This window comes from Tinamus guttatus, unplaced genomic scaffold (genome assembly GCF_059628265.1).
Source record: "Tinamus guttatus ecotype Peru unplaced genomic scaffold, ASM5962826v1 Tinamus_guttatus_pri_ptg000503l, whole genome shotgun sequence".
Taxonomy (NCBI): domain Eukaryota; kingdom Metazoa; phylum Chordata; class Aves; order Tinamiformes; family Tinamidae; genus Tinamus; species Tinamus guttatus.
The window spans coordinates 1,381,195-1,517,500 of record NW_028289037.1 but is presented as its reverse complement, the minus strand read 5'-3'; the positions used below and the strand labels follow the sequence as shown (position 1 = coordinate 1,517,500).

General features: G+C 40.8%; 1 protein-coding gene across 2 annotated transcripts; it reads left to right on the top strand.

Moving 5' to 3' along the window:
• The first annotated feature begins 37,357 nt into the window (after positions 1 to 37,357).
• SLC25A13 (solute carrier family 25 member 13) lies at positions 37,358 to 133,505 on the top strand. Of its 2 annotated transcripts, XM_088533465.1 has the most exons (19): positions 37,358 to 37,395; positions 39,446 to 39,460; positions 60,173 to 60,226; positions 64,130 to 64,272; positions 70,337 to 70,452; positions 84,472 to 84,611; positions 90,588 to 90,734; positions 92,948 to 93,086; positions 93,951 to 94,044; positions 94,226 to 94,310; positions 96,504 to 96,588; positions 97,070 to 97,228; positions 104,182 to 104,234; positions 105,279 to 105,359; positions 116,945 to 117,085; positions 127,444 to 127,582; positions 131,150 to 131,308; positions 131,391 to 131,481; positions 132,374 to 133,505. In XM_088533465.1, the coding sequence occupies exons 1-19, from the start codon at positions 37,384 to 37,386 to the stop codon at positions 132,561 to 132,563; spliced, it is 2,043 nt and encodes a 680-aa protein (XP_088389591.1). In that variant the 5' UTR covers positions 37,358 to 37,383; the 3' UTR covers positions 132,564 to 133,505. The 2 variants fall into 2 exon arrangements, with proteins under 2 accessions (XP_088389591.1, XP_088389592.1); XM_088533466.1 differs by lacking the exon at positions 39,446 to 39,460 and having other exon boundaries at positions 37,363 to 37,395.
• Positions 133,506 to 136,306: the final 2,801 nt, after the last annotated feature.

Sequence of the window (136,306 nt, the reverse complement as noted above, 5' to 3'; positions counted from 1 at the left end):
TATTTAAGTAGATGCTTCCAGATGCTTCCACCTGCACACACACACAAACCTCTTTATAACACTTGATTTTTGCTGCATGGGTTTTGAAATAGATCTATGTGATATCAGAGAGCGAAATTTTCATTTCCTTAACTAATTCAGTTGAAAAAATGTGGAAAAAAAAAACACTTTTCCCCAGGCAGATAATGATTTTCAGACTGCAATTCTGCCTGCAAATCTAACCACCAGAGAGGAGAATTCATGATGATGGGATTAGTTTACCAGTAGACTGTTGATGACAATGTTGTCAAACCCTAGCGTACAGTCCTTTCCATTATGAAATTGTTTTCCAGCAGGTCCAGTGGAGTATTCCAGCCTTTGCAGAGAAACTAATATCCTAACTATTTTTAATATGGGCTAGATTGCTTGTTGGAATCTTACTATCATGTGTATGTGTGGTTTTCTAGCCCGGAACTCTTCCATCCAAGCTAACACCTAGTAACATGGTAGAAGCGAGTCACATAGAGCCAGGGTCAGGCAAAATACAGGAAGGATCTGAAAAGAAACTGAGGAAAGGAAAGACTAATGCTGGCTAAAACTGGGGTAAGAGCTCTTTTATTCCAAGGTCTTCCTGTCTGCTTGTTCAGTTTTTTTCCTGTTCCCTGTACTCTATTGTCCTTGCATCTCCAGGATCCCTTTTTTTTGCATCCAAGCCTATCCTGTGCTCCTCCTTCCAGTTCAGTCTTTGCTTTTCTATTTCTCCCATTCTTGCTGATCACCATGTAACCTTACAGCTTTAAGAAATTGATGTAATTTTTTTGCATGACATGTTACTCATTTTCCTTGCATGGCTGCTGCATTTTCTTCTTCTTATCTGTATTTGTATGTAAATATCATTTCAAATTCCCTTTATATAAATGAGGGGCAACTAGCAAAAATCGCCAGCAGAGCTATTGAAAAGCCACCACAGGAAATACATCTGTATGAAAGAATACACTGCTTTTTGATACCAGTAGTTGCAAGGTCATTAATGGCGGGAATAGGAGACAAGCAGTGTTAATAACAGGCTGGTGAAGGACTGAAGGGGCTTCATGCCTCCCATGAAAGCTTTTAGGATTTTATTCAAATCCTTCCCTGACAGGAAGGGGATGACAGGACTGGGAGATTTATTCCATCCTACTCATTTCTTGGTTGATTTTTGCCAAATCAGAAGGCTCAATGTTACCTAACCTGACCAATTAATATTTTACGCTGTGCCCATGGAGGCTGGCAGAGCCTCCTTCTCTCTGTGCACTTCTACCTGCTGTCCTATAAATCCATAGAGGATTTAGATTTTATCTTGCAGGGGTAATTATTAGAGATCCTCACTAGGTAGGAGAGAACAGAGAGATTATGAGAGACAGAAAAAGGGATCAGAGAAAGTTACGGGCCGTTTACTTTGACACTTCCCCCCGTAAGTCCTCATTCTTGCAAGACACATCCGCACTAGACAGAGACTTGTGATACAAGTGACTTAGTCCTGTGTGACTGTGAACCAGAATTTGGCTCACCAATGTGAATACTTCTATTTTTTAGGACTAAAATGTTTTTTAAATTCGATGAGTTGGACACAGCTTTCATTTATGTTGTTTAATAATTTAATTTAGGTTCTGTTAGACATTTTCAAACTTCAAAATGAGCAGTTGTGATCAGCTGATCAATGAACAGCTGATCAACACGTTTTGTTTAATTAGGTAAGAAGAGTAATTAGCTTGTCATCATTTAAGCTCTACAAGTCTGCAGCAAAAGGCTGCAGGAAAGGATTCCTATCACAGTATTTATTGACCTTTAAACCCTTCAGCTCTTCTGTCATTGATGTTTAATCGAGTCGCTTAGGCTGTCAGCCTAATAACTAAGATAATGAAGTAGTCTAGGACCTTGGTTTACTACTTTGTTATTCTAACGCTAATTTTAGAATGTTAAAAATAGATCCACTAAAAATAAGACATTGTGGGTGGGTTTTTTTCCTGAAACAATTGAGCTTCTGTTGCTTCTCTTCCCAGACTACTAGGACATTATTAGATTTTAAGGAGGTTTGTTTGTAATAGTGGTAATTTTTGCAGTGAAGGACTTTCTAACCCAACTTTGCTTGGCGGCTGTGTTTGAGGAATAAAGAAAGATGGGATTTGCCAGTTGTTTGTAAGTCTGTGTTTTTAAATAAGAGGGGAAAATAAAGCTTAGGTCAGAGTAAGGATATCAGGAAGATGAGTCTCTTCTAATGGACTACGTCTTTAAAAATCAAAGTCGTTGAAGCAGGATCTATCACTACTAAAATGTTTTAATTTTATGCTGAATGCCTGAGGGTTCCGTGAGGCTGAGTGCAGATTCTTTGGATGTTTATCTGAGCATTTTTTTAAATCTTGAGTTGTCTGAATTTATTTTTGACTGTAATTTTATCTAGTTATTTTCTGGGGCACAATACTTGGTGTACAAATAGTGTTGATATGTACGCAATTTAGTTACTCTTAGATTACTGTACTGTACTCTTAACCTTATATCCATTTTAATATAATTATTTGTATTTTGGTATAGCAATATACATAAATGAAATCAGTGTGTGACTGTTAAGCCTTCACAAGAAAAGATGTGCTACTCAGAATCAAAATTCTGAGGAGATATAGAAAGCATCTAAGAATGTTTTTAAAAATAGTTGCTTTCATGAATTTTAGTGAGTCACTTTTATGAAGATCTTCCTCTGTTTTGGCTTTACTTGCAGATTTTTTGCATACAAAATTCCTGCCTCTTCTGATACTCTTCATGCACAGAATGTTAAATCCATTTATGAATTTTTGTTCTTTTAAAATAAAACACATTTTCTTCTCCAAACCTTAAGAATAATGTGCTCTTAATACCAGTAAAGAACTGTAGGATATTTTAGTCATTAAAGAGCATTAACAGAAATGTTTTTTAGGAAAATGTGTTAGAAACTGTTTTATGTATCAGAAAACTGTTTTAATGGGATTTTACTTAAGGCAATAAAAGAAAATAAATTCCTTACATTTTAGGGTTTTTTTTTTCTTCACTGAAGTGTTAGCTTCTCCTCTCTATTTTGAAAATCCACTACACTACAACAGTTTGACCTGTCAGCCTTGTTGCCATAAAACTGTCTGGCTATTTTATTGGTGAACAAGTAAGCAATTGCTAATTTTATTTTTTCCTCCTGTTGAGAAAAATAGTTTCCTGAGTTTCCTTTTTTTCAGAAGGCATTTGCTGAAATGGAAGTTATGAGGACAGGCTTAGATGTCATATAGTCTGACAATTTTTCCAGCTTATTATTTTAGAGCACACAGCTGACTGTATTAGATAGAAGGAAATAAAGCTACTGTTACCCACAGAATCTACTGAAAGCCTCATCTATCCAAGCCCCCCACTAACTTGTGATTTAATGCCTTGTCCTATATCTAAAAATAAAAAATAATATCTCAGGCTGAAGTGATATCTGTTTTATTTGTCTGGTAACTACTGTGCACACATAAAGGGTGCAATAGAAACAATAGTAATGTCTTTGAGACGGGATCCATATTTACTGCACCTTCATACGGCTCTTAAACCTAGTGGCAGGTTCAGTGTTAAATAATTTATAATAATATTGTGATCTTGCTACAGCAATGACTTGTACAAGCTTCTGGCTCACATCTTTCCTCTTGTGGATCTCTGGGTTTGAATTAGATCAAATCTCTGTCTTAGTGAGAAATATTTTCTGGAATTTCTTTGGTGTTAGTCTGGGTCACATAGGCTGCCAAAAGCTTCAATCAGCAGCAAAATTTTATTTGATCAAGCTGATGCGTGCTATTTTCTACCCAAACAAGAGCTTCCCGAACGGAGAGTTCCCCACAAGGGTGTTATCTCCTGATAGAGCAATTGCCATATTTCTCTCCAGCAGCCCCAGCTGAAAGGAGCAAAACCTCCTGCAAGTGGTAGGGAGTAGGGAGCATCAGCCCTACGAGATAGTCTCCTATTTTAGTCCATAAAAACCTTTCTGTCAATAGTTCATGAGTTCTGAGGTTGTGGTTTAGGCGATGAGGGGTGTTCTGGGTTAGAGATCAGGTGCTGTAAGAGATACCACATTTCACAGGCTTACTGACTCACCCCACACTCAGCAGGATGGCTTATTAATGCTATATAATATGATGTCATTTGATTGCCCCGCTTTACAATTGCTGATAGAAAGCACATGGGAACACAGATGCCTACGGAAGTAGTTCCTGTATGTCGATGGAGATCTCAATTAGACAGAGCCCTGATGGAATATATAATAGGCAGAAGTATTTCCCATATGGGGAAAAGGGCTTTTGTGTCATCAGGTGCACTAGGCACAGGCTGCGGTACTGTTGTAGGCAGTGAACTTGATGGCCTTCTCAAAAAAAAATGTATTCCTCCAGGAATCCATATCCATTGCTATGTCTAGAAAGTTTATTCTCATAATTTGGAGGGTGTTCTGCTATTCTATGAATGACGGATTTCACTTAAAAAAATGCCTTCGCAGAGTGTTTAATTAAGTTCATATTTCATCTGCACATCAAAGATATTTCTGGGACAAGCACTCTTTCCACTCCCTAACTGTATGTCTGCATTTCTCCTTGACGAATACCTACCTGCTATCATCTCTGCTCTCAGTGCTTTGAGAATAGCTGCTGCATTTTGCTTAGTTTTTTAATTCTCTCTGAGGTAATTATCAGAAGACACATGAGCTCCATCCAGATTTGCCGGCTTTCCTGGCCAACATGGGTTAATTAGCATGGCATTACACAAAATCTACACATAAGTCTCTGAGCTCAGTTAGGAGTTGACTGGCACTGATGGAGGGACTAGGAGCCTTGTGTTTGCAGCAGCGGTCCTGTCCTTCTCTGGCTCTCCCAGAGCACATTTAGGGCCATGTTTGCAGGCTCCACATCACCTTAAACTTACCGTAGAGCATAAGAACAGCCCCATGTGGATGGCCCAGGTACAGAAGGCAGAGATTTTCCTCACCAAGTAATGCATGCTTTTGCATCCTCAAGCCTGCACAGCTTCCAGACACCCCCTGATCCTACACCTGTGAGCAGTCCTGACCAAAACCATCTTTACTCATCAGCGTTTCTCTCTCAAGAGGCTCTCTCAGCCTGTGATACTTTGCTATTACATCCAGTCTTTACAGTGTGCTGCTCTCCAGAACAGTACATTTCTCGAGTGTCTGTGGTGTGGGCAGGGAGCCAGCCCTCTCACTGGATGGACCACACAGATGTACCACTAACCTGCTTCTACCTCCAAGGCAGCTTTCTGGCACCACAGAGAAATCCCACACTAATGCATCAGCAGTTTTATTTATTCTGTCCTGACAACAATGACTTATTTTTGGCACTTGCTGCTAATTATCTGTCATAGCTTATGCTGTGAGGAAGGAGTTGCCTGTTCCATAAATCCTACACTGTTTCTTCAATGGCTCATGGCCTCTTCTTGTGCAGTGCCGACATCTGCCCTTTGCAGGCAAGGCTCCCCACCAGGAAAAAGAAGCCAGGCCCTGGACTAGGGACTGCAAAGGGATGGGGGGCACCAGGGGACCCCCCAGGGGACACACTGATTGCAGAGTCCTGCAGGGGAAGAAAGGAGCTGACTTGTTCCATGAGGTAAGGTGCTGGTGAATGGTGTTACAAGACAGACAGAGCCCCTTTTTGGAAGGAAAAGTTTAGGAGCAGGGTGAAGACTACAAGGTCTTTACTAGGTGCACAGAAGAACTCATAGGATGGGAACTGTGCTCTAAGATATGCACATGAGAAACACTGGGATAGCACTAAGGATGACAAAGAGGAACATACATTCAAATGTTTATGTGAACAAGTGAAGTGTCATTAGACAGACTGAATTTAGGAGCAACTGGAAAAAATGTAGACTTAGACTTGTGTTTTTAAGCTATTGTAATATTTCCCCAGTCTGGACACTGAGCTGGTATCAAGCATAATTTAGGCATTGCAAAGAGCAGTCTGACCCAATAGACACAAGCACTACTAGTAGGAAAATGCTGAAGAACAATCACCCTTCCTCCTTGACATCCTCTCCCTCTACAGGAAGAGCACACAGACTCTTCCTGCTGCACAACTCCAGGCTGTCTTCAGCTGCTGATCTGGAGGAGGGCAGCTCTTGAAGTCCTCTGCGATTTCCCCGGTCCCACACAGATGTCCTCGATACCTAAAGACAGCTAATTGGCACTAGGTTTAGAGACTTGAATCCTGCCCTAGGTGGCAGTAGTAGGATAAAGAGAGACACAGAACATTTGTCTTCCATGGGTGCCCTGCCTTGGGAGTGACAGAGCATCATAGCTGAATCCTGTGTTCGACGTTGCACGTGAAAATGAAAACTCATCTAGGCTGCACCGCCGGCTGCAGCTTGTAGACATGTTAGGATGAAAGACTCAGTATTTTCACTCATAGTTATCCAGACTCCATTTCTCAATGTGTATTGAGATTTCTCTTGATTGATATCTTCTACAGAAAATAATTACATGAGCTATTCAGTCAGGGATAGACTTACACATCTGATGCTGCCCCAGCCTGGGCTCATTGCAGAAGATCTGAACTGCCTACACACTTGGTTAGATTCACAAATAGCACATGCTGGTACGCTTGTTGCTTCGGTTGGGGCTGGTCCAGCATTGCTCTGAGTAACACTGCAGCCTCTCATTCGCGCTCTCATATTTGCATTCCTGGATATTCCAGGAACGCATTTGGGTTAAATTCTTCACCCGAACTGTACTGACTACAGAAAGAAATGGTGGCATTAAAAATAAAGAAATAAATAAATCTTTAACTCAGTGAAAGAATTTCTAAATTATGAAGTGAACTTTGATGTCAGAGACATTAAAATTATCTTCTGCTATTGAAAGCATTTATATACATTGCTTATTTGCTATGGCCTATGGACCTTGCAAAGTTGTTAGTTTTCTTTAGAAAACACTTTCTAGTTACCTGAAAAATATTTTGCCTGAAAAATATGTTCAGCCGAGTTAGAACAACTGTGAAGGAAACCAAAGGCTTTGCCACAGATGTCTTTAATCTGAAAAACATCTGTGCTTTTATTTATACGTTTGTATTATGTGTGTGTGGGTATATACCCAAAGATACTCATTTTAGAAAGATTTTAAGAATTTTCACTGATTTTCTCTCATTGTGAATTCCTTTTTTTAATGGTCAAACTCATTGCACATAAAAATTTACAAATGAAATGATACTAGAAACATGCCAATACATACTTTTTAAACTCATACTCATACATTTTAAAAAATGTTACTTTTTCTCTTTGTGCCCTTGGTCATATGCAGGTCCATCTGATTGTTGGATATGTTCAATAAACAGACACATTCTAAATACCTATAGTATTTTATATGAATTTGACTCAATATATGATAATATAAACACAGCATATATGCAAGTAAGAGATAAAGGTTTTGCTAGCTATTGAAGTAGCAGTGCCACATATCCCTGACAACAGGATTATGACTGATGACTGCATTTTATATGTTTGAGTAAAGAAAGGGTTTGCATTTGCAGAAAGAGGTTGTTTTTCCTTGCAGCAGCAAAAAAATTCTGGAGGTGCTGAGCTCAGCGTACATGAGATTATCTCATAAGGCATACTGGGAGTAGGCTTAATGTCCTCAAATTAGTACTTTTTCTTTGTCAAATTCTTCCTAACATTGTCTACCAAATTGATCACTGGTTCATTATACTGAAAATAATAATTTGGGTCCTAATTTCAGCCAGCAGTTTCTTTTTTTCTTCCTTTTTTTTTTTTTCTTGCTTTGCTGCTTGCTTACTGCTATTTGTATCTATGCAGTGACTTATTGCATACACATATCCCTGGACATGTCCCAGGCTGAGTAATTTTACTCTTCCCACCTCATATGATTCATCCTTTGCTTCCAAAATGGGAAGTCATTCTTCTTTTCCTCTCCCCAAAACTCTTATATAGTGCTGCCGGAGAAAAACTATCATCTGTTATATTTAAATGGCATGTGTGGCCATACTTCCTTCACTGGTGTTTGAGCAAGCCCTTTTAAAAGTTGTTCCAGATGAAAGCACATGGTTTTATCCCTGTTGTTATTAGTCAGGCCTACAGCAAAAAGCTTTATTTCAAAGTGGGAGCAAACGTTTTCCCTAGACAAGTTGCCAGGACTGATATACTAGGTATTTTGGAGCTGCTTGTTTTCTCCAGCCTGTTATGAGCTGCAGCCCAGTTATAGCACCAGAAAAGAATAATGTTAGGATAAGCCTTGATTCTGCTTCTCCAGTGGAGAATCCTCTCGGCCCAGGACCATGACATTGCCTTGTTGGGCCTTAAAAAGTATCTTTATGAAAAGACTTTTTGAAGTCCAACCATTTCTTTCAAGTTAGTAGCACATGAACATGCAAATGCTAGGTAATGAGGTTTTCTATAGGAAGTGGAATTGTTTTAGGGTCACCTCTGAGAAGAAAATTTTTCAGAAGAAAATTTCTGGTCAGTAGATAGGAGAGAAAACCGTCATAGCAGAGTTTTAAAAAATCTGCTAATCTCAACAATAGACTCTCATGAATAAGACTAGGCACTTCATTAAGCAGAATCATAGTGCCATGACCCCCAGCTGTGATTTAGCTAGAAATGTTTCAAAAGTGTCTGTCACTGTAATATCTAAACACTGTGCAAGGATTATAAAAATGTATAGAGAGCCACTCAGAAGGACAGTAGATCAATTCAGTGATGAGAAGTCATATTGTATTTCATCAAATATAATTCTATTCATTTATTCAGTTGTACCCCACTGCCAACCATTGTAGGAAGCAACAAATGTGATATTCAGAAGCCTCAAGGCTCCTTCTAGAATTAATCAAAACCCTCAACTCAAGCCCCGCTCTGAATATCTGGGATCCCTAAGCAGTCTCCGGGAGTGCCCTCAAAAGATGATGACTCCACACCTGCAAACAGGGAGATGATCTACGGGAGAAAAGGAGCCCAGCTTGGGAAAGCATTCGTACCCCATGTGGGGAAAGAAAAGTAAAAAGGAGAATCTCAGTCAAAGAATACCAAACCTCCTTGCATCCATGAGCAGAAACCATGCTTAAGGCTTGCATAGCCCACCACAGCACAGGACATTTTCTGCTCTATTGCTTTTATCAGCTCTTTTCAGCCTCTCAGACAATGTCACTGTTGTGCAATATTATTGTTTCCGCTCTTCCATGGATCTTCCCATTCTATCTTTATCCAGGGAATAGGTCCTCTTGGTGCTGGCAGACTTCTTGTATTGCTGAGGATTTCTAGCACATGAAATCAGGCTGACCTTGATCCCTCTAATGATTGCCTGCAGATTTCAAAAGGAAGCAAAGAGAGATCAGTTTGTCTGTTTTTTGTTCTGTTACTACTAACCTTCATCAGCAAGCTACAGCCTCAAACTAATGTTGGACCAAACCAATATACTCACACTGTGCTCTAAAGTGCAGGAGTGCTCAGGCCGGTGGGACAGCAACAGGAGAACCACAGGGCTAGACCTCCCCGTGGCTGCCCTGCGGTGTCATGTTGAAGGACACATGCAAGCCTCTCTCTTGCATGGCCCGAGAAGTGAAGCGAAGCAAGTCCGTGGGGCTGCAGGATCATAACAACGGAGTAGGTTTGTTAAACAGTTTCTCTCTCAAATCTCATGAAGGTATCTGAACATATACCTGCAATGCATATATAGACCATAAGCATTTTAACTTATTACCTGTAGTGGAATATATTGCAAAAAGAGCTGGAAAAGTAATAAATATAGGCTCATACTCTAAAATGTTTAGAAATGTAAAAATGGACAGCAGAAGAATTAAAAACATGCCGTTTATGTAGTAGCTTAAATTTTCAATAGGTTAGCACAGAAGTGTTCATATAAAAGAGAGCTAATAATATTGCTAACATTTTTATCATGAGTTTGTAATTATTTTCAAAAGCTTCAACCTCTGGAGCCAAATGGTAGCACAAGACTTCAAGTTGCATTTTTTAAATTGGATTCTCAACTGCACAGCATATAAAGATCCCATTCTGCTTGAGGATTTAACTCACAGTTATCAAACATTCACCTGGCGGTAGTGGGTTAAACCAGGATATGAAGGGAAGCCTATACCCATGCTGGAGCTGTGTGTAAGCAGCTGCTTTTATTGCAAGAGGTGTGCAACTGTAGAGATCTAGCCATCATCTTGCATTCTGGAAATGAAGCCAGACAAAGAAAAAAGAGTTTGAGATTCTGTTTTTTTGTATTTGTATTTGTTTTTGTTATCTATATCATGCAACAATAGATACAATTTAATTTGCTCTATGCTTTGCTTCTTTGCTTGAATGCGAGGAACACAGAAATTACTCATCCTTACCAGAACAAATCCTACTAGCCTTCCCACAGACATCAGCTGTATGAATAGGCAAAAATGATTAGGTAGGGTACTTAAAAAGCGAGGTGATTTGCTCTTTGTGATGCTAAAGGACATCTGCTGTGCAAGGTGGAGTGCTGTGCAATCCCTTCTGTGAGTGCAAGTAACAGCTACTGTTTTGTCCTGCTTTTTCCTGCTTCCTCTTCCTATAATTTCTAAAGCAAAGTTGGCTTTTTGCCATCATAATCTCTTTACTCAGGACAGAAATGCAACCAAATGACCACTTGGAGGCTGCTGCCAAGACCTCCGTGTGGCTCCACAGGCCACGGGCATTCCTGGGGGCTTGCATCTGGGACCCTCACCCCGTGACAGAGCCCGTGGCACCCGCAGCACCGTGTGTGCCCTGACAACTGCATCTGCAGCCAAGACCTCCCACCCGGACGGCAACTCGGGGCTTCCAGCAAAAGAGATCCGTGGTGAAGGAAGCCCTAGGGAATTCTGACCCCATCGGCAGCCAGCAGCTGCGGGATTCACAGAGGCATCATCGCCCACCAGAGACTGTTTGTTTTCTTCACATCTTTTGCTGGCTCCATGGCCAAAGCTGTAAATATTTTTCCCTCTTAAAACTCCGAAGAAATGTGAATGTTCTCTTAGTGCATTCGTGACTGAACTCCTTTGAGAGCAAAACAAAACATGTTTTGCATCCAGTTATTAAAAGTTTTCTCCAGGATGTGTGAAGGGCTGTCTATTTTGCAGAAATGTGAGGCAGAAGAGACATGCAGCCCAAACACCTACGGATGTGGGTGCCTTTCCATGCCCAGCTCGGGCAGCAGTAAGAGTATTTGATAACCTTGGAAATTTCTGTGACCACAGCATAAATAAATTACTTTGAATGGGATGGCTGCAAATCCAGGTGAAAGTTTTGAATAGCTATTAATAGCACAAAAGACCAAGGAAAAAGGTCCTAAATTAGGGCAGTGGATGATTTCCATGGAGGGAACGTAGGAGATGCAGAGGGGATGCAGTTTGTGCGGAAATTCAGCAGGAGCTGAAGGCAAATTGGTGTTTGGCCTTTTGAAAGTGTTCTACCCTTTGGGATAGCTAGGCACCGCCAGGCTACGCGTGCACCTGCGGAGAGCCCGGGCTCTCCCGCACGGACTGCGTGCAGCAACGGCTCAGCGGTCTGCGCCTGGGAACTAACACGGCATGGTCGTTCACTACCCAAATGCAGGCTGGAAAGCTGGTTCAAATCAGTCTATCCTTCCAGGCTTGCAGGAGGAGAATAAGCAAAAATAGTACAAGCATAGAAATAAGCATTATTCTGCTAACATTTTGCACTTTAATTCCCTTTCTTCTCTGTTTTAAAAAACGTTTCTTCTTGTGCTAAATAGGCTTATTCTCTTCCTCCTTGTCTCCCAAAAGTTGCCTTTTGCAGAACTGCTTTGGCTCCACAGCTGCCATCATCGCAGGGCATGAGAAATGCTGGCTTGGCAGGGACCAAGCTCAGAGCTGCCCCAGGTGCCACCACCGCAGCTGCCATTAGCCAGGACAGGAATGGGACAGGCGCCACCGCTGTAGCCTCCTCTTCCTCACCCTGCCGGCCCTGGGCACAGCTCCTCCTCCTCCTCAGTGTGGAGATGGCTCTTTTTCCAAGCCCTAATTTCCCAGCATTTAATGTGAGGGCAACAGAAACACTAGTTTTCCATGCACTTCGCCTCAGCTGTTCCCCTCCGGGAGCCGGAGCGTATCCGTGAGCAAGCATTAGGCTGAGGAAAATCTGTGTTGATATAAAAGCTTACATGGACATGCTTACAATTCTTAAGTTGTGCTAGTAGGTAAACAGAAATGCCAGTGGTTAGGGAACAGGCAGGTTTACACGTCCTGTGCGGAGCCATGGGGCTGTGCACTTCTTCCATTGTTTGCTATTTGCATTATGAGATTCAAATTGACAGGTAAGATGCCAGAGGATAAAAATATTCTGCAAACTTAGCTGAAAGAAAAACTGTCAAGGGTTCAGGGCAGTTTCTATTTTATTTTATGTGCTGTCAGTAATACATTCACACTTCAAGAGCCTCTCGTATAAATATTTGCCTGCAAATGCCAGCAGAAAGGAAAACTTCATAGCAACTCTGAAACTTTGAATCACGATCCAAGACTAAATTGACCAACTGTTTTAAATGGACTGAGCTGGTAAATCTGCTGCCTCCTTTGCAAACAATCTCATTTATTCTTTATCATCCAAATATTTGGAGGAAAGGTGTTTATTTCTTATTTTGAATAAGCCCTTATATTTCCAAGTATCACGGTGCTGTATTAGAGGGTTTTATTCTCAGTGGAAATCAGGATAACTGCACTGAACTTAACTGAGAGACTTTGTATAAATGACCCCAAGGTCTGGTCTGCCTAACCTATGCGAAGAACTGTTTTGTTTTTAAACTTTTGTAAATTAAGTTAAGCTATGATGTAATGGTAGCAATGCAACTGGTAATTGGCTTCTAAGCTTTGCCAGATTTTTATCACAATAGTTATTAGCAAGCAAATCAATGGCACTCAGTGATGACTTACAAATATGCTCCATAATAGCCTCTTCCCTTTGCAGCAGATTTTCTGAGGTTCAGGGTCTGATAAATTAACTTTATCTTCCCTGTGGACTCCTGTCTGAAACCTCAACTGTCTAGAGATCAAAGAAGATCCCTTGACTGTGTTGTCATTTTGAGTGACAGAACAGCAATGTGTAATTCAGTAGATCAACCCCTACTATGAAAATAATAATACCTCTTCCTTAGTTAGATCGGTAAAATCAAAGGGATGGTCTAAAACAGCTTAATTTCATCCTTCAGAAAGAAGTTGTTCTTGAGTGCACTATAACTTTTCTTGAGATCTTTTTTTGTTACTGCTTCGTAATTAACCATTTCACTGCTCAAGCCTGTGTTTCATTTCTCTTTTATCACTATACTGCATTTTCTTTTTTTCTTTAATTCTTTCTTCCATCTTTATTTCAATACTTGGCAATTTTTAATGAAACAATTTGAAGGAAAATCTACATATGGAGGCCATCAGGAAGCAGCGAATTTTTGCGGCAGCCAGGCCAGGAAACCCAAATTTCTATAAAACCAGCCAACAGCATCAGTCAAATTATCCCTGAGCACGTGTATGTGTCTCACAGAGCTCTTCCTGGCCTTGTAAGAATATATTTCTACAAATTGCAAGGGACATTTACTTTGTTAAAACTAAAAACTGGTGAAGATGAGAAGCACATCTGAGCTTTGGGGCTGTAAGTGGGAGCTGAGCTGACAGTACGCTAAAAGGGGGCCACATTTCTATTTGTGGAGAGGAGGAGGTACCCAACCTCCCTTTTAAATAGTCATTTAAAGTCACTGCCTTTCTTGCCAGACTTGTAATTAAATTTCTACCAGGTACTCACTTTTAGTCATACCTAAATCTGAGCACACTGGAAGTGTAAACATAAATATATTTTGTTCAAGTAAATATCCAATAATTTTTCAATTAAAAAGAAATCTTCCTAAATTTTAGGCATCAGGGCAACTTTAGCAGTAGGTTCGTAATTCCACAAGCACCTTCTGGCAAAAGAAGGTCTGCCTTTTTGTCTGCCTGCAAATGTTCATTTTCTAACTCATTCTTGTGCCGTCCTAAGTGTTTTTATAGCCATGTAGTGAACCAGATCTGGGAATTAATGAGGTTAAAACCAACTATTCAGAAAAGATGGCTTGCTATAACCCACATCAGTTCCCCTATCCAGTTCACTGCATCACAAACACCCTCATACACTCATGAGAGACAAGAAAGAAGCAGTCAGGGTTACATGAAGGGTAGCTTTGTTTTTTCAGACTATCCATTGTGTCACCTCTAGCAAGAAGAAAGAGATCCAGAGAAATATTAATCGAACATCAGTCAATCGGTGACTCATTCCTTCACCACTTCTCTTTTTCTTTCTTTACTTCCTTACCTTGGCAAACTTTTCTTGACAATGTCAAAAACTCTTGACAGTAGCTTATACAGTCCTTGACCCAAAATATGAATTTCTGTTGAGACTGAACAGTAGATTTCCTCTCTCTGATTGCTTTTATGGCTACTCTCATCCGAAAAGCTTCCAACACATGGGATATTTGATGTCTATTTTATTACAGCTGTGTATTTATATTACTGTGGCCCTAGCTAGACACTCGGCTTGCTTTTAATTTTAGACTGTCAGGTGTTAGGTCAGGTATGGAAACAGATTTTTTTGCATTAATACAGTGTAGATAAAGTACATAATCTTTAAGACTCCCTAGCATTGCCAGAGTAGCATGGGAAAAGCAGGCCAGAGTATCTTTGGACTTCTGTGTGAAACGTTTGTGAATTTTTCCCCCCAGTAGCTAAAAAGCTAAGGCCAACACAAGGCACGTGTACCATTTTATACTGATAGTTCTATTAGTATCTCAGCATAGCTTTTCAGTACAAAACGTCCACATGAACCCTGCCTTTCGGGAGTCTTCCAGCCTTCAGCCACCCTCACCAGCAGTCACTCAAAGAAGGAGAGGAGGAAAGGAAGACAGGAGTGGAGAGGCAGAAACAGAGCAGTAGCCTTTCCTGTTGGCCTCATGGGGAAGCCTCCTCACATTTGCTCAGTCAAACCATGTACACGTTATGGTGTGAGGACATGGCATATCAGTTGGATAATGCCCTGCCACCAGTGAACCTGAGGCAGAGCGAGGAGATACTCCCCACCGTGCCTAAACACCCCGCGTATCTTCGCAGGTAGGAGCATCCACAACCATCTGGCTTGTCAGTCTGCACAATGTATGAACTGCTGCATATCTAAGAAATAAAAGTCAGACAATATACCCAAGTGTATTAGGAAAACAATATGCTGAATTTCCTTATTGATGATATTTCCTTCCATACCCTTTCCAAGTGCATAAACTGCTCTGGCATTTTCAGTCTCCTGCATCTAAAATGCCAGGCTATTCATTTCCTTCTGAGGAGAACAAGAGATTTTTTCATGTCACAACACTGGATTTGCTCAATTTGCCCAACTGAATTAATGTCAGAATTTTGTTTATGTTAAAAGTTCAGAATGCTTATTAACTTTCAGGAGAAAACACAAAAGCTCTATTATATACCTTTACTGTATTAAAAAAAATCTTTGATGTTTTCAGCATGCAACTTTTTGAAGTTTCAAATACTATGCCAGGTGAACCGTGGAACGAAGAGCCTTTACTTTGGTCTCTGAGTCTACTGACCTGTGATCTCATGCAATAAGCAACTAATAAAAACAAAATTTAGATACTGGAACAGATTTCCTTATAAAATTAGGCTTTTTTTTTCCCTTGCAGTATCACAAGTCAGGGTATGTTTGTAATTGTTTTAGCAGTCTCAGAGTCTCAGCAGACTCTGCCTGCTTATAGAGGTTAAACTACTTTCAAAGGGAATAGCATGCTGTACAGTCAAAGGGAGTTTAAGACTTTTCACATTCATTAAAAAGTATTTGAAGAATGATAAATCTTCCCTACATGTCAGACAGCCATCTATTCTGCTTTATTTTAAAAGCTACTTTTCAGAGATCTGAGAGTAAACAAGCATGCAAAGCCTTCTTTAACTGCACCTTTTTTTACTTTTTCCCCCCCTCTAATAAAAGAGTGTTTATGGCTTCATACACAGGACTGGAAAGAAAAGGATGTGAGGAAGACAGATTAAAGGTATATAATCCACAAACTCTAAATAAAAGTAAACCTTTAGAAGCTGTATTCACAAAGAATATGAAAATCAATTTATTTGCTCTTTTGTTCTAACCAAATTATTGCAACTTCCTCTTTTTCATTTATATAACATTACTACTTGGCATCAGCTTTTATCTGAGTCTAATGAAGGCTAAGCAAATCTAAATAAAGTAATGGAATTTTCTGCATTAACTTAACATACAATATCATGTTACAAGTTTTAGTGAACAAAACACATTTAACTAGGAGACTAACCTACTTTATGCAGATACAGCATTGTAAAGAACTGATTCTAATTTCTCCGTATCAAGCAGGTTAGTTAACTGTTTCTGCAGTTAAATGTATGTTGCTAACATAGCTGTTCTCATAAACATAGGTCATTTCTAAATAAAAGAAAATCTTCAAGCAGTGTAACTGTCACCATTCATTGACTTCAGTAAGGTAGGAGCAATTTAGACCAGCACTGAATTTCTTTTCAAATTGCTTACCTATAAAACTATAAAGCAGTATCTCCACATTGTCTTCAGTGAAGGATTATATCACCTCTACATTCCTTATAAAGTATGGAAAATGCTACTCTAATTTAGTTGAAAGGAGACATAAAACACATCTCGCATACTTTGTAATTACAGCCAGCGGCTGTGCCCATTCTCCGTGCTCAGCCATGCTTCCTATCGATGGCAGCGGGAACAATGTCGCTCTATCCTCCCGCGGCTGCGCGTGCTGCACAAGCGTCGGCCTCCGCGCCGCTGCCGCCGGCTCCACGGAGCCCCTCGCACATCCCCTTCCACTGCAGCTGCCCCTGCGCCTTGGGAAAGCCCCGGGGAACCTCTCATGGTGAGACACTAGATCCATGGGTCCTGACGCCATTTGACCTTTTTGCCAGGGATTTTAATGAGAGGGGAAGGGTGTAGGATCTAGAATTGTGTGTTTTCCTTCTGCATTCTTATCTTCCCTAAAAAAAAAAAATAGGAGAGCCAAAGAGCCTAAATATGTGTGCCTTGGACAGCATCTTGCATCTACTCTGAAAATGGGTGGTTTCCTAGCTCATTTGCCCTAACAACTTTCCAATATATTTTGGAGGACCAAAAGCAGCTTTTATAGAGGATGTTTGGAGATGCAGAGCATTATCTGAGGACGTCACCCAATTTCAGATCCTTCTCTTAAAAGTTTCCTGCGTGATTTCAGCACATTCTCTTAGGACACAATTTCCAAGATTTGGACATTAAACCCAGATCTACAAAAGGGCTTATGTGATTAAAATGGAACTTAGGGAGGTTTAAGTACCTATGATCAAGATTGCAATTCTGCCAACTCCTGCTCAGCTACAGCTTAACCTCAGAGGCACCTACAGAACATATGGGCTTGAATTCTTTTTTTTTTTTTTTTTCCTAAAATCCTTTAGGGGCATATAAAAGATATCTCCTCAAAGCTTGTTCTGGCGATGTCGAAGACATCTCCTTGAAGCTGAGCAGTTTGGCATCTATCTCCCATCAGGGTTCATACACATCTAAGACCAATAGACATATATTGGTGCTTAGACTGATTAACATCCTTGGAACATCTATCCTGAAATGAGCTCTGCCAAAAATGCAGACGTACCTACCTCTATTTCAGACAAGGCTGAAGAAGGGGCACCAGAGCTTGGTAGCCACTCTTTTCCTCCTGTCTCTACCTGGGCAGACCAGGGCTGGACATAGTCCTCCAGCAGATGAAAGGGCTCTTTTGCCTCTGAAGAACAGTCCTAGCTGTCAGCTATGTCTTAATATTGCCAATGGAATTTAAGCTCAGCATCTCTTTCTACAAAAAGACAGAAAGCAGAAATGGCTCCTCTTAAATATATGCCTTATGGTGAGTTTGTTGGGAATTTTTCATCATGCTATGCAATGCGGGAGAGCCTCAAAGGGGCTAAGGATGTGACTTCCCCCCAGGCACATAATTACATAGCTGTGTTCACCTCCTACAGCAGAGGAGCCTGAGTTTGTGAATGCCTCTGACAAAGGAGGGAATTAATTAATTAATTAATTAATTAATCTGCCCCTGCCATGCACCTCAGCTGTCATGCTGCTATGTATGAAATGGGCTCTCAGAGCTCCTTCTCTAGCTGCCTCTCTTCGTGCAATGCTTTGGGGACTGGCAATACTGAATGGGGGAAGATACCCAAACCTCAGGGAAACTTGCAATTTCATATATGCCCTGTCTTTAATGTTTCCTTTTGATTTAGACTTTTAAGTGGCTCATCATTCAGCGCACTGGTTTGTGTGAATCCCTTTTTGAACCACATGACCTTCTTTAAGGTCTAATAAAAAGAGTATATGGAGAATAAACACCTAACAAAAGGCTCAACAGCTTGCTTACAGGAACTGGACACCTTTTCCTTATCAATCTGGGTGTAAGTCTTAATGACTTTCAGTTAATAAGGTTACAATTTATAGCTATCCCCATGCCTAGCTCCCAGTTATTTCAGTAGGATCTGAGGGTTCGTATAAATATGAATTTTTTTCTTTGGGTGCATAAGCTGCTTTTGAAGATGGGACTCATATCTTTGGTAATGTTACTCATGGTAAATGTAACTCTGGACCTCAGTTATTTATCTGCAAAAGTGGTTTGAATGTGCTGGTCTGCTAACCAAGATGTTATGTTAGATAAATATATTTGAAAACATAAAGGATCCAGGCACTAATGGAATTCCATACTAGATTACCTTTGATTGAATACACTCAGTTAAAATTTATGCTATGGTAAAAATAATCTTACTTGCACAAAGTGAGTTGCTGGTCACAAGAATGATGTATGCTGTAGGTTTTAGGAAATTTCTAGATTTTGCAAAATGTTTCATATGGTTGACTAGCTGGTCCTCAGAATCTGCACATCAAACAGAAGTTTAAAAGTTGCAAATATTCTACTAATATGAAGAGGTACTGACCTCTTGTACAGGTTTTCACAAACCAGATCTTAAAACCACAGTATCTCTTTTCAAGCTGACATACTGAAAGGTGTTTTTGTTTTGCTTTCTAGCAGTTGTTTTGCTAGGCAAAATCTACCATTTTTATTATTTTACAAATTATTTCATCCTTGTTCATATGTGCATAGTCCAAACTACTTTAAAACAGCTCTTAACAAGGGGCCATTTTTCTATGGGAACTGTTTCGTAGTTTCATTGACATTTCTGCTCGGAACTTAATCCTGCTTTTCCTCACCCAAAATGGAGTTTGTTAAAATAATTACATTATTTTCTAATCCTTACAGCTGTTCTCTTCAGAACTTTTCAAAGAAACAGGCATTGCTTAATCCAGCTCTCTACCCTCCTATTTCGGGCCTCTTCTGCATGCACTCACACACACTGCCCATCGTATTCTTCAGTTGCTCACAGAGATTTCTAGTCCTAGATGACCAAGACCAGAGCACTGGGAGATGATGCAGGAGCTCTGCTTCAGGCTAGTCAGTTTAGGTGGTAAAACTCAATGGCTGCTGTGATTTGCTGGCACTAAAACTGCAGAGAACTAGAGCTCTTCCTCAGCGCTCTGACATCCGCCTGTGGGGACACATCCATCCCAAGACTTTGCACTATCCTGCTGCCTTCACGTGCTCTCTACAGAATTCCAGCACCAGCTACAATGCAGACAAAAATTTCTGTGAACATTTATGCTGAAACACCTATGCCATTAACAAGCTCATTTATTTAAATATCATTTAGAAGAATCTTGGCAGTGAGCTGTATTTTACAGTGCAGGTAATCCAGAATTAATCATTGCTATACTAAGCCTTGTTTTATCTAAAATATTTTTGCTTACTTTTCAGCTGCTTAAGCAGCTCCTGCCTGCACGCTCTCCTGTTTAGCAACAGTCACTCTCAGCTGGCTGCCCTGGCTCTGCGTCTGGGAGACTTTTTGGCTTGCTGTGTATACAGGGTTGGTTGTTTGGTTTGCAGGGTTTTCCATATCTGAGCTCAGCCGTGTGGTTTGTTTAGTTCTGGGAGACTGGGGTTGGCCATTTGAATTCCTAGGTCTTGTGTGTCTGAAGCGAAGCAGTTTGGTTTTACAAAAATATTCTACAGTATGACAGACTCCTGAATAGTAATCAGTGTTCAGCAGTGATGACAGACAGCAGGATCCACAGGAATTAGGTAATCAATGAAGACTAATAATTGGCATGTTAGTGGTAAAAAATTAACTCATTCTAGGGACACGAACGGGATGGATTCATGAATGGTACATTTTCAAGAAGGTGGTGGTGTCAATATGAATAATTGCCCCTTAGAATATTAGCATAATGGAAACATTAGGGGTGGCTGTGTTCCTCAGGGAAGAAAATGATCTGTCACAAGGAAACATAATGGTAAATTAGTTACAGTATAATAAAAACAACATATACTTAAAGCCTAAAGGCTTATTTGTATGTAAAGATTATGACAAAACCTCTTAAAGTATAATTGCTAATGATTTAATCAAGTGTTTGAATTTCAAGCCCTCTCCATGACAACAAATTAAGATCTTTGGAACCTGGAAGTTTTTTGGGGCAGGCGTCTATTCTTGAGAATGGGCATGTTTAGCCTTATAACACCCAAATATGAGTGCTTGGGCTACTTCTGTAATGTGAATTGATAGTTAGACTTAAATGACTTAAATGCTCAAGAAGAAAGTCTCTTCTTCTAAGGATCCCATGTTATGTAATAGCTTGTTGTAACATATATTGCAAAATATGTTGTTTATGTGATATCATTTTCTCCAACTGAACACAAAACTTGTTTTCCTTTCTTTTTTGATGTTATTACCATTACACATGTGTGTGTGTGTGTGTACACCATTACATTGTCTGAAATGACCTAATTCTCAAAAGATGTGATTTTTCATACCTTAACAACAGAAAGATACCAATAAAAATCCTAAGATTTAGCTTTTTTTTTTTGCTGTTTTTATAAGCTACCAATGATAAAATAAGGCCTCTGCTGGCTTCTGCTTCTGGCTATCTGTAGCCAGAGACGCTGGCTTATTCAGGAGTTCTATTTCCTTAGCTCTAAGAGTCCTCTGTTACACATAAATTAAGTCTGTATAAATATGAACTGTGCTTGAGAAAGTTACTCCAAAACGTTGGTATGCTGATGTCTGACATTCAACCAGCGGGAGCAAAGATGTATAGGGCTGTCATTTTCCACAGAGGGAACAAAGGGACATGCTAAGTTACTACGTCTCTTTTCTTGTTGATGTTGGACACTTATTCTGGACAAAGTGATCCAGAGGAAGATAAATAAAAAGACTTTGATTTTTCAAAATAGTGACTTTGAATTGGCCGGAAAAGAAAAATAAAGAAAGCCAGTACCATGTTACCACATGCCAGGAGACAGTGGTAAGTTTTTATTTTTATAGCACATTCTGGAAAACATCAGGGAAGGAAAAAAATATAGAAACACATAATTATAATCCTCTATATTAGGAATTAAAATACATTTTTATATCACTTCTCTTATGTCATATTTTAGAAACTTTTGTACATTTTAGATAATATTAAAATTAGAGAGATTAATATATATATATAAAAGAGAAATATAAATATGTCTGTATTTTGATAGAAAGAAAATATAATAGTAAATCTGCCCCAAATTCTTAGCTTACACCTTCAAAAGTGACCTTTGAGGTTTCTGTTGGCTGCTGTGGACACATGGGACGCACTCCCCATTTATGGTGGCAGGACTGGGACTTCATATGGTCTTTGAATGTTCACCATTGACCACAGAAAAGATATTTGTCTACTGGCTACCCCACTCTAACCAGTGCAGGTATAGAAAAAGGAAAAATGGAAGAACGGCATCATTTTCATCCACATGGCCTAAACAGTAAGTCCATTAGAATTGCCATTCTTGCTTTATAATATATTTTGTTTTGTTTTGTTATTTTACAGTACAAGTTGCTTCAGGACTTTTGTAGAAACCTTAATTTTTTCTTCTGAAATTTCCAAAAAAACTGTCACTCATATTTACAGACTGAATACTGAAAGCCTTCCATGGGCCTCAATGAACCGACCTTTTTGAAGACCCTTTTGGCATTGTCTTCCATAACTTATCTCTACAGCCTAACTCAACTGTGCTGTAAAACCAGCCTGATATTTTACAGAGCTGAGCACTGTTGAAAACTGAATGCGCTCTTAAAAAAAACAAAACTAGCAGAAGCCCACGCTTCTTAGACGAGCGAGGAAATGAGCTGAGCTGGGGATGCAGGGCCACATGGCTGTGGAAATGTGATGTGATGTGGTGATGGAAGGGCTACTATGTAGCATAAGAGGCATTTCCTGTCAGTCCTTGGCTACTGAACAAGACAAAGACTAATCAGTTATTGATAATTCCATGAGATTAAATCCCTTTTATAACAGTGTGAAAGTAATTCTTACAGAACATAATGCACTACCAATATAGATATCCCTGGTTTTTCTGAACAACCTACCTCAAAAGTCAGAAGCCATATTTTATTTTTCCTGCTGATGATAGTAGTACAACATCTGTGTCACATCGGTGTGGCTAAAGTGTGATCCAGTGGACCAAAGCCCAAGAACTCCAAAGAAGGGAAAAAAATGAGATGTGAGAGAATGAGAAGTGAGTCTGCAACACTAATGCAAGCTTCCTATTATGCTTTTATATATGTAAATACAATTTTAAAAACTACTGATCAGTATCACACACAATACAGAGAAGGCCCAATTTTCACTGGAACCACTGCCATTAGTATGGAATAAATGAACAAAATGACCAACCAAAATTAATGGCTGAAGATCTGATGGCCTTGACTGGAATATTCAAATACTAGAAACTCATGGGCTTCAGGAAGTGGAAACAAAAAGATTACAAAGTTGAAAGCACTTTCAAAGTAATGCAGAAGTTGGAAATAAAAACCAAATCTAGAGAAGAAACTACTTGAAGAAGGAAGCTTTCAAAAGAGGTGAGGAAAAAGATGAGGTGACACAAAAAAGAGAAACTCTTATTTCAGAATGCACACATAACAAGAGTCCTTCCATCTGAGTCGATACAAAATTCTTAGTACTCTAAAGTAGTCATTCTTTCAAATCATTATAAAAATTACCTACAGGACACAGTTTTAAGTAAAAATGCTTAGTAAAAGAGAAAAGAAACATCCCAGAAAGAAAAAAAAATCTTTGGAGAGAAGTTATCTTCTCTCGGTTCAAGCAACATTTTCTAAAATTTAGAAATAAATTGTGGGCTCAACAATTTTATTTTAGTAATGTTACAAAATGAGATCCTTAGTATTCATAACAAAAAATAACAATCCTGGACTTTTACTGAGTACCTTAATGCAGTAGCATTTTGCCGCAGTGTGTTCTAAAATGTAATTATGTGCAGTGGAAAAGGACAACTCTTTTGTAGTTTTAGATTTATTGCCTTTCAATTTCATTGAAAGTCAGTCTGGACTTGCATTTTTCGAAAAAGCACAAACTACTAAAAAGACTGCTTTTTCTAAAACAATCCTTTTCCTTTGTGACAATTTTCTAATTCATCGTTTTCAGCGCTCGGACTTTTTTTCTACCTTTGGACTACTGATCTTGACTTTTGTTTCTTCTCACTTTTTTTTGAGATTAGAGCGATGGAAATCAAAGATTATATCTCCAGTCAGATATCTACAAATGCGATTATATTACGTCATAACTGTTTACTGCTATCATTCCCTTTATATTATATGGGTTGTTATCTGCTTTTTTTTCTTAACAACCTACTGTATTTTTTGCTTCACTATCTTTCCCTGATGGACTTTGTTTATCCTAAGATACTAAATGCAGTCTAAGGAATGTGGGTGAGATGTAATGGGGTAAAAGGAGCAGGCACCCTTTTGCAACAGTTTTCTGCTTTCAGTCTTACAAAATGCAGATATACTAGCCGGCAATGGGAGAGAAAATGTACAAAGGCCACTGTTTAAAATATATCCATCCTGCTCACCATCCCTATTTCTTCCCATAGGCTAAAAGGAGTTTATGAAGTTCATAATCTTTTCGGGGATTTCCTCACCGTTGTCTCCATAAAGACTCTCTTACCCCTTGTTCTTCTACCTCCAAAAGGAATCCCAGAGATTACAAGTTTCAGCCAGCCATAAGGACAAAAATATTGTAGGCCTAAACAAAAGAAAATTGAGTGGAGATAAATAAAAAAGAATATTATGAATATTCTCCTAAGAGTGTAATTTCCTATTAATTTCCAAGGAAAATGTTGAAATCTGTATCACCTAACTTCTTCCAGTTGGACTGGAACCCAGTTGGACAAACCGCTTTGAACACACTGAATAGAACAATTCTATCCTCAAGATAAAATGACTTAAAAAGTCTTTTCTATCTTCAATGTCTGTGATTTACAGCAGAACACAGTGCTATCTAGACAAGGAGATGACATGAACGTAGATTGGTCTACCCAAAGCTCACAGCGAGTTTTCACAGCGGTGCTGGAGCTCATGGTTATGCACTGCAGAGACACATCTCCCTGAACCAGTCATGACGATGGTACCGCACAAGTGAAGCAGGAGTGCGATGATGTTCCTGTGACCGCCCAGGCTGTCACAGCCAGTGGCGGACCATTGTGAACACCAGAACATATGGTAAGGGTAAATAATCAGATTTACTTAATGCTATAGACAAGTTTTGAACCAATTGCTTATTTTTCTTTACAGTTTTCTCCAACCCCTCCAGCAATTAATCCTGTAGGCTTCAGAAGAATACCAAGGAGAGTAAGGGTAACTCACACGAATCAAGGCCCTTAAATCTGGTCCTGAAGAATGCAAATAACTTCCCTAACAAAATCTTTCTGTGGCATCATTAATTGTAACTTGAGTTTTAATATGTTGCTTATGCTGTGATACAGCCTTTGAAGAAATTGCCTGTCTGGGACCCTTAAGGAAAATATACATCACAAAACGATTGCAGTAAGTAAACATGTTTGTGACCCGAATCTACTTTTGCTTTCTAAAGGCGAGTTTGAAAGAGTCACAAAACCTCAGGCTCCTCCTGGTTCATTCATTGTGATTGTTATTTGTAGTTGTGGTGGTTTTTCTTCGGTCAGTCATTCTCCTTCTCCCCCTCTGTGGCCTGTTTTGCTCTGTTCACTCACTCAGGCCATGGAAATAGCTTCCCTTGGAAAACAACTCTGGAGATCTGCAGCTTTAGAAAGCCACCATGGTGCAGCAAGGACATCTGGGAGAAAAAGCTGAGTTTTTAGGAATTTTCTTCAGCTTTACGTGCAGCCAGGTGAAGTCCTGACTAAAACAATATTTTTAAAAAGTCATTCATGAAAGGAGATATATCAAAAAAAAAAAAAAAGGATCCCTTAGCACTAGAAATACATCCATGTGAATATTCATACCTACAAATGAAACATTTTTGTATTTACTTTGCTTTAATGAGAACTAGGATTTACAGTTAATGATAAAGACTTCAGGATAAAATTAGAGCATGGTTTTGTTTTCTTTCTCGAGGAAGAGTGAGCATTATACAATTTACAATTAATTAATCTATAATTAACTGATTAAATCTTTCTCTATTTTCAGCCTTTGGTTCATTCTTGGTTAAGTATGTTCTTCAATAGCACTAACCTTTAACCAGGTTTTATCTGTGCATCTCTTCAAAATCTTTTCCCTCAATTTCCAGCTAATCCAGCATGACTATTACAGCCTGAACTGGGAATTTTCCCCAGGCATCAGAGGAAAACAGTCATATATGTTACTTTCACTCTGGAGAACTGTAAAAAATACACTGCAGCACATCAAAACTAAAGCCACCACTAAAAAATTAGTGGTTCAAAAGGTCATGTAGTCTATTTTTCTTGACTGATGATTCAATAATGAAACCGTGCAAATCTAAAGACGGGATCTGTGATCCTTGTTAACTCTCATTCCAAACTCAGGGGTGGTACTTATCTCTGTCATGGAACTACTTATACGTTAGGGCTCTGTTCAACATGAAGAATTAATCAGAATTCCCTGAGAAAAACTTGAAAAGCTATACAGCACCTCCACAGAGCATTGCTAAACCACTAATGTTGAAATAGTATCTGTAATGTATTCAGTTTTGGTTTTGAATGTAAGATCAGAACTTTAGCATTAAAACTTTTATTTCAATAAATATTTGTTTTTCCTCCAGTAGTAGAGGATTTATAATTCTTTCGTATTTGCAAATATAAATTTGTAGCCTATTGTCATCCTAGGGCCTCGATTAGTTCTAATCTTAAGAATACAATTAAAGTAAGAAATTTAAGTGGAGAGTTATTGTCATTTTAAATAAGCAATGATGTTAGTCCTTCAATGTACCTCGTACCTCATGGGCACCGGCTGAAGCATGAGACAGCAAAAAATAAGCAATTTTCTGTACAGTTCTCATTTCTAGATGTAATGTTTTCTGCTGTTATAAGATTACTTCTTCAACTATGTCAAAAACTGTTTTGTTTCAGAAACTTTGGTTCTGTCTTGCCAAAGTAAATATTCTTATTTGAATTTCTTTCAGTCCCTTAAGAACCAATGTACCTCTGTTTTAGGCTATCTAGTTTCTGATCAGTGGTTTTTTCAAATGATGTCAGACCTGTCCATACAGTCCATTCAATGTAGTTATTTATCTTTCTAGAAGATCAAACATACAAAACATTTTCATTCTGACAAAAATATCATTTTTCTCTCATAATCTCTCTACTTTTTCAAAGCAAATGGAATCTCCCATACAAAAAGTAAATAAGTTCATATTATTTCTGTCTCAACACACCTAATTTTGGCCACTTAGATTTTATAAATCTCAAAAAGAAAAAAAAATAAACAATTAAACCTTAGTAAAGAAAAAATCAGGATTATAAAAATAATTTACTTATCATATAACTTGAGCTAAAATATCAACTTTTCCCAGCACATACCATGATAAGACCTTACTTTCAACTGCTTACATATTAGCCATGTTTTTAGCATTCTGGGACAGACTCTTCCATGCTGGCTGGCTGTTTACCATGAACTATTTTTAGAAAGTTTTAGCAAAGATGATCCAGTCATTTAGGAGAACAAGATGAAAAGGGGGAAAGAATGTTTTCCCAGTGCAAGAAGTTTTCAGAAAGTTGGCTGTGGCATCCACCGCATTTTGGAAAAGATGGGTGAAATCTAATAGACAGCTAATGCTTGTAATAGGCATGTGCATTCATTGCTATATGTGACTAACATTATTTAATACAGGTAAGATGAAAACTTTGGAAAATTTGAAATTTGCAAATTCTCATAAAGGTTTTGCTAAGGGTTGGTACATAAATTCTTCAAATATTTGCTGTACTTTGGAGCCAGCAGCTGAAGGATGTAGGCAGTCAGCATTTCCATGGAATAACTGGTCTTTGCTGTTGTTGGCTAATGCAGCACTTACTTAGAATTCAAACTATAATTAGGAACTACCTCTTCTGCTTCCAGAGAGGAGAGAGAAAAAGAGAACTGCCTAATTACAGTACAGGAGAAACAAGTCAGTCCTGATGTGTCGGGAGACAAATATGGGGCTTGAGGCCAGAAAAGTGAGACTGAGGAATATGATCCATTGAAAGAGGTAAGCAGGTAAGGAATTTCATGAGGAATACTCAAGGATTTACAACTGTGGTTGGGAAGGTCAAAATATGAACAGGAGAAAAACTGCATGATCAAGAGACTGGGACAGTACCCTATCAAGAGGTAGCAGATGGAAGGCCAGTATGGACCTGCTATATGACTGGATCAAAAAACACCCTTAATACAAGCAGAAGGCAACTGGAATATTTTAATGGGTCCAGTAGTCCTGAATTATTTTCATCACTAGAAAAAAAGGTAACAGGGATTATGAAGATCAGTAGTCACTGACCAACTAGAAAAAAAGAAGGTACCACCATTTCCTTTCTCAGGCTTGTTTCTGAAGATCTTTCTGGCTGTCGTGTGCCAGCATGACAACTGCAGAGCAAGCTGAATTGTGCCAGAATGTGTTAAATGCCCCAAATGCCTGCTGCATCAGGTCCTCTGAAGCAAAGGAATGCCAATTTCTGATCCTTAAAACCTTGGCTGAGTTCCGAGCCACCAGCTAAGCAGCTCAGCTCTGTCAGAAAGGGGTCGGACAAGGACGCGAGCGGAGCCATCACCGTACGTACACTGAGCTGCCCAGGGAGCTCCAGGGCCGCCTGGGACATTCTGTGGAGCTCCAATGTTGACAGAATCCATTAAAAAAAAAAAAAAAAGTTTTGGCAACATATCTAAATATTCCACAATTTTTTTTAATAGGTCTCACCCAGGGAATTTAAGATGTCTCTTTAGGTGGCACTAGACAGGTAATGAAAAAGAGCTGAGAATGCATCTTGGACACTTAAAATTTAACAGAAGTTGGATGTAGCTTAGTTATGCAAAGACAGCTAAAGATACTGAACTCTGAAAAGCTGGCAAGATGATGGACTAATAGTGCTTGGAATCATCTTCTGATAAGCAGCATATATCCAACTAGTAATGATTAACAGACTCCAAATATCAACTTTAGACCAAACAGCTGTGGTCAAAATAAATGGTTCATGTTAATGATTTACATAACCATTTCAAACTCAATGGAGATAAAGAGAATATACTTCATTTCATTAACAAAAATATAGATTATCTGTGTGAAAGGAAACTGAAAGCTCATCTGTGGTGATATTTACCTAAGTATCTGAAATTCATTCCTAAAATATCCAGTGGCATTTCACACGCCCAGAGAAAGCTTGTTTCTACATAATCAGTCATGGACAATTTCTACCAGAGATAATTTTCTGACTTGGACTACTAAAACGCTCAAAAGATCTGATTAGCTGAACATTTAAAAGTCATTTCCAAACACGCATGTAGGGCGACAACGCACAACTCATCCCCAGTTCCTGTCCAAGAAACATTGACACTGCGGGTCAGCAAATGCAGACCTTTCAGAACAAAAAGAAGAGCGTGTTCTAAAACTGAAGGCCTTTCTATGAAAATGTCCCACCTTCACAGCATATCAAGATCTTTGATTTCATATAAATACTAGGAATAGACATTAAGCATGTTTACATTTTAAGATAAAATATACCAAGACTATAATCTCCACTATATGGCTAGGAATGCTTTGGGAAACAAAACAACCCTGTCAGGATGAGTGAAATGTGCTGCATATAGTGTCATTTTGCCCAGAACCAAGAAGTCAAGAGACATGCATCCTTCACTATGATTTCCAGACATTAAGTGCTATTCCATATGAGCATCTAACAATTTAATGATACTAGCAGGCTCCTCCAAGAGTTCTTTAAAGAAAGATACAATTCCTCCAACAACCCATAACATTAAGCAGACAACTTCTGAAGTTCTGTTTTTCAGCTGCAGCCTCTTTGGGGACCTCAACATGAAGTCCAATCTCAGTGTGGCAAAATGGAATCAAATAGATTCACACCCAAAGAAAATGCCAGTCACTTAGGGGAGAATAATCTACCTCTTCACAGATCATTTTCATCTTAGCCTCTGAATTGTGGCTGAGGAGTCAAGAAAGGCAGTCTCATATATTTTCTGAATCAATATATACAACCTATTTGTGCTATCTGGTTGAATCTAGTAATTAGGCTAGTGGGAACTGTACATATTCTGCATGGACAGGGAAAAACCAGAAGAAGAGGTAAGTACACAAGACTGAGCACATTTTATGATTGCTTCTTTGATGCTCCCACACAAGGCTAAGTTGATAGTTTTCCTCACCAGGTCATGAACCTCTCAGTGGTTTACACTTAAAGTCACAATATGTTAATATAAACAAAGCAGTAAAACAAACATGACAAAGCTGTCCTCTTCCCCACAGCAGGGATGTAGAGTCTATCTCCTTTTGCAGGTTTCCTCCTCCATCCCTGGAAAGGACATGTTGCTGACTCGCATCAAGTCCTGTTACTATTGTAGAAGCAGAGAGGAAGGAGGAAAGAACCTGCTTCTCTTCTGCCTCATGCATCACTATCCACCCACAAAATCTAACAAAGGATAAATCATATTCTCCAGTGGGAATTTTCTTATTGATTTATGTAAGCACAGTAATAGGTTTTCTATATTTATTGTTTAAATCATGTCCCTGGCAGTAATAGTAGGCTAAACACAATCAGAAAACCTGCTGCAGTTCAACTTTCATGGCTGCAGCTGAAAGTCTCCAAAATATGGAGATATTTTTGCTATGCAGAAACACTGGGCTTGGAAATCTTTGGTAGACTAAATACAAAACCTGTATGACGCATTTTTACTGAGTCACCACTGATCACGCAGCTCGTTCTGAAATATCATGCCTGCACTTGAAGTATGAAACTATACATCCAGGTCTCTTCCCATATCTCTAAAGCCAATTCCAACCAATTGAAAACAACAACAAACAAAATGAAAAGAGAAAAGGGAAAAAAGGAGGAGGGAACACGAAAGAGAAGAGAGAAAAGAAATAAGCCACCAAATAAGCAGTCATGCGGGCAGAGCAAATAAGCAAGACTGATTTCATGTGGATTCTTCTAGAGTTTTAAAGAGATGAGCAGCTAGACTGAAGTTTTCTCCTTTTGGTTAGGTCTTTGGTAGAATCTCTAATTGGGTATGGATTCTTGGGAGTCTGTTAAAAGATCAATTTACTATAAGGTCTTTTCTTCATTGGAAGCAGTAAGAAGTCTTTATTCTTTATCATACTGTGGCTTGTTAGAAAACCCGGAGAAATATAATGTCCTTGAGATTACTTTTCTTTAAACTTCACTGAAATTGGCTAAAAGCTGACTTTTGATCAGATACATATAAAAGCAAAGTGATCATATAAACTGCATTAACTGCATTTCTTTAGTAATCAAATGAAAAATAAGCACTGAAAATAACTAAAACTTACCATCTTCCCTCAGTAAACACACTTTTGCTATCAGTGCTTACAGTTTTGAAAGTCATTAAGGCCTTTTGAACTCTTGTCCTTATCTAGTCCCTTTTACCAGGACAAATCCCAAAAGCCGGGATACCCTGATAACAGAGAGCTGTAAATACCTAAGTAGGGGATACTCTCAGAGTTTAAGTAAAATACTGGGATGGATGGAAAAGTTCCAATTGGCTTTAATGGATTTTGAGTTAGACCACTTTTCTGGAACGGTGGAAAAAGACTAGCTCATATTGGATCCTCTGGAAATGTACACTAATAATTAATGAATGTTGTATCTCTGTGAAAAATAAAAAATATGTTATTTGGCTGGAAAGTGAAAGCAAACACCGAGTTTCAAGAAGACCAAATATTTATAGTTTCAGTCAAGTAAATTTATTAAAGAAAAGAAACTCAGTGCTTTGTACAAAACTTTGCAGAGGTTCTATTACTTTTGCTAAAGTTTTGGCTGTCCTTTTGCACTCAGTGTGTGTACAGCGTGTGTAGGCTTGCGTGCATATATTGCACAGACATACACATGCTCTATGTCTCTTCAATGAGTAAAGAATGGTTAAAAGGAATGTGGCTATTCAGCTAAGGCAAAAATTTTGGTGAATAGATTTATTAACAGATTTCATCTTGTCTATTAAGAAATTAATATTGTCTGTTGAAAATCTGACTTAAAATTACAAATATATAGAGACACTGAGAATCTATGTTTGCTCTTTATTTTGCAGTGATTAACAGATTTGTTTATTGTATTTTTTTTTCTCTTCACAAATGCTTTGGAATGGAAGAGATCTAATGGCTCATTTGATATTTTATTTTAACTTTGGTATTACTACTATCTAATAAATCAGATTTATTTAATAAATCAGATAGCAAGAAAGAGAGGCCAATTTCCTTCTTGCTAAGCCTCCATCTTGTTAAGTTCCATCTGTGAATAATGGCCAGTGAGCAAGCAATCTGTCTGGTACAGACTGTATTTGGTGTAAGCTAAAACAATTCTGAGGGTATTGTCAGGAAAGTGGCATTTGCACTCATGCAAATTTTTTACTGGCTCAGAATAACAATGATTTAATGCAGCAGCACAGTTCAGTACTTGACATGCAAACATATGACTGTTACTGTGTTTTCATGTAATTAAAAAAAAAATAGAAATTGCCCTTAATAGGAAAGGCAAGAAAAATTTAGATACCTCCTTTATCTGCAATAAAATATATATTCAGTACTGAGTTTTAAAAATGTAATAGTCATAGTACACGGTGTGATAAATATTCTAAGCATACACACAACTCGTGCTCAGTGATAAAATATTCTGAGCATGTCCTCAAATGATTCTCTCATCAGAGATGGCTTGTTACCTCTACCATCAGCAGATACTGGTAATTAATCAACTGAAATGAATCTTTACAGAATAAACAAATCTGTTATACATGAAGGATGATTATGTTCTTTTGGTTGTGAAGATTTTTCATAACTTATTCATGCCAACGGTGTGCCTCAGTTATGAAGTATTTTTCACTTATGAAATAAATATAGCATCCTTTGTTTGTCAGATATCCTTTCTATTTTCTGGGCTTTACCACTGTAAATCTGCAAAAATCTATGAGCTGTGCTGATTTACACCAGCCAAAGAATTAACCTTATATCATAATCAGAATCAGTGATTCTTTTACCTGACTTAATATGCGTCTCTAAAGCATGACCCTGGCAAAGCATTTTCAACTGTTCCACTTTAACAGTAACGTATGTGCCAAGGCCATCATCAGCCATAGGCTGGAATCCGAGCTCGCTCACTCTCCAACGTGCTGGATTCCTGCACTATCTCCTGGTAGGCACGACACTCCAGTGCACACTCTGTGTGGGGGAATGTCATATTATGAGACAGAAAAGCCATGAAAATGTGCCACCATTTATATGGATTTTTTATTAAAGAATTCACACTTCTATATGCTGCTTTTATACTCACTTTTTCTTGACCTATTTAAATATCTGATTTTCTTCTTCTTTACTGACAAAAACAGTGAGAGGCAATTAATTTTAAACATGCAAGCTAAAGCATTTGAAAACCTTAAGGTCTACGGAACAAGGAAAAAAATCATGTTTGGCTGATCTATGCATAGATAAACAACCACAGATAAATCATAGCTAAATAACAGAGTTTAAATTACAAACTTGTGATACGTTAAAAAAGTAAACAACAAAGAAAGAAACTTTGACAATCATCAGACATGCTAAAAGAACCAGAAGAACAGCAAATACAGATGAAGAAATCGATCTGCTGTGAGAATTCTGCAAGCAGAGAAAGAGGAATTGTGAATGATTCCTTCAGACTGAGTCATACTGGGTTTTGTTAGAGAAATTTTCAGGCTTAGGCCTACTATGTGAGCACAAACTGTTGGCTGCGATACACTAAAACCGATGTGATAACTCCTGACAGCCAGAAAACCTCTTTTAGGAAACAACTGAAACACCCAAACAAATCAGACCCATAGCCTGAGGAAGGCAATACTGCTTCATGGTTTTTCCTTGAGGTTTTGTCGAACTGAAGGACTCAAAAAAGATTTTTAAGAACTATATAAGCAAAACGTGTTTAGGAAAACCTTTAATCAGTCGTGCTTGTTTCTTTCGAATGTGCAGGTCTTACCCATTAGGAATAAGGTCTTTTATTTTCTACCATATGCTAAGCCTGTATGAAGACATACTTGGTGCAAGTTTTCTGGTTAACATAGGGCAAGCTATACCTGCTACTTTATGTATAAGGTAACCCAGAAGATGACACATGTAAGGCAACTGCTGTGTTGTGGGGCAAACAGAAGGTACCCTGAGAAAAACGCAGGATAATTATACCAGTAGCACAGGTCTTGAGGGACTTGGGCCAGTCTTTGCTCTACCTCAGTTTTTCACTGATGGCAGATCCCAGAACACCTAAGTTATGTGTTGCGGTGTCTACATTTCTGGCATCTGGATACTAGTGCAGAATCCAGAACACTGTAAAAGACATGACAGGAAGAGTTACAGAAAACTACCCGAAACAAATACCACTCTCTGCTAGCCAATAGGAAAATGTTAAGCTTATGGTGGAGGTTTAAATCAGTCCTTTATCAAGACCCTAAAATCTCATGAGCCATGGGCTGTCAGTCTCTCCAGAATAATCTTTAATAAGCTCAGCAAACATCATACGTATCCGTTAAGATCCGGCTGACCTGTTACACAATAAACCAATAAACCCCACTTTGGCTAAAACACTGAGTAATGAATTAGCTTTACTTTTCTCTTCTACTCGAAAACAACCAAAGCCTAATTTTCCACTTCAAGGACAGTGTCCAGATACTAGTTTGGCTTATCTTGGAAAAAAGCTACAGCTTTTCCTGCTGAGCTTCCCCCCTTTAAATGAACCCCAGAGACCCTGTGTCAGAGGAGGGCACAAGAAGCAGCACAACTCACTAAGTAACTTTTCCTGCAAGAAGGGAGTGCTGTTTTTTTTTTTTTCTGTCCTGTGACAGTTACACATAACATTCAGAAATAGCCCTTGGTTGAAGGCTCCTGACTCCTCCAAGAGCTGTTTACACTGTCTGTGCTGAAAACTGACTCACGGCTCTACCCTCATCCCCCCGCAGTTCACCATAGCAGAGTCACGCTTCTCTCCAGTCCAGCTAATCCTGGATCCTCTTCCGCACAATGACACCACCACACTAGAAAGAATGAAAAATGTTCCTCCCCTATTCCCCAGAGCAGTCTCTGGCTTCGTGGTTAAAACCTACTGAAAGGGCTATGAAACATGGGCCCAAATGTAACCTCAGTCAAAGGAGGGCTTTGAAAACAAGTTGCTTGGGAGGCCCAAGTGAATGCTGTAATAGACTACGCTCATATCCCATGATATTTTAAAAGCTTTTACTGCCCTTTATAGGCCAAGAGGGAGCTTGGGCCTCAACATGTGTGAGCATGGATGAGAGCACCTCCAGACTAAGCCCATCAAGGACCTCATGGACATCAAGGACCTCATGCAGATTGCACCCAGGCTCTCTCCTATAAGGAGGCCGTGACCTGCTGGCATTGTCAGGCCTGAGGCATCACTCAAGGCATGCTCAGAAGCAGGGCTTTACAGAATCACAGAATGGTTGAGGTTGGAAGGCACCTCTAGAGATCATCTAGTCCAACCCCCGTGCTCCAGCGGGGCACCCAGAGCGCGTGGCACAGAGTGGCATCCAGGTGGGTTTGGAAGATCTCCAGAGAAGGAGACTCCACAACCTGTCTGGGCAGCCTGTTCCAGGGCTCTGTCACCCTCACAGGAAAGAAGTTCTTCCTCATGTGGAGATGGAACTTCCTGTATTTCAACTCATACCCATTACCCCTTGTACGATGTGTACCCCTTGTACACTGACCACCACCAGGAAAAGTTTATCGCCATCCTCCCTACATTCTCCCCTAAGGTACTTATACATATTGGTCAGATCTCCTCTCAGTCTTCTCTTCTCCAGGCTAAACAGGCCCAGCTCGCTTAGTCTTTCCTTATATGATAGATGCTGCAGTAGATGCTGCAATCCCTTAATCATCTTTGTCGCTCTATGCTGGATCCTCTCTAGAAGCTCCATTTCCCTCTTGCACTGGGGAGCCCAGAACTGCATCCAATACTCCAGGTGCAGCCTCACCAGGACTGAGTAGAGGGGGAGGATCACGAGCTCTTCAAGGCTGAGAAACAAAGTACTAGAAGAATTCAGGTGCTGTCAAGTTTACGAAGCAGTTGAATGGGGCCTTCCGGGGTTGTAATTTCTTATTCATCTCTCTGAATTTCACCACCAGTCTACTTGAAGGATATACATTTTGTTCGTGCTATTTTTCTTGAGACTTGGCCCAAGACTACATGGTAGTAAAACATGAGTAGAGTAGGAATCTTCTTACGTCTTGATTTGGACGAAAAACTCCACTGAAACCCACTTTCACAAAAACAAAGCTCGATAGTATAGACTCTTAGCCTCACACCTAAACACTCTGGCTTCTGAGTATTCACAGGATGTTATATTTATATTCCAAGGCAATTGTTATGCTGTTTTATCTCCATAATTTTTCTTTCCTTAGTCATATTATTAAAATAATGAGATTGCTTGTGTTGTTTATAAATGGACTGCTATTATCTATTCATTTGTGACACAGTGACAGTATTTATTTATCTGTTTGTTTGCACTACATAGTCTGTCTTTCTGCTCATTTGAAAGGGTGCGATTAGGTGAGGAGAGGGAAGGCTGCAAATTTGCCTTGTCCTAACTGCTGCTCTGCAGGTCAGGATGAACTAGCAGGAAGGCAAACGCTGCACTACGAACAGCAAGCTGCCACAGGACAGAGAAGCCCAAGCAGCGAGCTCAAGGACATGGGGCAGGTAGGAAAGTATCCGACAAGCAGGGGGTTTTGCAGCAAGCAGAGACTGGCCTAGTGCTGAGGAGAGATGGATGTAGATGCACTGTCAGGCCTCGCAGACGATGGAAGGAACTTCTGGGGAACATGGGGGAGACTCTGTACAGCTTGCTGCGAACCAAATACTCACGAACTTACTAGACCAAAAACAAACATGAAAGATCTGTCCTGCAAAGGTATAGCAGGCAAGGGGAAGGTGTATTTTCCTTTTCATCTTTATGCTGTCTCACTCAGCTGATTACAGAGTTAACTGTTCTAGTTTATCCTGTAATAAATCTGCCTTTGAGATCCTGAGTCTTCTTAGTACCTTTAGTACCCTAGGTGAAAGGTGTTGGAAGATCCACGTCAAAGCTATGACTAATTTAACCCCCTGCTACAAGCACAAAACGTCACCCGAGTTCCCAAGAGCTCTGCTCGTGCTTTCGGCAGCTCCATGGCCGGGACAAGAGGTGGCCGCGGGGCTGCCGGGCTGCGTGCAGGCAGCCAGCGACGCTCGGCTCAGCTCGGCTCGGTTCGGCATGCTTGTGGTCACGCTGCCCAGAGGCGACGTTTTCGGGAGTGCTAGCACGTCAAGTGCAGGCCAAGGCAGGATCTCCAGCGTGGTGCATGAGCACCAGCACCAGCGCCCTGCTGAAGCGCGGCTCACGCTCGGGGCGCCCCTGCAAAGCGCCAGCTGAACGCGGTCTCCGGACAGCGGCGCGGCTTGCGGGCCAGAAACCCGGCTCGGGGGGCGGGAAGGGAGACGCTGCGGGGCAGCGACGCCGCCGCTCCCCACATTAAACGCACCACGCGGGAACCGCCGCGTGGGCCGAGGGCCGCGGCCGGGATCACGCGGCGGCGCAGGGCCCGCGGCCGCGGGCAGCCAATGGGCGGGCGGCGCCGCGCGCCCCATCCACGCCGTGCCGTTCCGTGCCGTGCCGCGCCGTGCGGAGGGCCGGCGCTGGCGGGCTCGTGCGCAGGCGGGGAAGCGCGGAGGGAGGGAGGAGGGAAGGCAGGCAGGAAGGGGGAGGCAGCGCCGGGCACAGCATGGCTGCCAAGGTAAGTCGCAGCCGGCAGCGCGCGGGCGGGCGGCCGTTGGCGGCGGCGCGGGCAGCGCGGCCGCGGCGCCAGCGCGGCCGTTCGTGGCGCGCGGCGGAGGCCGCCGGTTTTGACCTCGGGCCTGTCCTTGGGAGGCGGCGGCGGCGGCGCCTCCGCCGCCTCCGCGCGGCCGAGCGGGCCCTGTGCGCCGCGGGCGGCGGCGGGGGGCAGGCTGCGGCGCCGCAGCGCGGGAGCCCCGGGGGCGGCCTGCTCCGCGCCGCCGCCGCCGCGGCCCGCAGCGCCCCGCTGTCCCTAGGAGAGGAGGCCGCGAGTCCTTGGCACAGAGGTCGGGAGGCAGCGCGGCCGGGCCCAGCGCTGGCCCTGCAGGTGCTGCCAGGCCCGGCGCTGCCCTTCGCCTTCCATTTATGTTTCTAACCCCTCTCTAGAGTGGTTAAAAAAACCCTCCCATTTTCACTTTTGGTTATGATTCCTTCCTGGTTTCGCTTCTCCCTTTTCCTTTATATGCCTGGTGGCCAGACCTTACAAGAGTGAGTGAACTGAAATACTTTTATCAATTTCACCTCCCCCTCCCCCAAATGTATTAAACAGCTGGAGCAAGGTCATATAAAATATAGGTTGTTCCACCTCTAAATGACGATGAATTTACAGAAGTACCGCTTACATGAGGTACTTGCATTTCAAGTTGCATTAGGCTTTCCCCTCTACAGACAGGACTTATTATTATTTTTAACAAGGGTAACTGAATAAATGTTATGTGGCCCCCTGAACCCATTTTGGAATACCTAGACTTTAACCAAAAAATTGGCTGTTATCTTGCTTGTGGTGAAGTCAGTGATGAAACTTCATTGAGGAAACTGTGAGGAAATAAAGCTTCCCCAAACAACAGAGCACAGTGTTTATGCCCTCAGGAAGTGTGTCTGAAGTCTGACATTTATTTATTTCAGTCAAGCCCATGACAGCTGCTCCTGTCGACACTTTGCTCAGCAAGAGCTTAGGTTATCTGAAATGCACGCTAGTGTAGTGAATGGGGCAGTGTATGCTTCCTCTTTCCTAGAACATATGAAACAATCATCTCCAAATTTTATATATATTTTTTTCCAAAAAGTTTCAGCTCTCCTTTTTCTGATCAGTGTGCACAGATCAGTTATGTGTCATTAAACTCTGCTGTTAAAGGACTTTTGAAAGCCTTCTAGTCACTGACTTTATGATCCCTCTACTCGTCTTCATCTCCTAGGCAATAATTCTCAATCTGGAACCTATTTTGAATACACATCACTCAGATTTAAAAATACAGCATTTGTTGTTACATACATGTACCTGGTAGTTGTCCTATCAGGTGTGTGCACCTGCTCCATTTCCTTTATTTTGGTTTATTAGAGTGTTGGGGGTCACCAAGCTCTTTAGAAGAGTGTGCTGCAAAAGTCAGCTGTGGACTGTGAAGGACCTGTCTTAAGTGCAGTACACTTCAGGTCACCTCAAGCTTGGCAGAAAGCTACCTAAGAGGTAGTGGTTTGTCACTGGTGTTGTAAGCATCCTTGGTGCATTGCAAGGCAGAGAGATACAGCACTTCGTACTGCAGGCTTACTGCCCTCAGGGGGCTTCAGAGAGAGACTTCTAGTTGCAGTATTGATTGTATTTTCAGCAACTTTTGTAAAAAATAAATAAAATAAAAGCTGTTTAAAGGGCCTGTAAGAGAAAGATCTTTCAGAGACCAATTAAAAAGTAGAACTGGGAACTGTTAAAATGGATTAGTTATTAAGTTACCTTGTGAGTCCTGAAGGGCTTTTATCTTTCTGAGGTGAAATAGTTGCTGTTAAGCACAGATAAATTCCTGTTCGTACTAAAGTCAGTGGCAAAGTGCAAGTGGTGTTTTTGTTCTCTCCTGGTAAGCGCTGAGCTCGGGCTCTGCAAGCACACATCTGAATAACTTTGCCACATAAATTGCTTCTGGGCCTTAAGTTACTCACCTGTGCTTGCAGGCCCGGGCCTTGATTTGTGTTCTAACTTCCTCACTGGTGCATCTCAGTAATGTTTGCCTTTTTCACCTCAGCCAAACAATGGACTGGTGAGTTGAATGATTATTTTTTTCTAAAATTCCTTCAGTCCCTTTTCCTTGCCAGTATCCTGCATGACCGCTTCCTTTAATTTTTTAATTGTACCCTTTTAGGTGTATGAATCTGTGGAATTGAATGTAATAACTCTTCACTTGCAAGTTTTCAAATGTTGACATTTTAAGCAGACTCCAGGAATTCGGCTTATAATAAAAACAGCAACAAAATGAGACACTACTAATGCTGCATAGTTAAGCACTCAGGTATCAAGAAATGGGCAAAGCTTTTATCCATGGAATCTTAAATCTGTATTGCAGTGTCGTTTAATTGTCATCATTATAAGTTGGTGTCACACAATTTTCAGCATTTTAAATACGTAATAGTCTACATCAGTTTCTTTTCTGCATCTGTGAAAGTGTTTTGTGAAGACTGCATAGTAAATTATGTATGGACAAATTTCCAACAAAAATACAGACAATGTGTTCCAGTGGACTTTTATCCAACTGGTAGCTAAATTATTGTCATAAGTACTTCAGTTTCTAATTTATGGCAAAAATGGGCTGTGTTATATTGCAAAGTCTTGATGGCAGTACATGCACAGGACAATGATGAGATTGTACACAGTGTGCTATGCTTTATTTCTTCATTTTTGAGTGTTTAACAATGCAGGCATCCTGCTTTTTTATGCCTTTAAGACAGATACTTCTAGAGAAAAAAAGTTACGTAACATGGTTAATGTGTCCCCTCCCCCATTCAATACCCTGTGTGTATTTTGGAGCTGCATTAACTGCCTGTCCTGTGAGTGTAGCCTGCCCTGCTCCGTGGTGCTGCTCAGAGCAGCCGTGTTATGCATGTGCAAAGTGACTTGCTTTCTTTTTAAAGTGTTATTGCTTGGTGAAATAGACCCTCATTTTCTGTGAGACGTTCCAAGATGCTTCTCAATGAGACTTCACATGTCAGATTTGCTGTTCTGCTTTCGTGCTGCTTTCTCTCTCTCTTTTTTTTTTTATTACGTTTAAGCAAATTCTAAACTTGAATAATTTGAGTAAGGGACTTAAGGCTTACAAACTCTATGAAGATTGTGGGCTTAACATGGAAGTACTTGTGCACCATAAAACTTCAGCTCTGCTATGGATAGCATGTGAATAAACTGCAGTGCTTGTATTGAACCACACAGTACTGGTATTGAATAAGATCTGTAAGTGCTGTGGTAGTTCTCTCTTTTTTTTGTGTGCGTGCATGTGTGAACTTTTATCTATTGGGCACACACTGCTTGCCTCAGTTGTCTAAAATTTGTTAAGTCGTGTATGTAAAAGATTGTTTTATGAACAAAATGTAACACAAATATTACTTGCTTAAAAGTTACTAGTTACAAGATGATTGTTCAACTGAAGGCATGAGCCTTATGTCAGGGTTTGGAGTGTTCACTTGCATGCTTAATTTTGAGCACATGCATAAGTCTCTTGAAGGACAAGTGTCTGATTGGCAAAAACAAATCATTATTAAGGTAACACAGATTATACTACTGCTTGACAATACCTTTATTTACATGATGGTGTTTGAGATGTTTCTGGTGCAAGGGAAAGAAAGTTTGCTATACAGGTTCAATGTGTGTAACTTTCTATTCTCTATCCACTGGTATTTTTTGGCACTGTTTAAGCTGTGTCATTGTGCCATTAAAGACTCTAAGCCTTGTGCTGGCACCCATCACCAGTTATTTGTATGTCGTGGTGTTCATTTAGCCAAATGCTTCCCACTGAAGGCCTCTGTCCTGAAAGATGCATCACCTTGAGTGAAATGGCTGAGTTCTGGGCAAGATTGACACCTATGGCCTCTGTAGGCCTCCTTGTGCGTGGAAACGATCCAGTACCTGTGCTGGGCCATGCACATTCATGGGCTCTGAATGAGCAGTAGCTGAAGTATGAAGAGCACAGCAATGGGATTCGAAATAAGCATGACACCAAATAATGCTGAAGCTGTCAGGTACTGCTGATATCATGCTACACTGGTTATTTTGCTATCGCACTTAGCTATCATGCGCTCCTCCTGTGCATCATCCCGCTTCATTGCGCCTCTTTGCCCAGTTCCTTCCCTGGTGCTCCTCTTCCTCGTGCTAGCAATAGGGTGGGATGTGTTTGGGAACAGACTGGGTTCCATTCTTCCCTTTCTGCAGCAAAAGGGAAGATCAGAGTTGCAAGAAGAGAGCAGGTGAGGGCTCCTAGAGCTGTGCTGGGCCCTCCCTTATGGAGGGACCTCAGCTGCTCAGTCAGAGCAGTGCGGGTACCGAGGGAGAGTCCGCAGGGAGTGAGGAGGGAAGAACCTCTGTTCCTCAGGAGAAGGAGCAAGTCCTGAGCTGCAAGTTCAGTAGTGCCATGGTATTTAATGACATCATGGTCCTGTAGGATACAAATGGAATTTCCCATTGCCAGTCTGTGCAGGTCCAGAGGCACTCATTGATGGGCAGTTGCCATTTGGAGCTGGGTGAAAGCCTGTAAATTCTAAAATGCATTCTGTATCACCAGAGTCTTCCCATTCTCCCCCTCCCTGCCCCCAGAAAACTTTTTTTTCCCCTTTTTCTGTGATGGTTACTATTTTTTGTTGCATCTTGCCCTCTTAAGAGACCAGAAGTTGCCTGATAGGGACACTGAATTCATGTTACAGTGCTGGTACTTTCTCCTTTCCATCATAGCGCTTAAGTATGAAGTTAAGCGATCTACCCCTCCTTCCTCCCCCTGCCACCATTGGTATGTTTGATTTCATTTGGTTTCTTTTATTGTACAATTCTTTGCTCATGACATTTGCCCTTAATGGGAGACAGCTCGAGGCCTAACCCCCCAACATGTGTGATGAGTTATGAGGCTCAAAGAATAACCCCACTCACCGAGCGACCCTCCTGACAAGAATTGGCAGAGCTCTGTTCTCCAGTGAACGCTGTGGGGGCTTCTCTCTCTCAGTTATTTCTCCTTACTACTATGTTTTTTCCTTTCTTTTTTCAGAGTAAGATTGGGAGTGAGGGGAGATGGCAAAAGGGGCTGATTTGTGGATTTACATCTAAGCACCAGTGGTATTGCATGTTATAACTGAAAGTGGTTTTAAGAAGTTTTTGAAACTCCCTCTTTTCCAGTATGGTGTCCATTTAAGAGCAATGAAAGAGTAACCTTCCTTTCTGTGTAGCTCTGGGAAAATGTTACTGGAAACTACAGTTGTATTTGCATCATCATATGCAGCTCTTCCACTATGGTATCTGCTGTAAAGTATTTTACATTATCTAGATCCTCTCACATCAGGAAATGACTCCTCTTTCTGTGCAGCTCTGTGTCCCAGCAAGTTAGAGAAGCTCTTCAAGTGGGCTTCAAAATGGTATATTCAAGGTGTTCTTCCTGATCCTGTAATGTAGACAAGCTTATATCCCTGAATGATGAGAATGTGTCTTCTGACCAGCTTGTTTAGGCCAATATCTATTTTATTTATCTCTGTTGCCCAAGGAATATGACAAGGAGGTATGTGATACTGTATTTCCTGGAAGATGGCATGGTCATGCTGCCTAATTTTAGCTTCATTTTTGCTTTTAGTCTGTGGAATTGCTGCTGCTTTGGCTTTAGAATGGCTGGTCTGTGCTGACTGGAACCTGTACATTTGTATGGCACCAAACTTAAATGTGTCTAAGGCCTGTGGACACCAGTGTAACTCTGCTAATAATGCTGTTTTGCTTGAGCTACTAGTCTTCAGAGATAGCCAGCTGATGGTGATAGATACCTGTAGCTAGTAAAAAGTAAGGTGCATATTTTCTGGTGCGTTCTCTTTCTGGAAAGTGTCTGTATATCACAGTCATTTGTAGGGAGATAAAGATGTCCTTATGAAAGTACTCTGTCTTCGATTGCTTTGGAATAAAGCAATTTAAACTGAAGCTTTGTTAAAACACTTAAAGGAACACTGCAAATGCACTTTTTCATAACATTTTAAAATAATTTCATGCTATTTACAATACCTCAGAAACATGCAATTGCAATTATATTCTTTACCAAAAATGCTACTTGGCCTGCACAAAACCCACTGTGTTAAAGGATGAAATTGCTCATAAGGAGTGGGTTGTTGGAATGTTTCTTCTTTTCTCTAAAGAGCAGGGAGGGAAAGAAACATTGAAAGAGAATGGAGAAGTGCATACATGTATACCACACTGTGTATGTATAGCAAAAGAGATAGCTTTTGTCACACACTTGATCCCATTCCTCTTGTTGGGTGCTTGTGAGGCTGCTGTATTCACCTCACTTGCTGGATTCATATGCCCGGATGCCTCACATGGCTAGGCAGTGCACAAGGATTATTTCTGTGTTGCCCCATTATTTAAGCTCACTCCTGGCGTCTCCAAAACTCTGCCTTGCTCACAGGCCACCTTTGGGCCATGTGAAAGCTACAGCCTGGAATTTAGGCTCCAAACAACAGGGATGTTTCGGGCATGGCGAAGATGAGCATCTCCATGCCTGGCTTTTAGCCATTTGGCTTTGGTAGGGGAATTAGACCTCTGTGGGGTGCCCAGATTTCGTAACAGCCATTGTGCTGAGTAGAGAGCATCTAAGTCAGCAAATGGGAAATAGGAAGGCAGGCAGGGACCCCACTTTCCTGGTCTTACAGATCTCATCTTGTATGAACACAGACTCTGAGAATCCTTTGTTTGCCTCCTTGGCTCCATGAGTTGCCTTGCTGCGCTGTTAGCCTTTTCTTTCCCTAAAAGATGATGGAGAAGAAGAAAGGTGATAATGGTAAACATGATGCCCTTCTTGACTATAGTAGCATGTTGATGCTTACTCAAGTACTGTGATTTAATTCAGCAGCCCGCACAGCAAATAGGTCAATTGCGTGTGTCCCAGGAAGGTGGTCAAAGAGCAAGCGGGGCCACTGCTTAGGAAGCAACACCAGAGCCAAGGGCGCAGGAGAGCAAGCAAGAACTGGGGATAGTTACTAGCTGAGCAGGGCGCTCAGCTGGCTGCAGGAAGCCTGGGCTCCCTGCTGCCAGCGGTGCGTGCGCCTTCTGCATGAGTTCTGCCTCCACTTGCCGCGCTTTAGGAGGGCTGCTATGCTTTGTGCCCGGCGCAGCTCTGCCAGCGCGTCGCGCGTGGTCGGTGCATGTGGGCTGGACTGCGGTGGGGTGCACGGCTTGTGTGTTTGAGATGCCTGCCCGTGCTCAGCCAAGGCTGGGGTGGTTCCGGGTGTGTGGATTTTTGCATACTTTTTAAATAGTACCAGATTGAAATTGCACGTGCATTTTTCGCTAGTGGATTTGGTAGGTTATTTTTTGCATCATGCTCTTCAATTGGGATACTGAAGTGTGCAAGTGGATCTGACCTTCGGGGGCTGTGCAGAGTGGGTTTTACAAGTACACAAACATTTTATTTGCAGAGGGAGTGCTGAAATAAGCAGACTTCTGCTCAGACAAGCAAACCTTTTAAAGTAATCTTTAAGTCCTCTTAGTATCATCACAACTTCCTTAGTTTGGAGAGGTTTTTTGTCATTTCTTTTCTGGACTCCTAGGCTGGACAGGTCCAAAGCCCTGGGACTGATTTTCTGACTGTTTTGCTTTCCTGATACTGGGTGGTTGTTCTCTCCACTCTGGTGCTGGCCCTGAACTCACTGCAGCTCTCTAGTTAGTCAGGAAGTGCTCGTTGGCTTGGAGAAGTTACCTGGCTATCTCCTGAACCTCCAGGTCCCTACATATTTAAAAGGCAATGAGTAATCCTAAATCCGTGGTTCAATTTGCACATTAACAAGTATTCAGAAGTATTCAAGAGCAATATTAAAATATTAGGTAATGTAATGGTGCCTGGGTGAATCAGATTGGGTATCTGACATGGTAACATGGCTTTTTATTTTAAGAAGAAGGAAAAAAAAAAGTTTTTTTGTTTGTTTGCTTTAAGCCACATCAGTTCCTTAATATGGTTCCCAGCAAAACAACATGGAGTTGTGTGGTTAGTGTAATGGCATACTCTAATGTCGCGCTGAGCATAAAAATACCTTAAGCTGGAACCCTGTGAAGTGTTATGTTTTGTATCACAACCATAAGTCTGCCTTCCGCCTTGCTTTCAGATATAATTTTGCATTTTCCACTGCTAAGCAAAGAAACTGGAAGGACTTGTGTTTACCGAGATCAGAGCTCTCCTGTGTCCTGTGGACAGGCTGTTGATGTGTTGATGGCTCTGTGTGCTTGGCTCAGGCTGGGAGAGCCATGCAGGGGCCAGGCTTTTGCTCTTCGCTTGCGAAGTTTGGTGCAAGAATGTAGCCTTGAGGAAGTAACCTCAGGTCTGGCATAGATAAACTGCAAGGTCCTTACAGAACTAATTGGTCAGTAAATGTATTTACTCTTTCTTTCTTTCTCATTAAATGCTAGTGGGCAATCACACTAAAACTTTGGAAGAGATTAAAAAATGAATTAGAAACATCAAGAAACCCTTGTCAGTCTTTTTCTCTTAATTTTTTTATGCTGAATTCTTTGGGGGTGTTTTGTCCCTCTGCTGCTACGCAGTCCAGTAAGCTCCACCGATAAGAGCATCTTTGAGAGGAAAACTTTGATGTGAATTTTCTATAGGAATGGAAAGAAAAAATGCAACTACTCTTGTAAATCATTTAGTTGTTTAAGATGTGCCTGTGATTGGCTTATTTATGTACTAAAACATGAACTGACCTTGCTGTAGAAGGAGTAGGGTGTTTTGTTTTAGGGAAATTTGTGGTTACACTTATGTTGATTACCTGTCCTAGCAATTCCAAAGAGTGTGGTGTTTTGTTGGTGGTGGTTTTTTTTTTTTTTTTTTGTAGCAGTGCTAGTGAGTTTTAGCTCAACCCGGAGGGAATACAGAGGAGATGCAGCCTTAGTCTATAGCTGCCAGGCAGGGGGGAAATTCCAGCACTCTGAGGCTTCTTTTCCCCCTTTGGTGGCTTTAAAAATATGGAAGAGCAAAGGGGAATGAGCGCAGAGGTGAAATCGTGGAACGTTGCATGTGATATGGTAATGTTTGTATTTCTTTCTTAGTTTGGTAGTTTCTGAACTCTTGATATACATTGAGACTGATGGGTGCTTTGTTTTCTGAATTATTACAGTTAGTTACAGAGAGATTCCATGCATTTGGATGACTGCCGTTTCACCACAGCTTTCTTCCCTGTTAGCCCATGCTAGTATGAATAGCATTGCTGCTGGTGCAGCCCTTCAGCAGGACGAAGGTCAGTTTCAGAGGCCTTGGACCAGAGCTGGAGGGAAGCTCTGTCCCTCTGGAAATACACACCTGGACATACGTGTGGAAGTCACAGCTCTGCTCATGGTGATCAGGCCTCTAAGCTATTCAGTTGGCTTTTAAGCCATTTCTACTCCTACAAGCTGATAGTTAAAGACATTGCTACTAGCAATGCTTTGGGTTCTTTTAGGTGCATCTGTTTTATGATTTTGTCTGCTTTTAGATCTCCGGATTTTGTTGCTGCTTTTTCTATTCCTTTTTTTTTTTTTTTCTTAACAGAGATACCTTATGTCTAAAACATAACCATCTGAATTCTCACTGTAACAAACAGTGTTACCACATCTTATGATTGCTTTAGTTATTCTAAAATATGGTTCTATTCCTAAGTAACAGATTCCCTTTACTTTCCATGACGGCCGACTGTGGGATAGTTATTTTTCTCCCCCCCAGCAGCCTTGCTTATGCCTGACAGATTGTGTTTCTACTCAAGCATCATCAACTCAGTTTACTGAATTTAGATGCAAAGTCCTTGGAGGACCTGGGACTTGCCACCTCACAGAGCTTTGTTTGATTTTTATCTAGAGCAGACTTAGCCCAAAATGTTGGCTCTGGAAACTGAGAAGATGAGACAACAGCTTCATTTCTCATCCAAGATCGCAGTGAGGTAGCTTCAGAGTAGCCTTTTGTTTTCAGGAAGGTTGCAAATTTATTTTCATATGAACCCTGATCTTGTGTCCTAAGTGTTTCAAGTTAATGTTTTTTGACATTCTTACTGTTAGTATTTTAGATGGCTCTGGTTGTGATGAGTAGGACAGAAAACTTTAGAAGCTGTTACTGTTATTCTACAAACCATCCTTACCACAGGTTAGACTTCTCAGATATGTTAAAGCAGTTTGTATCATTGCTACTTCTCTGGTTAAAACTAGGTAATAGGAAAAAAATTAATGGACAGGGCATCTTATTGCATACTGCTAGATCGATTAAGCTTGTTAAAATAATGTTGAGAGACTTTGCTCAGACCTGTAGCATGGCCTATTCTGCTTGAAGTGCGGTGCTGCAGAGAAAGCAGATACAGAATGTACTGTTCTTGCCCCAACAGCTATGGCCTAAGTGGTGGGAATTCAGGAATGTCTGTCAGCAAAATAGGCTGATCAGGGAGTCAAGTGGTTAAGAGCATAGTATAAATTGAAGAATAGTCTTTTAGAAGCTGACCTTTTTAAAACACATTAAATACTTTTTGACCAACATATTTATTTTCTAAAAACTGCCAAAACATGAAATTAAACTGACCTGCTAAGGTCTCAGTTTTGGTGAACTAGCAGTGATCGTCTCAGAGCCGTAGTTATCTACGGAACTATCAAGAGGCTGCATTAAAATTAGCCCACAAATTACACAGCTAGATCTTGCTTACATGTCTTCCATTCAAAACAAAAATGTTCAGAAAACGGTTTTACTTGAAGGGCATTAGCATGTAGTCTTTAATTTTTCCCAGTCTTCAGGTCACCCTACAATTCAGTCCTTTGAGAAGATAATACACTCTCAAACTCTTAAAAACTAGTTTTAAAAATTCTCATAATTTTAAAATTTTCAAGGGCCATGGTCTTTTAAAGATTGTTTTTGCAATTATGGGGGTCTTACTTCTGCAACCAGAAAAGTAATACATGTATTTTTTACAATTGTAATCTTTATAATTGTTAATGTGGGCATTTTGAAGAGGAACCTTAATTCTCAACCTAGACTATGGAGGTAGTTGCTCTGTGCCTCGATGGCCATAGCTATTTGTGAGCTTTACGAGTGGAAGCCCTTGCTTATTGGCAGTCTTGCTCTGTAGCTTTTCCACAACCCTTCTACGCCAAGGGCCCACCACAGCCTCTTGACTGGGTCTTGGATCTGGCGCATGGTGTTAGAGAGCAAGAGGGAGACGGGGATCCTGTTGTGTTTCAGCAGCAGGGGGAGAGGCTCCCCGCTCGAAGGAGTTAATTGAAAGGTCTGTCTGCAGTGGCTCTCAACCCATCTCTCTTTGTGATTAGCTGTTTTTCCCCTCATGTCCATGTCATGTCCATTGCAAGACCTGATCCATAGGTCTAATTTGGAGAGAGAAGAGGTGTGAAAATGTGTATTAGTAAACAAACACGAGGTCATTTGTGGTCTTACATTGCCTTGAGCTATTTCTGCTCTTCCCTGGCTCCTCAGCTGCTAAAAGCTCTTGGTCACGTATTTTATTATTGTAGTTGTTTATCATGTTTGACAACTACTACTTGATGAACATCACTTATTTAACAGATCTTTGGCAGTAGAAGCCTTTAAGTAAGGCACCAGGTATGAAAAGCCATTAGAAAAAAAAGTGATATGCAAAAATACTGTGTCTGGCTGATTCCTGCTCTTAGCCCATTGTGCAGCCTGAATCTGACTAGAGAAATGTTCACATGTTTAGGGGAAGAAATTTTTGAATAATTTCACATTTCCATTAAAATAGTTTTTGTCACTGACATCAAGTCAGCCTTCCTCCTCCCTGTCACTTCACCTGTCTAATGCAGCTTGCCATTGTATGTCAGTCTAACTGGAAACTACTCTGTAAAGATCATGAATTAGTCCCATGTAGATGCTGTTGAGAAGGAAGAAAAACATGACAACAGCAAACTTTCTGCATCTGCTTTCACTCTCTTCCTGTGACCGAGTCAGGTACCTGGTCTTTGCTGTCAAGACCAAAGGCTGTGAAGCAGAGGTTTTCATGCTTTTCTGCATTGTGACACTACACTACAAAAATTTTGGAATTCTCTTTTCCTCTTATATAAGGAAAACAAGTAGGATTGTAACATCCTGCCCTTTGCTTTCCATGTCTATGTAACCTATAGATGGAATATCACAGTTATAAGAATAACCTGAAACAAAATATTTACAATTAGAAGGAAGCCTAATTGCTCTGAAGGGTGTGAGCATTCAACCTCATACTGTATAATTAAAGTAGTACTTAATATATTCTTACAAGTTAAGAATTTTAAACCAGCTTTTTTTTTGCCTTATGGAAGAGAGGCAATGGGAACAAGTGGGAACACAGGAATTTCCATCTGAACAGGAGGAAAAACTTTTTTTTTTTTACTGTGAAGATGACTGAGTACTGGAGCAGGTTGCCCGGAGAGGTCTGGAGTCTCCATTTTTGGAGATATCTGGATGCGGGCAATTGCTCAGGAGGGCAGTAGTTTATGAAAGCTGTGAGTTCTGCTTGATCACCCACTGTTTTCTTGAGGCAAAGTATTAATTTTTACATTTCAAAAAGCTGAATCAAGTGATCAAAAAAAACTTTTATTTATTTATTTTGTTATACTGCAAGTGATGGGTGATAAAAAGGGAGCTGCTTTGTAGGCTGGTAGCTGCGTGGCAACAGGTTAACCATGAGGCAGCAGTGTGCCCTCGTGGCCAGGAAGGCCAATGGGATCCTGGCCTGCATTAGGAGGAGCATTGCCAGCAGGTCGAGGGAGGGGATCCTGCCCCTCTACTCAGCTCTGGTGAGGCTGCACCTGGAGTACTGGGAGCAGTTCTGGGCTGCCCAGTACAAGAGGGACGTGGAGCTTCTAGAGAGGGTCCAGAGTGGAGCTACGAAGATGATTAAGGGGCTGGAGCATCTATCGTGTGAGGAAAGACTAAGCGAGCTGGGCCTGTTTAGTCTGGAGAAGAGAAGGCTGGGAGGAGATTTGATTAACATGTCTAAGTACCTGAGGGTTGATTGTAGGGAGGATGGGGCCAGGCTCTTCTCTATGAGGGGTAATGGGTGTAAATTGAAACACAGGAAGTTCCACCTCTGTGTGAGGAAGAGCTTCTTCACTGTGAGGGTGACAGAGTCCTGGAACAGGCTGCCCAGAGAGATTGTGGAGTCTCCTTCTCTGGAGATCTTCCAAACCTGCCTGGTTGTGACCCTGTGCCCCGTGCTCTGGGTGTCCCTGCTGGAGCAGGGAGTTGGACTAGATGATCTCTGGAGGTTCCTTCCAACCCTAAGCATTCTGTGATTCTGTGGTACGTGAGGTAGCAGGCATGTTGCTCTGAGTTCTTTCAATTAGGTCATGGTCCAGAATGAATCCAAAATCAACGGCCTCCAGAGTGTCTAAGGAGTAAAGTAGAAGAACTCATGACTGAAATTTCTCTAACATCATAAGCTTCATTTCATGTTTGTTTAAACTTATATTTTTAGTTTTTAATGTAATACAGTGCTCCTAGAGAAAACAACATGGAAATAACAATTTTTGAAAATAAAAATGGTTTAGTTTTGTTCTGCTTTTCTCTCTCATAAAGATGCTTCCATGAAGATAAATTTTAGGACCTTTTTTCTTAATCCCTCTCTTTAAATGAAAATGCTCAAGTAACATCATCATCATCTCCATAGCAACCAAATGATCTCATAAGAATATTATGAGAGTTATGCAGCACAACTAAATTTCATATTTGAACAAAACAGCTCTTGCTTTATGCAAACATATATAATGAAATAGACTCACAGAGAAGAAACCAAAATCATTCAAGTGAAAATCAGAATAGATTCTCATTAAAATGTATTAAAATGTTGGAAATATTTCCCCATTTTCTTAAGGAGATGAGAGATTTTTAGTTATTTTTTGTCAAGTATCTTAAAACTCTTGCAAATTCTGAAAGTTCTTGGAAATTCTTTAATAATTCTGAGCTTCAGCAAGTCACCGACAGATTGGCCATTAGTATTTTAATAACTCCCTTATGTAAGTGACTTAAGTCTTTGTTGGATTATTTCACATTCCCAGTTGAAGCTGCAGATCTCTTCCAAGTGCCTCTCTGATAACTCCAACTTCAGGCCCTTGTCAAGAATGAAGGTCACATGCCCGGAGTTGCCTGTAGCAGCTGTGTAATCTGCTAATATTTAAGCACCATGAACTTGGTTGTTATTAATACTGGAGATAAGAGCAGTAAAAGAAAATTTAAAACTGGCTTTACTTTCTAGTTGTGTTTTTTTAAGGAGGTTACCTAATAATGCAAAGTTGAAGTCCACACGATGAGAGCTGGGCAAAGGGTGGCAAGTTCAGTTCACAAGATCCATTGCTTGCAGGCAGAAGACAGCGTATGTGTATGCCTACATTTTAGCATAGGTATTCTGAGACTGCAGGTGGCAGTCTGTAAGGGAGGCAGAGTAACGTGTTTTATGATTAAATATCGAGATTTTCAATGGATGGAGGTCGACTAGCATGTTTATCTGTGAAAAAGGTGGATATTTTCTATGCTGTCATTCTTTCAGCTGTCATAGAGCATAGACGTGCTTACTGTGGCCCAGTAGTCTGTTCTGCTGGGTGCTGTACAGATTAAAATAAAAAAAAAAAGTGTTTTTTCTTCATGTTTCAGCAGCACAATGCTGTTACTTGCTTGAATCTCTGCTGGATTGCTGCTGTGCTTGTATCTGTGAGCTGTGGGAAAGGTTCCTGGCTGCAGGACTTGAGATTTCCTTCGAGTCCCACCACTTGTAGCGTTTAATGAGCTTGCTGTGTGCGAGTGATGCCGTCTGCTTCCATTGTGCAGTTGTCTTTTGTTCTTCTTGAGATGGCAGAATTGGATCCATGCGCACATAGGGATTCATGCTCACTCCCACATCCTTCCCAGTTCTGAGCTCCTGAGGTGCCGTGTTCTGAATAGATTGAATAGATAGATCTGATTATAAATAGGATCTTGAAAAGTGAACTTTTGTGTTCAATCAAAGAAGAAAACACAACGCTGATACTAAATACCTGTCAGTTGTTCCTACGTAATTCTTGTCATGCAATTGTTAGTGGGATGTATAGGAACGTTTCTCCAGCCCGTTTCTTTCACTTGCTTATTCACACATGTGATGTCACAGGTAATGGCAGTTCCTTCAGCAATGCCTCGGTGTCCGCCTTTGCATGGTCTATAGGCACTTGTTGCACATCCATACAATATTTTCTATTTCCTCATAGCCAATCTGTTGCAATACTCTGCGCTAACAGCACTGCCCGCTCCTGGTTTATTTTCTTTGAAGGCCAGGTCAGCAGTTAGAGTGACAAACTGATCTAAATTCCATTTTGTTCATGTTCTGGACAAGAAATGGTGAAGAAAAATTTTGTAATGTATGTGTTGCTGCTGTTGCAGTTTTCTATCTCGGTTCCATGCTTTATGAAGGGACAGGGAAGCAGGGGAGGGTGTTTTTAGGGGCCGCCCGTGTTGCATGGTGCCAGGCAGGAGGTTCTGGCTCACGCTGGAACCTGTTGCTTTCTTTGTCTTCTACTCTGGAGTCTTTAACCAGGATCGTTCCAGATAGAAGCAGCTGAACATTTAGACTGTAAAAGCTACTTTGTGCCAGCCTGGGGGCACAGGGAGCACTTAGGTATTTGGAGACTGGAGATAGGAGCCAGATGAAGCAAGGAGTGACTGTCCTCATCGACTGCTGAGTTTTTAGGAATGTTGAGTATTGGGACAGTGGAGAGGCTCGTTGGCAGCTTGTGCATTGTAGCCTGTGACAGCTTTCCTAGACCTCACCGTGCTCTGCATGGTGCTTCCTGAAGGAGTCACCTTGCTAGAACCATGGTACTATGTGGCCTTCTGTCCTCGTTGTGGCCTAGTCCCACTCTAAATATGTGTTTTAGTCTAACAGCATAAGGTGTCAGATAAAGTTTATGCTGCCCTAATACTCCATCACTTCTCCCTAATGACTCTGACTGATGCTGTTATCTCCTGTTGTGCTTCCTCCAGGAGCTACTTTTGTTCTTGCCGTTACACTGAAGACGTTTTCTATCCTTTGCTTCTTCGAGTGAGAAGACTGTTATCCTGGTAACAGATAACATCTTGACACAGCCTTAGCTTTGTTAATTGCTAGTACTGGGGGGACTATTTTTGGAAGATGAATATGAGGCAGAGAATGCCTAGAGTTTATGGCTGATACACTGGGTGCACACTAGTACTGTTGTAAGTGTACAAGGCCAGGGAAAATCAAAAGGGAGAATCTCTGAACTGGACTGAGGATGCCACCAAACATGTTTTAGTAGGTTGTCATTCATAATACTCAGCTGTGTCTCCTTTCTGAAGGCGTAAGGAAGCCCAAGGGAAAGAAGGAATATAAGAGAGTTAGCACCCCTCCCATCGATCTGGTGAGCGGGGGAAAGGGGTGTCCTTGAGACACACCTGTACACTGATGAAATGCTGACTTGGCCATTCCTATTAGCTGTTTTATTTGTAAATTGTTTTTTATTGAAGGATCCTTAATACATACTATGTATGATCACTGTGTTTCTTCAATGAGCAGTGAGCTGTAGGTTATTGCAAGACATTGGGGTATGTCAGCTGAACATAATGGCCTCAGCAAACCCACTAATGCTGACGGAAAGCAGAGCCCATCGTAATCTTGTGTTCTGGTGGATCACATTAGTGAAGGTCACCTGGGTAGGAATGTGTTGTAGAGGGGCCGTGAGAGAATAGGGAATCTTGCTTCGAAGAAGAAAATGGTCTAATTTTGTTGGGATATTATAGCCCTTTAGGGCAGTTTGGTGGAGACTGGCTGAAGAACAGAGGTTTTGTTTTTTGTGTGTGAAAATGTGAAATGTGAAAGGATTATTTCTGCTTTTAACAGGGTTAGTTTTCAGCTGATGTTTCTCATGTGTTCTTCATGTTGTGTTGTAGGCGGCAAGGTGATTTATTTATTTATTTATTTATTGTGAACAGATGCATCCAAGTCCAGAGTCTGCCTACCAGCTATAGCCCAGTTTGCTCCTAGCTGCATTTTCTGACATGACACAAACTTACTTTTTTTGAGTGGACAGTACTGATCGCGATGTAATTCTTTTTCCTTTTGCTAAACAACTTTGCTGAACAGTGATCAATTCTTAACTATTTTTTACCTTACTATTTTATGGTCCTTCTCTTTTCCAGGCCTTTTAAGTAGATAGGAGTATGCAGCCCAGCAGTCGTCATCTTTTGTAGCCCATTGCTTTGATATTCTTGAAATATTTTTACTTACACTGTCTCACCTTTGTGAGATACTTGGAAGCACTGGACAAATTATGTGTTTGCAGGATGGCACAAACATTTTCCAGTGCATATGTCATTGAATGTATAACTGTGTCTTGGTCCCCTCATTAGTTTGCATGGAAGAATACTGTGGCCTTTTGGAAATCTTGTGCAAGAATACATCTAACAAACAAGTCAGCTACATTTGCTTGAGGACTTTGAAAGTAGGATCAAAGCTGGCATGAAATTGCCCAATTTAGTAGATCTGTTAGCTTGGATGCACTTGGGGGAAGTGAGGCTTCCACTTATCTCTGTGCAGCAGCTGGAATGGGAATTGTCCAGAGAATTCTGACAGATTGAAGACAAATGAAAATAGTTTTGCTTGGGATTTCCGGTCTGCATCAGCTAGGAAGTTTTCTTCTGCCTTGCCACAGTGTGGATAGGCTCAGTACAGCAGTCTGGTTTCAGTAGTGTTTTTTCTACAGCTCAGAAAAGTGAAACAGCCGGTAGAATCGGGACAATGTTGTTGATTACTGTTAATAATGTTTCTTTCCTGAACTTGATAGACAGCCTGTGTGTTTCCAGCCACAGGAAAGCAGTAACTGCTATTGAAGTTGGTGGGCTCCTATCTTTGCAAAATGCAGTTGCAAGCCCAACATGTTAAACTCTGAGGATGAAAATTGATTTTAAGAAGGAATGTTTTTATCTCAAGGCTGCTGATATTAAAGAGAGAGTGTTCTTACTGGTCAGACTGACTACAATACGGTTATCAGCTTCTCTTATGGTACCCTCACCTTTTGGGTAAAAAGTAGCAAATACATTTCATGGGAATAAAGTACGTCTTAGGAGGTCTGTTGGGAGTGTCTTTTTGATCTGCCTTCTGTGCAGTTTCCTTGCAGTGATCCAATCCCCTGTTTAGTGAGCTTCTCTGCCTTGCTTGTAACCTTGCCAGTAATGGTGAGTTCGGTCTAGGTCACTTTACTGTTTCAGATCACAATCAAGTTCTTTTACCTAGGTTTTGACAGTGCAGAAAGAATAACAATCCTTGTTTATTTCAGAATACCAGGTGCATGATAAGCAAAAATAACCAAACGCTGCTAGTGTTTTTGGCAGCTGAAATAGGAAATGCTACCCTGGCAGATGCACCTTTGCAACTTATGAGTATTGGTATGAATGTGTAAGAAAGGTAATTGTCAGCTGTGTAAGCAAATTAGTTAAATTAAAAAGCAAATCTGAGTATTATTTTACTCATTCAGAATTAATAGATTTCTGGTGTGAATTCAAACTTGTTCTGACTTCCTGTGTTTCAGTCAGTCACACAGAAACGGAAGGTCAAACCTTGGCTTGGCACATTTTGAAAGGGTATGTATATTTTTAGCCATCATCCAATCAGGCCTGTTACGTAAACTGGGCCGCATGCATTACAAGCAGGGTCAATAACTTCTGATAAATCCAGTCTAAGGAATACCTCTAGAAGTCAGACAGATAGTTTCAGTCTTGATTTGAGGTCTTTTAGTGGTGGAGAATACACTGTGTTCTTCTTTAGTGTTTAGGAACAGAAGGGCTTTTAAAAATGCTTTTGTTTTCATCGTGAAGGTACTACAGCTTGGGCTCATTTGTTGGCATCCTCTCTTTGTATATGCTTCTAGGTAGTGTTCCAGGAAATTAGACACTTGGAGCCCCTGAACTCTCCAAAGTGAGACTGACTTGCCAGGACTCCAGTTCTGTGCTTGGAGATGAGCAGTTCTCGAGCGCTTACCTGCTTGGAGCCAGGAATTTTCATGAGGGTGAGATGGGGAGAGACATCTTTTCCTCCATCAACTTTCATGTCCATACTTGAGCTGTATTCACGTTGAGCTGAAGGAGCGCGTGAGGAAGAAACAGCATTCCAAAAGTTTCTCTCACCATCTTTGTTGGGACTTGCTGCTGTCCCAATGAACTTCGGGGAATATTGCAGCAATGCCTGAATGTTTTTGGCTCCCCATCAATTTCTACTCCGTCCAGATTGTTTGTACAAAAATGGTCTTCATAACAACAGTAGGAAATTCAGACATTTTGCCATTTAGGTTAATTCTCTACTGTCATTAATTCTGATTTTCCTGCTGCCCTGTCTCCCTAGTGCTTAATCTTTTTTTCTATCTTCTCTCCTGTGTGGTGCACAAACATTATGAGTCCTCTTGTACCTTTGATGTCACATAATGTGTGACAATTTTTTCCTTCTGTGTATACATGGCTAATGTGTTAGTAGAGTTGATTGGAAACAGAATATACTCTTTGCTTCCCAGGGATTCTGGTCTGTGTTACACAGCTACATTTTCCTGGGGAAGGGTGTCTCTGTTTTTTTGTTGAGCATGGAAGTGCCGTTGAAACTGCATATCTGTAAATTGGCTGAGCACCAGTCAACAAAGAGGAAAGAGCTGGAGAAAGTGTCCTGAAATAAAACTCAAGGTGCGGGGGATCCTGGGGATAAGAACAGCTCCAGCTTGCAAATCAGCCCATTTGGTCCCTTGCTGGACACCCTCCTTTCTCTGTGCTCCCTTTGTGTCCCTTTTTCTGAACATCGGTGCTAATGGAAGGGTGGTTTTTTTTTTTTTTTTTCCTGATTTGCTACTTATTGCCTGAAATGCACAGTGCTGGCTTCACATACAGTCTAAAGCACAAATATGCATAGCTGTTGTTGGCCAAAACTTCAAAGTATCTATCTGTAGGAATGAAAATCCCCTTTGAGGTTTTCTGTGTGTTATTCCTTTCTTTTCTCGGGTATGTCCTGATGCTTTTATAAGTTTAGTTTCTTCCTTGAAGCCTGTATTGCATTCTCTTCTGGTTTTAAAAAATAAACGTTAGATGCTGGAGAGCTTTATTCATTAAACCTTACTTAATACAAATAACTGTTTTTTACTGAGTGTTAACATCTGTTAAAAAGCTTCTCTTTGTAAAGAGCCATAACGAATGTGATCCCTCTCAGAGCTGCCTTGCCGAAGGCCTCCTCACACCGTGTCAGACGTGCCATGCCCACCAGCTCACCGTTATCGCAGATGGGTTTTGCTCTTTATGGAGAGGGAAGTGGAGTCAAAGGAGGAACTTTCCTGAGTACCATCCCAAGCCACCTAAGACCACTGATATGGGTATTGGTGAACATGAGCTCAGGGTGCCAAAGGGAGCCACACGGTGCCTGTGGGTCAGTTTACATCAAGCAGGCTGCCTTGCTGGCATCAGGTTACTTAGTCCACTTTCAACTGTTAGTGTACCTGGGAACAACGTCCAGAGTAGCACTGAAAGCTTTTTTTTGGCCGTTTCCAGCAGCAGAATCTGCTAGTGACACCTGTCATCAGTGTTAGGCCTGCATGTGCAGTGTGAGCTTGGCACACAGCTGGGATTGGATGGAAAAAGTAAATTAAATATTTCTCTTCCTAGCATTTGCATCTGTCCCTCTGAAAATGTAACATGGTATATTAGAGGATATTTCCTTGCTTGAACACACCTTTCAAGGGAATTGATGAGTTATACCTTAGTGAACCTGTAATCCTGGACTAGTCATCCCTTTCTTCTCCGGTTCCCCAGGCTATCGGAAGAGGTGGCAGTAGCTGGCGTGAAGCGAAGGAAGCCACGGGCTGCAATTGCTGCTTGGACTGCAGGTCTGCCCCTGGCCCACCAGCTGCAGCCTCTCCTTCAGGGTGGCTTGAAAGAAATTTGCTGTGACAAAAATGATCCAAGGAAAGCAGAGAAGTGGCAGATGGGCTTGAACGTGCTGGTGTGGGGCTTCCCCAGACTGCTTGTTTCAGTGAGACCGGAGCAGGAGAGGCTGAAGTATGAAAAGCAACGTCGGCCTTTTCCTGTGTTCGTTGCAGCCTCAGTTTCTTTCTGCTTGGAGTTCTAGGGCAGCATAAAATTTAAACTTAGTGGCAGGTGAAATGGCATTGATTGCATTTTTAATGGATATAGGTGTCTGAAATCTTTTTAGTTTGTGTGTATTTGTTGCAGCAGTGCCAGGAAGTTGGGTTTCTTTTCCCCAGCAAAGTTGCTGATGCTCTAGAGTGCCAGGTTCTTGCAAAGGGAGCTAAAATAAATCTCTGCTTACTACGAGATGATTACATTTGGGGCAACATGTACTTTAGAAGCTGCACATTTTTAGATTCTCAGGCTCACAGTTACACTTTGATTTTTTGCAACTGCCTCCATGCAGATTTCTGTGCAAACACAGATTTGGGACTGTCAATGAGGCCTGGCATAGCACCCCTTCAGGTGTGTTCTTTTCATTTGGTCTTTTAAATTACCCTTAAAATTTTATGGTAAGAAGCCATTTTCATACACTTCTCAAAATATTTTAAAGCTTTTATTTTATTTTATTTTTAATTGATCCATTTCAGGTAAGGAAAAACTGACTGATGATTCCTCACTGGATATGTGAGTGGGGATATAATGCAGTATACTGTTCAGCTGGGTTCCTCCTGCGCTACCATTTTCTGCAGTAGTCTGGTGCGCGCTACTAGAGCTGCAGCTGCAGTCTAGGTGACACCTTCACTGTTACAGTTGCTCTGTTTGCTACTTCCAAGGAAGGCAGTCATATATTCTTATTGAAGTTTCTGATGTTAAGTATAAGATTTTCTGTCCTGGCCTTTGTCTGTTTTTCCCCGTCAGAGAGGTGTGTTGGTTTTGTCAAAGTGTTTTGAAGGACTGGGAAATTATAGCAGGCAGAGACGGAGGAGGTGAATCTGCTCATTGCCAAAAGCAGCAAAGGGCTGGCAGGGTATGTCAAGGAGGACAAGGATGACAGGCCTTATTTCATAGGGGATGTAGAATATTTTTAATCTAGTCTTCCAGAAAAGTTTTCTGTTTAGTCATTTTGTGTTTGTGGTGATTAATGTAGCTTAGATATTAAGCTGTCCCTGAAGAGTTGTCTGACTTGAAGAAAAATGTAGGTACTGTGCTTCAGAGCTGATGGAATCAAAAAGTCTACACCTTAAGTTTAGATAGGTACTGTGCTTCAGAGCTGATGGAGTCAAAAAGTCTACACCTTAAGTTTAGATAATTGAAAATGGTGGAAGTTGGAGGTAGAAGTACAAGTAACCAAATAATTATATTGGAATTCAGTCCCTTACTGAGTTACTTTCTTGGTCAACTTGATAAATCCAAACATTGCAATCTTGGCACCTATCAGCTGAGGGGCATGTATGGTGCTCTGAAATTCTTTGCTAGAAGCAGAAAAATGTGGATGGTGAAGGTGATTTAATATTCAATCCGAGCAGAAGGGTATGTTGAAAGAATCTGATAGTTGAAAACTTTCATGACTTGTTAACGTGCACTTGTTTGGGAATTGCAGGGTTGCTTAAGGGAAGCACTTGTAGCAAAAATGTTGAATAACTTAGTGGAAATGTGAAATTAGTAAAGTAAACATGACTGTCTAAAGCAGTACCTAATTTATCTAAGGCGAACATTTATTTTCATCATTCATTCTGTTGTTTGAATTCTTCTTCTAAATGACACTTCGACATCTTGTGTATAAATTATGCATATTAATGTAATTGTATTTACTTGTAGGTGGCTCTAACCAAGAGAGCTGATCCAGCTGAGTTGAAAACAATATTTTTGAAGGTATGTATGAAGTAAATATTTTACTCTTTCAGCTTAAATTTTTCCTATCTTTTACTCCTTTATTGCAGTATACAACTCTTGATAGTTTTCCAACCATTAATCATTCACTGTATTATTACCATGTTAGACTTAAATACCACTATCAGAATTGAACAATGCTCACCAAGAAGTCAGATACATTCCTGAGTGATTATTGTATTGACTCAGAAGAAGTAATACTATCTTAGGGAAAAAAAAAAAACCCTCATTGTTCAGCAAATGGGGTGGGAGTTTCAATATTGCTCTGACACATGGTAAAATGTTAGTGTAGACACCTTGCTGTTAGACCCTTGGGTGAACTTCCTGCTCCCACCCTTGCTTCCTTCCTGCTGCCAGTGTCACCTGTGCTTTTCCAGCTCCATGGAAGTGTTGAGAAGGTCACCATGTGAAATGGTGGCCACGGTTTAATTTCACAATCCTTCGGTGTTGTCCTACAGCAGAAGTATCCTTGTAAATTATGAAATGACTTGTCTGCTTGCTCGCATGCATGAAAATAAGCCAACTGTAGTGCTTTGACGGACTGCAGTGATCTATTTCCTAAATATAAAGGAATATTCCAAACTTCTTTCTTTCTAAGATCTGTTAGGACAATGTCTGTGGTAGTATAGAAGTTTGGAATAGAAAAAAGTGTACAGAAATTGATGAGGCTGGAGAATATATGTGAGTGAGGTAGGTGACCTCTTGAATCTCAATTATGCTTATGAAGGGCTTGAGTGGCTGAGAGAGCTGACACCTTTCCAGGTTCCTTCTTCCACATTCTGTCTCTCCGGTGTCATGCCGCAGTCTCCGTGAGCTTTTTCTGGGCATGTTTTTCCATTGGCTCTTACCATGTTTTGTTAACAATATGTGTAGATGAATATGTCAGTATTCATAGTTTTATCATATACTGTTCATGTTCATAGCTGTGAAATTGAATTTTCAGTTGGGAAAATTAAGACTTACCTTACTAAACCCTGGAACTGATATCTGTCAGGAGAGGAAAAAGTCGCTAGAAAAAGAATGGGGTTTTCATAGGAAAATTTTTGAAAAACAAGATGCAAATAGAGACAGCAGATGGGAATAGACTGCTGACTTGGGGAGAGGTTGTTGGTTGAACGTATTAAGGAGAATTCTGGTGTTCTGTTAAGAAGCTGAGAGATTCAGGTGTGGGTGGATTGGTTGGTTTGTTGAAGACTACTGCGTTTCCTGCCTACTTGGGTCTCTGAAGACTTAACTCCTTTAGCTTCCAGCTGCTGTGAATTGGATGGGTCAGCGCTGAGCCCGCTGAATGCTGCCTCCTGTCCCTTTCTCTTGCCTTTTCTGTTACACCCACCATTGAAAAGAAGAGGTCTCGCTAATTGGAAGAATGAAACATGATCTCAGCATTTCCTTCAGCGTCACATAGGAACTGCTGTGCCACTCGCCTAGGAAGGGCAGAGGATGGGTGTCTGTGGCGTGTTGTTCTGTGCACGGCCGGCAAGCTAGGGCCAGAGTGTTCATTAAACTGAACCTGCTTCAGCTGATTTTCTGTGGTGAGGCCCATGTGGTTGTTTCTGCCGATTGTGGATTCTTCTGCTGTAAAACAGCATGGCAGCCATTTTTAAAACTCAATTAAGAGTGAAAAAATACCACTTCCACATTTCCATGTAGAAATGATGTTCACTGTGTAGAAATAAATAGGAGGCTGTCAGTTTAAACACAGTTCATTACAGTCAACTTTCAGAATTTTTAGTACATCAGAGCTACAATCAAATGTTTGCAAATCTTATTTAAAATGGAGTTGAACTGGTTAATATTTGACTACCTAAAATGTATGGAAATAAGTTACCAAAAAGCCATTAAGTACTATTGTATAATATCAAATTCTCTGTGGGTATAATTGCCAAAGTGGGGAAAAATACAATTGTAAAGAACCATATTTTTTCAATGCTCTTTTCCAAAACCAATGGAATGGATGTTTTTCTCTTTTTGTTATGATAATTTCTAAGAGTAACTCTACTTAGTTTCTAAGTCTCTACCCTAACCCCTAAGAGATTAGATTTTAGTCAAAGTGATCAAGCTGACATTTTCCAAGGTCATTTTCTATACGTAGTATAGTGTACGTGATTGGATTTCAAATACACTTGAGTAAATCACAATGACAAGAAACAGGGGGGACACTGAAACCTTGTGCTGTTTTCTGTTATTGAGTGCCCTAGCAGGGGGTTAGCCTGGAAGAAAAAATGAAATATAGAAGCATAGACTGTATGACTTATTTGATTTGTTTCTCAATAGCAGCTGTGTTAAAAGTTTCTGAGGCTGGGATTCTGAAAGCTTCTGTCTCCCTGCAAATGATTACACTGAAATGAATTGATCTGCTCGTTCTTATAAAAGTATACAATTGAAAATTCTTTGCAGTGTATCAGCTAGAAAGCTCGCTTTACAAGCAGTGTCTATTGAAACATGAATCCTTAAATACTAACCAATATATAGATGCCAAAGCAAGTTATGTTTTGTTTGGGCTTGCCTCTCTAAAGACTTGTTCCTTGAAGATATTGCTTTACCTGAAAGCTGTATTTATATTGCACTAGAAGAAAATAATCTGCTTGCTGTTAGCTTGCTTTGGCTTCCTTGGGAGCTGTGTGCCTGCAGCAGGGATAACGGTGCTCGGCAGCCACCAGGATGACTCTCTGAACGAAACCGGGGAGAGGCATAGCCATGTAAAACAAAACACGTCTTTGCTGTTTTGTGATTCTTCAATAGGCATCTAATATATTTATTACAATGTGGATAATGCTCTATGGGGAGCTGCAAAAATGTTTTATCATCCCATCTTAGGAAAAAAAAAGATATTAGCGGTTTGCTTTCCTGTTGTGCTCAATGTTGGTTATCCTGAGGCAGACCTGTTTCACTGAAAGACAGCACATAGTACTGTAAATATTGCTTAGGGCTTTTGTTTTCTAACTATTGTCTTTATCATCTCTCCTGCCCCTCTCACTCCCCACCAAAAAGAAACATTTTTAGAGTTGATTTCAAGCTATACCTTTCTACAGAAAATTGGTGCTTTTATATTTGAGGGATGACTGAAGAATCACAAGGCAATATTATTTATGTATTATCTTCAAAAAAATAAAAAAATAATAAAAGAAACCTGAAACTGGTGGCCTTCCATGGAGCAAGTAGGGTTAGTGGAATGCAGGATAGTAACTCTGGCATAAAGAAGAGAATACCAGAGGGGTTTTGTAAGACCTCAGATCACTCTTTGTGTTTTTAAATGTGCTAACTTGCCATGCCCAAGTTTTTGCTTCCTCTTACTTAATTTTATTTCCTGCAAATCACTACTTTCTTGTCTTGTTTCAGCATTTTAACCAAGAAAGAAAATCTGTAGGTGCCTCTTATGAACTAGCTGTGCCTGCATTTGCTGTTGTGCAGTAACTCCCAAAGAGCACCCTCAGGTGGACGCTCGTGTGGGATAATTCACTCTGCCGAAAGTCGTTTCTCTTGCAAACCCACCTTTTAATATTGAAATACATTGGCTACACAAAGGTTTCATTTTAGCTAAATAAAATACACTAGTGTATCTCCCACTTGTTACAGTTTTCAGTGAGCCTAAAATGTCTTCTAGGTGCATGCAGGCATTTTGTTCTTCTCCAAAAAAAAAAAAAAATCCATGCAGGAGTATTAACTGTTTCTGGTTTAAATATGCAGAAATTGTTGACATGATGAACAAACAGTCATAGATCTGTAGCTCTTTGGGCTGGAAGCGAATCTGTTTCATTGCCGAGTCCCACAGACTCGGTCCTGATTCAGGAGCTGTCCTACTGGGGTACTGCAAAACTGATGGGAACAGTGGGTAGCCTGGAGAGCACTGAGTCTGCGGCACTAAATATTTTGTTTGTTTAACAGTATGCAAGTGTGGAGAAGAATGGAGAGTTCTTCATGTCTCCTAATGACTTTGTCACACGGTACCTGAAGATAGCTGGAGATGGCTTGCCTAACGCGAGCACCGTGCAGCTCCTTGCAGGTGTGGTTGATCAGACCAAAGATGGGTAAGTTTGGGGGTTTTTCTTTTCATTTTTGTTCATTTAGAAAATACTAATGGAAAGGTTCTTTCCAAAACAATTTAGGTCCCCAAGAGTTATCCCCGTCGACCTCTCAATACATAACGGAATTCAGTATCTTTTAAGTGGATTGAGTAACAACAGTACTTTGCAGTATGTAGCTGAGCAGGCTTTTTTTCCTGTCCACTATATATATTTTTAATCCATTGGACCTTTCATGTTTGTTGGCCAGCTTTCCTAACTCCTGCTTTCCTTTCCCTCCCATGAGACTTTCTGTCCCTGTTTACTTCATATACTTGTCAACAACACACATACAAATAGCAGTTTAAAATATGTTGGGGTGATGTAGGAAGAGATCATAGAAAAAAGGTGCCTCTGCTTTGCTTTGCTTTGCCACTGGTACTGTTAAGTTTTTCCTCGAGGGAGGAGGAGCAACTCAGGTAATTAAGGAGCCACTTGGCAGGCTTTGGAGGATGGGGTGTTTTTGGTTGCACATGGTTTGCATTTGAAAGGCTGACTTTGCCAATAGGCAAGATTAGCTACCCCTCCACCTTCCTCCCCTCCTCCTTATATGAAATCCTAGCTTTGGCTTTTGGTGCTTGCCCAGGCAAGCTGTCTCTTCACCCCTATGAATGCGTTTTTTGAACCCTGCCTTTAAAGTATCTTTAGAGAAACTTTAGAATAATTAGCTATGGACTCAAAGTCTGTAGTTGTGGCATTTTCAGAAACCAGAAAACTTCAGGCATGACTCATACCAGCATTTGCACAGAGTAAAATGGGAGGTAAATAAAGCATGACTACAGAATGCGAATGGGCACATATAAACCTGAACTTTTCTGATGGTTTCTATGCCCTCTTTTCTTCATCTGACCTCACACATCTGGCAGGTGAGCACCTTAAACCTTGCAGACAAGTTAATGTGATGTTTGTTATCCCCAGTAAAAGAATCTGGTAAAAAGCTTCATTGGTAACTCTGGCATAGTGGTAGCAAGGAAGTAGTAGCTTCAGATGGCATTTGGCTGAAAATGCTAAATCTTTCTCAGATTTCAACCACTCTCTACTTGGTTTGATGCCTATAAAAACTGCATTTTCTAGGTTACATGGCTTCAAATCCCTTTTCTAATAAGAAGATTGTGAGTATAATCTGTACCTTGTGATTTGGATCTCCCTCGCAAGTAGAGGCTGGTGTCAGAAAGAGCAAAATGAAAACTGTAGCCTGTGTGTGCTGACAAGTCTGGGGGTTCTTAACTTGGTGAGATTGTGCAGGTTTTGCAGGGTAACTCTGAGGCTTCTCATCACAGCCTTTTGCTCTGCATGAGAGTTGTTCCTGCAGTTGTTCATGTGCAGTGGCTGGGGACTCCACGTTTCTGGCATGTCTTTGCTAGAGAGTCTCTCCTCAGACTTTCTTCTCATGTAGCTGGTATCTATTATGTGAATAAATGGAGAAGGTTCTGAAAATGATTAACTTTCCTCTCCAATCTGACATTGCAGGTTGGTTGGTTGGTTGGTTTTTGGTGATGCGTAAAGCAATCCTTTTTGAACTGGCTATCCGGAGGAGCTTTTCTTGGATTCTGGAATGAAATCTGCCTGGAATGGCAATGGGACTTTTGTCCTTCTGTTGAATTCTTGCCACCTTGGCAGTCTTCTGAGTTCAGAGCCGCTAGTAACAAACTAGTTTTGTTACCATTCATTTTTAATAGGCTGGTGAATTTTTAGAGGCTCATAACTTTAAACCTCATAAGCCTGTTTGATAATTCAGCTTTATTTCTAATATAAAAAGATAGTCACAAGTTAATTTTGTTATAGTGTTAGTGTCTTAAAGGAGTGAAATGCCGCTACATTATTTATCTCCTGTCTCAGATCCCTGCTGCCTTCTAAAGAAGCATCTGCTCCTCGTGATCAGTGAGTGTGACCACTCTCCTTCAAAAATCCCGAGCCCAGAATCACAAAGGTTGTTTCTTAGTGCTTAGTGCTCCTTAAACACTTAAGCAATTTCTTTTGATTTCAGTGAGAAGTTATGTACAGATACCAAGTGAGAGATACTGAAATCTCTAAATCACACAGGTAAAAAGAAACAAGACAGCAAAATAACTGCCCATCCTTTAGCAGAATAAACAGGCCAGTAGAGAGCTGCTTGCCCCTGCATTGCAGAAGTCCTTAGTGGAAACCAGGTACATGGAAATGAACTTCATGATACATTTTTTCCCTTGTACAGTTGGGCTTTCTAGGCAAATTGTCAGTGCTTAACAGAATCTGTAAATTCCATGGCAGTAGGCAATGCAGAATGGACCAGGCAGCAGAAATGAGCCTGACACTGGGTGATTCTTTTCTTACATATTTTTTTTCTCAGAGAGCTGAACTGTACAGAGAAAGGTGCAAGTGAGGAACGGTACTTTTCTGGCTTGGACTGTCACTGTGGGTGCCCTAGGCAGGATCTCTTGCCTCCTGGCTCCAGACCAGTTTTTGCTCTGAGGAGTTAAGGGTTTGAGGGTAGCTACAGAAGCTGCTGTTGCTCTGATGCCTTAAAGGGAGGCTCCGGTGTCCAAGGCTGTTGTCCAGCCAATACCTGCTGCCGTAGGAGCAAGTTTTGTCTCAATCCCTAGGCTCTAGACATAGGGATCTTAGAGGGCAGAAAAGAATCCATTCACATTCTGAGGCATCTTTTTAAGGTGTTCTTTACAAAAACCCCTTTCTTGCTGGCTGCCAGAGAAGCCTTTCAAGCTAGTCGGCCAGTAGTAAAACAGATTAGGAGAAAAGAGAGGGGAAAAAAGGGATCTATATCCCTCTATCTCATATGGCTGTAGGTTGTGTGAAACAGACTTATGAATCTTGCCTAGTTTGGAGCCTTAAATTTCTCATTCTTGGTTTTGGTTGAAAAAATGCTTTATCTGGCTTCAGCTGGATCAGAAACTCTTCCAGCAGGAGAGTGGCAGTATTAAGGCACAGCAGCAGCAGTCCAGGCATTTCCCATCCTGCCTCCTGGAACATAATGTTTTCTGTCTTTTGTTGTACTTTTAAACACCTAATAAAATAAGTATTTACTATACATCTCTGTTTGGACTGTAGTAACTAACACTTTACTGAGAAATGCTATGTGCTTTATTTTTAGAAAGGACAAACTATTCAAAAATAACACTCGGAAATGCATTTTCCATTATTATTGGATATAAATTTATCCCCTAATGCACCAATTTACACTATACTTAGTTTACCTAGGTTACAGCATAAAATAATAGATGTAGCTTCAATTTGAATCCCATTATGTTATCATGTTTAAATTGCTGATACAGTAAAAACATATGCACTGATTTCTGAAGAAACATCATTGCATTTGTATGCATTATACATACAAAAGCCCTTATGCATAAGGGCTTTTTTCCTTAGTATGGCTACATGCAGACTTTCCCTGGTGGAAAAGCATTACATCTGTGTGGTGCCCAATGCCTTTGGGCATGACAACCAAAAGAAGAAGCATGGAGTAAGGAGGAAAAGTTTGAAATAGAGATCTCGCTGCATTGTATCCAGGTGTTGCATCTGGCTTCTGGCTCTTGCATTTGGATATTCTGAAAATATCAGAATTTCGGTATTCCTGTGCAGTGTTGCCACTACTAATGAGGACATGAAGGTGAGGGGAAATTTTGACCGTTTGGGTAGGATATCTTCAAGATTGATGGGTGATTCTATAAACATTTCATCTCTTCTCTTCGCACTGCTTAAAATTACTAGGCTTTTCTCTGCTTTTGTAATATAAATGAGCACTTGTTTAAATAGGTAAAATAACTCTTAAGTAGTATATTGAAGTCCCTGTTAATATGTGCTGTTTAATGACACCTAATGATATTCAGTGAAGGGTTATGCTAAACCCAAAAGGCTGATGCTAAACCAGAGAGAAAATGTGTTACCCAGGCAACTACCCTTGTGCAGTATAGAGAAGTGAGCATATGGCTATGAGGTACACATTATTTCAGCATCTTTAAGCATTAAGAATCACACGTGTAATTGACTGTGAAAAATTACTGCTCAGTTACTGTATTGTATGGTCATAATAGAAGTAAATGAATACGTCATTGTTGCTAGAATAGATCTGTTGGGAATCACTAGTGGGCTAGTCTACTTAGGGAGCAAAAATACAATAAGAAGAAAATAGCTGGTTTAATTAACATGTAAAAATTGGGTTAATTTGAATTCAGCTGGCACAGGCGATATTAATGTCTCTTCTTTAATAGTCTGACTGGAACCACACAATTTGTACACTTTTAATCTTCCTAGACCTATGCATAATTGTTCTTAAGAATGGACACGGGTTATTTTAATGCTCTGTCTCTGACTGACGGGGAATTTATTACTTGCAAGTAGTGACAGAGAATGCTTCTACTAGTATAAAGTTTGGTGGCCGTGTTAGTGTGTGGATTTCTAATCAAATCCAGGTCTAATCTAACCCGGTGTGCTCCTAGCCTGATGTGGGGGTTCTGCTAGGATACGTGCTGGATTTTTTTCTCTATTATGGCCACTGTATGTACTGGGATATGGTACTAAGGATAACAAGATAATAATTGCTGTTTCATGTAAAAAGAGGCTTTATAAGAGCAGATGGGCTGCATTGTTAGCTCTAGACAGACCTGCTCTAGAGTCTTGCCATGTTATCTATTCTGTTCTTTTTGTCTGTTTTTTTTTTAAACTTTTGGGCAGAAGCAATAGTGGTTTGCATCTGTTTAATGTATATTTTGTCAGGTATGCAGCAAATAATTGCAGATATATTTTTATATTTTTTAGAATAATTTTAACTATAAATGTGCTTATTTTCACTCTATGTATGTATATCTTGGAGAAGGTAAAGGAGGCTCACTCTTTTGGTCTTCTCTACACAATGCTTATTTTTGATAGTCTCTTTCTGTTTATCCTCTCATAATTACATGTTCTTCTCAGAAAGCAGCCTGTGTTGTCCACTGGATGTCTGACTACCTACTTTTAGCACATTACTGGGAGGCTTGAAACTGCCTTAGGACAGGGTGATTAGAAATTGCTGTATTACTCAAACTAAAGGGCCATCCTAAGTTGATGGATTGATTTTCCTTTCTAACCTACTTAAACTCTTCCTTCTTCATCATTATTGCATACTGAATGGCAGTTTCCATTAAACTGGCCACAAGGTCATTTGGAATGGAAGTCCTAAAAGTGCAGCTGGTTTCTAATAATAATAAAAAAAATTGTTCTTTTGTGTGTGGTTCTTAGCACTTGTTATACTGAATTTTGTGTGACTCGAAGTCAAATCTTCGTTCCCCGCTTACTGGGGAACGTAAAACCATTAAAGCTCTATGTGGGCATCTTTGACAGAAAACAGCCTAGGGAGAAGGCAATCTCAAACCTCCCAGACTGCCAGCAGGCCTCGCAGCCACACGTTTGAAGATAATTTTAAACTGTACAACCTAGTCATTTAACAAGAAGTAGAGAAAGAGAAGAACGGTTAGGCCCCAGCTCTGCCTCCTTAAGAAAGAGGGTCTGATTTCCATTGCAGCTCCTGGATATGCAGCTCTGGGGTGTCCTGGGTTTTTCTGGAGAAATCAGAAGCCCTCAAGGTCTTTGCTCTATGAAATCCACCGCTGCAGATGATGCCAGGTTGTCTAGTGGTGTATTTCTGTGTAATAACTGACTTGAGGAGAGGCACCTCTGCTTTTAACCGTGCTCTGCCAAAGCACTTGCATTTTGGGAACCTGGCTATAACAATGAATTTCAGGGCAGTTGAGCTAGACATTCTAGGTGGAATGAGTAGCCACACTGAGCACTTTGTGCATTTTATTATGTTGTGACTTGCTAAGGGAGACAGTTCCTTATTCAACAAAGTCATTTCCATCTAGCAGTGCACAGACCCACTGACCATGACTGGGTATTGCCCATAATAAGGCATTTTTAGGATAAGCTGTAATCATTACTGATAATGTTTCATACCAAATTTGGCTGAGGTCTTATTTCTTTTGCATAGCTGTATTACAGTGTATTTAATTTTCCCCAAGCAGGTGGTTTCATAGCTCTTGCTTTTTCCTTCCCCCTTTAGGCTGATATCCTTTCAAGAATTTGTGGCATTTGAATCGGTCCTGTGTGCTCCAGACGCATTGTTCATAGTGGCCTTTCAGCTGTTTGACAAGACAGGCAAAGGAGAAGTTACTTTTGGTAAGACTGAGTTTATAAACATACACTGCTAATTTAAAAAATCCTACTTGGGCCAAACATGATTTTATGTCCTTTTACCATAGGAAGCAGCAATCTGGAGTTGAACCACGTAGTGCCAAGGAGCTTTCTCATTTAATTTTTTTAACTGTTTGCTTTGTGTACAATATGAAGTCAAGTTCATAGGCATTTTCATGATTTTCTCCAGAGTACTCGTCACCTCTTTCCTTTCCTTCTCCCCAATGCGCTTGTGCAGCTCTTCAGAACAGCAGTGAGAGGTGACTGTAGGAAATGATTGTAAAACCGCAAAAAAATTGCCAGAGGACTTGGGCAAATGGGGAGTCTGAAATTACCTTGAATTATTTTTTGTTTAAATTGGCTAGATTTCAAGCTGGTTTCCTTCTAAGGTTTAGAACTTTCTTCTTCTGAGATTTTTTTTTCCAGTAATAAGCCTATTATTGACCTGCTGAAAATTTGGGCTTTGGAGGTGTGGCAATTGAGGACGTCAGGAGAAATACTCAGACCAATTTAAAACTTGGGAATGGGGACTGTTTAGTTCTAGATGGCACAGAGACAGCCTATCTGTAGGACTGTTTGTCACCTGCCTAGGGACATGGATCGTTCTGTCTGGAGGAACAATTCACAAATTAGTGGTTTTGAATAACTTCTGACTGTCTTTCAAAAAACATGCGTTTGGGCGGGGGGGGGGATAGGGTTAATCCTAAGTATCTAGACTGAAGAAAATTGCTCTTTCTAATCTGTTGCATTTAAGTATGGTTATCTATATGTCTCTACTTTTATTAATTGGTTGCTTTAAAGCTGTTTTAAATAAAAAGAAAGTTGGATGACAGCGATTCTTTGTCTTTTCTGCACGTGTGGTTTGCATGTCCTTTGTCTTTCATTAGTATTCCTTACATATTATGCTTAGCTAAAAAGCCATTCCCTTTCTGTTTAAACTGAAAAGATCTTCTGTTGTTATTGCTTGAAGCGTTTAATTGCTTCTTCAGCTCCAAAAATCCTCATTTGAAGTTGCGGCTAGTGAGAAGACTTGCTGACTCTTCTTGTGTGTGTGTTTTTGGCTGCCCGAGTTGGTAAAAGATACACTATTGTGCACAATATTACTTGTTGGAACAGCTTTTACCAAATAACTATGGATGCTAAAAGGTTCAAAAATGGAAAAAGGTCCGTAGATGACAGTGGTGGTGACGCGAGGCCTGGTGCATCCACACACGGAGCGGTGGCGAGTGACGGCCGCCGCGTCAGGAGGGCGGCCCTGGTGGGCCGAGCAGGGCTCCGGCGGCGCCCGCCCCTCCTCACCTGCATGAGCTCCGGCTCCTTGGCCTGGGTGCTGGGATCCGTGCGACCCGTTAACTCTCGGCATTCTCGTTAGCGGTTGCGCTGACGTGGTGCACGAGTCCAAGGGCTGCCGTGGGGTTTGAGCCCACGCGTGTCCTCGTGCTGGTGAGAGGAGCTCCATGCCAGGCTGTATTTCAGGTATTTGAAAGAGTGTGCCAAGGTTGGCACAACCTCAATTTTTTTCAGCCCTTTTTAATTTCTTTTCTCCTTTGAAATCATAAATGCGTTTGTAACTTCTGCAAAATAGCTTGTGTCTGGCACCTGAGAAAAGCCTGGGGCAGGAAGGCTGAGAGCTGCCTGGCTGTCGGGCACTCCCTTAGAGAAAGCTGTTTTCTCTTCCTCTTCTAAGGAAGAAGCAGGATTATTTTTTTCTTTTGTTTTCTATTAGGAGAAAATGACTGTCATTTTTATAAATTAGTTATTATAGTTCTGTAACTTTGCCACTCAGTGCCTTAATCAGGCATCTTCAATTATGAGATCCTTTCTCACTGATGTGAGAGTGGGATCAAGTCCTTATTGAGATTAGGAGGCTTAAATAGGAATTTTTTATGCTGTGAAATTACAGTGTGAAAGGAAGAAGAAAAGGGAAAGGATCATTTTTTCCTATACTATTGTTAAGTGTAGTATCTCAAGGATCCCCCTTATAAGTCTGTATCTGATTTTACTGCTATAAAGATACAGGATGGTTTATCTTTGGAGTCATTGTCTTTTATGCACTGAGATAATAGTGCAAATATTGTAGTTATACTGAATGGAATAGAGGATTTCCTAGCTGTGAACTTCATGTTGCATAGTAAATCATCTAATTCATATTTCTTCCCCAGGTGCATGGTGTCTTTGTAAAAATTAAGAATGGGGTTTGCATCAAAGAGCTTTTATATTGGATGCTGTATCTAGGCTGTGAATATTTAGGGAAATGTTTCTGAGTGACAGAACTTTTGGTATGTAATGCTTAGCATTTTTTGAAGAAAATAATGCAACAGCCTTACTTTACCTTTCAGGTTGGAAATTCCTTTGCATTTTTGCCATATGCAGATGTCTCTACAATATCAAATGCTTGTGTTCTTTTTAAGCTGTGCATAGTAGATTGGCAAAGCCAGTGTCTATTTGAAAGCCAAAGAGCTGATCTGCAAGCAGTGTGTGTGTGTGTGTGTGTGTGTGTGTGTGTGTCGTGGGGGCTGGTGGGAGGGGGCACTTCCAGTTTATCCCTTCCAGAAAAGAATGAAATGGTCAGTAGTAAATGAGTGGCCGGCGTGACTACACCTGGCCATTGCATCATGTAGGAGATTTATCTGCTGCTGAAGTGTCAAGGCTTTGACAGTTGGCAAGGAGTTAAAGCTCTCAGCAGGAAAGTGGGAGGAAGTTTAGCTGGCTTTTAAATTCAAGGCAAAGAGCAAACCATTGCTTCTTACTGTTGAGTGTTGACAGGCACATAAAAGCTGATAATGTAAGTCCAGGGGTTTAAGAGACTTAGTAGAGTTGCTTTTTTGTCGTATGACTGTATTTTAATGCCTCATTAAAGAAGCAGAGCCCTTTGAAATTCTTTACTAGATGGCATTTAAAAAAAAAAAAAAAACAGTTGAGATGCTTGGGTAAAAATGTCAGTGTTTAAAAATTAAGTCGTCCTAACCCCCATCTTATTTTTAGATGGGTAAATGAATAAAACTAACAGTCCTGAGGCTTGAATGGTGGCCGCAGGGGAACGGGTCTCTGGACTAGCACTGGCCTTTTGCAGGGTGGGTTCCCCAGTGCCACCGAAGGGAAAATAACTGCTGCCCATTGGGTTTTGCTCGGAGGAGAGGAAAAGGCACAAGGGGAAATGAAATTTGCCCAAGTCCAGGGTGACAGACAATGTTAAACCCAGCTTTGAAAATTTTTATTTGCATTTCTTTTGAAGTAGAATTTCCCACTGCACAGAAATTCTTGCGCTTATTGAAATGTAGCTGTGTGTGTGTGGAGGGATGATTTAAAAAAAAAAAAAAAAGGCAACCTGAAGCTATTTCAAAATGGATGCTGTGCTGCCCTGAGAAAGCAGAGTGTGCAGGGAAATAAGTCTGCCCTTAGTAAACAACAAGAACAACAACAACAAAAGCACAACCAAAGGGAATAGGGAAACTAACCCCCAAGTTGTTGCTTGTTTGGCGGAACAGCTGCAGAACTGGGAGGAGTATCTCTGTTTGTGTCTCAAAACAAAACTCTCTATTTACGTGCGGACGGCAGTTACTGTGGGTCTCTACTTCTGTTATTAATTATATCACTATACATTTCTCAGAGGAACATGTTTATTAATGATATATCTTAGTAAGCCGTTCTGTTTATCTGATACTTAAATTGCCTGAATATTTGTTTGTAAACTTAATAAAAGCACATAGCTCTTTACAGAGGTTTAAATACCTATTCAGCTGTTGTGATGAGTTTTTCCCTCTAATATTGCATGCTTTTTCAGCCTGTTAAGAATTATTACAGGAGTACCACAGCTGATTCCGTCTCTATGTGATTAGCTCAGACTTTGCAAGCTAATTTTTTGTTGCTGTTGCGAACTATTATTTTATGCTTTGTTCCTATGGTTGCATGTTATGATCTGATAGGATCTATAATTTTTTTCTTCTTTTACATCACCCAGCTCAGTGATACCAGTGTAGCACACTCGATGCCATGCAAAGCAATGAAAAATGAAATTTGAACTATCAAAATAACTCGCTGAGGCTGTAAGCTTTGATGACTTGATAAATTGAGTATTTGGTAATGCTCAGTGAGACTTCTGTTGCTGGTACATGTTGCTGAGAAACTAGTTGTAGCTTGTGTTTTTTAGCTTAAACCTATGCAGAATAATGCTTGTTGGGTTACACCTGACAGTTGCCTAAATGTGATGATTCCAATTGCAGCAATGCAAGATATGAATTTTGTTCTGTGTTTTTTTTGTTTCGTTTTTACTGGATTTTGCATGAATAATGTCTAGTGTTAATTAGAAGATGCGAGGAAGACTTTTCAGTATACCTACTTTCTTCAAAGCAATTTTTGAAATCTGCTTGGTGTTGTTTTCATAGAATTTCATTTCTAGACAAACTGTCAATTTGGCAAGTTTTTCTTGTTTGCTTTTTTCCTGTAACTAAAATGTTACATAACCACACTTTCCTGAAGGCATCTGAAGTGAAACAAAGCATGTTTCAGTTGCAAAGTAAATCCGTCATTAGGAGCTTTAAGAGCAGCTCCATGCTTTTACACAGTTGTGTTTTATTTTGTCTGGAAAATACAACTGAGCTTTCTAAATCTTCCAGAATTGAAGATTTTTCGTTTTATTCAAAGCATGGTGAAAAAGCCTTTTGCTGACGCCTCGTTCTGGCCTGTGCCCGTCGCCTCTCGCACCGGCCTCCTCCGTCTTCCCCACGCGCTCCTCTCGGGCACTCGCTCACAGCGCGAGGCCTCCGCGTCCCCTGGAGCCTGAGGCAACCCAGTGCCTCTACCCCTTCGTGTGGCGCCATCTCGGCAGCTCTGAAGTATGGGGAAAGTAAAAATGTTACTGTGGTTAGGCAGCCCCCTCAGTTTACCTTTGCAGGAGTGATCCGTGTTTTATTCTTCATCGGGGCAAGAAGGGTGAACTTATTTTTATGCCCTCATGGGGCCTAGTGCTCTCCAAGCCTGTGATTGTTGTGCCGTGGCTTCTTGGGAGGCCACCAAGGGTAATAAAGAAATGTAAGGTTATTGCCAGTAAGCTTAAATTATGGATATCCTCAGCTCCAGTAGAAATATTTTTGAGGGATCACATCTTGAAAAATAGGTTGAAAATGTTTTCTGTAAGCCAAATGTTCAGTACTCTGTGTATAAATTCCTGTTATTTTCTCTTGATGTCCAAAGAAGACAGGAGTGAGCAAGCTTGAATCCAGAATGTTAACCGCCAAGAGGGATGTTACTCTTGGAAATAGCCTATTTTTTTTTTTTTAATATTTACTATGTTTAGCAGAGGTAATAGGTGTGCTCAGGAATCTGAAATGGAAGTGATAGTCAAGCTGAATTGAATAATGTGTGGATATGTCATGAAGAAGCAAAGTTTCCAGTTTTACAAGTGACAGCAGCACCAACAACCAGAACAGGGGGAAGGTCAGAGGTGACCACGTGCTCACCAAAAGTGAACACGTTTTCAGCAGAGAAATGAAACTCGAAGCTTAATATGAATATTTTAATCTGGGAAAATCATGAAGACAGAAGCATGTTCTCTGTATTTATGTTTTCATTGAAGTAAAATTAGCCTGGAAGACAGCTCAGTCTGTTTTAAAAGTTTGGATATGACAACAAAGTTGCAACCAAATAACTTCTGCTCAGTAGTGAGTGTGTCTCCCTCTCCTAAAGGGAACTTGCGCTGAATGTTTTGTTAGGATTCGTATGAGACTTCTTGGTGTTCTGGAAGTTTTGGAGGCCTTTTTGGCTGTTGTCACCTGTAAAGTCTATCTAACACATCTGAAAGCCATTTGGTCAGCGATACTGTCCTTAATCTCTGCTCTGCGCACAGCTCGTCAGTACCACCCAACAGGCGGTTGTGTGTGCGCAGGAGCAGCCACCCTTAGTGTGAGACCCCGGCCTGCCCGGAGTTTCCCTGCCCTCCTGGGGCTGTCCCTAAGCTGCCGCCATCCAGGGGCTGCTCCTCTCCTGCAGACCTGCCGAGTCAACCCATTCGCTTCCCCAAGGGCGCTCCCCAGCCCTCCTAAGGTTTTGCTTTCCATCGATATCAAGATGTTACCTGGGGGTGAAAGCACGTTGAGAAGACAGCCATTTTCTGATATATTTGCGGCTTTATTGCTTTTTCTGAAGTACCAGTGTGCCAAACTGTGTGTTTTTTTTTAATCACCTTGATTTGAGGGATATTTTTAATTGCTCATGAGCCATGTTTACTGAACAGCAGATGCGCCCCAGTTGGCATGCACGTCTTGCCAGAGACCAGGAGAACTGCCCCAAAGTTGTTGTAGTTCAGGAGGTCAAAAATCTACTTCTTAGGAAAGGCAAACTGTAGATTTGCAAAATTGACTATAATGGCTCTAATTTTAAAAGATGGAGGTAACAGAGAGCACTTCCAGTTGGTGGGATAATTCAAGAATACTACATGTTTAAATGCCTAAAATATTGTGCTTTCTGTCACTCCTTCATGCTAAAGTGTGGAAAAGGTGGGATAAAGCAAATCTGAGAGTCAATTTCAGCCATATAAAGTCACAAAGGCTAGCAAACAACAAGCAGAGGGTTAGTCATCCTCTACACAACTGTCTATGCTGTTGGAGAAGAAAAAGAAAACCGGATTACTAGGCCGTATTTGATGAGGAACCAGAGCTTTCCAGACCAGAATATATTTAAACTGTGGCAGCAGCAGTATATGCTTTAAGCTTGATTTTGTTTCATCTCCATTTCAAATTGCCATGGATTACAAATTAGGAATTAAGTACTTTAGCAGGTCCTGAGAGCTTGGGAGATGTTTTGCCCTTGCAAATTTTAATATGAAATTTCAGATAGCAAAGTACACATCCTTGCAGTGTATGGCCTTCAGTTTTCTAAATTGGAAAATCTGCTGTTACCTAGCAGTTAATGACTATTTTTTCCAGCAGTTGGAATGCAGGACCTGATTTGATAAGCTGATAAAAGAAAACAAAACTGAGAACATGTTGGAAGTGTTCAAAGTGAAAATTACAGTTTAGGTAGGTTTGGGGGTAGATAGTTAGACGTTTTAATTGAACTAAAATAGTTTTATACTAATACAGTACTGTTGTGGGAGTACATTTTGTGGTGCATTTGAAATTGAAGAATTTAAGTGGGGGAAAATGTATGTTAATGCTTTGCAAGAAAGTGTTTTTTTTTTTTTTTTTTTTTTCCTATCATCCATCTAAGCAAAATAGCTGTTAAAGAAATAGAGCTCTCAATTCTGTATTGGAGAGTAAAGTGTAATAACTTTTATGCTCTTTTAGGATAATTTCTCTGAGCCAAGAGTTTGCATTTTATCACTTTAGTTGATACATTAAACTGCTAAAGGAAACAATCATGTGAATGCTGAAGAAAATTTGTATTTTTGGACAACTGCAGCAAAGTCAGTCCCTACTAGCATGAGGAAAGCTGTTAAAACAGTCTGTTTTCTTGAAGTCCTTTTTCTTAGAGTCCCATGTTGTAAATGTCTCAGGGATAGGAGTAACACAAACGAGTCCAGATGACTATTTCAGTTCTCTGCATGGAAATGGGGCCATTGAATATAATGCAGCAGCTTTGATTACCCACGTGCATCCCTGGCTTGTGCTAAGCATCAGAAATTGCTGCTTGCCTGTTGCAATTCAGCCCTAGTCTGGACTCGCTCAAAATAGCTAAATTGGTTAAAATTATTATTTTAGCTTAATTTTGTCTTTGAGGATTTTTTTCTACATTTGCAGTAACTAGTTCTACTTAAAAAAAGAAAAGCATTTACACATACACGCATGTATACGTGCATACACATTCACACACATACGTGTGCACACAGAATTAATGAGGGAGGTAAATTCAAATTTGTTTAGATATTTATGTACAAGTGTGTATATGCAACCACACTGTTCAGGCGCACGCTGAAACCAGTTAGTCTAAATAAATGCAGGGTACTAATGGAGGGTTTTGCACTTTTTTGAATGAAGATGTTGTTTTAAAACCATAGCAGAAAGACAGTGCAGGTAAGTTACGCTGACCGTAGCTGCTGTCTCTTTTTCCAAATCAGCCCTCCCCTCTCGAGTCATATGTTGCTGTTCCATTATCTTCAATTGTGTGCTCAGTTTCTGATGTGCAAGCTTCAGTTTGAGGGTTCTACCAGGTCTCTTTCTAGTCGTATTTTATGAGGGAAAGAACCTAAATTAATTTCTCTGATTCAGAATTGCAGCGTACATTTTAGTCCATGTTTTGCAAGGAACTAAGAGTCAGTAAAATTACAGCCTTAGAATGTTATTCCAGGCTTGTAACCTGAGGAAGTTGGTGACCGTGACAGCTCTTCCTGCTGCCTTTGTTTTGCTGAGGGAAGCTGGAGGAAATCATGCCTTTTTTCACAAGACTTAGTAATCAAGCCACGTCAGTGCATTATTTAATTCATAGTGTGCCCACTATAGAGGTATTTTGATGCATTTTCCTTGAGAAAACAGTAAGGAGATCCCTTGTACTTCTGGCAGACAAATCCTGGGTTTGGAGAAGAGCTTACAGGGTCTGCTGGTGCACTCAGGACAGTGCAGCTTGTAGAAGAATACAGCTCAGTTTCAGATGGTCAGTGGGGACTTGCTGCAAAGCCTGAGAGCATCAACACCAGTTCTGCTCTCAACCCTGCTGTCCTGGGCTGTTGGCGAGGCAGTTGGGCTCTCGGGTCATGCGGGTGGACCAACCACCAGAATAGTTTGGTTGCCAAGTTGGAATAAGTTTTGTTATTGTTGACTTTTATCCATCTTGGATTTATCCTAAATGGCTTTTAATTTAAAAGTGTACTTTTTTTTTTGAGTAACATTTAGGGAAGCTGTTTCCAAATGTGTAATCAGAAATACTTACATTAACAAAACATCGTTTTGTGTAAGTATCATCTTTTGTCTGAGCAGAATGAAGGGGATTTGCATATTCAGTTTTAAACTCTTACCTCTTTAAAATATCTATTCCACACTCTTTGCATTAATTTTGCTTCATTGAGTCCAAGTTGTAGCTCTCATGCTCAAACATTCCTCTTTAGGCCCCTAAGTGTGATGAATATAGAAACAATTACTGCCAAGAGTTTGAAAAGGTTATTGGTGCATGTGGAACTCTGTTACCTTATAAGAGTTCATTTCTTTTCAACTTTTTCTTATGCTTTACCCTTTGCAGAAGGTGGCATGTGTTCTTTATGGAAGTTACCGTTACCTTTATTATCAGTGTAATCTCATTTTTGTCAAGATCCAGGTTTTGGCCACAGATTTTCTGTACCATGCATAAATTCTTTAATTGCTAAAAGGTATAGCATACAACTATAAAATAAGCTCCATTTTTCTGCAAAAGTGTTGCAGCTCTTCTGTAAGATGAGCAGGATTATAGCTGATCATGAAACTTATTCTAGCCCTGTGTTGGGATGATACTAATTTTATTGGACTCAAACAGTTATACTGCACAAAACATTTAGATGCTTGTGCAAATAATTAGTTTGAAAGATTTTCAGATTTAATAGGTTAGATATTTATGAACTGTAGCCCGTAAAGCTTTCTCTGTCAAGTAACTTAATGGCACGTGCAAGTAATTCTCCTAACTACTTTGATTAATGCCTAGAAGGTCTTCCTAGCTAGAAGTGAGCTCTTTGTTTTCTTAAATGCAAGCTCTAGTATAAGAATGTCATTCAGTTCACTCCTTTTAAGTGTTAAAATTTCCAACTTCCAAATGGGTTATTTTCATGTGGGGAGTATTGCTGGTCTTTATTGTGTCACAAGTGTCTGTAGTTATTCCAAAATAATAGTTATAATTCTTAATCAAAGTAAGGAAATCTGCATATAGTGTACTAATTTGTATTATATACATTTATACATAAAGATAGTGAGTGCAGTGGAGCTGAGAAAAAATCTAGCACCTGAAGACCAAAAATACACTTAAACCAGCAGGCCATTTAGTTGGAGACAATACAGAAGATCCTTCTTGTAAGGTGATCAGAAACCAAAATGATAAAATGTTTGGATGTTTTTTGATTGGGGACAGGGACAAACATTTATTTTTTAACTTTGAAATTCATTTTACGTTTGAATTTCAAAACTTATTTTTTAAAAAGCTTGTCACAAATGACAGCATGTATCTAAAAGTGAGTATTGAAAATCTCCTTCAATCTGTTTTTTCATTTTACTTTCCAACTGTTCTGTGCTTAGGCCGTGCAGATGTGGAAGTGATCATGTCTTCTGCTGGATTTGGGTCTTTTGCTGTTACAGCTGCAGCCGTTGAAGCTTTAGCATGTTGCCTTTTTCAAACCAAATAAGTAGTGTTTTAACATGGATTTAAAAGCTTCAGTTCATCAGGTGTCTTGATAAATATTGGTTTAACACCAAATAAGACCATAGCTGCCCAGAGAGGTTGTGGAGTCTCCTTCTCTGGAGATCTTCCAAACCCGCCTGGATGCCACCCTGTGCCCTGTGCTCCAGGCGTCCCTGCTGGAGCAGGGGCGTTGGACAAGATGATCTCTGGAGGTCCTTTCCAACCTCAACCATTCTGTGATCCCGTGCAAAGCTGTTCCTCTGTGCTTATTTCCCTGGGTTTAGCTCAGCTACTTGAGAATAACTGTGGAACTCTGACTCCAGATTTGAGGCAAGGCTGCATTTTAAAAATGTCTGGTTTTTAATGCTGAACTTGGATGATTCAGAGATGATATTACCAGAACTGAACCATAACTTCTAGTGAATTCTAGTACACGATTTGCTACATTTTTGACAGTTAAATCACAGGCTAACATTCTGAAGATTTCTTCGTGGAGCATGAACAATCTTTAGTATCTGAATCAGGCAATTTGGCTACAGACAAGGCTGGAGTCAGGTAAATTGTTCTGGATGAAGAGGTGATGAGACTGGTGAGGAAAGCAGGAAGAAATCAAGACGCAGTCCGCTGAGCTTACGTAGGAGTTGCGAACTATGAATAGTTGTAAGAAAGGATACGTGTAAAGTCTGTGGCAAGCAGGATACCGTGTCTTGTACCATCAAGCAGTCAATAAAAGCACAGTAGGCAATCTTCCAGTCGGCTAGCTGCACCGTGTAATCCAACATACACACTGTCAGAAAAGCACCTGGTATTAGTTTCAAAGACATATTGACATCAATTTGCAATATTATTTTGAAAAGCTTAAGTAATGTAACGTAGGGAGTAATCTTGCTATTTTACTAAATGCCGAAACTAATGCTGAAGTCTGTATTTTCCAAGTCATGGCACAAATCTCATGTACTATCTTCTGCTTGGAATGTTTGAAGGAGTATTTGTACTTTTGTGAACTTGAGACATGTGCGTAGCCTTTAATCTCTAAAATAGACAAGAGGATGCAAATACCCTTAATATATTCTTAGCAAGTTTGATAAGGTCATAAGCTCCTTTGCTGTGGGTTTCTTTGGTATTTGTAATGCCAATAATTAAAAGATGTTTTTATTCTGAAATTGCCATTCTTTTCACTATTTCTGCTGAGTGATTTACTTGAGGTGGAATTTTTTTCTGTAAACCACAACTAAGGAGTGTTTAAAACAGAGTGTGTGGGGGCAAGATGTATTGTTCCTTAGCTAATGTGTGATAACTAATCAGAATAAAATCAATGGCATAATCACAGGACAGTCTGTAACTTTCATATGTTAACCAGGTGAAATAAAGACTCTGAGGAGCCTGTTCGCATCAAAAGGAATTTGAGACTGCCTTTATAACTAAGATTTTCTTATCTCTTACTTCACATTGAATAAGAATGCACTTTTTTTTTCCCTTGACAAAGACAAGTCTGGAGTCTAGCAGAACATACTTTTTTTTTTTTTTTTTTTCTTTAAATGCGATTTATTTCTCATCTCATCCAGCACTATTAGTGTCTTGCCGTGGGGGTAATTCAGGAGGAGGATGGGCATCTGGTTGCTACTGGAATTGAAACAGATACTTGATCTTTTGGGGGAGTATCTTCTTTCCTCTGAAAAAGCAGAGGGGTTCCTAGCAAGGAGAGAAAACATTCTTCTGGTTGCAGATGAGACTGAGACTGTTGTCTTGTTACTGGTCCCGTTTTTAAGATTGAAGGCAGGAGGAAGTGTAGAAGTGGAGCTTCTAAAGGTAATCTCCACTGCCGTGTGGTGAGGTACATGAGTTGCGTCAGGAGGAAGCACTGTAAATAAAAGGCATTTGGTTGTGGGATGAGACCTCTTCTTGAACCAGTCTGCTTTCCCTCTGCCTGCCCAGAGAGCAGGGTTTTGCTCTGGAGAAGGCTGGCTGGTGAAACCCAGGCTGATTATGATGGAGCTTGAAGACATGAATGAACAGAGCTGTCCTGGGGGCACGGTCTCGAGTTACTCCAGGAAAACTCTCACAGGACATGAGCCGGGAGATTTGAATTTTAAGAATATGAGGTTAACCAGGGTCTATCTCCCTGCTCTCAAGTTAAATACAGGTCTTTCCACCCCTGATACCCTGGGATCAGTGGGGGAATAGGCTTTGAAGGTGAAACTCTTGGCCCTTGGGGGATGGCGAAAGGTCTGCGGTGTTTCAGGCCCTCAGAGAGCGCGGGCAGCCCCTCGCTCTGGAGCAGGCCGCCCTCGTGGGAGATGGCAGCAGGGCTGCTTGCGGCATCCAAGCATGGATTTCGCGGTGCCGCCTGGCGCTACCTGTTACCTGGGCTGCACCACAATCCCGAGCTGGAGCTGGTGCTGCCGGAGAGGCCCCGGAGGCCCTGGGAGGCGGCTGCCGCCTCCACGCACCCGGTGGTTCAGGGACGAGCTGGCCCCGGCTCCAGGCCTGCCTGCAGGCCGCGGCTGGCGCCACCGAGGTGGCTCCCAGCTCCCGCTGCCAGAGCCAGGCACGGAGCTGGGCTGCTTTCTGTGCCCACAGGCACTGCCTGCACTTGGGAACCAGCTCCCGACTCGGCACCTGCAGAGACAGACAGGAGCTGAGCTCGGGTTCCTGCCCTGTCTTCCCACAGGGAGCAAAGGGAGCAGGAGAGCAGCTCCTGGCCCCGACTCCTGGGAACAACCTCTCTGTGCCCCCAAGAGCTCGCAGGAGATGAGAACTAACTCCCGGCCGGCATTGCCAGCCAGGTCGTGCAGGAATTAAAAACACACGTAGCACCTCTATGGGAACCTCTTTGGGAACCTCTGCCTTTGTAAGATACCCTCATCCCTCGTTTTGGCTGAGACAGATGTCTTTTTCTGTTGCATTGAAGTGGGCTCAATCATGTGAGAGACTAGGCTGAAAGTCAAATATTTCTTCAGATCTTGTTGCTGTTTCCGTTAGTTATAACATATGCAGCTCAGTTCCAACAATTTGTGGCCCTTGTTATTGATAACACTATTTGTCATGTTTCAAATAGTATTTCTTCCACCCAAATGCCGTGTAGTACCGAAAAGTGTGCTGAGCCCATACCCATCTAGTGTCCATTTAAGATGACTGAATTAAACCGAACTGAAACTTGCATTTAGGGGTGCTCAAACCCACCTCCTCCCACCCCCAGCAAGCCAGCAACTATTAAAATCCACCTTGTATTGGCGATACATTCGTGCTTGTGTAAAGTAGAAAATAGAACTTGAAGTGCTGGTAGTTTTGTAGTTGGTTTGTCTGAATGTGGAGAACTCTTGGAAAATTACAAAAGCCTGAATTATGGCCACGCAATACTTTTGTTGTTAGCAGCTTGAAAAAGTTACGCTGAAAATTGGTTTAGCTTTTGTCATCATTTTGTATATGTTGTCTTTTAGTTTTAATCTTTTCTTACTTGACTTTGAAACTTGAATCTTCTAATCCAATGTTGTTACTATGTAACTTTGCAAATAAAGAGAATATTTAGATATTACATATATGAACATGCTTGATATTTTTCATTTAGTACGATTTTGTTTTTAAAAAAATTGCTTTAGAATATATTAGTAATTCATATGAAAAACATGGTTTTCCTGTTACTTAAGCTTTTTGCCTATATCAATATATGCTTCTCTATTTCATTTTTAAATGAACATATTTTTTTCTTTCCAGAGGATGCTAAGCAAGTTTTTGGCCAGACTACAATTCATCAGCACATTCCATTTAACTGGAATTCGGAGTTCGTACAGCTGCATTTTGGAAAGGATCGAAAAAGACACCTAACATATGCGGAGTTCACCCAGTTTTTACTGGTGGGTCAAATAAAATGCATTTTGTCAAGAGTAAAAAGAAGGGTATAAGAATCAAAGTACTTGCAAACTTGCCAAATAGTTCGCTGGTAGGAAAAAAGATAGACTGTGTCTTTTTGGCTTTTGCATCTGGAGCTGGACATTATCAGTGTATTGATAAGGAGGATCTGCTTGTAGTTAGAAAAGACCATGTAAAAATGTGTTTGCTTGTAGATAGTGGCATGAAATCATCTGACATTAACATTTAATTAATTAATCTGACATTAAACTTTGAAATTTTCCTATTTATTTAAATTGTGTGAGTCAAAGAATGTTAAATAACAATACTGAACATTTTGGACTAAGTTGTCAGACTGCTATTAAGAAGTACTTCTGTCTGTGAAAAACGTACCTACCAAAATTGTTTTTAATTCAGGCACACAGTACAGGTACTATTTTGCTGCAAGCCCTTTCCAAATACTACTTTACTTTTGACCTTTCTTGTCTTAAGAGTGTTTTCAAATAGAGAAATGCTAATTCATTGGGATTGTGGCATACAGACAATAAAATAAGGTCCCTCCTTATTTTATCCTGATCATGCGTTGGGGTACTCCATCATAGAAAGCTAAATAATATGTTAATTAACAAAAAAACAACCCAAAAAAACAGATGATCTGTATTTCAAAAATGATAAGAAAAATAGTCTTCACTATGGAAAGTGGTCCTTGCAGTGGCAGAGCATGAATTTCTTATCTGTATGCCTTCTGAATACTTAACGCTTGTATTAGTATTTACACTAGAGAGTTTTTAAAATGGGAGCCTTCTTCAAGGCTGCAAGATTTCTTTTTTCTTCTTTTTTGTTTACACAAGTATGTTAGTTCACAGTAGGAGGTAGTATCATTTTGATGAGGAATAATTAAGATAATGCTATTGAGACAAATGTTTCAAATTGACTTTGTAGAACAGAGCCTAATTAACTTTGTGTAGAGAGGACGTCAGATACCACATCATTAAATCATTTTCCCTTAGGTTTTGTGTTGATGACTGCAAGACTTAAATAGCAGAGAAAGAGATGTAGAAAAATTTTGTGATAGAAGAGTGAACTAGAACTTCTTTTGGAAAAATAAAGCGAATCTGTTGCTTGATCCAAAAAAAAAAAAAAAAAAAAAAAAAAAAAGCCTATGGCGGCTTATTTTGATGTTCCAGTGCCTCCTTCCCTACAGAATAAACCCTGGCTGCATATCCTGGTTTTGGTGGATTAAAATCACAGTTTTACAGACTACCAGTCCTGTTTGCCTCATGCATCTGTGTGTTTAGAGGTCTGAGGAAAACCTGAAGAAAAATACAGAATGAAAGAAGACCTTTTTTTCATACCCTTCCTTCTTCCCCCTGCCTCCTCCCCCCCCTCCCCCCCAAAAAAAAAAAAAAAGGTTCAGAGCCGCAGAACTAAAATAGCTTGTAACCTCATGGCTGGGTGTTTGGAAGAGTTGGCTTCTTTCTTTTTTCTTTGAGTACTTTCATGATCTTTTTCATGCTTTTCCTTTGAACTAGCAAGATCAGGAGCCGAAGCTTGAGTCGTCTGACTTTAGAGATAAGTCCTAATTTTTAGGCATTTTATTCCTGATCCTCTTTCCTTGACTGAGAGTTTTGTCTCGAATATCATTTTCTGGGAATAATTGAATTTGCTTCTACCTTTGTTTGTTTGTTTGTTCGTTTTTAATCCCTAGCTGTAATGCAAAAGTGTATCTTTGCTATGTAGCAGTGCAGAGTGTAAGATTGTGCTGGGACATGGCAGTGGTCCCTCGTGAGCCTGACCAGCCCTTTAGCAGATAGGATGGAAAGAAGGTGGAAGAGCATGAGCATGGGTAATAAAACTGACAATTTTTTAGTGTTATCTAGAGAGATGAGATGCATCTAGAGAAAGTTCTGAGGTGTGAATAAAAATGCAGTCAGCATTGGTGCAGGCAGAAGAGACTTTAATGTGGATTGATTGTCCCAGGGCTCTGCTGAAATAAACGCTTGGCCAGTGCCATTACAGCCTGTTAGGATGTTCTGCCAGTGATAGGAAGTGGGTACATCCATTTATCCGCTTTCTAGAACTGTAAATCTTTGAAGTACGTGAGTTATCAGCCTTTGCCTTGCAGCATTGTAAGTCCTGAAATTCTGACTCCCGGCACAGATCGGAGGGTTAATATTCACAGGCAAAGAAATCTTGAGTTCTGTAACCTTTGGTACTCAGCCTTTCCTTCTGCCATCCTCCCTGTGCATGAGTTGGTCTTCTTGTTCCAATGCCTGGACCTTGGACAGCAGGAGACCACAGTGGATACCCAACTCCCTCTCTGCATTCCTGGTGTGTGAATGCTCTTTATGTTGCCCATAACGTGGACCCGCTGGTTCTGTGAGGCACTTCAGGTGCTGCTTTGTAAACACAATGCCTCTCGTGACTTCTAATGACATAATCCAAGTAGATTAAAATTCAGTCATGTTGGGTTCTATTATTATGCCACATGCAGTTGTTACATATTCATAATCTGTCGCTGCATTTGGGCTAATCATCACTTTTGACAAAGCTGAAGCTACCTGGGAAATAAAATGAATATATTTTATCCATGCATAAAACAGATCTCTTCTTGCTTTAAGTAAGAAGAGTTTATAGGGAGATTTGGAATATTTCTCTCACTTTTTTAGTCTACAGTAGAATAGAGAGATGCCCCAAAGTACAGGCTACAAACTGCTTAGCTCAGCTACAGATAGCAACCTCTCTGTGTCAGCACAGAGCTAAAGGTGTGTTGTTTTACCTTACTTCTCATTTTGCTGGCTTGAAATTAGCCCTGATCTCCCCACTACATTTCAGTCTTGTCTCTATCCATTTGGTCATGGTCATGCTCCATTATCACTTAAATGGTAGGTCTGCTTCATGAACAGCAGTATTGGCCCCTTGGTCAGCATATAAAGTCTGTTCAGCAGAATTGGGTTTTTACATGTGCTTGTATGTGTCCTTGTAAATCGGTTTGCACGCTATCTGGGAATTTATTCATGCCCAGCATATTTCTGGACGAAGTAGTACTTCTTATAATTGATATCTCGGGATCTGCTCCAGTGGAAAGGATTGTGCTGCATCTAATGACTTGTAGGTGCATTGGAATGAAACCTAAACATAAATTTCTGTCTAACTGGAAAGTAATGATGTTTTTAATGAGCTATAAGTGAAAGCTGAGGTAAAATCTCTAAGTGGGAAGTCTTTTCCTGAAAATTCTGGTGCCAGCATGCCTGCCATCATGTGCCAATTAATTTTCCATAAAGACTTGCTCTAGCTGGGAGGATTCTAGACTTGCAGCATCAAGGGAGAAGCTTTTTTTAAAAGTATATATGGGATGGCAGAAAGTCTAGTCAGAGAAGATTCTCTAGGATGTGTAATTTGTATTGCAAAGCAATGAGGATTGTGTTTCTTTCAACCACAATCTGTCTGGCTAAACAGTCTTGGACTAAATCAGTGAAACAATAAAAATTACTGCAAATCAGATACCGTCTCTGATTGAAACCTCAGGAAAGACCAAGTTTTGCTTTATTTTTTCAGCTTTTTTTTAAGGTGGTGTTTTTTATATTAGCTGCGTACCTGGAATAGGCTGCAAACATCTCATCATATTTCCCTGATCATTGCTGGTAGCTACTGACCCTTGTTTTGAACCCTGGTTAGTCACGCTGTGAGGTGCCTTAGCTCTCTCAGAATAGACGGATAGCCTTGCTTTTAACTTACACACTTAGGAGTTTATTGCACTGTTACGGAGCGCACAATGATTACAGCAGTGGCATTTGTGTGTTGATTTTTTTGTGACAGATTTTTATAGGGGAAATTGCCTTTGAGATTGTGCTATCATTAGGCCCGAATATACCTGTATCGTTGCTTTGCTCCTATTTTGGGACTGTCAAGCAACAAAGTCCCCGCATTTTCTGTTCAATGAAGCTAGGGATAGTGTTTAGCACAGCTCAAAGTTGCCCCTGCTTAAAATGACCCCTGCCTGTTCCCCCTGCCTTTCTGTGAAGATAGGATGAATCTTCGGCAACTGTTAGCAGGATGTTTAAACATGTCCATCTCTTCGGAACGTGAGCCCTGCCTCTGTGCTGCGCCTGAGACGTCGCTCTGAATCGAGAGCCCTGAATCTGTATGTCCCACCAGCTCCTATTCATCTCACCCAGTCCTGTATGTTCCACCAGCTCCTCCTATACATCCCAGCAGCTCCTGTACATCTCACGCAGCTCCTATGCATCCCTCCCAGCTCACAGCCTGGGGCATGCAGGAGATTGCAGACTGTTCGTGTGGTCTGCAAGGGCTCCCCCAGGGTTCCCTCCTGCACTCTGGTGCTCTGTTTTGCCACCACAGGCTCTCCAGGAATTCCAGATAAAAGCAAATGGAATGAGACAAGAAATCAACATTCGTTTTCCCATGTAGGTCCTTCTGCTGAATTCATTTTCTTTTTCCTTGGTGCTGCTGGTGATGACGAACATTTCTGCTCATTTGTTCATATGTTTCCACCTGCCAGGTGGTGAGCATGAGGGATACGAGAATTATTAAAGCCAACTGCTCTTCAGCGCTGCCTGCCTCCTGTGGAGTTGCCTGCCTCAAGCTGACAAGGCTTTTTTTTGTGCTCTTGTGCTCCTCCCACTGTAAACTTCCCAAAATTGCTTGCTTCCAAATTCTGTTGAAATTATAGTTACATTTGGAATGAAGCAAGAGCTTACATGGCTACATCCAGCCGGAGGGAACATTATTGCTGAATTGTAACACCTCCACATAGGAGGCTCTAATGTAAAGGAAATGTGACAGAACTGAAATTGTAGCACTTCAAATTATAACCCCCACAAGCATTTCTCATTAAAAGCAGAAAAATCTGAATAATGCTGTGAGTAAAACATAGTGCTGAAACTTTTTTCCCCCTCTTCCTGCTTCTGCCTGATATTTAAGATGGTTTTCATCTTACCTTTAAGGTCAGGATATAGTATTTTAATTGGAACTCAGGGCTAAAAATAGAGAGGTCAAGAAACTGAAATGAAAAGAAAGAAGAGGCTTGAATGGTAGCGTGGCCTAGTATGAATGGTCAGTGGCCTAGTATGAACTGAGTGGGTGGAAGGATGGAGGCTGCTGCAGGTCTTTTGTGGATCAGATTCTTTCACCCTTGTAAACTGGACAAAACGCTGAGGTATATTTTCAAGTTACCATCTGTGCAGGACTATTTTCTTTGGGGGAAAAGTAAAAGTAGTTAGAAAGTAGTCTACCAGTGTTTTATTAGGAAAGGGTTTAGGTTATAGTAGGAAATCATCTAATTTTTGGAATGATTAAATATCTTTCTCCCCTCTCTTCTCCCCAGGGTACATTTGAATCATAAACTGAAACTTATCCGGTGGTTCTGTCAGATAATGCTGATGATTGAATTTCTGCCTGTTACTCCTGCTGAAACATTGAAACATCTTTAGTCAATTGTGATACAAGGCGTGCTAAGTTAGGCTGCTAACGTGTTTTAGAATAGCTTTATATTTTAAACGAGGATGCTTTTTGGAGGGATGCTTTAAAGATTAGCGGGTATTTAGGTGGAGGTCACTGTGATGGTCACACTGCCTCATTCCAGGAGTAGCAGATGCTCGTGTGGATTTTGACCTTCTGTGACACACGCGATAAAGCGGGGGATGCACAGCATGGACCGGAGGGGAGCGCCCCTGCCTTGGGCCATTCGTGGACACCCTCAGTTTCTCGGTTAAATGGGTTGTGTGACCTAGTGTCCCCAGGGGAAAGGGGCTGTCCTAGGCTTTGAGCTGAGTGATTGAGCCATATACACGGCAGACAGCAAAAGCTGGAAGGATGCCCATGCAATATCACGTTTAATCTGATTAGTCAAATATGAGATATGCTTTAGGATTGCCTTATATCAAATCTCATGAGCAGAATATTAACGCGATGCTTTTATGGCTAACTTCTTTTTGTTCTTTTTCCCTGTGTGTTCTCAGGAGATCCAGTTAGAACATGCAAAACAAGCTTTTGTGCAGCGAGACAATGCTCAGGCTGGAAGAGTCACAGCTATGGACTTCAGGGACATTATGGTCACCATCCGGCCACACATGCTGACTCCCTTTGTAGAAGAATGTCTAGTAGCTGTAAGTAGCTTTTGTGGCACCAGTGGGAGAGGCATGGGATACACATGTGGAATTCCTTTTTTATGTACTTCGCACACGAAATCCAGGTTATAGACACAGTTTTTTAATCCAGCAGTAATTTTCTGTATGTATGAAAGTTGACTCTCCTTACAGAATATGTATCCTCAAAGTTCTTGGTCTCCTGAGACAAAAGACAGAGCAGGTAGCTGGACCTCAGCAACGGCCACAACCTTGAAGTTTGCCTGTTTTCAGTAATTCCTTTATAACAGACTGTGCTTGTGGTTACAAAGCCATCGTGTCCTACTTGAGAACTCATTCTCAAAGCACTTGCTATGTAATGTCCTTTCAGCACTCCTGAAGGTTATTTCAAACACTTGGGACAGTGTATGAATTGGAAATACTCTGGTCATGGCCAGGTGATTAATATAGTGAACATTCACAATTATACAGAAATTAGCTTAGGTTTTAGTTGTGGATACGGGATACAGTTTTCCCAGTATTGGTTTCTTTCTAAGAGCATATATTTTCACAAAGTTGTGCTTGGTTCAGTTTTCAGTATAGCATACTATTTTTTTTCCTCAGTAGTTTTGGAAGATGAGGAGATTCTTGGGAAACTTCAGATAACAATATTACACAGAGATGCTGTTTGCTCTAGTAATAGTTCTGTGGATGTTGCTAATCTTGTTTCTGTGCCTTTTTGCTTTTTTCCCCTGTTAGGTATTGCGGTGTATTGATCTATGGGCATCCTCCCAAATGACTTTTTTTTTTTTTTTCCTGGGCTTCTTGCATCAAATACTTTGAATTTATACAAATACATTAGTACATTAAATGATGTGAATTAATTCACCCAGGGTATTCTCTTTAATCCATTTACTCTGTATTTTTTCACCTCGAAGTACATTTTATTATCTAGTGGCCACCTTTCTGATATCTAGACCCCTTTGTGCTCTTTCTGTTGTCCATTTAGTTGAATCTACTTTTTTTTTTAATTATCAAGTGAAACTTTCTGCCTCATACCACAAAACAAGTCTCTGTAGTTTTGACCTCCTAAAATTTGTGAGATTTGTCTTTCATGGACTATGTTTCTCACAGAACACTAATTTTTACCCCTGTATAATAAGCCAAATTAAATATTACAATTCCACAGTATGACTGATGAAGAAAGATTGTTGCATTTGGTCTCGACCGCAGGTTCTTAACTTGGGAATTCTACTGTTGCAGCTCTTCCCAAGTAATTCAAAACCTGGCCATGTTCGGGCTTAAAGAAGTCCTTTTTTTTTTTTTTTTTTTTTTTTTTACCGTGATCTGTAAGGGAGGGCTCCAGGGAGGTGTGTGAGGGGGGGAGAGCTGCAGCCCCTGGGCCGCATCCTGGAAGGGGCTTGCAGGGAAGAGCACAGCCAGAGCGCTCGCGGGCGGATGATGGCTCCTGATACCTTCTTCCTCTGTTCCCTCCCCAAGCCTGTTATCACCTGCCCCGGGCCCTACGCTCTCATAAAGCACAGATAAGATTTCTGGGTTTCTCCTAAGGCCAGCTGCATTCTGGCTTCCTTACACATTGTTTCCAGGAGTTTGCCGGATCACCAGTCTTACTCTTCAGCTTAGGAAGTTGAACCAGTAGTTGCTCTACGTGCAAGCCCAAGACACCTTCCAAATAAAGGCTGAGGCTCAGTTCTCCTTTGGGAGCGAGTTCCCATTCAAACCGTGTTGTGCCCCTTTGGTTTGACTGCCTGCTAAAAGCCCCAGAACTTAGGGCTGCCTCTCCACAACTCGAAATGGCCCTGAGTTTCAAGGTTTCAGCTGAGCTTTTTCAGAGTGTGTTTTGATTTTTGTTGAATATTTTTTTGTGTAGTAATATACTTTACATGCAGAAGTAGATTTCCTCATTACTAGAAATAAGCCAACTTATAAAACATTTCCAATTGAAACAGTACTGAAACTTGAACTTTGTAAATTACTACTGGTTATGTTGCTGTAATCCTGCATATGTATTTGTTTAGGTTTGTAGGGTGGGGAAAGTTTTACATTCTGGTCGTGATTAGTTTCAGTAACATAATCTTCCATAGAGTCTTTATTTTGCATTTTCTTTAAAAAAAGCAACCCTGTGCTACTGTCACTCTTATAAAGTAACATTGTTTCAAAACCTTTATTTTGAGATTTTCTTAATCTTGTAATGGTCTTCTTTCTCTTTTCTTCTTTTACTGTCTCGTCTCTAGGCCGCTGGAGGTACCACTTCCCATCAGGTCAGCTTTTCCTATTTTAATGGATTTAATTCTCTCCTTAACAACATGGAGCTCATTAGGAAGATCTACAGTACTCTGGCTGGAAATCGAAAAGATGTGGAAGTCACTAAGGGTTAGTAGAAACATTTGCAGCCTGCAGGTTTTCTGGGGCACTTTGTTAGGGTGGGTGGAGGGAAAGAACTCATCTGTCTGCCTTTAAATCAGTGGTGGGGGGAGCCTGCCTGGCTAGCGCTGCGTGCTGCTCCCCACAGGTTTGTGTGCTCTGTGGGAGTCCACGCTCCAGGTTTTTCCTTTAGTTTGCATCAGAAGGAAGGTCCTAGTAAACTGACAGTGGGGGCTGGGTGAGGAAAGTATGTTCAGATATTTAAAGGTTTAAAAAACTTCCTAGGACTCCTGCCAAATTGGCAGCCTATTAAAGTGACCTTCAAGGGTAGTTGAAGAATTCCATAAACTTGTATTGGCGGCACAGTAAGCTGATCTACAAGCTTGGAACAAGATGTTATCTGCTCTATCTAACCGCTTTTATAGAGAATTCCCTGTGCAACGCCAGGGTTTCATTAATGTGGCCTACTGGGAGTATGCAAGAGAAGTTTCATGTCTCTGACTCCTGCATTTCTTTTTCTTTTTCCCTTTTTTTTTTTTTTTTTTTTTTTACTGTTTGCCTTTTATTTTCACTTTTTTTCTTCTGACCTGTAACTGATTGATACCGTATGTCAAATATCCTAAATCCTGCTGATAGCACTAAGCCTTAAGACCAGAGAATTGCTTGTATTTATATGATGGATATACTGTTTAAAACATCCATTTATATAGTGGCAGGAACCTTCTTGTGGTGGGTCACTTTTATTTCCCTTCCCACTCCTGTCCTGCCAGCATCTTGTTTTTAAAAATAAAATATAAATAACTCTGGGGTGCTCTGGATTACTTGTTTTGTTTGATTAGTTTTTCTCTCTCCTGTATTTTTATTCTGTTGCAGAGGAGTTTGTTCTGGCAGCTCAGAAATTTGGTCAGGTTACACCCATGGAGGTTGACATCTTGTTTCAATTAGCAGATTTATATGAGCCACGGGGGTAAGTAGAGAATTATCTGTCTTCCCTCTTTCCTTTCCTCCTCCCTCCTCCTCTGAAGGAGCGGGTGGTGGAGGTGGGGAGCAGGAGCGTGTGGTGTATTGGTGAAGTGTACAGGTAACTTGCTGTGATCTGAACTCATCTCTGAGCAAACACTAAACTGAATTTACTTGCATTTTCTCAGGCGCATGACATTAGCTGACATTGAGAGAATTGCTCCTTTGGAGGAAGGGACCTTGCCCTACAATCTGGCTGAAGCCCAGAGGCAGGTAAGGAAAGGAGCTGCTGTTGTGTGTTGGGCTCCGTACGTTTGCAGTGCCAGATACAGAGCCTGCCTCTCTGCGCCCAGGGCAGTTAGCAGAGTTCCTTTCTCCTGAGCAATACCTCCATGTTCGAATTTTCCTTGCTAGCTGCATCGTGTTTTCAGCTGCATCATGTCTCTGCCTCTTCCCTGTGCCCCTTTCTCTTGAGTTTCCTTTTGAAAGGTTAAATGCAATTTACTTTGGAAGGGTAAAACAAAATATATATGTCTGTCATCCAGCCAGTCAGTAAATATTGGGTGCATACCCCATTAAGATGTGTATGTTTTGTGATTCTGTCACTCACTGTTCTTTTTAATGAGGACAGAAGGCTTTCTGCTTTGAGTATGGATGTTAAATTCAGCATCCAGCCTATTAAATGGCAGAGCTGATTCTGGAAAGACATGCATGACATGCAGGGCTTCAAAGTGTTCTCTCTTTTGCCTTGTGTTCTGGTGAATATCCAAACTGGAGAGATCATGTCTAGTCTGCCATCACAGTTTCAGTGAAAGCATTAGGATTGTCTATATGTGGAAGAAAGGAAAGATGTTGACTTTCTATGGTTTCAAAGAAAATGAACTTTTGTTGTCTTTGAGACAGAAAATTGGTCTTTAAATGCTAAGCCTATTGATTTTTTAAAATTTTCAATATAACTTTAACATAATTTTTAGAGTGGCATAACTTTATAGATAGATTTAAAACTAATCCTCTCTCTGCCTCTGTCCCCCGGTCTGTCTCTCTATTTTAAGGCAGTCTTAACTCTGGGTCTTGTGAGACTAACTTTTTTTTTTCCGCCTCGGGTCTGCGCGGAGACGCCAGTTTGACCACAATGAGTTGATGCAGGCTACATTTTTAGGACTAGCAGGCTGCGAGCCAGGCCTCTGTGTGTACACACGCGCCTCTGCTTTGCTTCCCTTTCTTCTTCTTCTCGCTGCCCTCCATGTGAACACCCTCCCCACCTCCCCAAGACAGTATCTAGAGTGGTGGTTTTCTGTTTGTTTGAGTAGTGACTACATGTTGACTGTGCTGGGGTGGATTTAAATATGCTGGCTCCCCAAAGCTGACCATCTATTCCTAGAAGACTCCTAAAGGAGTTAAAAGCCTTAGAATTGGACGGAGTATCAAGCAATGTAAGTTACAATAGGTGGCAGTAAAATGTAGCCAAAAATGCAGTGGTGAAAGTAGCAGCTTCTTGAATTTTCTGCTTTGTGGCTGCTGTCTTTGCCAGTATTATTTTAATATGATTTTAAGAGGCTAGAAAATGTGAACCTGACCATATATTCTGCTTATCTGTTCTGCATTTTCATTCCTCCATGAAGTTCCTTTGCAGCAGCATCTGCATGGTGATTAGACTGAAAAGATTTTCAGCTACACTGATACCTTCAATTGATTTTCCAGCCAGCTCCAGCTACATTGTGCAATAGTACTGGCCAAAACCTAAACATATTTTCAGAAAAAAAAAATTGTCCCTTTTCTTGTTGTATTCCTAAACACTCTACAAAAAGCAGTCGTACGTGCAGAAATGTGAAGACCTCCTCTCCTACCCCCACATTCCTCTCTTTGGAAATTCCATCATCCTAATTCTTTTCTGAAATCAGGTAACAATTTGGAATCTCGAGCCCTTCTGAAGTTTATTTTTCACTGGGCTGAATCTAATACTCATAGACTGTGAGAAAAGAATGGAATTGTAAGGGACCTTTATGAAACCTCCCTACCCTTCAGCTGGTGTGTGTGAACAGTGCCTGAGAAGTAATAGGCCTACCTGCTTGTTCTCAATAGTAGAAAGAAGTTCCAAGTTGGAGTTGCATTTAGCTGTAGAAAATAATGACTTATCTCCTTAGAGATGTAATATGTGAGCCCTCCTACTCGCATTTCTGGGACGCTATTTGATTTTTGGGTATGTGTAAATGTGCTTTAGCATCAGTTTTTCTTGTCGTTTCCGATTCTAAGAGGTTAATTCTATGGAATTTAGAAATGGGTGGAAAAAAAAAAAAGATAACAGTTAAAATTCCTGGGGTTTACTGTATTCTGGGGTTTACTACAGGTATCTGAGAATACTTTCTTCTTACTTATATCCAGACAACTGTTTGATCATGAGATGTTAAATGTGATACTCTGATTATTTTTCTTGTTTTCCTTTTGTTTGCAATCCTGCCTTGGCAGAAAGTTCCAGGCGATGTGTCTCGACCCATCCTCATCCAGGTTGCAGAATCAGCATACAGGTTTGCCCTTGGTTCAGTTGCTGGAGGTTAGTCATAGCTAAGCAAAAGATTATTCAACTTCACCCCTTCGTTTTCTTCTTCTATTCTTCCGTTTCTCTCTCCTGCCCTTCGTTTAAGTGGAAGCTTTCTCAGGCTTTCCCTTGGAGCCTTATCTAAGGGATGGGATGACTGTAAGATGGAATGGGAAGAGGTCATCTACTCTGCAGTGGTTTTGGCATTTACAAGCAATTGGAGTTTGCAAGTGGTGTTTCTATCTGATTTGTCATTAAACCTGTTTCAGAAGGGAAAAGATTAATGAGGTAGGACCAGCAAGTAATGCTTTTGATTAAAATTTATGGGAAATCTTTTAATAGATCCAGAACACGTTATGGAGAAAAAAGATGCAAATGGTCATTGAGTATAAATATGGAAGACGACAGTTGCAATTAAAGAACACTGAATGCAAAATTATGTTTTCCTATGTCTTTTTCTTAAGTTCTTTATTATCTTTTCAATGTTTACTTGCAGCTGTTGGAGCTACTGCAGTGTATCCAATTGATCTGGTAAAAACTCGAATGCAAAACCAGAGATCTACAGGCTCTTTTGTGGGAGAACTTATGTACAAAAATAGTTTTGATTGCTTCAAGAAAGTGCTACGTTTTGAAGGTTTCTTTGGACTTTATAGAGGTAAGATTGGAATAATATCATATACTAATGATAAGATAGAAACTAAGAAGGATTCAGTGCCAATCTGGATTCCCAAGCCCATTTTGTTATTAATTTTGCCTAGTTTTGCATCTTTATTTCAGCTCTCTCATTTGGAATTTGCATTCGTATTCTGTTCCACAAAACAAGTTTGCAAGCTTACTAATAATGCAAACTTTGTTGTAATGAGAACATTTTTGTGAGACCTTTCTCCCAATTTTCAGTCGGGAAGTAAGAGTAATTTCCTATAGCAAAAGTACACTGGTAGCTGAATTTTGGTCTCTTTAACAGTCCTTAGTACAAAAATATTTTGTCCTATTTGGTCAGAAGTTAGACAAATCTTCTGTTACTGATCTTTGTTTTTAATCTCAGTTCTTTCTTGCCTATTGTCTTTCTATTCAAAACCAAAGAGACTGAGAGTAGCTGGGTATCAACCAGATGTCCTTTGGTATCTTTTGTGACGAAGTAGGTCTTTCTGAACAATTCTGTGTTGCTTCACTGATTGTTGGGAATTGTCATCTTTGTCAAGGTTTAGTTATACCTCTGCTTGGCTTGTTGCTGTTGGTTCAGCCAGAGGTTATCTGGGATTGAGCTCACTTAGCTCTATATTCTTAGCCAAGTTACTCATCTTAGGAAATGAATTGTTACAAGTTCCCTTTCTAGTTGGTAGAGAGAGGCACCTTGGAAATCATATTTACTCATCCCAGGATCCACATTATGTACCTGCAGGCACTTTCTCAAGATACATGAAATTAGTACAAGGTGGCCTTTTCTTATTTTTTCATTGCCCCAGTTATCAATGGCATCAGTGGTACAAGTTCAGGTAATGCAGAAATGGCTACAAGTAATCATAAATTGCTACATGAGACTCTTATTTCTTCTCCAGCACAGAAATAGATGCATTGATTTTCCAGTATCCTGATTTGTCAGTATGTTTCTTGAGGAGGATTTTTGAAATTTGTGTTATTTTTATTGTTATTTATTATTTTTATCTTGTTAGTTTTATTATTTATTATTTGTTTTTTTTAGAGAGCTTGCTTAGAAACTTTTTTAACTTCTGAAAATAAGAATTCTCTAAAGACTGAACTTAATTTTTAAGAATAGTTTTATAGTAGTAATAATGGTATTAGAGGGTATTACAGGGAAGGGTGAACCTGAGTCAGGAACCCAAGTATGGAGGATTTCAGTTACATGTTATGATATGACAAAACTTTATGCAAACAAACCAAAAAATATTTTTATAAGTCAAAGTGTTAAACAACTTTAACATCAATATGTGATATTCATGCACTCTGTAACATACAGTGCGAGTTACCAAAAGTCAACTACGTAGCTTCTCCACAACATAGGAATTTTGTAGTTGTTTCAGCACTATTAGAGGTGAGAAAATTCTGTTGCTAAATTCACTTGAGTTTGAGGTAATTTTTTGAGTAGGCCTGATAATTTAATAGCATTGGAATGATTTCCATTTTGTAGGGATTTGTAGCAATCATAATTGTAGAAAGTCTCAGTTACTGTCTAGAAAACAAAATGTATACTTTGCAAATGTATTACTGTCTCTTCCATGATGCTGAAAGAATAAAAATGCAGAATTCCACAATTACCTGTTCCTGTACTATTTAAAAACACAGTGATTTTCCAACTGTAAAATCCTTCATAAATCTCACAAAAACAGATTAACTCCATTTGCTCGTCGTGTTTTAAAGAGAATAATTTGTCTTTGCCACTTGTGAGGATATTTAATAGCCATCATCACCATACCTTATCTTTCCATTCCCCATTGCCTCCCTTTACTGTTGTCCAAGTTTCCAAAGAAGAGTGAAAAAATCAGACAGTTTTGTAGAGCTGCACTCCTAAATCCAAGGCAACGATCATATTTTGGATTGTATGGAAGAAGTGGTGTGGTGGCAACCACCACCATCATTTCATAGCCAAACTGAAATCTGCATTTGGACAGACCTGTACACGAAGAGCATTCATGTACATGCACGTGACTTAGCTTTTCATTTTAAAAGACTGAAATGGTGAAAACTCCTAAAAAGCGGGAAAACTCTTCCTGTGTAGAGTTGTGTCAATTCACACTGTTGCCAGATTTCTGGTGAGGTCACATTTGGAGAAAAGTGAGCAATTGAGTGCAAAATGAAGGGTCCCAGTTAGACTCTGGAGGGCAAGAAGATTTGAAAGGAACATACTCAGACAGTTTAAAGTGGAAATGTTATAGTGAGTCATCTCATTCCGGTCTTAAATACTAAATTGGGTAAGATGAACTGGAGAGTACATGACTTTCTGCTGCTAGCTGGTGACTGGTACTCTTTTTTACACCAGTGTGTTCATGCTCAGGTAGATGTTCTTCTTCACTGGAGAAGGGAGTATTAACTGGTAGAGTTCTCCCTGTTTACTGGGAGTATAGCAATGCAAAATCATTTAAAAAGTCAGAGAGGAAACATTTGGAGCAGTGAATTCTGTCATGTTGCACTATAGGTAAACAAGTAGGAATCCTAAACCCTACTCTGAACTGAGCCATTTCAGAGGATATTAAATAAAAGCCACAGACTTCCATCCAGTGAAGTGAGCCGATTTTTTTTTTCCACAACTGTTCTATTCCAAATTCGAAAAGGGCAAAACCACCATGTTCTAAATCACCAATCTCAGATAAGGATAAATTACACCATCTTGTGGATATAGAGAGAGCACTAAGTTTTCTTTAATGCAAACTTTGTCCTAAGGATAATCAGTATTTGCACAGAGAAGGCACTTTGATTTTAAAAATGTGAACACAATATAAGCCTCCATAGAATTTTTATTGTTGTAATATGCATTTCTTTGTAACATGCATTGTTTGAATGTTTTGTCTAGATCCATTTTTAAGTGTACATCTTAATTTTTTCATCTGCTTCTTCTATTCTAAGAAGAATACTCAGAAGAATATGCATCTCTTATAGATATAACTTACTGTTGTGGCTACATTTGTACCTGAAATGTGTGTTATGAAACGCATGCACATATTTTTATATATGCAAAATTAAAAAAAAAAAAAACAAGGCTCTAATCTGTCAATGTCTCTTCCAACTGAGGGAGTCACCTGTATTTCTTCATGTTATTTTAATATTCAAACCTCCTAAATGAGTCACAGAATGTCTCTCAGTCTTAAGCAGTCTTACATCTAGCAGGGATTGTCGCTTACACTTGATCAAAATTCCATGGGAAGATCGAATCCGGAGACAATGTAGCTCTTTGGAGAGCTCACCGGTTGTGCATCTGAGTTAACCCCGCTTCACCTAGAGAATGACAAAGAAAGTCTTCTACTGTGGAAGACTTGACTATTTTTGATCACTTTGATCTTGTTAATTTTAATTTGTCAGGTGGTGCTTGTAGCCTTCTAGTTTTAGATATATATATCTAAATATTTATATATCTATATATTTAGATATATATATTTTATATATCTAAAACATCATTCATTATCATCCAACTCCTTTGTTGCTGAAGGACTCCCATGCTCATGGTACAAGCAGATCATGGTAGAAGTTGCCCTCCCGAAGCGTGCAGTGAAGAACCATTTTTGTGCGATGGAAGAATTATCCTGCTCTTAAAGTTGTGTCAACACACAAAACCTCCACAAAAGAAATAACCCCATGCACGGTGTAAAGGACTGTGCTTGAGGGGAAATTAGTGATTTCTAATCCAATTTCTCGCACGTATCCTAAATAGAAAATTGGGCAATATTCTGTTACTGTCTTTCTCCCATATGTCACACTGGTTTCAAATGTTGAAAAACATGTCTGTAACATGATGTGAAACCAAAGTTTGATCACTTTTAGAAATCTGAAAAAATAGTTTAGCCCAATAAGTCTTTTTATGTAACACCGTCACCCCAGCTGGGCTGGGTGAGCCCTCACCTCTGTATCCAAGACAGTAACAGGCCGCTTTCACACGGTGTCAAACTCAAAATGCAGTTTTCAGGGCTTTTTCTCATATCCCTTCAGCTTCCCATAGAATCTCGCTGCACGTGTGTCCGATGTGCATGTATACATTGGCAGTTTTAAGATGCCTGAAAGTGATGTGTGATAATTGATGCTAAAGAGCCTTGGAAGTGTAAATGGGATTTTATGTTATATTCTATGCTAGGAGACCGCTTATGTGCAAAGTTTTGTTCTGTGGCGGTATAAGATGCAATTTCAAAACACCATCCAACTAAGTTCTGCCTCTGTGCACGGCTCACGTTGCTGAGCAGTGGGCGCATGGTGATGCTAACATATTCCTCACATGCTCACGAAAATGGCTTTGGTGCATGTGGCCCAGGATGTGTTCCCTCTTCCAAAACTTACCTTCTTTATAAAGCTCGGAAATCTTTCCACAGTGTTTCAGTGCTCCCATCTACAGGACAAAGAAAAGGGAATATAGCTTTGAAAATCCTAATGTGTAACATGAACAAGTGCCATGTACAAATTGCTCAGTAAAAGTAAATTTAATATAGGTAATTTAGGTAAGAGTACAAAAGAAGAGACAGTCTGCCTCCCTGAGCAGCTGGCTTAGGGACAGGAGGTCTTATTGGTAACCAACAAAGCTATAAAATATAGAATTAAAATTACTTCTCTTATTTTAAAAGCTCTGTATGCATTATACTTACAAGTGTGAATGGGAGAGGGGGAACTTTTTTTTTTTTTTTTTTTTTAAGTTTTGACCCTTTGAATTTAAACTTTCTCTTCAACACTGAAGTTATGTGGAAAGTTTTGAGTCAAAACAGTCCTGTTCAGATTTGAGTGAAAAAGGAAGGCAGCAGATGGGAAGTAATAACTTGTGCCAAGATAAACATGTTTTTCTTAAGATTTTACAAATGCTCTTACACATGCAGAGTCTTAGGAATTGAAATATGAAAAATGATGAGAAGTACATCTTCAGTTTGATGTAATGAAAATCCATTTGATTTGTCCTGCCCTTGATGGTTGTGAAATTGCAAATTTATACATTTTTATTTATTTAGTTAGTTAGTTAGTTGTTTGCTTGTCTATATATGCCATTGGGGTGGTACTTATGATTTTATATTTTAATATTTTAGAAAGCTTTTTTCTGTAATGTATTTGATATGATGTAACCCAGCAATCATGTTACATATTACTTAGATGTAGTAATCTATGTATATATTATTTTAAAATGGTATCCCAGTACTTGTAAAATTAAAGATCTATTTACAGACCTGCTCTAAATCTACTACAGTCTGTGGGAAAATTTCCACTGAGAACAGTAGGCTTGGGATCAGCTACTGTGTTTATAAAATAAATGTGTTTTTTAATCTCTGAAGATTAAAAAAAAATTATAGCCATAATATGAAAGGCCATTTACATTCTTCAGAAAGATGTAAATTTAGACTGGCAGAATATTTACATCGTAGCAATTACAAAGAAAATCTCGTCTGTTTAAGGCTAAACTGTAAAAATTCTATCCACTGTTTACCCTTTTATTTGTAGTGCTGTGGAAAATGTGGTATATGCAGTTCTGACTGTCCTCTGTGCTTTTGCGTTAAAATCTGAATGCAAGTTGTCAGTGCAGCTGAACCTAATTCAGAAATTCAAATTTTGAAAATTAATTCTACAAAATCTTCCCTTTTTTGAGCAACTTTGCATGTGTGTGTTTGAATGTTTACCCCTACGACCAAAGTTCAGCATAGCTGTCTTCTGTAAATAGGAGCTAGGTGTGCTCAGTTGTATATGCAATGAATTACTCTCTCTCTGACATTTTGAAAATAAAAACGTTAAGGCAAGTGCAAAATTTTTAAGAGACATAAATAAATATGGCTGGCTCTCCTGAAACCCTAAGGTAAATGGCACTGCTTTCTGCTGTCTTTTCCTTATTGTGGAATGAGCAGGAACCAAGAAAGCTGATGGATGACAGCAGAAGGAAGCAATACGCTAATCCAGTGCACAAACAGTTTTCTCTGTTATTCTGACATTTAAATCTTTGGGAAAACGCATTGCAGTAAGTGAGCTCTTAAACATGGAGCTGCAGTTGCTGTCTTTTTCCCCAGGAATAAAAACAGGGAGCAAACATGTGCAAACCTCAGGCTTTGCAGAAAGTACCCAGATGTGCCGACTGAGTTAGAGTGCAGCCAAGGCGGGCAGCTCCAGAACTTGATCTCCCCAGGCTGGATGGTGCCCTGAGGGTTTTGTTCTGAGGAACACTTGCAGTACCTGTTGAGCCCCAGGCCTCTTCGGCAAGGTTGCCATGCTTTTAGGTTGTGTCATCTAAAAATTTACAAAATACTGACTCTTCACCCTAAGCAAACAAAGCCAGTGGTCAGAAATTCCCACTTGGAGCTCTATAGTGCATCGCTTCTAACAGAATGAAATATGAATTACATGTATGGGAAGGTAACAGCATAACTTCCTTTGTTTTAATGATGAATTGGAGACTGCTCAGAATGGCACTCATATATATTTGAATGTTTTGCATTTTCCTTTGCACTGTTATTATCCCAATATCCTCAGGCGGTGCCATCTAACACTGTTGCTTTTGCAGGAAAAGTACACTATCACCCTGACTTTTAAAATGCATACTTCTTGTTATTTGCAAGATTAATTAGTAAATCTGAATTTTTATGTGAAGGCACACACAAAATGCACAAGGTGTTAGTGTAGAGCAGGATACTGAAACATAGTTGATAAATCTGTGTTAGTGTAAAGTGATCTAAAATCACCGATTTTTAAAAAAGTTGAAGCAACTAAAATACATATATAGGAAGTTACTCAGACTTGAAGTGGCAGCGCAAAGTTTGTTCTCGAAATGGAATGTTTAAGTACCCTCATTAAATATAATAACACAAAATTGCTGTAAAAATTGCCCCTGTTTCTAGGTGGTGATCTCCACGTATAGTTGTTGATTTGTTTAGTTAATACTAAGTTGCTGCATGTATTGAACTCTCTCTTTCCATGTTACAGGTCTGTTACCGCAGTTATTAGGAGTAGCACCAGAAAAGGCCATAAAACTCACTGTAAGTTTGCAAGTGGATTGCTTTTACGTTTCTCCACCTTTTTTTGTTTGACTAATTCTGATTAGAACATTTAGGATTTTTAATTTAAGGTGTCAGAAACACAGAATCACAGACGTAGCAGAGTACGTTCCAGAGATTTTGTTGGATGCTAACATAATTGCAAAAGCACAAAGCAGCTGTTTGCATCTCCCTTTTGGACATTATACGGGGCATGCCAGTCGCATGCTTACTTTGTTTTTTTTAAGAATCGGATTGAAAACTCTTACTTCTGGATTTGCTCCAAGATGTAACAAGTCTTAGTCTTCTTGTTTAGTTCATCTACTTGTTTGTAAGTAGCACAGGCCTTCAGTTTTATTTCTTGGCAAAGCATAATTAAGTATTTATTGCGTTTGGAGGGACTTTGCTTTTGTATCTGCATGTGGTTCCTGTATTTTCAGTTCTGACACTGCAAAGATACAATATGGTCCTATAGCAAAGGGACGATAAGAAGGGAACTTGTTTGCATGCACTTTGTTCCTAAACGTTTCCCCTTGTGGTTTTGTGTTTCTTGGATGATTTCATTTGAAAGCATTGAAGAATTTCTTGTTATAAGCAAATCATAATATACTACTTATTCACAAAAGTTAGTAGTATTTTTTTTAATAAAGAAATATTTGGGGATGTGCATTGTATTCCTGTTGAACATTTTGGAGCTGTGTTTAAATTTGCAAATTTGATAAGCTTTCCAAAATCTTAAATGAGTTAATCATATTAAATTTCAGGTGATGGTTTTGTTGTTGTTTAAGCCAGTGATTGTTATCTTTTTTTTTTCCAGTAATTCCAGAATTTTCCAATAATGTATGCTCTGATACTCCAAATTTGTTGGAAAGAAAAACATAGCCAGCTTTACAATATTTTGTATACAACCCAAGATTTATTTAGTACCTGTTAGCTTGGTAGCTTCATGTCACCCCATCCATGATCTCAATGTATTTCTTCTACATAAAAGGTGCAGCTGATGGGTCTGTTTTCCATTCTTTTAATTTATCACTTTTCTTTTTTAAGGTTAATGATTTTGTGAGAGATAAGTTTAGAACTAAAGATGGCTCTGTCCCATTGGCTGCAGAAATTCTTGCTGGTGGCTGCGTAAGTATTTTTAATTTCCTTCAGGCGAGCTACGTGGAACTGCAATGTGTAAGATGAACTCTGTAGACTAAGGCTTCTGTTTAACCACAGATCCAGTGAAAGAGCAGACTCTGCTAGAGCATCTCAGTTCTTTCCTAGATATGCCAGCCGTTCTTGGTGAAAGGGTAAATGTTGCTGTGCATCCTGCCTTTCAACTGCTTTATATAATTCTCACAGCTTAGAATTTGTTTCCTAATAATGACTTTTATTAATGTTGCCTGTAGCTTATGGCCTAAACAGGATTCATGCTAACCTTTCCAGAAGTTAATAATCAGTTACTACGTTGTGGCACCCACTCTGCCACGTCACTTCTTTCCTGATGTGTTGTTGCGCCCACTAATTTTCACTTTTTGCAGTGATACCAGCTTTTTGAAATGGCAAAAACTACTCATGCTTCCCTGAGTTCACAGCAGACGTAGGCTGTGTCATGTTAACTGAGTACATAATGCAGTCCTGAACGTAGGCTGTATTTAAAACCCACTAAGTTTTTGAGATTGTTTTCCTTGCACAGGGTAGTATCTTAATGAACAACTGGTCTATTACTGGGTAAATGATAATATTTCACATTTTGGTCTAGTTCTGTGTGTTCATATCACAGCTTGCTTTATCTGCGGTATTGATTTTGCTCAAGCAAATGTAAATACTTTAAGTAAAATGAATAGTTGTTCAAAGCCTAGTGCACTTTATAGATAAAGAACATTGTTTATTTAAACTGGCTTTGATCGCTGGGGCAGAGCAATGTTGGTATATTTTCAATCCATCTTTGTTTCTGCTGTCATAAGACAGATGAGGTCACATTTTCAAGCAGCTTCTACCTGTGTTGAAAACTACATTGAACAACGACTCAGAAACCAATAATTGTATCTCGGCCTCAGCAGGCGCAGCGGCGGCGTTGCCTTGCCGCCGTGCTGTAGTTCTCAGGAGATGGGGCAGGATTTGGCTGCTCCCTGCCTGCTCCTTCTGTTTGATCACTGACCTGTTGTAGACTGCCAGGTAGGATCCCCTTGTTCTGTAACTTTAGGAGCATTCAGTGGAGGGGAAAAGAAAAAAAAAAAAAGAAAGAGGAAAAAGAAGGGGGGAGGTGGGAGAGAAGAATGTGGATCTCTATAAAGTCCTAAATAAGTCCATGCTGTAAATGAAGGAGAATGCAATAAAGTACTTGCAGAGTAAAAAGTATTTGCCCCTCACACGAATAAAACATCTATGAATGTAGCAGCCACAGAGAATTCAGCATTTTTTTCATTTAAAATGTCATTTGATCTAGATTTTTAATTTTACTGACTGCTGTGGATTTTTTAGTGCAGTACCAGTCATAGTCCTTGCGGAGGGCTGTCATTCAGGAGAAGGCTGCTTTTTGCCAGTAGTCTTTGTAAACTAAGAATCTGCTTTAAAAGATAGGTGGCTTGAGACATATTTTAAACGTGCTGTAAATGTTGGCTTGTCCCATTTGGTATTTGAAATGTAATATTAACAGTGAGATGCTGCATAAGGCTCTAGCAGCAGACGTGCGGTGGCAGGATGCCCTGAGTTTTCTTTTAAGTAGAGGGCTCCTCTTAAGGGCATAGTCTCCTGCCAGGTAGATAGGTTGCAACTTGTCTCTTCTGCAGGTGGTCTTTGTTTTTTGTAATTTTAAACCCAATTCAGATTAGCAACAGAGACTGTCATTACAAGCAGAGCCTAGCAGAGTTTTGGGGGGAAAAGAAATTAATTTTTCTGTGTTGGTGTAAATATACGCTAAAAATCTGAGGTGCCGAAGCTGGGTTGTTTTTTTTTTTTTTTTCCCCTAAAGTTTTCAGCAGTGCATTGGCCTAACTTTTTGTTTCTGTTTGAGTCAAAGTGAAACTTTTGATTCCTGTGGAAGCACTAATGAGACTGTAGAATCGTTTTGAAAATTTTCAGGCTTGGATTTTACCTCATTTGAAAATGTAGTAATCACTTATGTGGGAGGCAAAGAGCATGATGTGTTAGAGTCTAAAAAAAGGGCAGCCAAGTAAGATGAATTTTATTAAAGAAACCTGCCCTACCACAGCTCGGCTCTGCTCATCTAGATCTCAGCTGCGACTGTATTACAAAGAAAGATGTAAAATTTCCTTTTTTCTGCACTTACATTTCCTTGGAGTGGATTCTGCGTGTGCTGGGCCGCGTGCTGGATTTCCATGGTTTTAATACCAGCCCTATGCGTGCACAGCAGGGAGGACCAGGCAGATGCCTGGATATGTTTGGTTGTTTAGTAACACAAAGGGCTTTGAAGGGGTCAGTATCACCTGAATAGCTCCACTCTGCCAGGGTTGACTTTTAAGTCCCTAAGGAGCTCTCTTTGCCTCATAATTACTGAGAATTAGTACACATGGCTGGCTTGTGCACTTGCAGCTAAAGCTGATTGTTTCACTGAACAAGTCCTTTTCTGTTGTGTAAACTGTTTTCTCTCCTGCAAAAAAGGGAAGAAAAAGTAGAAAGATCTTTTGCTTCATGACCTCGCGGCACTTAGTTCTGCTAACAGCCTGTTCATCGCTTTTTATTATGTGAAGATGAAAGTGATAGGTTGTCTGGGGTGGTGGGGGGTTTTTTTGTTTTTGTTTTTATTTTTTTGAGACTCTCCCCACATTTAAAAATATAAACTTTATATTTTTATGCAGAATCTTAAGGACAACTGGTATATAAATAATTGCTATGCTGACTCAAAATTTCCATTCTTCTTTGTTTGCAAGAAATTTTTCTAGTGATTATGGAATTTGTTAGAAAAATCATGAAAATACATGTAGCTTCAAGACTGCACAGTGCCCAGCAGCCGCTGTGAAATATTGTCTCTACCTTGTATTTACAACTCTCCTATTTTAGGCATCGGTTTGTGCAAATTCTACATAATGGTTATGATTATCAGACTGGTAAAAGGCTTTGCTTCCAAGACTTTGAAGTCACCACCGTGGTGCTGATACTGGCAAGCTGTGATTCGGGAGACATCTATACTATAGAGCTGACCTAAAATCTCCTCAAATTAAAATGTGCAAAAATATGTAAGGATTGATTTGAACTAATCTGGTAACTTACCTTAAGGAATTCTTGGATAAAGAGATAGGTTTGGATAAGCTGTAAGAACAATTTGAAGTCCTTTTTTTTTTTTTTCAGTAGTAATGTTCTTGAAGCATTTTTCTCTGATCTGTAAATGTATTTCATATTTTAAAGAAAAAAAATCAATACTTAAACTGAGATTACCTGCATACTTCTCTTAAAGTTCATTCATTTAAAAGTTTTTTGATTAAAAAAAGTCATGTTTTTGATACAATATTACCCACTTCTTCTGAGTTATATTAGCCAATTGATATTGTCACTTTGTAAAAGCAGCATAAATATTTTGGGGTTTTGAGATGCTGCTTGAAAACCTTACGTGAGGTTGATCATTCTGCTTATTTCCATGGGGAAAACAGTTCCACATTCAATTGAAGAATTTACATTGTGCCTGGAATTAACTGTGCAAAGATTGTAAGTAAAGAATGATCAAAAAACACAAAATGTAAAGAAAAATGGAAGAAGTATAGCAGTATTACTGAAAAGAAATGGCTATAAAATGTACATGGACTTGTCTGAATTTACCAGATCAATATCTGGATAAATCAGAGGCCTAATGTTCTGCAAGAGAAGGGAAAAACATTTTCCTTGGTACCCTTTCCTTCTGCTCTCCCTCCTCTTTCTGAGACTCGCAGTCTTTTTCCTTCCCAGCTGCTCAGTGTGTGCTCACTATTAGCCAGTTTAAATCATGTAGCACAGTACAATTACAGACCCCGTGCAGATCTGCTTTTATTTAAGTTGTCAAGACAATTTTAGGCATATTTCTAGAGGTTTTATAGGAATTGTAATAAAGTTGAAACACATTGGACCTGCTTGGGCAACCTTAGCTCTGCAATGGAACATAAAAACTAGGTATGGTTAAGATGGCGTTCATCTCAAAAGTGTGCAAAATCCACCCAGAATTAATTCATGTACAGGAATATGATACGAAATTCCAGATTAAATTTGCCAAACAACCAATCCAGTGTAGCTCGTTTAATGCTAAGATACTTGCAACATTTATTTTATGTTTCAGAAAGAAATAAAGATAAGTCCAGGTCTGAGCTGCATTTTCTCTGTAGCAGTGTAGGAGGGGTAGAGGGTGGGAGCACTCCAACTCCTACACTCTTCCTAGGTATCTTATTTGCAAAAATCCACATTTTTTTAAGCTTCAGGGTAAAGCAAAGTGAAAGTGTCATTCTTGTTTTCATTCAGAACTTAAATCTGATAAAATTTTATTTTATTTGGCAAGGAAAGCTGAGTTATGGGTAAAATGAAACTCGGCATTATGTATGCCGAGGAAAAATCATCTCTGTGTGATATCTGAAAAAAAATGAACAACCACCATCAAACATAAAAGTTTTGGTATAGCTTATTGAGATAGTTAAGGAATAATGGTGTTCTTTGTGATTACTCATATTAACTTTGAAGGGAAATGGTGTGTATTTCTTGAACTCTTAGCAGATTTACTTTAAGAGGTCTATTCTCCCTGCAGTCGGTGAGTGTAGCTTCCATTACTGTCAAGGGGAGTTCTACATGCATGCTTAAAAGCCCCAAATTCACATTTCTTGTTTAAGGAAAAGTTTGAAAGGCACTTATTTTTTTAATTCATAATTAATATTAAAATTTTCTATTTTCTCTTTATATAAATTTTGCTTAAATAGCTTAATTATTTTTATTTTTAAAATATATTTAATATAATTGATACAGCAAAATATAGCATAATTCATTAAAGAACTTCAAATTTTTCTCCTGAAACACTGTGCACTTGAATTGTAGCTATTTTCAACATAGTAGTTCAAACCCTCCTTAAGCTTTTATTACAAAAGAGACCATACATATTTGAACTTAAATTTGTCATCCCATTTGCTAACTAGTTGTGTTCCAATTCCACTTTGTTTTAATTGTGCTCAACTAATTTGCAGCTAATCTGGGTTTTAAGCCTTATACTAAAGTGCAGGGAAGGGACATAGAGTAACATGGGAGCCCTTCCAGGAGGGAGCACCGAGAGGTGGGGAAGCTCCTGCTTTGCTTTGACCTCACCCCACATTTCCTTGTAGGTCTGGATGATTTTAAAATAGTTTGCTGAATCTTTCACCTGGTCCTACCTGTTTAAACTGGCCTTCTTGAAAGCACCAAGAACTTAGAATGTGATTTCACTCTCTTTTGAATTTTCCTTTTGGATAAGTTAATTTTTTTTTCCAAGAGTATTTTCCCATAAGCAATTAGAGATGCTTTCCCTTTTTTCTTCCCGTCTTCTCTTCCTCTTGACTTCCCTTCCTAAAAAATATTTTTTAAAGATTTTTTTTTTACATATTGAAAAAGAAAAATAAAAAGGAGAGAGGAACAGGTTTAAGCTCTTATGTTGCTGATTGTATAACAGATGATTGTATTAAAAAATCCTTTTTTCCAACAAACATGCTTAATATTCTTTCCATTTGAAAAGCATTCAATCTTTTTCTTTACCATTGTATTAGAAAGAATGACTGAAAATTATTCTATGATGATACTTTATAGCTTAAAACATGTAATTGGTTTGAGAAATATATTTTATTACACATTCGTTTCTCCTATTCCTCATTACTGCTTATTTTAAAGGCAGTAAGATATTTCAGTGTTTACTAGAATAGATTCCAAAAAAAAACCTCAAACGCAAATCAGGATTTAAAATCTAATTTTCTATGAGAAAAAAAAAAAAGGGAGAGAAGATATTTATGATGTCACAGTAATTTATGATGTGGCCAAGAAATAATGGGTCTTAGTTTTAATGCAGCTACCATACCTTAAGACTTGGAAGGTCTGTAAATCATTAAGTGATTCCACAACTAGTCAAAATAGACAAGTAAAGGCAGACAGAGCCAAATGTTAACATATTTGACAGGTCTGTAACTTAATTGCTTTTATAATGCCAATCAAGTAGGCTCCACTTGGATTTTTTGGCTAGGCTTCTGAAGAATTATGTTACCTATAAAGCAGAAAATATCAAATCCACAATTCTGATTTTTTCCCTGTTGCAGAGCTGGTCAGTGTCTGTAAACAACCTGTCCTTCCCTTTGTGTCTGTTCAGCCGTGCCATGAATAAGCTATTGCGAGGGAATCCTCCCAACTTGTGTGTGTCCTGCGAGCCGGTCCGAAGCAGCAGCAGGAATGTGCTTCTGTTCGCCCTAATGGCAGCCCCATTTACGAGCACTTTAATGTGACCGTTGCGAGGGGCTTGCTTTGCAGTTCGTGTACGTGGGGGCATTAACGAGGCTTTTGGACGAGAGCAGCGTTCCCGATTGGAATTACTAAGGCAGAGGCTCCGCCAGAGCCGGAGGAGTCTGTGCTCGGAGACAAGACAGATTAGCTGGGAAAAACGCAGTGCTGCCTGAGCAGCAGGAACTGCTCAGGGGAGTGAAGCGCAGATGATTGAGGGCTCGGGAAATCTCCTCGGGATCTGCAACAAGAACATCTTCTGTACGAGCCCTCGTTGCTAAAGAGCATTAACCGAATCCTGCACAGATAGGATGTGGACAAGAGGGGACACGAAATAGCACAGGATGGCTCGCCTGCGTTTCTGAAGCCTGGCTTTATCTGAAAAACACGTGACATGCAACTGACCTTTCGAGAACCCCGTCAGGCTTGCCCTTGACATACGGTGCCAAAGAATTAAGGTTGTCGCCTTGGAAATATATAAGAAAAACAGTCACTTTGGACAGATGTCTGTTATTCAGTAGCTCTTCTGGTAACAGGCAAGCCTGTCATAAAATCACCTTTGCAGCAGCTCGACAAAATTCATCTTGATGAATCTTGAGATCTATTGCCATATGAACTCCAAGAGTTTTCAGGGGAGTTTGAAGCACTGCAGCGGCGCTTCGTAAATCTGGCTTCCAAACCTGATTTTGTCATAGACTTAGTATGTGATTTTGTGGTAAATCATTTAAGTCCTGTCCATTAGTTGCTCTTTATTGTACATTGTGAATGGTAATTCTTGCTTCCTTTCAGTGCCTTTTTATTTTAGATTTTTTTTTTTAATGACAGGGAATTGTCTTTATATTGTGTATGCCAACCCTGAGCACATGAGGAACCCTAACTTATTTAAGGTGATAGCCGTTACAGAAGAAAACAAGTTGTTTTCTGGGCAGCTGGCAAGCAGTAAGGGCTCGGGACTAAGGAATATGAGAAAGAGTTGACTAAAAATTGTAGAGCTTGCACCTATTAGTCTGTTTGTAAATTGAACGAGTAAGCGTGGTGGTGCAGGTGATTTATTCTGCAGGTTGATTTGGGATAATTATGTAACATACTGCATAGGTGTTTTAATAGTAGCCATTAATGTCATAATCGCTATCCTATATTGCTGGGAAATATTAACACTTTCATCACGGCCGTGTCACTTTTTTCAACCACAGACAAGATCCTAAGAGCTGCTAAGGGACAAGCTGATTAGGAGGCAGGAGACAGGTCCAGGCTGCCTCTAGGTGCTCTTATCTGAGGACAGGCAAAGGTGTTTTTAGGAGCTGATAAACGTCAAGGCTAGAGACACTAGTGCAGCTGAGTATTAGTTGTCATGAAAGGAGAAGAATCTGGTCCTTTTGCCAGGACACGTTGTGGGCAGGGGCTGTGGAAATGTGGGGAGTTTCCTTGCTCAGCAGCAAGCTCCGTGCTGCTCAGAACCTGCACTGCAGCCTTCCCATGCAGACGGTCGCAGTTCCGCAGAGCTGTGTCTGGCAAATACTCCCTCCTTGCCTAACCTCGTGGGTGCACAGAATGCTGCTGCACTAAAAAGGATACAAATTTCTTAGTATAGTGATGGGGCTGAAAATTTGCTTAATTTTCAGTAGGGTTTATTACAGGGTGATTTAAACGCTTGCAAAAATAAAAAATATTCTGACACTTAACATCTCTGTTTGTTACGAAGCCATTCTTTTTTTTTTTTTTCTCTCCACTGGAGAGTGGCTTGAATTTCCCCATGGACAAAAAAATACCCGAACTTTTTCTACTACTTTCTTCCATTCAGGAAAGTAGTAAAGGAGGACTGTGATAGACGGTACTGTATTACTGTCCAAGGTTATACTGCCATCGAGAGGTGTTGAGTGATATCATACCAAGTGTAGAGTTGAAAAATGGCAAAAACGAAAAAAAAAAAAAGTTTTTTAAAATCCGTATGTATGTGTACGCCTGCCTAGCTGTCTGTCTGTTAAAGCATATTGAATGTTTTTCAGTAATTCGTATTTCCTGTAGTTATTTGTGTTTTAGGAAATCTTGGAAGATGGAGGTGTTTTCCCTTTGCCTCTTGCTTTACATCGAACAAGACCATAAGTGCTCATGGTGTTTCAGAAGGGGACTAAATTGCAATTAGGTGAAATGTTAAATTCTTGCAGAAAAATACAGCTTGTGAGGCTTACAAATATTTGTCTATGAAGTATCTGTATGTATATATTCCTATAAATAAGTCAAAATTACAGTTCTTGTTTGAACAACATGATAATAACTGAAAAATAATGGCTATTTTTTCTTCTGTTCAGATCATTAGTTACTTTAAACAACTCTTTGAAAGAGGTGAAGTGGGATTCAGAATTGAGAGTAATCAAGTTTTTAACTTCAATATAGAAGAATTGGCATCATTGGGAAGAACCAATTGGTAAAACAGTTGGGGAGATTTATCCCAGAATGATTGTTTGACACTTGGTGAAGGAAGTTTTTAAGCTTGAACTGGCTGAACTGAAACAGGGTTTGTTCTAGCCAAAAAGCACTTTAAAATATCTGACATTTGGGAGCTTATTTTAAAATGAGATGCACTTCTAATGGCAAAAGTTACCAAATCAGGAGAAGTTAACGTTGTTAAATTTCTTTGCCAAGCTAAATGGTCAGGGTGATGAGGTTTTTGTCTATTTTTTTTGTCCCAATAATAATTCCTACAAACACCTTGAAGAGGTGTGTTGGAGGGACAAGACATTTCCTTCACTGTACTTCATTCAGAAGGTAAAAGCTTAGGAGAAAGACAGCAGCAATGGTGCTGTGGCTCTGGGTGCTCATCTGGAGCAGGCTGGTACCAGCTGGGTGAGCTGGGGACATGCATCTGTCTGCTGGGCTCCCAATTAACCTCTTCCCTCAGCTCCCCTCCGTAAATGCAGAGTGAAGGCGCTTTCCTCGTGGGAATGCAGCAAGGACATCACCACCAAGATCTATGAGACTCAGAGCATGATGCCGAGTGGCACAGAAGGAGCTAGGCAAGCAAGAAATGGTTTCATTATAGGGTGCAGTGGCCATCTCTGGGTGTGCTTGGGGGTAAGGAGGTGCAGTTACCCAAGGGATGGTTAAATAGGAGGGGATGTGCCCCCTGCCCCTGGCTGCTCTCCATGTTGCCATTAGAGCAACTCAGACCTTATTGGCCTGTATTCTCCTTTAAAATCACCTATATCTTTCTGGATTCTTTCTCTAAATATGGCATCCACATTTACACATGCAAGTGTTTTATAGATTTGTAAATTACCCAGTGTTTTAGTGCATTAATAAGCATACACTGCACTTCAATTTTGTTGTCATCTCTTGAATGTCGATATGGTTTTCCCGTCGTGAAAATTAAAGGAGCTGTTCCCTTGGAGTCGTGGCACAATGGCCTGCGAGATGATCACACTGGGAGAAAATAGTTTATTTGCGCTCATGTAGATCAGTTGATGGGAGTTTTTAAATAGTGTGTTTTAGAGGAGAGCTGTGGTATAGCAAGCTCACAAATGAATATTATCACCTCGCGTTGGGCTTTCATCCTTTTAAGAAGAAAAATGTATAATGTCATGTGGGAACACTTAATATTTGTAATACATAGACCAAAATGTTTATTACATAGGAATTTATAATTCATCATGAAGAGCTTTCCAAGATTTTTTTTTTTCATTTTGAAGCTTTTGCAAGATGAGTAGACAAGTAAAAGAAATCATCTCAATTCTTTGAAAACTTATTTACTTAATATGTTTCTTTTTAGTGCAAAACTGAAGTCAACAAATGTGCCAAATAATTTATCATTCTAATTTCTGATGGCAAGAAGAATAGCAGTTTTATATGTACCAGGATTCTGGTTTGGTAAATGCAGTTAAATTAAATTATGCCAATTTGAAAGTCAAAACCAGTTGAGTTGCACAAGAGCATGCTTTTTCTGGTCAAAATAGGAAACATTTGGGATATTTTGGGGGTTATGTAAAGACTTTAATTTGTAACCACACTGTGTGTGCTCAGTCTAAGTGGTAGGCAAGAATTGTTGGTCGTGCGATTTACTGTTTCTTCAGCACATTATTAAAACCATATTACTGTGCATAACTTTTTATTTTGAATGATAGTTAATCTGAAGTAGGATTAATTCTTTTAACATTTTGATAACTTGAAAAAGACATGCTCATAGCATTTACATACTAGAGATGGCCAGATGCAAATGCTTTTAAATACAATTTATTTAATTTTAGTTATTACCTTCTACAAATAAAAGGTACTTGTTTTTTTGTGATAGGAGTGAGGGATCAGGGGTTGCCCTTTACACAATTTGTGATGTTAGAACTTAGAGATGAGCTCTTGGGCCATATAATTAAAAGAAATTAAGAGAAGTTAAGAGAAGTTGGAATGACAGTCTGATGATTTTTTTTCCAGATGGAGTTTGAATTATTTGAATAATTTCAATTATGTCAGGCAGTAGTTTTTTCATTTTAAATTTTTAATGCAGGATCTATCAGTATAGCAAAAAGGTTATGCCCTACATTTCATATTGCAAGTAAGATGTACTTTAAGTATGATATACTTGCCACTATTGTGATTTAAATTTAACTATATTTTGAAATCAGTTAAGTGACGTCTTGCTAACAAACATCCACCAAAAATTTTAAATCATTTGGAGTTCCTGATTAATTAAGACCTTCAGTTTATAGACCTTCATTTTCTTTGTTACCTGGTGCACAAATGATGTGGGGCTCAGATTGTTAAACAGCATTTAGTGACACTAAAGCCTCTAAGGCAGCAAGGCTTTAAAGAAGCAAAAGATTATCTGCAGTTCTGGCCCTTGGAATCTATGTGTTCTTGTTTCATGAACTCATGCCAGAAATGAAGAAGTCCCTGCCAGACTCTTACTCCTCAGTAGTATGTTTTCACTTTCGAAGTCCTGGCATGCAGATCTCAGTTTCTTTACTTAGCTACTAATTCTTCCTTTCATTTTATGACTTGCTTTACAATGTTCTTGGCTTGGCAGTACTGTGAAAATTGGTGTTGGTGAGTGTGTTCTTGCAGCAAGAGTTGAGCTAGTGTCTGTTTGATGAACTGCAGTGTCACTGGCTGAGCTGCTTCCTTACCATTCATCTCATATGGGGTAGGTTTCTACCTTATGAACTGCACTTTATTGACTGCTACTAAAATTCATGTCTGCTAGTAGCTTAACTGACTGCAGCAGGATCAAAATGTCTTCAGTTGAATATAGCAGAATGAATGTTGTGTATAATTTAGTAGTTGATGATTAACATATTGTCTTCTGCTTGTAATTTCAGGCTGGAGGATCTCAAGTGATCTTTACCAACCCACTAGAAATTGTCAAGATTCGATTACAGGTGGCTGGAGAAATCACTACTGGTCCACGAGTTAGTGCCCTCACTGTCCTGCGGGACTTAGGCTTCTTTGGTCTCTACAAGGTAACTTTTTCTGTGTATCTATATGTGATTAAAAGCCAACTGTGAATATCTCAAATCAAAAGATTTTGGTTTGACTGGAGTCATTATCTTCATAATGTGGACACAATGTACTTTCTTTGGTTCTTCATTGTAATGAGATATCTTCATTTTTCATTTTTATTCAAAGGAAGATACTGTTCGTTTTCTTCTGGTTGTGTTTTTAAACATGTGGTTCTTTTGGATCTCATTAGAATGTCTTTTATCACTTCAGCAGGTCTGGATTTAAGTATTGTTCACTGACGTTTAGTCAGTGATTCCTCATGTTTTATCTGCTGTAAAAATAGACTTATTTTCATGACACAAAGCCAACAATTTTGGAGCTGTGCTCTTGATCTTCTGAGTTTCATACAGCAGCTTTTCCAGATGTCATCGTTAATCTGGGGATGGGAATTAATTGCAGTGCAATAACTACTGAAGAAATACAGATGATGGGAGCCCAGCATAGAAGCAAACCACTAAAGCTTGCCCTTGGTATTTTAGAAGAGCATTACCACAAATGCTGTTGAGAAAAGCTGTTTTTAAAAGCGCACACTATGAACTCCATAGTTCTTCTGCTTTCTCCATATTGGCCTCGCATGCATGCATCAATACATACATACAAATAAAACGACTGAGACTGAAGTAGATATGGAGGGATGTGAAATCTCTAGAATGCTTTGAGAACCACAACACACGGTTTTGAAACAAGAACCGTAACAAATGCCACATACTGCTGAGCGTCATGTGGTGTTTCTTCAGATTCCGCAAGGTGACTTGCAGGCCTTGCAAGACTCGACAGGAAAAAACTTTGGTAGTGTCCATTTGTCTGAGAATTTCCAGTGCAGCCAGCAGCATTCCTGTTTTTCTTATTTACAGCACTGCAACTGTAAACTGAAATAAAAGAGGCTGTATCAATACCAAATGGCCCCCATCCCCCTGCCCCACGGTACTTAAATTTCAGCTCCGTTTTTAAGTGTGCAATCCTTTTAAATCGTTCTGTTAGCATCACAAAGAGGAAGGCTGCCCATGAGGAGATGTATGTATGTTTTGGCCTGGAGAGAAGTAGCAGGTCTGAATAGGATTTAATAGGGAGTTGCTTTTCCCTTTAAACTGACTTGCTAATTTTTTAGGTGTTTTACTGAAGGATGCTATTGTACAAACTCCTAGTAAATGACATTATTATGGTGTTGATCAGGGCAGGCATTTACAACTGAAAACATGGGTATCGTAAACATATTGCATCCCTGAGGCTGCAGAGGAGCAGAGGGCAGCTACTGACTTTTACTTGAACTAGTTAGAACATAAAATGAAAAAGAATGACAGACTAGTTGATTAAAGTAGCATTTATTAATATTATTTTTTCCTGAATGCTCTGTATTTGTTAATGAGCTGGGTTTGTTGTATTCTTACATTTTTTAAATGGCACTATTGTCTCAGGTCTCAAAAATGACTTATTTCTGTGTTTTAGAGTAGGCACTTGGGATTATTAACCAGGAATATACCTTCTTCTGCACAGGAGCTAGTTAGAGCACCACTTTGCGTTGAACAGGCACTGACATTAATCACAAGCTAACAGAGCTAACTGGTTCATTTATCAAGTCCATTTACTTCCACAGAACAAGGTCCTACCAGTGGGCTTGTTACAGCTTCGCTGTCTCTGTGCCACTATCTCTCCCTGCTCCTTGTGTGTGCAGGTAGTGAAACTGATGAACACTAAAGTCTCCTCCACCCTACAGCTCAGCTTGAATCTAACCCAGATCAACTCAGTAGCTTCTTAAAATGTTTGTGCCTATGTGAAGGGAGGAGAGGCACCGTGGCCTGAGCATCATTCTGTGCCAGTTTTACACTACAGGCATGGGTTTGTGGAACAGCGGTGCTCGCGACAAAGCCCACTCCTCTTCTGAATGCTTTTCATGCAGGCAGCAGCACCAGTGAGGATTAATAGCTCATTGCCTGTAAGACCCCAGCCTTGGAAAGCACTGCCCGGAGGGACGGGTGGTCGGGCAGGAGTTTCGGCCCGAGAGCAGGTTGAGAAGAGCTCGCTGCCCTTGCCAGTGCTTGTAGCAAGTGAATTTAGGCAAATCATAATAAATGATGTAATAGGTAGAATTTAGAGTGTTTGGGTTAATTTGGAATGCTTGTACTCTAAGCTAGTCAAATCATCTTTAAATCTGTAAACCAGAAATGAACATTTTTAATCTGTCTCAGTACTATTCATTCTATCCACTCTAACCTGAGCAGAACTTCCCTTTGTATCTTAGTTTTGTTTTAGCGTTGTCATATGTATCCTTGTAAAGGTGCATCTGAAGCACTACCTGTATTTTAGTAGATATAAGTAACCCTGCAAAAGAATCAGAACAGATAGTTGTTTGAGAAAGTATTTTTGTTTGCACCTCTTGAAGTATTTTAACATTTTAATTAAGCCATTGATAGGCTTAATGGGCCTTCATGTAAATATTTTACCTGCTTAAACACTGGTTTATTTTGGTGTTGGCTTAGATACAGTTAATACATTTCTTTTGTGAGTGTTGAAAGCACAATAAAATTCTAGCCTTTTTCTTTCAGGGTTTTTCATTTGAAATTGATTTTTTTTCTTTACATGTTTTTAAGTCTGTAAATGCAATTATTTGATTGATATGGCCTGATTTTTTTCTTTTTTGTCTTTTTGCTAAAGTGAGTTGATTGCAGTTTTCTACAGCAGTTTCCACGACGTCTCAGTGTCTGGGCATCAGAGATGACCACTCAAATAATTCGTGTCTGATGTTTGGATTAGCGGGGAGCAAATGCTCGTAGTGCTGTGCCCCTGATAAAAGCTGGAGGCCACTGCTGTCCAGATGAGGCCAGAGAGGATGCAGCAGTGTGAAACGCTGAGGCACAAAAAGTGCTGTTGTCCCCTGTGCAGAGGGACAGGATCCTTCTCAGTGGCTCACAAAATTCCCGTAAAGGTCTCGTTTTGGGGTGGGAAGGGATTCCCTAGCCCCTCTAACCTAATGGTTCTCTGGTGGAATCCACAGGCAGCAAAGATGGATTTCTCTCAACCTGCGATGGCAGAGAAAATAGTCTTGTCGGGATGGGAGTAAGTGGAGGGATATCCCATACTTAACAGCAAGACAGGCCTCAAACTGTGGTGTTAAGCTGAAACTAACTTACCATAATGATACTTCCTCAAAACAGGAGCACAGGTATTTTTAAGCAGTTGTGTTTTGTGACAAAAGAGGCTGTGCCTAGAGCTTCCCAGTGCGCAGGCCCATGGGGGATCCGCAGGGCTCGCGCGGCCTGTGAACGTGGGTGACTCGCAGCGTGAACGAGCCTGGCGGGCCGGGAGCGCCCCGCGGCGGAGTGGGCGCCGAAAACGCGCCCTGTCAGGAATCAGCCTTCATGCAAGCAACTCTGACCACAGGAGATCAATCCTGCATGCGCTGCTTAGTCTCTGTGAATCTTTTATGCTGAATTTCAGGAGAAAATCTCTTATGCGTCCTTTATAGTAATCATCAGGGAAAAAAATATATTTTTATTACTTACAGCTGCAACCAGGAGATACAAAGAAATATATATGTCAAACCTAGTTACATAAGGGAAATTTCTGCATGTCTTAGCAACATCTATTGTTGTTGTTAAAATTTGTATATTTCATATTAATTTCTAACTGTTAAATGCTTGTGGATTTTAAAACACCTGCACACTTCGATACTGATAGTTTCAGCGTTCCTCGCTTGCATTTACAGAAAAAAATATTCACAAAAAAATTTAAAAGTCTCACATCAACAAATTAACACAGCAAATATTACATATGTTAGGTAAAACCTTTCTGCATCAGATGGGTGACTTGTATGTTTTGTTTCGATTGTCATTGTCACAGTACTCAACAGTCCAGATGAAAAGCCGTCCCTAAGCACCGGTCTCCGTGTGTTCTGGTCTGCGACGAGCGTGTCCTTGGCAGCCCTCAGCTGGCGCGTTCTGTGGCAGCAGGGGCGCTCCGCAGGGCAGGGCCGTGGCCCTCGCCAAGGTGCCGCCCCAGGGTGACCCTCCTGCGCCCTCCGGAGCTCCCTCCGCGCCACGGCGGCAGCGTCTGTCTGGGGCAAGGGAGCTCCTCGCGGGCATGGTGCTCCACGCGTGGGCTCCACCAGGGTGAGGGAAGCAGCCAGTTCCCTGAGGGACTTGCTAGGACAGCTTGGGACACGGCTGGCCAGGCCTTCTCCCCTGCTTGGCCACTGACCCTGCCAGGACTCGTTATGCAGAGCTGCTTTCTGGCCGCTCAGCCCCAGGCTGTTCTGCTGCCTGTGCGTCTTCCAGCCCGACACAGGGCTGCATTTGCTCTTCTGAGCTTCGTGCTCCTCCTGTCAGCCCGTTTCTCCATCCTGTTGAGGTCCCTCCGACTAGCAGCCTCTCTCTCCAGCACATTAACCACTTCCCCAGTGCTGTATGAGCTACTAATCTGCTACAAGTGCTGCCCATATTCCCCGAGGCCTGGCGAGAGTCAAGGTGCACAACATCCACTGCTTTCCTCTATGCACAAACCTGACAGCCCGCCTGGCCAGGTGCAGTCTGGTGAATCTGTGCTGCTTGTTCCCTCTTTCTCTTTTGGCCTGCTTGGAAGTGGCTTCCAGGAACATTTACTCCATGAACCTGCTTTGGATTGGGGTGTTTCTGACCAGCTTTCAGTCTCCCAGATCTTCCTTCCTGTTATTCTTCCAGATGGGTGTGATGTTTGGCTTTTTCCAGTCATCAGAAACCCCTGGTTGACTTGACCTTTTGAAGATAGTAGCAGCTTCCCAGCAACATCAGCACCTTTGGAGGTATCTCACCTGGTTCCACGGATTGTACACGTCCAGATGGATTAAGTGCTGTCTTCCTCTGCTGTAGGTAATGCTGCACTCCTGCAGACTGTTACAGTAGCCTCATGCAACTAAAAGGCTCAAAGGCAGAAGCAAAGAAGTAATTTCTCTATCTTTTCCATGTCCTTTCTCGCTAGGTCCTCTGCTCATTTTACTGCCAATGAACTTAGAGATGCCCTCTTCTTCCCTTCACATCCCTCCTAAATCCAGCTCCAGCTGAGCTTTGGCTTTCCTGACTCCATCCCTGCACACTCGGGCAACGCTTCTGCGTTTCTCCTGGCAGGCGCATCTCAGCTTCCCTGATCCTTTCTGCATTCGTTCTCAAACATGAGTTCCCCGTTTTTCAAAGCTGTCTTTCTGCCACAATTGCTTAGCTTTCTGCACAGTGGAATGGCCTATCCTTGTGCTTTGAGGACGTTGTACTTGAAGTCAGGTATTAGTGTATATTTATAACTCTGAGCGTTTTAATTTGGTGAGGAAATGCTGTCGTGATGCTTAGAGATTCTGATCAGGCAATTCAGGTCCATTCTCTTCTCCTTCTCTCCCTTCACCACTAAATAATTTTCCAGACCACAAGGAATTTTTAATCCTTTCAACTAACCGTCCGTCATAGTGCATGGAATAATTCAAAGTCAAAGCTGCCTTCTAGGCTCACTCTGCCTTCTCGGGCTGTTAAGATACTATCAGTTTGTCATGATACCTAGCTTAGAAATAAAGGAAGACCTAAGTTAACTTCAACAGTAAGGTTTTTTGCCAGAAAGCTTACTAGGGCAATTGTTACTTGAACCCCTGTTTTTTAAAGCTAGAAAACATAGTTTTTCCTGTATTTATCAAAACTTCTGGAATATTTGTGTTAAATAAGCATTTTAAGACATTGTCTTCCTCAGAACACAGCTGCTGCTCTGGGGAGGCACGTTGCAGCACTGAGGCTGAAGGAATTTTGATTCTTCTGTTTGTCTCTTTCTGCCGGTAATTGCTGCTGGGAAGGCGCTAGGGCATGGAGGCTTATGACTAGTAAGTTCTTCTTTCACTGCTGATATTCTGGAGATGTAGCTGTACATGACAGCTATTCTTAAAATATAAAGAGACGGTATATCCCAGGCAGGGAGAGTATCATTTAATCCAACTCAAAATGGCATTTATGTTGGCAGAAGGGAGAAAGATACGTTTCTGTTTCTCAATATTTATAATAGTCTTTATTTAATTTCTGTTCATGAAAGAATACTGAAAGACGAGCTAATATACAAGTACAAGATAAGCTAATATATTTTGTCCTCTGCCTATCTTCTACAGTAATATGCATTAAGTCCTGTTAAAAACAGTTTGATTTATTATACTCTGTTGGTTTCCAAATACATCTTTAACATATACATTTAAATACACAGTGTGCTTACTTATTTTGTACATCATAGAAACTCAGGTGCATATAATATTTAACACAAAATGTTTAATAAAGCATTTTTCCTTTTACAAATAATCATTCTGGACGGTGGTTTACAGCACAGCAGACAGTATCACTTGGTAATTTAGCACAACTGATCCAGAGACGATGGCAAGTTATAAGGTAGTAAAAGATCCTTGGCGGAAACGATACATTGGTTGTGGTCATGTTTATGATCACAATTACGAGAGGGTATTTAGCTCAGGTTCGTGTTTTGGCTGATACCGCCAACGCAGTTTACATTTCCAGAGCTAGTCAGAAAAGCTTCCAAAAGTCTGTTCTTAAATTTCTCCCTTCTTTTTTGTCCACCTCATAGACTGGCTTCTGGCGTGCTGACATGGGAAGGGTAATCTCAGTTGACAGGAGGTGCAGCAAGCTCCCACCTGATAGCTTCTGGTAACAACAAAAGTATTTCGTGTTTTCAAGTTGCGGCTGTACAACAGAGTACCACATGCAGTAGTGTATTATAATTTGCACCCGTTGTGTATTTGTGAACATGTTCTTATATGCGAGTGTGCGCAATTCAAAAGTTGCGTTGAAAATAACCAGAAAAGCCCTTCCATCTAAGAAGTTCAATAGTTTATGTATGGGAATGCAATCGTAATTGCTGGCCCAGCATTTTAAAAGTTTTATTTCTCTAACCTGATGTGCTAAATCACTTTCATATATTAATTGGTATAAATACGTGTGAGTAAAGTCCTATCGCAGCTTTTAAGGCAGTGTTGCTTAACAGTAGAATAAATTGCAGCCCCTGAAAGCAAACGCCAGCGATATTTGACTGACTCTTTCCAAAGCTATTAGGTGCTGCCGGAGCTCTGATTCCAAAGGGTTAAGTCTGTAGCAAAACCCAAGAAGAATGCAAAATGATCAAGAAATGACATGCTGCCTATTGTTTGCAGCTATAGGATCAAAATAACAATTATACATGCCAAATAAATTCTAAGCCTGCAAAAGGAGAGAAAGAGGGGGTGGCTGCAAGTGCAGGTGCCAGGAGCATTAAATAACCCTGCAGACAAGGTGCACCTCTGTTGTCTTGCGCGCGGCGCTGCCCCGCGCTGGCATTTTTCCCCCGGCCAGACAATGCGCATTCACTGCAGGAGCCCGGCCCGGGCCCGCGTCTCCCAGACCTGCCGGCTCCTTGGGCCCAGCCCGACACAGAGGTGCCTTTGTCAGCGTAATTACCCTCCCCTTGTCGCAGAAAGAGTTTGTTTAGAGCCTTATTTGCAGGTAGAGCTGGTATAAGCAGGAATTAGCATGCTAAAGAACCTGCCCCGGCACTGACTCGGCCTTATTTGTGAGAATCTTTAGGCAATCAGGATTCTTTTTTTTTGCCCCCTCCCCGCCACTAGTTTATTCAGTGAGATACTATCCAAGATTAAGAGCTTTAAGGTTATTAAAGCGCGGGAAGATGGGAGCGCGGCGGCTGCTGCGCTGGGGAGGCGCACGTCGCGGTGTGCAGCATCCCCACCAATTTCATGCCTGGCAGGGCTGCTCTGGGGCTGCCAGGATAAACTGGGGCGGATGATCCCTACCGCTTTCTGGGGATTGATTAAAACCCCCTTTTGGCTTTCAGCACGTTGTCCACATTAAAAAGGTGCGAGGAGTAAAATAAATGTTTCTTTTGCTTTTCAAGATACTGCGGCCAATCTTCCTAAGCCTTCCTAATTGGCCTGGGCTGGTTGCGGATGATTAACTCTGAGTTAAATGAGGCCTGCTTTTAAACATGCTTTCCCAGACTTGAAGTAGAGCGGCAAGGGGAAACTTCAGGCTCTTGCGATATTGGAACGGGGCCAAACTGGGTTATTATTAAAGTGGATCCAAGTTTGGATCCCAGTTTTGTTTACCGTTAGCCAGCCTCATTCAGGGATACCCTCTCTCCCTCTGCACCCAAACGTACATTATTAGCCATATTAATGGTGATATTAGCGATACTAACGTGTTATTTCTGCCTCGTGAAGGAAGTCCTGTAATGAAGGAGGAGGAATATTAGCGGTTCAGGTTGAGTTAAGGGTTGCTTGCAGTTGGAGTTTATTGATTTCCCTAAGTTATTTTAACTACGTAGAGATATTTCAGAGTATGCGGAAAAAGGCGTAGAGGAAGAAGCGTGCGCAGTGTTTTAATGACACCATTGCAAAGAAAATAAAAGTGATGTGCCCTGAGGGCAAAGGCAGCGTGGAGATTTGCTCTGAGGAAAAGTGCACTCTAAAAATAAATCTTTAAAGAAGCCGTGGTAGCGTGTGAGTGTTTCAGGAGAAAATTCAATTTTTCTTTTCCATATTTTTTTTCATGCAGAACTTGGTAACCCCTCAGTCTTTCTTTTTATGTGCAGATTAAAGCTATGCTGTAAACCTGGCTCCTGTTGCGGCATGAGAGGCCGCAATTCTTGTGTCTGCACAGAATACAAAATACGTTATTTATTTATACATTAAAGGGGAACTGGGCTGCTTTGCAGGTAACTTTTGGAGGAGATTTTAGTCCAGTGTTTGTTTTGCTCCCTGTCTGAAAACTGCAGCCAGGCCGGCTCGGCAGCAGGGTGGTTTGAGTATCTCTGTGGCGTTTTCTTTAGGATCTAAAAGCTCTTTAGGGTATCTAAGAAAAGTGTAACGAGAACCAGTGACGGCGAGCGTAAATCAGACAGTTTCCGTGGAGAAACAGGGCAAACTTTCTTAACAGCAAAAGTAATTAACCGTTGGAAGGAACTGTCAAGGGAAATGGCAAATTCTCAATTTGAGAATGTCAAGAAATAAGTTGAGAAAATGTTCCAGAAAGAGCAGGATCTGAGCAGAGTTGTACTTGCTACCCTAGGTAGCAAAGTAAAATCTAATGGTCTGTGACACACAGAAGGCCTGATATAGTGGCTGTTTCTAAGCATGAATTGAATTTTCTTAGAGGCATTCTCTGCCTGCAGACTACTCTTACGGGCATCTCCTGCGAGCCAGCCTGCGGGAAGCGATCTTAGCAAGCTGCGTCCCGCTCGCCGCCCGCGCCTTGCCTCGCTCACGGGCGCTGTGGACCCTGCGTGTTGGCGTGCGCGAGCGCCCGGCCTGCACCGCTCGCACGGGAAGGGCTGTCCCTAGCAGCAGAAACGGGACCTCCAGCAGGGCTCGTGAGTGCATTTATCCCTGCTGTGTCTTCCTGCTAGGCTGAATCCTGGTGCATTTGGACTCTGCTATTTGCTGGGTCTCCCCGCTGAGGAAAGGCAGGATCCCTCTTGGACTTGGAACTTGGCTGTTATTTGATATTTTACTTTTGTAGTGACCTTTTGCTTTTTACCTTGCTTGAAGAATAGTTGATTGCTTGCTGCACCCCAAGACTTCTCTTGCCTATTTGCCACCGCAGTCCTTAGGTTTGAAATCAACTGTATTGTCTGTAACTTTGTTGTCTTTTTATACTACTTATGGAAAATGATAGAAGGGTCAATTTAAGAGTAAGAGATGAAATGTATTTGAAAACAAACTGTATCCTGCATCATTTGTACTTTAAAATCAAGTAAATCATTCTGTTGTTATTCTAGAATTGGTCTTGGAGATATATTCTCTTTCGCTCTTTTCCTCAGTGCATGTTGGGTTACCATGAATCACGTTGTGTAGATGTATGGACTGGGCACTGTTTATTTCCAAAAAGCATTCTATTTTAAGTGGGAATGAGAAGGGACAGACCTGTCCTGTAACTCAATCATCTTCTTCAGACATATCCTAAACTTCTTGCACAGTTGCATGGCTAGATTGTCAGCTATTTACAATTCGTAGAAGTGTTACCAGAGCTTACGCCAACACATGACATTTTCTCTATTGCCAGCAAATAACTACAGTGTTAGGGATTGAGGGAGAACAAGTAGACAAGATAAATACAGTGACAGAACTTACTGAACCAAGAAACAATACACACATTCCTCAGCAGACTGACATACACGTGTCTCAAAATTTTAAGAGGAGAAATTGCTTTTTTTTGTATTAGCCCTTTGCAACAAAAGAAAAAAATATGAAGTAGCCTTGTTCTGTGATGTTCATCGTTCACGATGGTAAATATGTTTAGTCTCAACTTGTTCTCTTTCCTTAAAACAGGGTGCTAAGGCATGTTTTCTGCGTGACATCCCCTTCTCTGCCATTTACTTCCCCTGTTACGCTCATTTGAAATCTTCTTTTGCAAATGAAGATGGGAGGATTAGCCCTGGATATTTGCTCTTGGCTGGCTCAATAGCTGGTAAGTGCCCAAATTTCTCCTGGCTTCATTGCATTGCCTCTGCAGCACTGGGGCTCTGGCTGGGAGAACTTGTGAAAAGCGTGGAAGATTCATACCTATTTTGCAACCTGGTGCCCAAATAAGAGAAAGATCCGTGGTTATGCTGCAACATTGAGCTGATGTGAAAGATACTGTAAGTTCCTGATGTCTTCATAGAGTTCAAGAGGAAAAGGGAAGAGGAAGGTTTAGGTTCTGATATTTTGTCATTATATATCATCTTACGAAGTTGCTGTGCAGTTCTCTTGTTTTGCTTTGGTTGGCTGACTGGCAAAAAAGTGATTTATAAGTAAAATCACCGAATTCTTGAAATTCTTTATGATCAAAGGAATCTTGAATTTTGGTATATGGCACCCAAAATCCTTGCTAGCAATATAGCTCTCTGAACACACTGTGAGCAAACTCTGACAAAATGACAAAATCTACTTACTATTGACAGTATCCCATGCAGTTGAATGGGATTGACTTCATAATCTGACTTCATACTTTCTCCCTCGGATTTTGTCCTTTTTTTTTTCTTGTATTAAACAAGACAGATTTAGCTGTAGGCTTACGCTGAACATTTTTAAGGTAGAAGATGCAATGTAAAAGTAAAGCTGAACCCATGACTATGACAAATGGTAGAAATGTAAGGGGCTTGAGACAGGCTTGCTGTGTTCTGCATAGAACGAAAAGCTGCATGTGCTGTGTTTTGCTGGAAGGCAGTCTGGGAAGGAGTCACCAGCGCGGATTTGAGTGGCTTTGCACAGAAGAGAGCAAGCAGTGCTGCTAGCTGTCTTATGTGCACTAAGCTGTTGATACCGAGTGTATTCTGAAATGGGAGAAGAACTGAATGGAGCCCGCGTTTGTTCTAGTCTGCTACAAAGTGGACAGAGTAGCCAGATAGTGCTTAAATTTTCATGGATGCATCTGCGTGTGTCAGAACTAAAGGGAGAAGAGGGGGGATGTGCATTGTAGCCTGCGTTTGCCTTGTGCCTGCTGCTCAGTCTGTCCCTGGCACGGAGCTCCGGGCGCCTCAAGAGCCACTTTCCTGCTATGGCCAGGGGTCTCGAGTTCCTGTCGGGGCACAACTGGACCTGAAAGCGTTTGCAGCAGGACTGCCAGGCAAGGTAGAGCTCCCATCCACACTCGCAAAGCTGCTGTTTCCATCATGTTCAGCCTCACTGAGCTGCACGAACCCTCCTGAAGAGCGGCAGTTGTGTTAGGTGAGATACGCTGGGATCCGCTGAGGTAGAAAAGTGGTGGGGAGACACGAGTCCCATACAGACAGGTAGTTTAGCTGTGTTTTCCTAGTTAATTTTAAGTGTTCTTTTCTCTGGGGAAAATCTCCTCAAGTCAGGATAATGCACGGGGTTGTGTCTCCCAAAGAGCATGGACTTTTTTATCCTACGCACGTGGGTGTATCTGCATTTCAGACAGAGCTGAGGCGTGACTGTGCAGATCAGCGTAGTCTGTCTTGTTGAAGCACGTAGCTTCTGCTCTTTGGGTTTGCTCTGTATGCGGGTGCTTACAGTCCAGACGAACAGACCTGACGCTAGAAAACTCAGCTTAGAAAATCACTTGTTCACCCCCATCCCAAAACAGAGCCAACCTCTAAGCCCCCCAGCAGGAGCTTAAATCTAGCCAGTTTCTCACCCATTTTAATGGGACAAAACCATTTTTGAACTATAGATTGTATTTACAGACCTGAAACATAAGCTGGCATTTTTAAGCCAAGTCATTTCTTAGATTTTCCTATTTTTCTCTCTCTAGCCATTGTCAGGTGATTGCAGACCGAGATAACTGCCTCTTTGAAGTTCAGGCACAGAAGCAGTCTTTATTGCTGCTGATACGACTTACCAAACTGGCTATAATGCGAATTTCATCCAGTGTTTCCTGTGAATTCCAGTCCAAGTTAACTCTCATGAGCAAATTACAGTATTAAAGATACAACATTCATCAAACTTTCTACGAAAACAAGATATTTCTTTTATTAGGTACAAGTGAAGTGTGATGGGGGCATGTGTGTCAGCTCTGTGTTTTGCCACAAGGAAGTCAAGGGCAAGATATGAAAAAAACCCCACATCTCAGATTATGCCTGAGACTGTGAACGGTGCCTGCTGGTCTCAGGGATGGTGTCTGGGCCTCTCAGCTTTGGCTGGGGATTTCACCAGCTCGTTTGATGCTGAGGCCTGTTTCCAGGAAAACTCCAGGGACTGGGATGTTCAAGCTGGCTGTGCTGACAGGCTCACCTGCATTCTTTTCTGGTGGATATTTCCTTCCTTCCTGTTTTTTTTTTTTTTTTTTGCTAGGGTCGCGTGCAACAAAAATTTGCATGTCTTCTATTTTGATCTATTTCTGGTGTTCACTGTTCCCCAGGTGTCTCAACCTGTTGTGCCACAGCATTTTCTGAGGAGATGATTCTCATATCAACTGCAGGATCTCTCCTTAATTTCCTCCATCTGCCAATTGCTTCCGTGAGCTTCCTTCTCTTCTCCTCAGTCCTCTTTTTTACTGTCAGCTCCTGCTGTGTTATTTGTCTTATTCCGATTGTAAGCTCCTCAGGGCAGCGACCTGTAAAGCTTTATTTGTCTGTAGAGTATTTTGTGCTGTATAAATAGCTTCTAAAGACAGGCATAAAAAATCTTTAAATGCAAAAAAATCCCAGTAATAACGAATGCCATGTAAGGAGGTGGAAGTCAGTGGATAGTAAGCGGAATCATTTCTAAGTATGTCCTTTGGTTTTCCTTGAAAACCCTGGTTGGCTTTTGAAGGACAAAAGTCCAGCTTGGAATTGAACACTCCAGCAATATCCTGGAGCGGGTAAGCGTAAGCAGAAAGGAATTTCCCCGTTTCTAGAGCTGGGAAATCTTCACCAGGTTTCGCGCGTTCCTGCTGGCCTGGCTGCGGGGGCGGCGTGCACGTCGGGTCGGGGTGCGGGGAGGAAGAGCCCTCGCCGCGGTGACCCGCGACGCTCGCTCGGCTCTGCGCGGGGCGGCAGCAGGGCCGGGCTGCTGCGTGAGGCCAGACCAGGCTGGTTTGGACAAAAGTTGCTACAGGATTAGTGAGCCTAAAAAATAGCAAAAGAGATTTATGTATCTGCATCTGACCTTGTTGGTTTGGAACAGATGCTGAATGGAAAAGTAATGAAACCATCAGAGACAGCGTCTTCTGGGTACAAGCTCGCTGCTTTTCTTTTCTTTTTTTTTTTTCCACGTTTTTATTTCCCTGAACCTGGACAGCCCTAGTTAGGACAGGAATGCCTTCAGAAGTACCGTCCACTGGTAATTTGCTATTTGATACCTCCACTTGATTATCTGCCAGGGTGAACTTGAACCTTCCCTTGTGTGCCCTGCCGAGGACGCGAGCTGCGGCCTCGCTCTCCCGCCATTCCTGCGCAGAGGAACGGCCTTTTGCTGGCGCTGCGCACCAGGTTGTGCGGGTGTGCGACATGAGGCGGCGTGAGGCGGCACGGGGCGGCGCCGGCGCCTGCCCGCGCAGAGGGCGGCGTGGGCGCCCCTTGGGGCTCACGCGGCTCTCTCGCTGCCGCAGGTATGCCTGCCGCCTCCCTCGTCACCCCCGCGGACGTCATCAAGACGCGGCTGCAGGTGGCAGCCCGCGCGGGCCAGACCACGTACAGCGGCGTCGTGGACTGCTTCGCCAAGATCCTGCGCGAGGAAGGGCCCAAGGCGCTCTGGAAAGGAGCCGGAGGTGGGTGCAGCCGTGTGCAGGACCCAGCGGTTTTTGGCCCAGCTCCTTCTGCCTCTCACGAGATGTTTTCTTTCCTTTCAAGCTCGTGTGTTTCGATCCTCACCTCAGTTTGGTGTTACTCTGGTGACCTACGAGCTGCTGCAGCGATGGTTTTATGTGGACTTTGGGGGAGTGTAAGTATGTGGCGTCTGGGCCCGGAGCCGCACGCCATCCTGTGCGGGTCCTTGTGCTCCGGACGTGTCGGTGCCGAGATGTGGGGCCTGCCGGAGCTTAGAGCACGCCGAAGGGGCTGTAGGTACTGTGTAGGCCACCTCACACCTCTCAAGGAGGTGTCCCCAGCAAGACACGGCCGTATTTCATGTCACCGTCCCCAATGGGGGGGACCTGCGTTAGCGCAGACAGAGACACTGAGGGGCTGAACTGAGGGGGTGGGGATGTAGCTGCAGCGGGGATGGGACGCGTTAGTGCTCTGTGATTCAGTGTACCTGGTCCTGGGAATGGGCAAGGGGGGAGATGAGGTGAAATCCTGCCCTTAAAATCTGAGTAAAAACATTACGAAAACATGACTCAAAAAACATTGGACCAATTTGCTGTTAACTTCAAGAATTTTTTGTTGATCATTCTCTGCCCAGGTTGCTAAGCTGAAGACTGATGGTACAGATGGGTATAAATCTCACTGATTTAACTTGTCCTGCCAGGATCTGCAGTGGGGAGCAGCGGTTCAAAAGCCACCCCAAAATTTATTTAAGCCCTACCTGGTTCCTGGATTGGTGGCACATTGTAGCAGGAAGTTCTGAAAGTCAGCGCCCCCCACTGCAGATTTGATTAATGCACTAAATATGTTATCTCTATTTGACCATCCTTTATCTTAATTAGCATGAAGGCAGCTAACTTCTCTGGAACATTTTAGAACTGTAGCATTACATTGTAGCATTTAATCTAGTTACTTAAAGTGAGATGCCCTCAGATGTCTCATTCTGAATAATTTTATGGAGGGGATTTTTTTGAATTCTGGTTTTACGCTACAGAAATTAATTTATTATTATTACTGTTATTGTTTTACAGAAAACCAGCTGGATCAGAACCAGTTCCTAAGTCTAGGATCACACTCCCTGCTCCTAACCCCGACCATGTTGGTGGTTATAAATTGGCAGTCGCCACTTTTGCAGGGATTGAAAACAAGTTTGGACTCTACCTACCTCGGTTTAAGCCATCGCCACCTACCTCAAAGGCTGCTGCAGCAGTAGGACCCTGAGATAATTGCTGTAGGTTTTTTGTTATTAGTTGGGAAAGAGCCACTTTTCTAATTGGTTAATACTTCGTTCCTTTAGCTTCTCATGATAAAGCAGTTTAGCTTCATTTGAGTTTTAAGGCAATTTTCATCTTAAAGGTAATCATTTGTCTTTGTGCTTCCTTAACCAGATCACTGTGAAATTCTTACCAGTTGTTTTAAGTTTGGGACCATGAATGTATTTGTCCACATCTGACATGTGCTTGTGTTGGGAAGACACTAATTTTAGGTTCCGTTTATTGGGGAGGGTTGGGTGAGAGCTGTGAACCGGATCATCTTGCAGGCAATGGCTGGTTGCAGATTACCAGAGCGGATGTCACACGTCGTCACTCAGATGGAAAACTCAGTGGAAATCACGGTGCTCCAAGCAGAATGATTTTGACTGTACATGTAAATTGGTTATAAACTTAGTGCGTGTCTGTAGAGGTCAGCAAATATATACCCGGTACCTAAGTCTGCCAGTACAGCTTCAACTTTTTAAATATGTACACGCACAAGTTCTGTTTCTGGATTGTATTATGAAGCTTTTATGCGGAACATGTTTTTGTAATGGAAACCACATTTATAAATGTTTAGCCGTTGTATTATGTTACTGGTATCAAAATGCTCAAAAGAAAGTGTTATTGTCCATAGTCTTTGCACTTTATGGCAGAACTTTTGGCATTCTATTACACATACAAGGAAATTTCATAACTAGGTGCCTATCTTGGGTTGCTGGTATTTGGAGTTCTGTTTGTATATGCACTTCTAGTAAAACGCTGCTTGTTTAAATAACTGCAATAGAAAATTCATGCACTGTATCAATGGTACCTGCCTTAACTGCTGGCTTGTAATTGGCAAATAGATGGTTTCAGATTCTTATTTACTTCATTGAGTCAAAAGAGATTAAAATACTTTAAAACAAAAGATTTTACTTATTTTTTTGGTGCCTTGCACAGTGTTTAGAAAACTATATATTTATGAAGATAGAAATAAACCTTTCAAAGAGAGATGCACACATGGTATTCTGTACTGGAGATGGCAGAGCACATCACGTTTTGATCAACTTAAATTGTCAGGTTAGGTGTAAGATCAAGGAAATTTTGGGGTAGAAGGCTATAAAAGCACCTCGAGCTTCAGCACAAATTTATCTGTATCCTCCTCTGTAGAAAAGGGATGCTTTGACATAGATGTCACTCATTTTTTTTTTTTCAGTCAAAAACCAGAATTGACATCAGCTTTGGGCAATTTGACCTTTTCCTCCTGTTGATTAATTTGTTATAAAGTTTAACCACCCGGTCAGTTTAAGCCACCATTGGGTGTCTGCAGTGGTGGTGCCTAAGATCTGGATGAATTCGGTGTTTATAGAATATTTGTTTGGGGGTTTAGTTTGCCTTCAAAGCTGACTGCAAACTGAGGAAATGCGCAGATGCAGTTTTTCTGCAGAAGTTAGCCAGGTGTCTGTTAGCACGTCATTGTATTACATATAACTTGTGGAAATACTAAAGTGGAAACTGCTGTAGAGCATTTGTGTTTGGGCCACCAGGAAAATTACTGTCTTGGGCTAACTGAGTGTCCAGGTTCCAGCGCGGTGGGGTCGGGACAGCACAGGATTCCTTGGGGGCAAGCAGAGAAGCTGGTCCCTGCCTGCAGGTGTGTCCCTGGGGCCAGAGCAACCTGCGAGCCTAGCGCAGAGGCGCAAAACTTGCTCACTGAGAGCTGCCTGTGCTGGACACTGAGATTTTTGTCCTCATTTATCCTGTCAAAAAAAAAAGATGTGGAAAGTCAGGAGCTCCAGGAGGACTCCTGCAGCTCGGCCACCCAGGGGGATGCAACATTCCTGCTCGGGATGTTGAGGGGCCACGGAATTGTGAGGCTGCCTCACAAACAAGCAGAGGCCCCGAGGACACTGTTTGTCCTTGCTGCTTTCTGGGGGAGTTAAGCAAAGGGTGGGAGGAACGGGATAAAACGTAACCTCACTTGCTTCCTGCAGCCCAGTAAACTACGACTTACCAGAGGAAAAAAAAGAAATGTTCCAATACTGGATATCTTACCTGGTGGCATGGAGAGGTGGGGGGTGTCCGCACTGCCCCTCCAGAAGCTGAGGGGTGCTCTTGGCCTGGTCCCTGGGGACAGGGTTGGGTTTAAGCTGGTTTAATGTGGACAGTTTGCAGGGAGGCTTTTGTGAGCAAACATACCACAGACTTCAAAAATAACTTGGGCAGGTTTTTCTAAATCTGCTAAAAATACGAAACCCAACAAACCGCTCTGCGTCCTTCTTAGGAGGGGACAGTTTGCTCAGGAATGTCCCTTCCGTCGGCTCCCCACTGTGTATATATATATGTGTGTGTATGTACATGATGTATGTGTGCATGGTGCACTGCTTACCCGTGCAGCTCCTTGCTGCCCAGAAAACAGCAAGGAAGCAGGAGGAGCTAGAATCGGCCAACTTTGGCTAATTCTAAAAGCTGATGTGAAATTCAGACCCTGGATGGTCTTCAGTTAAAATACTTGCCATTTTTGCACAAGCATGAAGATGATTGCTGGAGACAGTGATCAAGCACCAGTTATTTAATGGTTAAGAACGCAAAAATCTCAAGATGCTGGTATTGTGTCCCAGAGAGTCTCTCACGTATCAGGATGTGAAACCACTAGCACATACTCATGTTACTGCAGAACTAGGTCTACTTAGGACCATGAGGGAGAACCACCCTTACCCTAGTTTGCCCTGGACAGATGGCCCTAGGAAAGGCACTGGGCAGCCTCGAGCTGGACGGATGCTGCTGCTACTGCCCAGCGGGAGCTGCTCCACACTGTGGGACGCCAGCTCGCACCCAGGGGATTCCGGTGTGTTTGCCAAGACTCAGTTGGAGATGGAGCTTTCGTCACGCATCTTGTGGGAAAGAGCTTCTTCCCAGCGTATCGTTCCCACAGCAGTGGAGAGATGCAGCTTGTAGGAAAAATTCACGCTGTTGTGGGACGGGGCAGGGGCTCTTAGGTTTTCAGACACAGTGCATATTTGAGCAGCTGAGGGTGAAGCCCGGCAGGCAGCACTCTCCACTGCGGCAGAGCCACCACGAAGCATTGACGATGCCCTGTGGCTGTGGCACTGAATCGCTGTGACCCAGCACCATTTGTTCCTCCTGACTGGGCATCTCTCTGAAGTAACGATCTTGAGGCAGCTTTGCTGAGCCTATTCTCGAGCAGCAAATGCTTGTTCTAGTGGCCTCTCCTGGGAAATGTCCACCATGCTTTCAGACCCACCGGAGGGCCTTTTCCCCTTTCAAACATCTCTGTGTCCAAGCAGTATTGCTTACACGCTGCTCTCAAAGCAGCAGGCCTGGCATTTTGCCCCTGTGCTGTGGTGCTTTACAGGCCCGGAGCAGAACATGCTGTGTCTCAGCCACGCTGGCAGACACATGGGATTTCAGCCTTGGGTGTCACTGCTTTGTTATCATGGGGCCTCCTGAACAGAGCACGTGCCGCAGGGGTGACACAGCCCTGTGGCCCCTTGCAGCTGGGCCTGGCATTCCTGCCCCCCAGGGCCACCTGCCAAGGGTCTCCGCTGTGTCCTCCCTCCCACAGCTCCTCTCACGCTCATGAGTGTCCGGCCACCCCATCTTGCCTTGCATTTGTGTTGCTGGAGCCTTGGCCTTTTACCCTGAAATTGATGAAGACTCTGCTCTTCCCTTCAAGCAAAGAAGAGTCAGCTCCATGTATGTCCCCAT

Coding starts and splice junctions, on each gene's coding strand:
- SLC25A13 (XM_088533465.1), top strand. Junction 84,612..90,587: donor AGTTCACCCAGTTTTTACTG/GTGGGTCAAATA, acceptor GTGTGTTCTCAG/GAGATCCAGTTAGAACATGC. Junction 131,309..131,390: donor GCTCTGGAAAGGAGCCGGAG/GTGGGTGCAGCC, acceptor TTTCCTTTCAAG/CTCGTGTGTTTCGATCCTCA.